Source organism: Pelobates fuscus, chromosome 4, assembly GCF_036172605.1.
Source record: "Pelobates fuscus isolate aPelFus1 chromosome 4, aPelFus1.pri, whole genome shotgun sequence".
In the NCBI taxonomy this organism is placed as follows: Eukaryota; Metazoa; Chordata; class Amphibia; order Anura; family Pelobatidae; genus Pelobates; species Pelobates fuscus.
In genome coordinates this window covers 170,933,682-171,077,860 of record NC_086320.1, presented here as the reverse complement: position 1 = coordinate 171,077,860, position 144,179 = coordinate 170,933,682, and the positions used below count along the sequence as shown (strand labels likewise).

The 144,179-nt window shown below is 44.3% G+C and overlaps 1 protein-coding gene across 2 annotated transcripts; it reads right to left on the bottom strand.

Annotated features, from left to right (window-relative positions):
- Positions 1-25,081: 25,081 nt before the first annotated feature.
- LOC134608714 (enoyl-CoA delta isomerase 2-like) lies at positions 25,082-114,415 on the bottom strand. Of its 2 annotated transcripts, none has more exons than XM_063451771.1 (10): positions 114,256-114,415; positions 65,693-65,858; positions 62,234-62,332; positions 51,744-51,929; positions 45,510-45,579; positions 32,777-32,879; positions 28,147-28,267; positions 27,731-27,820; positions 27,266-27,409; positions 25,082-25,634 (listed from the first exon to the last, which is right to left on the bottom strand). In XM_063451771.1, the coding sequence occupies exons 1-10, from the start codon at positions 114,315-114,317 to the stop codon at positions 25,479-25,481; spliced, it is 1,197 nt and encodes a 398-aa protein (XP_063307841.1). In that variant the 5' UTR covers positions 114,318-114,415; the 3' UTR covers positions 25,082-25,478. The 2 variants fall into 2 exon arrangements, with proteins under 2 accessions (XP_063307841.1, XP_063307842.1); XM_063451772.1 differs by having other exon boundaries at positions 65,693-65,855.
- Between the last annotated feature and the right edge of the window lie 29,764 nt (positions 114,416-144,179).

Genomic DNA, 144,179 nt, shown 5'->3' with positions numbered 1-144,179 from the left:
GACGTTTTTCTGTCCGCCAATCAGTGGAATGTATTGTGTGACGCCAGTAGCTCCGCCCTAACCGTACCGTACCATTTCCTATGGCCCTACATCTGAAGGGGGTCCATGAATGGTGCGGTTTGGTTCGGTTGTATGGGCCACTTTCATAATGGAAACACCCAAAATAGCGAACCGTACCGAACTGAACCGAACCGATCCACTCAGTGGAAACGAGGCATAATATATCACATTTTCTTCCCTAGTGTGTCAATTCATCTCAGCCATATTGTATTCTAGGAGAGTGATGCTACTATTGCTTCGGATAGTGTTTTCCCAGCATTTAAAATTTGAGTGCTGAGATAATTTTGCCCCTTGCACGTTCTTCCTCTAAACCTATCTATCACTAGTTTAATGGGATCTATCCATAGCATAAGGGATAGGTCGGATTCCTCTAGCACATATTTTTGATAGATCTTCATGATTCAGTGGGTCCTGTATTTAGCCATTTAGAGAGATATTTGAGGATAGCAGCATCATGGTATTTTGTTTATATTCAGGACTGATGAGCCTCTTTTATGTATACTTTTCTGTAGTAAATTTTGGTTAATCCTTGGTTTCTTTCTTCTCGATATATATTCCATAAATCTTTTCTGGATTTTTTTTATTGCAATTTTTGAAGGCATACTGGAATGGCCCCCTAAAAGATAATTCCATATTGGTAAAACATAAGATTTTATGACATTTTTTCGTTCCACTCATGAGACTTCTAGAGTCTTCCATTCCTTAAGCATTTTAATTGTCTGGCTCAACAATGCTTCATAATTAGCTCTAATCAGATTATTTAGATCATATGTAATAATTATCCCCAAATATTCAATACTACCTGTAGCCCATTTGAAATTGTAGCTTTCTCGCAATCTGTCATTAGTTTGTTTATCTAGGTTTAAACCCATAATGACAGACTTTGATCTGTTAAGCTTATAGTTTGACATATTGCCATATATTTCTAATTCTTCGAGTAGAAAATGGATTGAGTTCTGAGGGTCTATTAGAGTCAATCTGACATTGTCTGCATACAAACTTATGCTCACGGTGCCTAAAGAGATATCAGCCATGCCTCACTGATGATGCCTAACAAGGTGAAACGATCATCTGGGGTTGCTGTGTCTCTCGTGCAGAGGGAACTTGCTGGCATTTCGGATCTGGACTGCCCGTATGGTTGGGACCAGTCTGATATGTTTCAGAGATGTTCTCTCTGTAATGGCACAAGATGAGCTAAAACCAGCTTGAGATCTGAGCAGGGACAAACCGAAGGGCAGGCTATTTCAGCTGCTGCTCGTTCTCAGTATTCTCTTGTGTGCCCTTTTTTGCTCTGCATACAAACTTAGTTTTGTCTCCATGTTACCAAATTGTATTCTTGAATAATATTGTTATTCTTTAAATATATTGAGATAGAGGCTCCAGGGTGAGAATGTACAAAATAGCAGAAAGGCAGCACCCCTGCCAAGTCTTGTTTTGAACACTTAACCAAGGAGAAGCAATAACAGATCTAATAATCCTCGTAGAAGGGTTAGTATAGATAGATAGTATATCCATCCTTTGAAACCCATTTTTACTTAACGTTTCAAACAAAGTTCCAACTAACTCGACAATCTAGTACTGGTAATATAGTCAGGTCAGTTCTTCTGCTTGTGAGGTCAATCAGATCTACTAGTCTGCGCATATTGTCTGATGGTAGTCTGCTAGTGACAAACCCTACTTGTTCGGTATGAATTTAGAGAGGGGACTATATGTCTCATCTATAATGGCTGAATATATTTTATATCCCCATTAATCAGGGAAATAAGGTGATAGTTTTCAAACTGTGTTGGGTTTGCCTGAAGTAATTCTGAGGTTATTTCCCCTCTCTCTGTAAAACTGTTGAATAGTTGGGCTACGTGTTTCAAGTGCCTGGATCAAACAAAAGATGGAATTTTTAACACGGTTGGTTATCTCCTTTTCAAAATGGTATGCTATAATGGTGAAAAGTTTATTTCCAACAATTATGGTGGAAGGAGCCTGCCATAATATCTCAAAGTTGAAATAGGCCCAGAAAATCTATTTCTCAAATTCCCATGTATGCAGTTTGAAATGGCTGAGCTCCATATTTGTCCTTGTAACTTCCAAAACCCACATAACGCCTGTACATGGGAAGTATTGGTGTACTTGTGGGACATCACTGAACACAAATATTAGTGTTTTATAGCAGTAAATAGTGAAAGTGCTATGTTTGTGTGAAAAACACAAAAAATATGAACACTAAATTTGGCCAGGGTTTATTACGGTCTACTAAAACATACCAGACACAACCCTTTTGGAATACATTGGTTTCTCTACTTTTTAAATGGTATGTTATGATGGGGGTAATTTTCTTTCCTGAACTGCCATACTGCCTGAAAGGTGACATAGGCCAAGAAAATCAATTTGTCAAACTTCTATGTATGAAGATTGGGGCTCATATTTGTCCCTGTAACTGCTAGAGACTCGGAAACCTGTGCTAGAAACTAGGAAGTGACCTCTAGTGGCTGTCTAGTAGACAGCCACTAGAGGTGGAGTTAACCCTGCAATGTAATTATTGCAGTTTATAAAAAACTGCAATAATTACACTTGCAGGGTTAAGGCTAGTGGGAGTTGGCACCCAGACCACTCCAATGAGCAGAAGTGGTCTGGGTGCCTGGAGTGTCCCTTTAAAGTGTTAAAAGTCAATGTAGAGAATGTTTATCCAACAATATCACTCTTGTCAACATGGAGGGATTATTACCTGTGTAGATCCAGCATACTAAGACCATCCCTGTCCTTAGAAGATGTAAGGTTGCATGATTGGAGCATTTAGTGGCCCAGTGGAATGATAGAATGTTTGCATTATATGAGTGGGTGATGATTTAAACAAATCTAGAAATAGTGGCAAAATATTTATTTTCAGTTTGTTAACTCTGCCAAACCAGCTAAAGTAAGCTTGTGGTTAACGCTCCAAGTCTTCAGTCACATACAGAGTTATTCGCGAAGTCCAAATGGCCCTCTACTGAATGGGGCAAAAACATCCAGCTTAATTAAAGGGACACTATAGTCACCAGAACAACTACAGCTTATTGAATTTGTTCTTGTAAGTAGAATCATTACCTTCAGGCTTTTTGCTGTGCCAAGAATCAAATGATATTCGTTGAAATATTCTAGCCTTGTTCTAGCTGATTTTAGCTAATTTTCATTATACACAGTTTCATACATATGATGATTTTTGCTAATACCATCCTTTATGTGGATAATCAGAACCAACTAGGTTAATAAATATTATCGGTAATCTTGCAGATTTAGTCAAAAATATGTTTTTGCACAATGCTCATAATTCACTCTTCCATACGGATTCCGTTTTTTAATTTGGATGAGATCACAAACAAATACATTTTTATCATAGTACCCCATAGTACCATAGTACCCCTTAAGGACTGGACTGTTTTTGCGATGTTGTACATTTGCGACCAGGCCTCTTTTTACACTTTTGTAGTGTTTGTGTTTAGCTGTAATTTTCCACTCTCTCATTTACTGTTCCTATACAAATTATATATTATTCTTTTCAGGACAAAAAAAGGCTTTCTTTACAAACCATTATTTATATAATCTCATGTAATTTAATAAAAAAAAAAAAAAATATGATGAAAATTTGAAAAAAATACATGTTTTTTGACTTAACGTATATACTCGAGTATAAGCCGACCCGAATATAAGCCGAGGCCCCTAATTTTACCCCAAAAAACTGGGAAAACTTATTGACTCGAGTATAAGACTAGGGTGGGAAATGCAGCAGCTACTGGTAAATTTCTAAATAAAATTAGATCCTAAAAAAATTATATTAATTGAATATTTATTTACAGTGTGTGTATATAATGAATGCAGTGTGTGTGTATGAGTGCAGCATGTGTGTATGAGTGCAGCGTGTGTGTATGAGTGCAGTGTGTGTGTGTGCAGTGTGTGTATATGAGTGCAGTGTGTGTATATGAGTGCAGTGTGTGTGTATGAGTGCAGCATGTGTGTATGAGTGCAGTGTGTATGAATGCAGCGTGTGTGTGTGCAGTGTGTGTATGAGTGCAGTGTGTGTATATGAGTGCAGTGTGTGTATATGAGTGCAGTGTGTGTGTATGAGTGCAGTGTGTGTATATGAGTGCAGTGTGTGTGTATGAGTGCAGTGTGTGTGTATGAGTGCAGTGTGTGTGTGTATGAGTGCAGTGTGTGTATGAATTCAGCGTGTGAATGAATGCAGCGTGTGTATGAGTGCAGCGTGTATGTATGAGTGCAGTGTGTGTGTATGAATGCAGTGTGTGTGTATGAATGCAGTGTGTGTGTGTGTGAATGCAGTGTGTGTGTGTATGAATGCAGCGTGTGTATGAGTGCAGCGTGTGTATGAGTGCAGCGTGTGTATGAGTGCAGTGTGTGTATGAGTGCAGTGTGTGTGTGTGCAGTGTGTGTGATCAGTGTGTGTATGTGTATGAGTGCAGTGTGTGTGTATGAGTGCAGCATGTGTGTATGAGTGCAGCGTGTGTGTATGAGTGCAGTGTGTGTGTGTGCAGTGTGTGTATATGAGTGCAGTGTGTGTATATGAGTGCAGTGTGTGTGTATGAGTGCAGCATGTGTGTATGAGTGCAGTGTGTATGAATGCAGCGTGTGTGTGTGTATGAGTGCAGTGTGTGTATATGAGTGCAGTGTGTGTATATGAGTGCAGTGTGTGTGTATGAGTGCAGTGTGTGTGTGTATGAGTGCAGTGTGTGTATGAATGCAGCGTGTGAATGAATGCAGCGTGTGTATGAGTGCAGCGTGTGTGTATGAGTGCAGTGTGTGTGTATGAATGCAGTGTGTGTGTGTATGAATGCAGTGTGTGTGTGTATGAATGCAGTGTGTGTGTATGAGTGCAGCGTGTGTATGAGTGCAGCGTGTGTATGAGTGCAGCGTGTGTATGAGTGCAGTGTGTGTGTGTGCAGTGTGTGTGATCAGTGTGTGTATGTGTATGTGTGCAGTGTGTGTATATGAGTGCAGTGTGTGTATATAAGTGCAGTGTGTGTGTGTGTGTTGCAGAGCCTTGGTGGGGGGTGGGCAATTTTGTTATTATTTTTAATTATTTTAATATTTTATTTTATTATTTTTTATTATTCTATTTTATTTAATTATTATTTTTATTATTTTAATATTTTTTTATTGTTATTTTTTATTATTTTATTTTATTTGTAATATTATTAGTTTTTTTACTTATTAATATTTTATTATTTAGATTTTTTTTCGGCCCCCCTCCCTGCTTGATACATGGCAGGGAGGGGGGCTCTCCTTCCCTGGTGGTCCAGTGGGATTGATAGTTCAGTGGGGGGGCTGTGGGGGCTGGCAGAGCTCTTACTTACCTGTCCTGCAGTCATTTTCACTGACAATATCATGGCTGTGATATGTTTTACTGTTTTGAATCACTAATATTTGTGTTCAGCGAAGTCTCCCGAGTAAAACGGTACCCCCCATGTACAGGTTTTAGGGTGTCATAGAAAGTTACAGGGTAAAATACAGTGCTAGCAAATTAAATTCTCTGGACTTTCGGCCTGGGTTGGCAGGCAGGTGTCAGGATCGGGACAGGGATCCAACACGCAGAGTACTAACAGTAGGAAGGTACGTATACCGGGCCTTAGAATGGCCGGACTAACGTACAGAGAATATTCAGAGACAAGCCGAGGTCGAGGTAAGGAGAAGACAGGTAAGCGAGAGACAAGCCGGGTCAGAGGGATAACAGAGATAAGCAGAATAGTACAACAAGCCGGGTCAGAACCAAAGAGCAAACTAGAATACCAGAGCACTGAGTGACTAGACAAGCTAGAACCACGACAGGGCAATGAGCTGACGAGTGAAGCAAGCTTAAATACCCTGAGTCCGGAGAGTAGACACGCCTCAGCTGAGTGCTGATAGGATAAAGCCAATAGAGTGGCAGGTCGCTCGGGATAGCGTCAAGACGTCACGTATCGAGCGTCATGTTAGAAAAGGAAGCGGATCCCTTGCGGCCAGCGTTAGAAAGACTGGATGAACCGCGAGGAACGGGAGATATGGCGTGTCTAGACGGATAAACAACTAAGTCTCTACCCTTCTCAAAGGTAGAGACCTCAGGTACCCTGACAGTACCCCCCCTCTCAGATACGCCCACCGGGCGGAAGGGACCGGGACGAGATGGGAAGCGGGAGTGAAACGCCCTGCGGAGGCGAGGAGCATGGACGTCCTCCTGAGGTACCCAACTCCTCTCCTCAGGACCATATCCCTTCCAGTTGACCAGATACTGTAATTTTCCCCGGGACAATCGTGAATTGATAATGGAGTTGACCTCGTACTCCTCCTGGCCGTCCACCTGAACAGAGCGAGGTGAGGAAACCGCAGAGGAGAATCTGTTGCAAACCAGTGGTTTCAGCAACGACACATGAAAGGAGTTGGGAATGCGTAAGGCCGACGGCAGAGCTAGGCGATACGCAACCGGGTTGATACGAGACAAAACCCTGTAAGGACCTATGTACCGAGGTGCAAATTTCATAGAGGGAACTTTTAAACGAATGTTCTTAGTACTCAGCCATACTCTATCCCCAGGGACAAAAACTGGAGCCGCCCTTCTGTGTTTATCAGCGTGTTTTTTGAACAACATAGAATTATGCAGGAGAATCTGACGAGTCTGATCCCACAACTTCTTCAGATTGGCGACATGATCATCAACCGACGGTACTCCTTGGGAAGAAGAGACCGAAGGAAAAATGGAGGGATGAAAGCCATAATTCATGAAGAAGGGGCTGGAACGAGTAGAATCACAAACGAGATTATTGTGTGCGAACTCTGCCCAAGGAATCAAACCGACCCAATCATCCTGGTGTTCGGAAACAAAGCAGCGCAGATATTGTTCAATCTTTTGATTAGTACGCTCAGCGGCTCCGTTAGACTGAGGGTGATATGCAGAGGAGAAGTTCAATTTGATGCCTAATTGAGAACAAAAGGATCTCCAGAATCGTGAGACAAATTGAGAGCCTCTATCAGAAACGATTTCAGAAGGTATCCCATGTAAGCGAAAAACTTCTCTCGCAAAAATCTCCGCCAATTCAGGAGATGAGGGGAGTTTAGGCAACGGTACAAAATGAGCCATCTTAGTGAATCTATCCACCACCGTGAGAATAACTGTCTGTCTCTTGGAGGCAGGTAAATCCACAATAAAGTCCATGGCCAAACAGGACCATGGTTTCTCAGGAATGTCCAAGGGAAGCAACAAACTACAGGGAGATGCGTGAGGCTGTTTAGTCCTGGTACAAGTCTCGCAAGCCCCGACGAACTCCTTAATATCCTTTCGTAAGGAAGGCCACCAGAAATCCTTGGAGATCAGGGAATAAGTCTTGCGAATGCCAGGATGGCCAGCCACCTTGCTTTCGTGGAAACACTGTAAGAGCTCCAGTTGGAGTTCAGGAGGAACAAATTTTCTTCCCTCAGGAGTCTGTCCAGGTGCTAGATGCTGTAAGTTCAAGATCTGGGCAAGCAACGGGGAATGGATTTTGAGACTTGTGTTAGCAATAATGTTGCATTGGGGTACAATAGAAGACAGAACCGGTTCAGAAGAAGCCAACGGTTCATATTGGCGAGATAGAGCATCGGCTTTAGAATTCTTTGAACCAGGCCTATAAGTAAGAACGTAGTTGAAATGGGTAAGGAATAACGACCAACGAGCTTGCCTGGAAGACAATCGCTTGGCCTCTCCAATATAGGACAAGTTCTTGTGATCCGTTAAAATAGTAACAGGATGTAATGTCCCTTCCAATAAATGTCTCCATTCCTTTAAAGCTTTGATAACAGCTAGTAGTTCTCTGTCCCCAATGTCATATCTGCTCTCTGCACCAGACAATTTTTTAGAAAAAAATCCACATGGATGTAATGGTTTATCCACACCTAGCCTTTGGGATAGGATAGCACCTACGCCAGTCTCTGAGGCGTCTACCTCAAGTAGGAAAGGTAGAGTGGTATTAGGGTGAACCAAAATTGGGGCGGAAGCAAAACGCTCCTTGAGAGTTTTAAAAGCAAGGAGAGCTTCCGTAGACCAATTCTTAGTATCAACCCCCTGTTTGGTCATATTGGTGATGGGCGCAATAATAGAAGAATAACCCTTAATAAAGCGCCTATAGTAATTGGAGAACCCAATGAATCTCTGAACGGCCTTGAGACCCTTGGGTAGAGGCCAATCCAGAATGGACTGGAGCTTATCCGGGTCCATCTTAAATCCCTCCCCAGAGATCACATAACCGAGGAAATTTACTTGGGATTGATCGAAACTACATTTCTCCAATTTGCAGTACAGCCCATGTTGAAGAAGTTTGTGCAAAACCCTTCTGACCTGATCGTGGTGAGTCTCAATGTCTCTAGAATGTATGAGTATATCGTCCAGGTATACAATAACACACTCCTGCTGAAATTCCCTAAGAACCTCATTTATCAGATCCTGGAATACGGCCGGTGCATTACATAACCCAAAAGGCATTACAGTATATTCATAATGACCGTAACGAGTATTGAACGCCGTCATCCACTCGTGTCCCTGCTGGACTCTCACCAAGTTGTACGCCCCTCTGAGGTCTAACTTAGTGAAAATGTTAGAACCCTTTAAACGATCAAAGAGTTCAGTAATCAAAGGAATGGGATAAGCATTCCTAATGGTTATCTTGTTCAAACCTCGATAATCAATACAAGGCCTAAGAGAACCATCCTTCTTTTTAACAAAAAAAAATCCAGCCCCGGCAGGGGAGGAGGATCTCCTAATGAATCCCTTGTCTAAATTCTCGTGAATATACTCCTCTAGAACTGAATTCTCCTTAGTAGATAACGGGTATACATGACCCCTGGGAGGCATGGTACCAGGGAGTAGGTTAATCTTGCAATCAAAGGATCTGTGTGGAGGTAAGGTATCGGCTCTCTTTTTATCAAATACTGCCTTTAAATCCAGGTACTGAGGCGGTATTTGTATCTCTGTAGGATTAGAGGAGCTAGCCGACGTGTTTGCCAGGCAAAGAGGCGAGACCCTCCGCAAACACTTCTCTTGGCAATTCTGACCCCATGAAACTATTTCCCCTAATTCCCAATTAATGATAGGGTTATGTCTCTTTAACCAGGAGTACCCCAGGACTATGGGAATAGAAGGAGAGGAAATGATCAACAGGGATAGATCTTCCTCATGCAAAATGCCAACAGTTAAATTCACAGGTATGGTCTCACGGAAAATAACAGGCTCAAGTAACGGTCTACCATCTATGGCCTCCACGGCCAGAGGTGTCTCCCTTAACTGGGATGGGATAGTATGCTTGTTAACAAAAACTTGATCGATAAAGCTCTCAGCGGCTCCAGAATCGATCAAAGCCATGGTTTTTACTACTCCCTTCTCCCAAGTCAAAGAAACGGGTAACAGAAGCCTGTGATCTTTATAATTGTGAACAGAGGACAAAATAGATACACCCAAGGCCTGTCCTCTAGAGAAACTTAGGTGCGAGCGTTTCCCGAACGACTGGGACAATTTAGGCGTAAATGACCTCTGACTCCACAGTACATACATAAACCCTCCCTTCTCCTGTACTGTCTCTCCTCCTCTGTGAGGTGAGTATTACCTATCTGCATAGGCTCAGGGAAACGTGAGGTTTCGATCTCAGAATCTCGAAATGCAGGAGCTAGTTTAAAGAAGGGTCTACGAGTCCTATCTCGAGTGTTCTGTCTCTCTCTTAAGCGTTCATCAATGCGAGAGATAAAAGAAATTAAATCCTCCAAACTCTCAGGGAGCTCTCTAGTAGCGACCTCGTCAAGGATTACATCTGATAGCCCATTTAAAAATACATCTATATAAGCCTGTTCGTTCCACTTAACTTCTGCCGCCAAGGATCTGAACTCTAGTGCATAATCCACAAGTGTTCGATTTTCCTGTCTAAGGCGCAACAGTAATCTAGCTGCATTGACCTTCCTACCAGGGGGGTCAAAAGTTCTTTTAAAAGCAGCTACAAAGGCATTATAGTTATAGACTAATGGGTTATCATTCTCCCATAAAGGATTAGCCCATCTCAGAGCCTTCTCAATGAGTAACGTAACAATGAATCCAATCTTCGCTCTATCTGTAGGATAGGAGCGGGGTTGTAATTCGAAATGGATGCTGATCTGGTTCAAAAAAACACGACACTTCTCAGGTGAACCGCCATAACGTACTGGTGGAGTAATACGAGAAGAAGCACCTACAGTAGCCACTTCTAGACCTGAACTTACAGGAGAGATCGAAGGAGTACGTGTCTCCTCTGGTGGGTTACTAGCACGAGACAAAAGCGCCTGTAGTGCTAGGGCCATCTGATCCATCCTGTGTTCCATGGCGTCAAACCTGGGGTCGGAAGAACCAAGCTGACTGTTAGTACCTGCAGGATCCATTGGCCCTGTCGTAATGTCAGGATCGGGACAGGGATCCAACACGCAGAGTACTAACAGTAGGAAGGTACGTATACCGGGCCTTAGAATGGCCGGACTAACGTACAGAGAATATTCAGAGACAAGCCGAGGTCGAGGTAAGGAGAAGACAGGTAAGCGAGAGACAAGCCGGGTCAGAGGGATAACAGAGATAAGCAGAATAGTACAACAAGCCGGGTCAGAACCAAAGAGCAAACTAGAATACCAGAGCACTGAGTGACTAGACAAGCTAGAACCACGACAGGGCAATGAACTGACGAGTGAAGCAAGCTTAAATACCCTGAGTCCGGAGAGTAGACACGCCTCAGCTGAGTGCTGATAGGATAAAGCCAATAGAGTGGCAGGTCGCTCGGGATAGCGTCAAGACGTCACGTATCGAGCGTCATGTTAGAAAAGGAAGCGGATCCCTTGCGGCCAGCGTTAGAAAGACTGGATGAACCGCGAGGAACGGGAGATATGGCGTGTCTAGACGGATAAACAACTAAGTCTCTACCCTTCTCAAAGGTAGAGACCTCAGGTACCCTGACAGCAGGTCCCTCAAATTGCAATTAATAAAATGACTTAATTATGTAAAAATATTACATAAATACGCACGTAGAATTTAAATATATATGCATATTTATATATTTGAAGTCTACGTGTATATTTATATAATTTTGTATATGGACATATGTATATTTCGTATTATTTCTATTTATTTATATATACATAGATATATATAAAATTTCCTTCTAAGTGTATTTTGATATAAATATACATATTTAATATCAAAATACAGTTAGAATAAAATTTCATATAGATAATTTAAAAAAATTATTATTATTTTTTTATTTAATTTAATTTACTTATTATTTGTATTTTATTATATATATATATATATATAGTGTGTGTGTGTATATATATATATACACACACGTGTGTAATTTAATTATAAGTGTATTTTTATATTAATATAAGTACATAATATAAAAATACACTTAGTATGACATTATATATGATATACAGACATATATTATATCATATATATATATATATATATATATATATATATATACACACACACATATACATACACATATATAATTATTTTTTTTATTTATTAACATTAACCTCTATTTTTTTTTACACTAGCAGGGAGACTGCCTGCCAGCACAGACAGTCCCCCTGCAGGCAGACACTAAGACACCTATTGTGACCATGTGATCGCTCAGTTAAGCGATCACACGGCCCCAGAGGTCCTAATCTGTCATGGGGAGACTATCTGGGCTGCAGGCAGTCTCCCCACACCGGAAGCACCGCCGATCGCCGCTGGGGGAACGACAGCGATCGGGTAAGTACATCTGACCGTTCGGCAATGCAAAAATGCCGATGACGGTCCTGAACCGTCCTAGGTCGTTAAGGGGTTAAAATCAAATATCTTAGCAAACAAATATGGGGATTCAATTCCAACGTATGGTCATATTATGTTAACCCCTTAAGGACCGCTGACGGTTCAGGACCGTCAGCGGTAAAATATGCGTTTGGACCGCGTTTGGGGCTACTTACCTGATCGTCGTCGGTCCCACGGCGGCGATCAGCTCTCCTCCCGGTCCAGGGGGACTGCCTGTCTGCCCGGGCAGTCCCCCCTCGGCAGATCAGGACCCCACGGCCATGTGATCACTCGATCACATGACCGCAATAGGGGTCTGTGTATCTGCCTGCAGGGGGACTGTCTGTGCTGACAGGCAGTCTCCCTGCATCTGTTAAATCAAAAATAAAGTGTAAAAAAAAAAACAATCAGTGTAAAAAAAAAAAATATGTGTATATATATATATATATATATGATATATATACATGTATTATATCTATATATACCTATATATAATATATGTATATATATCATATATATAATGTCATACTAAGTGTATTTTTATATTTATATATATGTATATTAATATAAAAATACACTTATATTTAAATTACACACGAATATATACAATATATATAATAACTATATATATGGTATATATATATATATATATATATATGTATGTATATATATATTATAAAATACAAATAATATGTTAATACAAATAAATAACAAAAAATAAAAATAATTTTTAATAATTAAAAAAATTATATATATGCAATTTTATTCTAACAGTATTTTGATATTGATATATATATATATTTATATCAAAATACACTTAGAATGTAATGATATATATATCTATGTATAAATAAATAAAAATAATATGAAATATACATATGTCCACATACATAATTACATAAATAATTTCATAAATATACACGTCGACGTCAAATATATAAATATGTATATATATTAAAATTCTACGTGCATATTTATGTAATATTTTTTTACCTAATTAAGTAATTTTAATGATTGCAATTTGAGGGACCTGCCTGCCAACCCAGGCCAAAAGTCCAGATAATTTAATTTGCTAGCACTGTGTTTAACCCTGTAACTTTCTATGACACCCTAAATCCAGTACATGGGGGTACTGTTTTACTCGGGAGACTACGCTGAACACAAATATTAGTGTTTCAAAACAGTAAAACATATCACAGCGATGATATTGTCAGTGAAAGTGAAGTTTTTTTGCATTTTTCACACACAAACAGCTCTTTCACTGAGGATATTATTGCTGTGATATATTTTACTGTTCTGATACACTAATATTTGTGTTCAGAGAAGTCTCCTGAGTATAACAGTACCTCACATGTAGAGGTTTTATAGTGTTTGTGAAAGTTACAGGGTCAAATATAAGGCTTGATTTTACTTTTTTTTTTTTTTATTGAAATTTGTCAGATTGGTTAGGTTGCCTTTGAGAGCGTATGGTAGCCAAGGAATGAGAATTAGCCCCATGATGGCATACCATTTGCAAAAGAAGACAACCCAAGGTATTGCAAATGGGGTATGTTCAGCCTTTTTTAGTAACCACTTAGTCACAAACACCGGCCAAAGTTAGCGTTTTTTGCATTTTTAACACATAAACAAATATAAATGCTAACTTTGGCCAGTGTTTGTGACTAGGTGGCTACTAAAAAAGACTGGACATACCCCATTTTGAATACCCTGGGTTGTCTACTTTAAAAAATATGTACATGTTAGGTGTGTTTCGGGGATTTATGACAGATAACGGTGTAACAATGTCACTATTGGTACATTTAAAATATATATATATTGAAACAGCAATTTCCTACTTGTATTTATAGGCCTATAACAAAACAAAAGCAATAAAGCATGTAAACACTGGGTGTTTTTAAACTCGGGACAACATTTTGAATCTATTTAGAAGTTTTTTTCATTAGCTTTTGTAGATAAGTAAAAGATTTTTCAAGTAAAAGTCCAAAAACATGTTTTTTTTTTTTTTTTTTCACCATATTTTATTATTTTTTTTTAAATACAATATATGACATAATATAAATACTGGTATGTAAAGAAAGCCCTTCTTGTCGTGAAAAAAACAATATATAACTTGTATGGGAACCGTAAATGAGAGAGCGGAAAATTACAGCTAAACACAAACACCACAAAAGTGTTAAAACTGCTCTGGTCCTTAACGTACAAACATTGCAAAAACAGGCCGGTCCTTAAGGGGTTAAGCCCACCACTATGCCACAGTACACCAATACCATATCATTGGGTCCTACGCTTTTTTTTTAATTTTTTTTACTACATGGGAAAAAATTTAAATAGTGCTCTTGCTCAATGAAATAAAGTGTATTTAATGAATCTGTAGTAGGAGCATTGTAAATATATATATATATATATATATATATATATATAAACAACGAAGAATCCAAGATGCACTCTCAGGACTTGTGAAAAACAGTGTTTGTTTTATTTTAAATCATATACAAACGGATGAACCAACGTTTCGACCTCTGCAGGTCTTTTTCAAGGTTAAGACCTGCAGAGGTCGAAACGTTGGTTCATCCGTTTGTATATGATTTAAAATAAAACGAACACTGTTTTTCACAAGTCCTGAGAGTGCATGTTGGATTCTTCGTTGTTTGTATATATTGAACGCTTTGCCATTTGCACCCAGGCGGATTTACTGGATCACAAGTAAGGAGAGTGCCAAGCCATTTATCTTTTATATATATATATATATATATATATATATATATATATATATATATATATATATATAATGAAAAGTGAAACAATTTAAAAAGGTTAGTGTCAAAAGAAAATAAAGTGATAGTGATTTTATGTATATACTCACTATGCATATCATATATCTGCTCTTTATCAAATGAAAATTATCAAAGTGACATTGCTATAGAAAACCTTTTTTCATATTTTATATTTCCACCTCCAAATGGTGATCTGAAGCAGATGGGCAGGGCGGGGTGCCCAAAAGGAATTTGATCAGGACTCCAAAAACATTTAAAAAAAAAAAAAAAAAAGAGTGGGAGTGAAATTGGGGGCCAGACTCATTTTATTCTCCACCTTGACCGAACCTACTGTGATTGCATTTACACCACACCCCTTTTCTGAGTCAGTACAAGCCACCATGAAGAAAATTGCAGGTGACTCTACACCCCTATAACCTGCTGTTATACTACACAAAAAAATCATAACAAAGCATTTACTCAATGCGGCTTATCCGGGTCTTCTGGAGGCAGAGGGAGGCCCCTACTCTTTATGAATGGATTACAAAAATGGAGGAGATTAGGAAAACCGAAGCCTAAACAGCTTCTCTATATGATAGAATTGATACATTTATTTTGGCTTTGTTTTCCTGGTTGTATTTTGTGTCCAAGATGGAACATCTAGGATGAATTTTATGGCGAGGCCCTGGGTTTTCCCTTCGAGTGGATATCATCTCAAATGTATTTTCTCCTATTTTCCCCACATTCACTCCTCTCCCTCTCCACTTCTATTTTGCATTTCCTGCTTTTATTTTATGGTTATTGCACACTCTGGGTAAAAGAGTTTTTTTTTTTTTATTACTTGACAAATGGATCATGGAAAAAACATTTGCAATGCGGCTTACGCAGAAGCCCATGAATTTACATTACATTCAACTATTGGCTATCTAAGATTTATACAACCTCATTCTAACAAACCGTGAAGCCATAGGCTATCCTCTCCATGTGTCAAGGGTTTTTAATTTTCAAATTTAATATAAACCTTGTATTTTATGGTAACGCAATAATGGTGTCACATTTTTTAACCTCTGATGTGGGCAATATACTGTGTACCGTACCTTAGTAGGTGGTATCCTACTCTTCATAGCCTGTTATAGCTTATGATAGCACTACGAGTATAGAAAGTGAGAAGATAAGATGGTAGAGTATACCAATAGGAGATAGTAGAAAGGATAGGTGGGGGGGGGGTGGGTGGGAGAGGGGGGGGGGGTTGATTCAAGCGACAGGCCAACATGTAAAACAGTTTTCTGTTCATCCAGTTCAATAACGTGCATTTATAATGATGCTTTTGTGACTTCACTTAACCCCTTCCCGACCGCGGACAGAAATTTTCTGTCAACCTTGTCCTTCAGTTAAGGACCGTTGACGGAAAATTTCCGTCATTTACTAAAGTTAACCCCAGATCGCGGCGATCGCGGGGTTAACGGTGCTCCGGCCTGCCTCTGTATTAGAGGCAGACCGGGAGCACCCGATTGGGCTGCCTCAGCACCGGTGCTCAATGTACTTACCTTACACCTCCCTACACTTCCGGGTTCTGTGTGAAGTGGAGGGAGACGGATCAGTGCTGCTGATCTTCTCCCTGTGTATAAAAAAAAAATTAAAGTTAAATCCCACCCCCCCTTTCCCCTGTTTTAATAAAACTGACCCCTTCCCTGCCAATTGATCACTGACTACAGTGATCAATTGGCAGGGTATACATTTTAATGTCATCTGATTTTTTTTTTTTTTTTTTACCCCTGAGGGTTAATTATTATTTTTTTTAACCCTCAGGGGTTACATTTATTTTATTAATCAATTTAAATATTTAAAAATTATATATTTAGCTAGCTGGGATGGGTGGAAGTTAGTGGGGAATTGGGGAATTTGGTGTTAGGCTAACTAGGGGTTAACGTTAAAAAAAGTTTTAAAATAAGCTTTAAAAAGGTACAAAAAAAAATTTTTTTTCAATGTTTTAGTAACGTTTAAGTAAAAAAAAAAATACCACCCCCCTTTACCCAGTCTAAATGAAAATTAACCCCTTCCCTGCCAGTTGATCACTGCCTACAGTGATCAAAATACAGATCACAGTATTAAACTGTGATATAATTTTTTTTTAACCCCTGAGGATTAACTTTTTTTTTTTTTACCCTCAGGGGTTCAATTTATTTAATTAATTAATTTAAATATTTTATAATTATATATTTTTCTAGCTGGGGTGGGTGGGAGTTATAGGAAAATGGGGAATTTACGGTTAGTGCTGCTTACGTCTAGTTAGGGGTTAACGGTAAAAGAAAAGTTTAGAAAAAAATTTAAAAGTGTAAAAAAAGTTAAGATAGTGTAAAACATTTAATAAGTAAAAAAAAAGTTTGAAAACGGGTTTTACAAAGTAAAAAACGTTTTACAAAGTAAAAAAATACATTTAAAAATGCTCATTACCACTACACTTGGTACAAGCTAGCGGAAAAATGATCCCACGCTAAGGTTCAAAATATGCTTTTTGAATTACCCTGGGATGTCGTCTTTAAGAAATGGTATGCCATGGGGGGGCGGAGTCTGACCACTGAGCCGTGCAGACGCATCTGACACGAGCTCCGGCCCGGGGGGCAGAAAACGGCGAAAAAACGGAGGCTATGAAGCTCGAAATTGCTCGAGAGTGCGCCACCCACGTCGGGGACGCCCCGCTGAGCACGATGACACCACTCCGGTGCATGCCGAAGCCGGGAATACGGAGCTCCAACTGGGGCCGAAGCAGGGGGGAAGGGCCGCTCCCTTCGACGCACGAGCCCACAAGCATTCCCAGCACAGCCTACCCTCCCCCCCCCAGGACCGGTGGGGGATATCCCGGTCCCTTCTGGCCACACAGACCAGCAAGGAAAGCGTGCAACATAGCCACAAGACATGGCAGGACAACGGGCCCACAAAGTACAGTCAAAATGGCCCCCTGGCCGAGATCTACTAAACGGAGCAACCGCCCACAAGCACATATATCGTTTTTGGCAGTGTTTGACCAGCTATGCGCAGGCCTCAAGAAAGCCCTGCTAAGCCGAGGGGTAACCCACCGACAAGCTGACCTAACGGTGGCCTCATGGATAAGACCAGCGGCGAGACGCAGATATTACAAGCAGGTACCCCGAGCATCTAAAATGGCCGTCAGGCAATTCAGATACCAGAGAGCCCTGAGAGTCACACGCTTCCACCCGCACATAAGCACTACAGGGACCTTAAAGCACACTAAACAAGCATCTGACCCAGTTTCCGGCTACCAGCGCAACACCAAGCACCTCTCCCTGACCAACACCGCAACACAAGCGTCTCAGAGGCCACACATCATGAAGAGAAGTGCCAGAGATGACCCCTACAACAGAAACACAGAATCCAGCGGCCCTTATGAGCCTGCGACACTCCGCAGCCGCGCTACCGTATCCAGCCCGTGGGGGTACAGCGAGAGGGAGGTCTGGCGGGGAGACATCACGGGAGACCAGCATAACAACCACCATTCCAGTGACACCCTCCACGCTTCGGGCGTCGGTTGAACATCCAGGACTTACCTACAATAATCGTGAGCTCCATGTTGTGCAGTATATGGAACCACGAGATGCAATGCTTTAGCATTGCTTATGTCTATGCACTCACCTTTTACCATAAGAACGGGCCTGTCCCCTGAGTAATTAAGTGACAAAATGCCTTTGAAAGTTATGTTTTTCTCTTACCAGTAGCCTACAATCACTATAAGGCTAAATGTGCTGCAATTTACTATTGTCTATAGTTTTAATCTCCCTAAATCCTGCTGCTGAGACCAGAATAGCGAGGGAATAGAATTGCTAACAGGCCTTTGCATTGCTCTGGCAAATATACCAGCTTATACAGTGCATATGTGTTTAACAGGAGTCTCTCATTCTGATAACTTAAATGTATTTGGGTCCTGGTAGCCCAAATGTTCATCGCATGATTAGCTAGACAGGGCAAATCGCCTCAACACTGTACCAGCGTACGTGAAGTTCAACAATTAAGCCTGACGTAGCGATATATAGTCTAAGCATGTACACTAATACTCATACGCTTATCTCTTGAATCGTTACTCGTTAATCTTTTTAAAAAAAAAAATGTATAAGTCTCTCACGCCACAACACTGTTATGTTAAACTTATGATACTGGAGCCTGCTGAAGCCGTTGTGGCCATACAGGCACTGTTGTACTCACCTGCATATCAAAAATAAATAATAAAAAAAAAAATGGTATGCCATTTGTCATGCATTGGATTATATAGCCTTGTAAAATACTCTAAAATGGGGCATGGACACAGCGTAAAAATTCAAAGTTTGGAAAAAACTGGAATGGCTGTGTCTCAAATGTGGGGTATTGCTGTACTCAGCCGACATAGCTGAGCAACATATGAAGTAGTATACAGTCGTAGTACACATAAGGTTTGCAAAATATACTGTGCAAACTAACTTTGTGTGTCAAAAAGGCAGAAAAAAATGCTTATTACCACTACACTTGGTACAAGCTAGCGGAAAAATGATCCCACGCTAAGGTTCAAAATATGCCTTTTGAAATACCCTGGGATGTCTTCTTTAAGAAATGGTATGGCTTTATGGGGTATTTGGATTATATAGCCTGGTGAAATACTCTAAAATGGGACATGGGCACAGTGTAAAAATGTAAAGTTTGAAAATAACAGGAATGGCTGTGTCCCAAATGTGCCCCTCCGATGTCCACATATACCAGGCAAAGGTACATACGGGGGGTATTTCTGTACTCAGCTGACATAGCTGAGCAACATATAAAGTATTATACAGTCGTAGCACACATACGATTTGCAAAATATACTGTGCAAATTTACTTTGTGTGTCAAAAAGGCAAAAAAACGCTTATTACCATTACACTTGGTACAAGCTAGCGGAAAAATTATCCCACGCTAAGGTTCAAAATATGCCTTTTGAAATACCCTGGGATGTGTTCTTTAAGAAATGGTATGCCTTTATGGTGTAGTTGTAATATGTAGCCTGCTCAAGTGCTCCAAAGTGGGACACGGACTCATCAAAACCCTCCATGAAAATTCACACTTTAAAACCTTAACTTGTTACGTCTCTTTTACAGCAGTGTAACTTCACAAAATAGTGTCTAGGTCATACATTGGGCATATTGTTTCACTCAGAAGACTTAGCTGAGCATAATTTGGGGGGGTTGAATTTAGTGGCTCATATGAAATGTACAAAATGCCCAGCAAAAATGTAATCCGTATGTAAAAAATGCCCAAAATTATTTACCACATACTTTGGCATATATTGGTGAAAAAATGGGGGCATGTTAAGGCACAATATGCACCATATGAGATACCCTGGAGTGTCTACTTTTATAAATGGTAGGCCTTTGTGTTTTTTTTCTGAACAGTCAAACTGCTATTATACCCCAAATTGAAGCATAGGCCCATTAAAACCGCCTCTCAAAATTCTACTGTAAATGTTGAAACGGACAGGTCTCCTATATGGCACTGTAGCTTCACAAAATAGTGCCAAAGACATACAATGGGGGTGTCATTTTACTCAGCAGATGTAACTGAACACAAAATAAAACTTTGTACAGGAATAGCACACACCAACTTTACAAAATACACGAGAAGTTCTTTGTTATAAGTTTGTGTGCGAAAACCCCCAAAAAACGAAATTTTACTCCAATATTTAGCAGAGATTGGCGGTGAAATGGCTACGTAGAAAGTGTCAAAACAACCTTAGGACAATAGCCTGTGATGTCTACTTTATATAAATATATACTTTTGTGTGGCAATTTTGTTTTCTTTTATGGCTATTAAGCTTACAAGACAAACATACCAAATTCTAAAATCTCAACATTAAAAGTTCATTTTACTCCTTGTGCTTTGTGACCTGTAACTACCAAAAAAAATTTAAAATCCCAGACACATTATTTATTCTGTAAATCAGGGCAACTAAATAAATTTATTTTTAATTACTTTCTTTAACCTGCACTAATTAGGCACACATTATTATTGCAAAAACTGTACAAAAAACACATATTTTTTTTTTTTTTGCATTTTTCTGTATTTTTTTTTATAATAAATAAGCATTTATATATATATATATATATATATATATATATATATACATACATACATACAGGGCCGGATTAACATAGGGGCTGATGGAGCTGCAGCTCCAGGCCCAGGCCCATGGAATAGGCCCATTGATTTAAAAAAAAAAAAAAAAAAAAAAAAGTTTAAAATTTTTTTTTCTTTTTTTTACACACTACTCTTAGGGTTGCCAGGTATTTCTCATGTATTTCTTATGGTTGCCAGGTATTTCTCAGAAGTATTTCTCAGGTATTTGAGCCTGTCTAGCCGGTGCCGGAATTGCAGTAATACCGGCAATAGAAATGTCTATCTCAGTATAAACAGAGATTATTCTGCAATACCAGCGCCAGCCAGTAGGTTTTGCTGTTTGTGTGGAGAGAGGCAGGGATAAGAAGTTACAGCATCTCCCTCCCTGCCTCTCTCTACTCACTGATCAGCGGGGGAGCAGCTCTGCACAGAGAGTCCAGACAGCAGCTCCGAGCCTGCGAGACATGGGGATGGTGAGAGACTTGGGAAACTGGGAGACATAGGGACACTGGGGAACATGGGGATCCTAAAACACTAGGTACACAGTGGCCCCATGTCTCCCAGTGGACCCTAGCCTCTCAGTGTCCCCATGTCTCCCAGCCAGTGTCCCTAGTGTCTTAGTGTCCTCATGTCTCCCAGTTCCCCTGATGGCTCTCAGTGTCCCCATGTGTTCCTGGTGTCTCTCAGTGTCCCTTTTGTCTGTGCCCCTAGCAGGGCCGGATTAAGAGCACAGTGGGCCTGGTGCTGACAATTATGATGGGCCTAATTACGGAATCTTATCAACCAAAAACACTAAAACAGTCATACCTCCCAAGCGTCATGTATCTGATGGAGATGGTGCTGGAGGGAAACTCATAGGATGCAGCTATAAGAAAAGACATACTCTCTGCTAATCTCTCTCTAACTTATGCTTTCATCTTTTAAGTAAATCCATAACCCCTAACAGCAGTGTCCAGTGAAGCAGGGAGTCAATGGGTGGGGTAAAAGGGTGTGCCACTGGCGCGAATCACGTTACCAGACCCGCCAAAAGGGGGGTGAACATGCCCAAAAAGGGGGCATGTTTGTCCAAAGAATTGGACAAAAATTGGAATGCATGTCAGGCTGCCTGCCAATCCTGCAGGCTGTCCAACTAAGGGCATACTATGCAGGCAGCACCCTGAGCTTGACATAAATGCATCTAATGATGCACTCACTGCATGCCTTCTAAGGACTGTACCCTAGCACTCGCTGGTCCACTTGTCTCCTTAACTTCTTACTAGCAGGCAGAAGTTCCTGGTATATTGTCTGAGACAGAGAAAAGGTGTATGTAGTGAGTATAGAAGAAAGGGGACATGCCACAGTGTTAGAGAGACCAACGTCTGCATGACCTAAACTAATTTTATTGTCAGCCAGTCCACACACGTTTTGTTCCCATACATCCCTCTTAAGCTTCCAAACTTAAAGGGACACTATAGTCACCAGAACAACTACAGCTTATTGTATTTGTTCTGGTAAGTAGAATCATTCCATTCAGGCTTTTTGCAGTAAACACTGTCTTTTCAGAGAAAATAACTCCACTGGCCGCTCCTTAGATGGCTGCTAGAGGTGCTTCCTGGGGCAGTACTGCCTAGTGTGCAGCACTGCCATTCAGTGTCTCCACCCTCTGCATGCAGACAATGAACTTTCTTCATAGAGATGCATTGATTCAATGTATCTTTATGAGGAGATGCTGATTGGCCAGGGCTATGTTGGACTTGTGCTGGCTCTGCCCCTGATCTGCCTAGTTGACAGTCTCAGCCAATCCTATGAGGAAGTATTGTAATTTGCTCAGACCACCACTTCTGATGATGTCAGCAGACAGTCAGTTCAGAGGCAGAGCCAGCAGCTGCAGACTTGAATACAAGTAATATTTTGCTATATTTAGGGAGGCAGGAAGGGGCCAGGGTGGTGGTTTTAACATAATAGGGTCAGAAATACATGATTGTGTTCCTGACCCTATAGTGCTCCTTTAAGCAAGAGTATGTGAAGAGTAGTTAAGGAGGTTGCCACCTTTCTTGGAAAAAAATACCAGCCTTAATCATTTGTATAATTAATTAGTTATGTGTGACATCACATGATGTAAATCACAAGGAGTGACATCAGAGAAAATTCTGTAAAATCACCGACAAACTACTCACAGTTTGATTCTGATGTATAGATGGATTGCTCCCACTGTCTCCCTGTCTCCCAGTGTCTCAGTCTTGCAAGTCACCCAGTGTCTCAGTGTCCCTATGTATCACAGTGTCAGTGTCCCCATGTCGCCCAGTCCCCTAGTCTCCCAGTGTCTCAGTGTCCCCATTTCTCCCAGTGTCCTAATGTCTCAGTGTGTCCCCATGTCACTAGGATACTGAGAACACAGTGAGGCATGGGGACACTGAGACATTTAGGGAAACTGGGAGAAATGGGGACACTGAGACACTCGGGACACAGACACTGGGAGACATGGGGACACTGAAACATTTTAGGACACTAAGACACTAGGGACACAGACATGGGAACACAGACACTGGGAGACTAGGGGACACTGGGGACACTGGCTTGGAGACATACACTTGGGGACACTGGGAGACATGGGGACAGTTGTGGACATAGACATGGGGGCACTGGGACATATAGGGACACTGGGAGACATGGGGACACTAGGCACACTGAGACACTAGGAACACAGGCACTGGGAGGCATGGGGACACTGAAACATTTGGGGACACTAAGACACTAGGGACACAGAGACATGGGAACACAGACACTGGGAGACTAGGGGACAATGGGAGACATGGGGACACTGGCTGGGAGACCAACACTTGGGGACACTGGGAGACATGGAGACAGTTGTGGACATAGACATGGGGACACTGGGTCATATAGGGACACTGGGACACATGGCACACTGAGAGACATGGGACACAGACACTGGGAGACTTGGGGACACTAGGGACACTGGCTGGGGGACATGGGGACACTGGGAGACATGAGGACATAGTGTCTATGTGTCCCAATGTCTCAGTGTCTCCCAATGTCCCTATGTCTCACAGCATCCCCATGTGTCTCAGCATCCCCATGTGTCCCAGTGTCTCCATGTGTCTCAGTGTCCCCATGTTTTCCAGTGTCCCCATGTTTTCCAGTGTCCCCAAGTGTCTCAGTGTTCCCAGGTCTCCCAGTGTCTGTGTCCCCATGTGTCCTAGTGTCTGTGTCCCCTAGTGTCCCCATATGTCCCCTAGTGTCTCAGTGTCCCCATATGTCCCCTAGTGTCTCAGTGTCCCCATATGTCCCCTAGTGTCTCAGTGTCCCCATATGTGCCCTAGTGTCTCAGTGTCCCCTAGTGTCTCAGTGTCCCCTAGTGTCTCAGTGTCCCCTAGTGTCTCAGTGTCCCCTAGTGTCCCCATGTTTTCCAGTGTCCCCAAGTGTCTCAGTGTTCCCAGGTCTCCCAGTGTCTGTGTCCCCATGTGTCCTAGTGTCTCAGTGTCCCCTAGTGTCTGTGTCCCCCATGTGTCCCGTAGTGTCTGTGTCCCCTAGTGTCCCCATATGCCCCCTAGTGTCTAAATGTCCCCTAGTGTCCCCTAGTGCCTCAGTGTCCCCATGTGTCCCTGCTGCCTTTCCCCCCTCTCTCACTTACCTGAGCTGTAGAGCTGCTGTCTGGACTCTGTGCTGTGTTGCTGCTCCCCCACGGATCAGTGAGTAGTAGAGAAAGGCAGGGATATGCTGTAACTTCCTATCCCTGCCTCTCTCCACACACAGTGACCCCTACTGGCTGGTGCTGGTATTGCAGAGTAATCTCCATTTATTCTGAGAAAAATACCTGCATTTTTCAAGTAGGCTTTGAGCAGTATGCGTAATTTGAACTTTGGTTATAAAAAAATTAAAAACGGTTTCATCTGACCATAAAACCTTTGATAACCAAGTGGACATGAGTGACCTTCCATATTTATGGATAGTACATTCTTTTAACCATTGCATTTGTATTCATTCATCTAATTTTTGATGAATATATTTGGGGATTTATATTGCTTCATTGCAAGTAAACCAGTGATCCCACAAAATTAGGGTTTTTAAAACTATAGAAACATTCTCTGATGGAAAGTAAATTGTTTTCTGAACAGGAGATGGAAAATTACATTGGGACATTATAAATCCTAAACTGGATCTGGTTGCATGGATTTGACTTCTACAAGTACACGGATGACCCAGAGAAATGTATTCCTGAATATAGACCACTTCTGAGAAAGATTATCAGAAATTGCCCCCCTAAAATGCTAGAAATCGCTCAGATTCAGCTAAAGCAAGGTGAAGGCCCCAACTGCATATTAAAATGCAGATCAAATACTCAACTAAAGTTCCTTTTTATTAAACAAATGACGTGGTTTTGGTGTATATAATGGATCTTTAAGTCTGTGATTTCCCACAATTCACATTTTAGCAAATCTTTCTCTAACTTGGATATAGTCACAGCAAGGGTATTTACCCTTTCAGTGTTATTTACTAAAGAGAAAACGGTCAGGAATCCAAAGAGGATTCAAAGTAAACTTCAAATTTAAGGCCAAACGTAGCTGAGCTGGAATCTCCAGTTTGAATTTCTCACTTTAGTAATCCTTTAAACCCAAAAGAATAATTCCCAAAACCAACATCCAATGCAATTTCTGGATATTTTTTTACATTAACTTTATTGTAATTAGTTATATAAGTAGTAGCAGGTAATTATTTAATACAATTTAAAACCAACATGTCACAGCTTTGCTTTACTTTGAAAGAAGCTAATAATTGCATTCATGCATTCTTCTGATAGCCAGCGTTCCTTAAGACGTTCACATTCCTGAATATTCACAGCATGAAGCTTCTCTTTTTCAATCTCACGAATCAGTTGCTTGGAATAAGCTAAAGACTGGAAGTAAAGACAAATTAAAACATATAGAACCCCAAAATCAATTGAGCCAAACATCTGCTATCTTGAACATGAAAAATACAAAGTTCAATCTTCTGCTAAATATGAAAAAAGATTAGTAATGCAATACAAAACTAGAAAGGTCATCCACATGTATTTTTGGATAACCTGTTCACTTTGTATTCATTGCAAATTATTCTCTTAACATTGGAATGTGAATGTTGGGCAAACCCACCCAAGCTTTCGTAGCATACAGATGCTGTCCAAAGTTGGATGGCTGTGAATTAAGGTGCCCAAAGAATCTTTGCATCATAACGACTACAAGGAGCAGTAGTTGTAAATGAGCTTAGAGCACCTCTTTAATATTTATTTGGCTACTTAGGCTTTAAATTCCCAATTGTCATTTTAGTAAATAACTCTGTTAGATTTCCAAGAGTTTTCTACTAGCAACTGACTTTGCGCAAAAACAAGGTAGAAATGGCTATTCTTCACATTAAGAATTATAATCATACTGCCCACTTCTCCAGTGTTAATTTGTAGTTAAAAAAAACAAACAAAAAAAAAACCCTATGCCAAACTATGGGTCACTGTGGAACAAGATTCCTCGGCCTGCTCTTCTCAAAGCCAATACAGAGTCCATTATGGTTATCCCCAGACTACAAAGACCATAACTGGAAACCACCCACTTTTGGATTCAACACTGTACCTTTTGGAATCCCTGCAAGGAGAGTTTTATTACTTTATAACATTTCTCACCTTGGATAGCCCTTCTGCTGAGCTGGTATACATGTAAGAATCTACTGGGTATACAGTTGCCAGGTGAGAAAGGATCAAATGTGTTGAATGCAGGGCAAGTTCTCTTTTTCATCCAGTAGATTACTTTACTCACGTTGTACATTTTTTTTTTTTTTTTAACAGACATTAAAGGGACACTATAGTCACCCAGACCACTTCAGCTCAACGAAGTGGTCTGGGTGACAAGTCCCTCAGGTTTTAACCCTTCAGATGCAAACATAGCAGTTTCAGAAAAACTGCTATGTTTACATTTGGGGTTAATGCAGCCTCTAATGGCTGTCTTCCAGAAAGCCACTAGAGGCGCATCTGCGACGCTGGATGCGAATTTCGCATCCATCGCGCAGAGCATCCATAGGAAAGCATTGGAAAATGCTTTCCTATGGACTCTTTGAATGCACGCGCGGCATTTGCCGTGCATGCGCATTCCGCTCCACTAGGGATCTGACGTCGGACGGGGAGGAGAGGTCACCAGTGCTGAGGGAGCCCGGCGCTGGATTAAGGTAAGCTGCTGAAGGGGTTTTAACCCCTTCAGCGCCACGGAAGGGGGGCCCTGAGGGTGGGGCACCCATTAGGGCAGTATAGTATCAGGAATAACAAACACTTTGTTTTCCTGACACTATAGTGATCCTTTAAATGCCTCATTTGGCACATTCGGGATTAATACAATAATCCAACTAATATTAAGATCTGTTAAATATCCACATATATGAAGCTCAGTGAATGAAGAAATGGAAAAGAAAAAAAGCACAAACAAAATGCTGACAAATGAAAACATTTGGTATATAAAACAGATTGCACATGCAATAAAGATGAAATAAAGAGGCTTCCACACTTACATTTTTCGGGAGCTTAGCATATGCTTGCAGCCTTGTCCAAACTTCACGCTGGAAAGTGCCATCAGGGAAAACCTCAGTAACCAAGCCCACATCGCAAGCGGTTTTTGCAGTTAGAAGTTTGTTGAAAAGCAGCATTTCCGTAGCCTAATCCAAGTCAATGTTCACAGTATTAACAATTTCTTACGTTTAGAATATACATTAATTTCAGACACACATGAGTTTATTAGCTTTATGTAACATTCCAGGTAACCATTAACAAAATTACAATGTTTTGCAAATGAAACAACCAAAACTACTTTTACCAAAATAACATATAGGAAGCAGTTTTGGGCCAGATTTCTACAAGTGAAGGCTTTACAAGTAAACTAATAGTGTTGGGCCAATGTATTTCGCCACTTTTTTAATATACAGATTCCTAGAAAGCCTCAAAATCCACAATAGAGAACAATATAAACCAAGACTTACCTTGGCTAAACCCATTATACGTGGGAATGTGTACGAAGAACAGCCTTCTGGACTTTGTCCTAATTGACTAAAAGGTGTATGAAAAGTAGCCTGCATAGAGAAGAAAATCAAGAAAAAAAACATTATTGCGGACAGATAGAAATAACATTTTAATTAAGCACTGCAGCATTTTTGTTGCATTTAGGACTAAATTAGATGAGATAAAAGTGTCTTGAAACAGCAGAGACATTAATTAAAAATCTTGTAATCAGTTACAAGAGATAAGCCCTTAGTAAACCAAACATAAATAAATTCTAGTTTTGCCTACTTACAGCCATTTTGTATACTAAAAACATGATTTAAATGTGGTTTGTAAGATCAGTGATGAAAAATATGGTAACAGAAATTAGAGATCTGCCATCAAAAATATAACATACCCTGTCTGTGGCATATACAATGTCAAACAAACCCAAGATTGTCACGGAGATCCCAACTGCTGGCCCATTTATTACGCCGATGAGAGGCTTAGGGAAATCAATGATTTTACTGATAAACGCCCTGCAATGTTAAATAAGATACAATATTAGCCAATATGAGATCATGGTACCATAGAACCTTATACTAGGTATGGTCAAAGGAACAGTCTCACCCCCATAAAAATTACAATTCATAAAATTGTTATGGGGGTCAGAATGTCTGGATGCAAACTTATCTTCAAGGGTTAACAGTTTTTAAATGTCTTAACCCAAGGTAGTCCCCATCTTCCTCTGAAAGCTCTGTCTACTCTCTTCCTTCATCCAGCCACCATCTACTCCAGGAAGTGGTGCCTTATAGGTTAAGAGTGTCAGCTGATGCTCCTGGAACAGCCAGTGTGGATGGAGGACTCCTTCATGGATTGGATGGCAGTCAGAGGAAAGAGTGGGGAGGCAGAGCTGGCAGGGGTGAAAATGTTTTATCCCTTGAACGATAGTGCCCACACAATCCAGCTCTCATAACAACTTGGCATAGTCATAGGGGTTGGGAGTGCTCCTTTAGGATCTTGCACTATAGGTTTGAGCAACAAATAAATGTAAAAAAAAAATTATATATATATATATATATATATATATATATATATATATATATATATATATATATATATATATATACACACACATATACACACACACACACACACAAAGTCAGGAGGGCTGCACTCACCTAAACATGCATATATTACAGGGTGCTACTGGGACCAAAATACAAAATATACAAACCAGTGCACTCGCTTATTAACTAAACAGTGATTTCAAATCCTAAATAGTACTATTTAAAAACACCTCACCTAGGTAGAAAATAATGGGGGTTTGGTTACATTATATGATCATACATTGCATAAGCCTGCCAACTGCATCAAAGTACCCCATTCTTGGCAGGTCCTACTCTAGCATAGAGCAAGCATCTCATAAGAGCAAGCATTAGGCTGCTAGAGTAGGACCTGCCAAGAGTGGGGTACTTTGATGCAGTTGGCAGGCTTATGCAATGTATGATCATATAATGTAACCAAACCCCCATTATTTTCTACCTAGGTGAGGTGTTTTTAAATAGTACTATTTAGGATTTTAAATCACTGTTTAGTTAATAAGCGAGTGCACTGGTTTGTATAAAATATATATATACATATATATATATTAATATTATAGACACACACACTTCTTCATAAAGCAGTGGAAAGCAGCCTTTAAGAAAGAACATGTGTAGGAGGTTTTGAACAGATATTCTTGTTTGCCTCTCACTTCCTAGTCCTTTGTATTTGTGCCCTCAGCAACACTTCTTTTCTTTGTAATCACCTACACCAGTCATAGGCAACCTTCGGCATGCTTGATGTTTTGGACTACACCTCCCATGATGCATTGCCAGCATTATGGGTGTAAGAGGGATGCAATCCACAACATCTGGAGTGCCGAAGGTTGCCTATCCCTGACCTACACTATTATAAAATAACCGCAAAAAAATATTTTTATCGTCAATGTACATCTGGATTTAGTTTTCCTTGATATTTGTATGGATCACTGAATACTACACAAACTATCAAAAATACCAATAGTGATGTGAAAACATGATATGCATACATTTTAACTGCAATGCAGCAGGTTTTCAACAAAGAATTTTGTGAATAGATGGTAGTCAGAGTGAGGACTGTAAGTATTCATGTGGAATAAAACTGGTTTGCCACCTGATCTATTGTAAGAAAGGAGAACAAGGGTTTACCTAACAAAACATGAGGCATATCCTTTTTATTTTTTTCAATGTATATTTTAAAGGGAATATCTTGCTCTAGGGTGTCTCTTTGAGAAGTATTTTATTATAAACTTTATAGAAAAAGTTGTGGTTAAAGAAATCAGACTTAAAGGAACACTATAGTCACCTAAATTACTTTAGCTAAATAAAGCAGTTTTAGTGTATAGATCATTCCCCTGCAATTTCACTGCTCAATTCGCTGTCATTTAGGAGTTAAATCACTTTGTTTCTGTTTATGCAGCCCTAGCCACACCTCCGCTGGCTATGATTGACAGAGCCTGCATGAAAAAAAAAAACTGGTTTCACTTTCAAACAGATGTAATTTACCTTAATAAGGTAATAACCTTAATAATTGTATCTCAATCTCTAAATTGAACTTTAATCACATACAGGAGGCTCTTGCATGGTCTAGCAAGCTATTAACATAGCAGGGGATAAAAAAAATCTTAATTAAACAGAACTTGCAATAAAGAAAGCCTAAATAGGGCTCTCTTTACAGGAAGTGTTTATGGAAGGCTGTGCAAGTCACATGCAGGGAGGTGTGACTAGGGTTCATAAACAAAGGGATTTAACTCCTAAATGGCAGAGGATTGAGCAGTGAGGCTGCAGGGGCATGTTCTATACACCAAAACTGCTTCATTAAGCTAAAGTTGGTCAGGTGACTATAGTGTCCCTTTAATAAAGGAACTAGTTGATGATGGAGATATCCAAAGAAGCACAAAGAGACATGTGTAATGGGTGTGGATGTGTAACGGATAAGGTGCTCATTTGAACATATCACACAGTACCGAAAACAATGTATTAGTACTGCCTTTTCATTCAAGAGCATGAAGACTGAATAATAGGCATTTTGCCAGAGCAATTTTGAAATAGAGACTCGACGGTCAGTCGGTAGAATGTTGGAATATTGTCTCAAGTAATTAATACATAAAGGATTTTCAGAGTTGTGCTGATAAATTATGTTTATATACAGAATAGATATTAATAGCTGTGAGATTATAACCTTACTTGTGTGTATAGTTTTAAAGTATGAGGATTTACAGAGCAATGTTGGCTCATGATATACTAAACAGATCATTACCTACAGTTGTAAATACATGTTTCTTTTTAGTTTTGTTTCTCTTTACTTTTACAAGGATTTAGGATTTTTCATTTCTCAATAATTTAAACAGTTTTTGTTTATGAATTGTGTAATAACAGGATATTAATTCTCTATTTGAATACTTTTTTTGGCATGTATCAATCATTTTATTATAATTTTTTTTTCATATTCATGGAGGCATACAAATACAGAAAGTTGTATGCAATGTGAAATACAAACATGCATTTTTACAAACACACACAATTCAACAAGGTCACTCACTACTGTGGACAAATAAGAACATTATTCATGCAATAACCATACTTCATGGGAGAGAGGTTTGGGAGTCCTAGCATTACATTACTAGGTAGTGATTAAGGCATTTAAAGCCCTAAAGGGTGGGAGGGAGTTATAATGGCTCACTTTTGGGAAATCAATGCGCTGTAGGCGGAATACATGCTATGCCAATACTTCCAGGTAAAATGAGAACAGCTATGGCCCTCGGTGTGGAGGCTGACATTTATTAATATTTGTAATTGGTTGATAATGATTTTATGACTATAATTTTAGTAGGGGTTAATTGTTTTTTCCCTGCAATACGGGTTTTGGCAGCAATTAAAATATAAGATCACCCACTTGGAGGCTCCTCTAAGAGACTGGGAACAGATCAGTCATATAGCATTCACAGAGGTGGGGCAAGTAGAATTGGGACAGTTGCTTAAAGGACCACTCTAGGCACCCAGACCACTTCAGCTTAATGAGGTGGTCTGGGTGCCAGGTCCTTCTAGGGTTAACCCATTTTTTCATAAACATAGCAGTTTCAGAGAAACTGCTATGTTTATGAATGGGTTAAGCCTTCCCCCTATGTCCTCTAGTGGCTGTCTCACTGACAGCCGCTAGAGGCGCTTGCGTGATTCTCACTGTGAAAATCACAGTGAGAGCACGCAAGCGTCCATAGGAAAGCATTATGAATGCTTTCCTATGTGACCGGCTGAATGCGCGCGCAGCTCTTGCCGCGCGTGCGCATTCAGCCGACGGGGAGGAGAAGAGGCGGATCGGAGGAGGAGAGCAGGAGGAGAGCTCTCCGCCCAGCGCTAGAAAAAGGTAAGATTTAACCCCTTTCCCCTTTCCAGAGCCGGGCGGGAGGGGGTCCCTGAGGGTGGGGGCACCCTCACTCAGGGCACTCTAGTGCCAGGAAAACGAGTATGCTTTCCTGGCACTAGAGTGGTCCTTTAATGAGATTGAGATTTTTAGAGGTTCATGTGAGACAGACCATTAAGCTAAACACTTGAGAAAATCCTTCTATTGCTGCATAAAAGGAAAATTACTAGAGTACTCCATTTTGTTAACAGAGTAGCAGGAGGAGGAGATGAGTTTGTGGGCCGTTGTACCCTGAAGGAATCGTAGACACAGGGTTTGAAGGTTGAGGTATTGTAAGGCTTTGGTTTTATCATTACCATTTAAAACAAAATAAAACAATTCTGTTGTGTATACCCAATGTTTTTTTACTATGTGATTTTTACCAGAGAATCTTATGACTTTAATTTATGTGCAGATTTGCAGCCCATAAATTCTGATAATGCAGTATATAATTTATTGTGTTTGTCCTTTCTATTGCTAGTTCATCACACCACACACAGTGCCATTACTAGTTCCAATGTTGCTCCTATGTATTAATACTTGCTGCATATGATTAACATACTTACTCAAGAATCACAGCTGCATCGCTAGCCATCTTTTCTTTTCCCTCTGGAGGAATACTAGCAAAGTTGTTTAAATCATTGCCACTGCAGAAATAATCACCACGTCCTTTATAACAGGAAAAAGTAAAACAGTGAAGTTAAGATAAATTAAGAAATATGTCAAGCAGAAAATTCCATCTAAAATAGATGGTAGAAAAGAACTATAGAGCAATCTCCATGGATCTACTTAAAGCGGCACTGTCATGGCCGAATCCAGTTTTTTTTTAACCCCCCTCCCGCCTCCACTACATCCAATTGACCCCCTAGTCACCCCCAAATGCCCCTAAGCCCCCCATATTACCTATTTTTAATCTTTATTTTCTGCTCCGATCTATATTCAGGGCGCCGCCATCTTTGTGTGGGTAGAGGAAGTCCCTGTGGGGCACGTCATCTGCCCACACTAGACAGACTGTGAGATTCCTGCACATGCCCAGTGAAACACCTGGACATGCGAACGGGAATTTCATCTATTCATTCATTCATCAGAAAGCTGAATGAATGAATAGAAAAAAAATCAGATGAACAAACAAATACCGAATATCAGTGTTCGTTTGTTCGTTCAGTTTATTACTGCACGCAGCTCCCTCCTTGTAATATGTACAGATAGAAGCGGCAGGGAGCTGTGCTCCCCACCACTTCCTAAGCCCCCCATGTCCTCCCCCCTCACTCTATGGGGGTCAATATGACCCCCATAATAGCATAAGGGAGATTAAAATCTCCCCAATGCCCCTACTCGCTATACCGCGAGTAGGGGCATGTCCACTAAACAGTGAGCAGCCTGTGGCTGCTCACAAAAAAAAAACTACTATCCGGCCCCCACCCCTGCGCGGTAGGTCGGGGCCATAAAGATAATGAGGGGGGAGGACCTACTTACCCCCTCACCCTTTAAAATAGTGAGGGGGGAATAAAATAAATAACCTGTAAAGAAAAATTCAACTTACCATTTAACGTCTTCTTTTTTCTAAAATCTTCATTTATCAGCCCCAAAAAAGGGCAAATAAAAAATCATCATACCCGTCGAACTTAAAATAAAATAAACCCGAGCGCAAAAAAAAAATCCTGACGAAAAAGAAAAAACCCAACGCTAAAAAAATTAATCCATCTTCACCCATGGAGGGCTCCGCGCAGACTGAGCTCTGCAGGGCGGGGGAAGGCTTATAAAGCCTTGCCCCGCCCTGCAATTAGGCTAGGAACACTCTGATTGGCTGGTTTAAGCCAATCAGAGTGCTCTGTGTCATTTTACACAGCATGGGAAAGTTCTTTGGAATTTTCCCACGCTGTGTAAAATGATAAAGAGCACTCTGATTGGCTTAAACCAGCCAATTAGAGTGTTCCTAGCCTAATTGCAGGGCGGGGCAAGGCTTTATAAGCCTTCCCCCGCCCTGCAGAGCTCAGTCTGCGCGGAGCCCTCCATGAGTGAAGATGGATTCATTTTTTAAGCGTCGTTTTTTTTTTTTTTTTTTATTTAAAATTTGACGGGTATGATGGCTTTTTATTTGCTCTTTTTTGGGTCTGAAAAATTAAGATTTTAGAAAAAAAGAAGACGTCAAATGGTAAGTTGAATTTTTCTTTACAGGTTAGTTATTTTTTCCCCCCTCACAATTTTTAGGGTGAGGGGGGTAGGTAGGGGATAGTTTTATTTGGGTGGAGGGTGGGTGACTATGGGCTTGGGACCCCTAGTCACCTTGATTGGGGGGGGGTGGATATTTATTTAGGGCCCCCACCGCTCAGGGGTGAGGGCCGGGAGGGGGAGCCGGGGGGGTAAGTCCCCCCCCACCATTCTTATATAGGGCCCCCACCCACCGCTCAGGGGTGGGGGCTGGGGGGAGGACAGTAGGTCCCCCCCTATCCTTATTTAGGGCCTCCACCCACCGCGCAGGGGTGGGGGCGGGGGGTGTACAGTAGGTTCCCCCCATTGTAATTTATGGCCCCCACCCATCGCACAGGGGTGGGGCCAATAGGTTGTTTTTTTTGTGTGTGTTTTTTTTAGTGAGCAGCCACAGGCTCAGTATAGCAAGTAGGGGCATATTATTTACTAATACTAAGTAATCTTTACTCAGTATTAGTAAATTTGGCTGAAAGACCAATTGAGGTCTTTCAGCCTTTTAGTAGATAGCTCCCTAATACCGTGGGAATTAGGGAGTTTTCTACTAAGCAGCTGCAGCCACAGCAATGAATAGGATCTGAGTTTTCATTCATTCGAATGAAATTCCGATCCGAACAAAGTCCCGAATTGCATCCTAACACGAATGGAGAAACTGTTAGAACGCAATTCGGCAGTTTTGCCGGCGTTCGGTGTAAGTGACAGGAAGCATCGTGGGAACAGGGAAGAGAGCTAAGGATCATGGGAAAATTGCTGTGACCACCGGAAACGAAGCACACTTTGCTCCTCCGCTAGTCACCGCTGGTCACTGCGTAGGAAACCTCCAGAAAAGAAATAGTCCCTACTTTTTCTTAAGTTTTAAAGAAAACTATAGCAGATAGGAAGAAAAGAAGAACAGATCCTGAGAGAGGGAGAGAAGAGGAATCGATTGGGGAAAGGTAAGTTCGGCATGACAGTGCCGCTTTAATTAACAACGGATTTTAAGCTCAATAGGGATGATAAAAATTGACATTTGAAGAAATCATCACAATGTGCTGTTTGGTATAGAAGGTTGGCAAAACATTTTATTGAACAATGATATATGATGCATTTGTGCAATTGAATATACAACTGAATACATACATAAATAAAATAGAACAGGGGTAGGCAACACTTTGGCACTCCAGATATTTTGGACTACAGCACTCAGAATAGTCTTGCAGCCACAATGCTGGCAAAGCATCAATTAAGATCTAGTCCCTAACCACATCTGGAGTGCCAATAGTTGCCTACCCCTGTTCCAGGACACAGGAAGAGATTACATAAGTCTGGTAAATATGTTCATTTTAACATGTTAAGGAATAAACACAATGGAAACTAAAAACATAGTGGTGTGCATTACTCAAATATCAAACAACAAACATTTTGGAGGTTTAGGCTTTTAAGATATTTATGCTGGTGACGTTTTGGAAGATTTAGATCAGAGCTTTTCCCTTTTCTTTAGAAAAAACAAACAAAAACACGACACACATTGGGAGCAAAGGCTAGCCCGTCTGGTTCATCACACAGAAGAGCTACTGTAGCTGAAAATTGCTAAAATATTTAATGCTGGCCATGATAGAAAGGTGCCAGAGCACATAGTGCATTGCAGTTGGCGGTGTACGGGGCACTGTAGTCGCAGACTGGTCAGAATGCCCATGATGACCCATGTGCACCATCGAAAGTGGCTTCAAGAGGGACGTGAGAGTCAAAACTGAACCAATGCAAGAAGGTTTCCTGGTCTGATGAATCAGGTTTTGTATTAAAGCAGGTGAATGGCCTGGTACTTGTGTGTCATTTACCTGGGTAAAAGGTGGCAACAGGACACACTATGGGAAGAAGGCAGGCTGGTGAAATCAGTGTTTTGATCCGGGGCAATGTTCTGCTGGGAAATCTTGGGTTCTGGCATGTGGGTGTCACTTTGACAAATACCATCTACTTAGAGATTGTTGCAGACCATACATACACCCACTCATGGCAATGGTGATCCCTGATGGTGTTGGCCTCTTTAAGTAGGATAATGCACACTTCCATATTGCAAAAAATAGTTCAGGAGTGGTTTGAGGAACACGACTAAGAGTTCAAAGGGTTGCCTTGGCCTCCAAATTCCCCAGTTCTCAATCCGATTGACTACCTGTGGGATGTGCTGTAACAAAATCAGACCCATAGAGGCTCCACCTTACAACTTGCAGGACTTAAAGGATGTTCGGCTAATGTCTTGTACCAGATACCTCAGGACACGTTAGGAGGTCTTGTGGAGTTATGGTTCAATGCATCAGAGCAGTTTTAGCAGCACAAGGGGGGCCTACTAGGCAAGTGGTTTTAATGTTGTTTCTAGGGCTGCCATCAGGGTGTGACAACTGTGATGTCAGGGGCCCGGAGATTCTGGGGGGCCCAGGTGCCAGGCCCAACAGTGACAGAAATACCCCTGATGCAATTGCACCGGGGCCGGCACGCTGGAGGGCCCCATTGGATGGCCCATCCGACTGGGAGGAAATGGCAGCCAGTCAATTCCTCCCAGCTTCTTACAGAGAGCGCCTTATGGAAGGGAGGAGGCGGCACAGCACAGGCAGCAGAGGGAGAGGAGCAGTGTGAGCTGCTGCAGGGCCCAGACACAATCCTCAGCAAGTAGCACCCCAAGCAAGCAACCCTCCAGCAGACAAATGATATGCCTACAGGAGGGTGGCTACAAATAAAAAAAAAATTATGACATGTATGTGTATATGTGCCAGGGTGTGTGTATCTGTGTGTCTCTGTACTTGCATGTATGCCTGTGTGTGTGTGTGTGTGTGTGTGTAAATGTGTATATATGTGTATCAGTGTGTGGCAATGTATACACTTCACACAAATGCATGCCTGCATTCAAATGCCAACATTCACATACATATTAAATACAAAAACACTGCTAGGTGCTAAATACAGCCCTGCAAAGATAGACAAATTGTATATACCCAGCTGGTAAAGCATTGTGGAACGTAAACAATAGATGGGGATCTACATTTTGGCCACTATTGTGCTTGGGGGGCGTGGCCCAAAAAAATAAAATAAAAAATATATCTTGCACCATGGCCCGTTCTACGTTCGTTATGTTCGTTCCACCCCTGCCAGGGCCGGACTGGGAATTAACAGCAGCCCTGGGAAAAAATTATTTACCAGCCCCATAATGTGTTGCGCCAGCATAGTATGCAGATACAGAGTTAGAAAAGATAACTTAAATTTAAAAATGATTACTCTAACGTGGGAAAAAAGCACATATAAGCTTAAAAAAAAACCAAAAAAACAAACAAACAAAAAAACAGAAACAAGAGTGCAGATTTATTTTAACCCCTTAAGGACCAAACTTCTGGAATAAAAGGGAATCATGACATGTCACACATGTCATGTGTCCTTAAGGGGTTAAGCAGACGTGCCTTTGCATGTAATCAATGTTTCAGTCCAACTACCATGACATATTAAGGAAAGCTTGGTAATGGGACTGAAATGGTGAATGTATGTAGGGCACAACTGTAAAAAATTACGTTATCTTGTTTATTTTGAAGTCCTGTGGGTGCGCTCTTCACTTTAAATATGTTATTGTGCTGGAGTATGCAAGTAGCAACAAGACTGGGCCAATATCTGCTCATTACATATGGTACATATCAATGACATTTCTCTGTGTATTATGCATATATAAATGTACATTAATATATGTGTAAATATTAAAGGCATAAGTATTTATCGCTCTCTCTCTCTCCTGTCTTTCGCTCTCTCTCCTGTCTTTCGCTCTCTCTCTCTCCTGTCTTTCGCTCTCTCTCTCTCCTGTCTTTCGCTCTCTCTCTCTCTCCTGTCTTTCGCTCTCTCTCTCTCTCCTGTCTTTCGCTCTCTCTCTCTCTCTCCTGTCTTTCGCTCTCTCTCTCTCTCTCCTGTCTTTCGCTCTCTCTCTCTCTCTCCTGTCTTTCGCTCTCTCTCTCTCTCCTGTCTTTCGCTCTCTCTCTCTCTCCTGTCTTTCGCTCTCTCTCTCTCCTGTCTTTCGCTCTCTCTCTCTCCTGTCTTTCGCTCTCTCTCTCTCCTGTCTTTCGCTCTCTCTCTCTCCTGTCTTTCGCTCTCTCTCTCTCCTGTCTTTCGCTCTCTCTCTCTCCTGTCTTTCGCTCTCTCTCTCTCCTGTCTTTCGCTCTCTCTCTCTCCTGTCTTTCGCTCTCTCTCTCTCCTGTCTTTCGCTCTCTCTCTCTCCTGTCTTTCGCTCTCTCTCTCTCCTGTCTTTCGCTCTCTCTCTCTCTCCTGTCTTTCGCTCTCTCTCTCTCTCCTGTCTTTCGCTCTCTCTCTCTCTCCTGTCTTTCGCTCTCTCTCTCTCTCCTGTCTTTCGCTCTCTCTCTCTCTCCTGTCTTTCGCTCTCTCTCTCTCTCCTGTCTTTCGCTCTCTCTCTCTCCTGTCTTTCGCTCTCTCTCTCTCCTGTCTTTCGCTCTCTCTCTCTCCTGTCTTTCGCTCTCTCTCTCTCCTGTCTTTCGCTCTCTCTCTCTCCTGTCTTTCGCTCTCTCTCTCTCTCTCTCCTGTCTTTCGCTCTCTCTCTCTCTCTCTCTCTCCTGTCTTTCGCTCTCTCTCTCTCTCTCTCCTGTCTTTCGCTCTCTCTCTCTCTCTCTCCTGTCTTTCGCTCTCTCTCTCTCTCCTGTCTTTCGCTCTCTCTCTCTCTCTCCTGTCTTTCGCTCTCTCTCTCCTGTCTTTCGCTCTCTCTCTCCTGTCTTTCGCTCTCTCTCTCCTGTCTTTCGCTCTCTCTCTCTCTCCTGTCTTTCGCTCTCTCTCTCTCTCCTGTCTTTCGCTCTCTCTCTCTCTCTCCTGTCTTTCGCTCTCTCTCTCCTGTCTTTCGCTCTCTCTCTCTCTCCTGTCTTTCGCTCTCTCTCTCTCTCTCGTCTTTCGCTCTCTCTCTCTCTCTCTCTCCTGTCTTTCGCTCTCTCTCTCTCTCTCCTGTCTTTCGCTCTCTCTCTCTCCTGTCTTTCGCTCTCTCTCTCTCCTGTCTTTCGCTCTCTCTCTCTCCTGTCTTTCGCTCTCTCTCTCTCTCCTGTCTTTCGCTCTCTCTCTCTCTCTCCTGTCTTTCGCTCTCTCTCTCTCTCCTGTCTTTCGCTCTCTCTCTCTCTCCTGTCTTTTGCTCTCTCTCTCTCTCCTGTCTTTCGCTCTCTCTCTCTCTCCTGTCTTTCGCTCTCTCTCTCTCTCCTGTCTTTCGCTCTCTCTCTCTCTCCTGTCTTTCGCTCTCTCTCTCTCTCCTGTCTTTCGCTCTCTCTCTCTCTCCTGTCTTTCGCTCTCTCTCTCTCTCCTGTCTTTCGCTCTCTCTCTCTCTCCTGTCTTTCGCTCTCTCTCTCTCTCCTGTCTTTCGCTCTCTCTCTCTCTCCTGTCTTTCGCTCTCTCTCTCTCTCCTGTCTTTCGCTCTCTCTCTCTCCTGTCTTTCGCTCTCTCTCTCTCCTGTCTTTCGCTCTCTCTCTCTCCTGTCTTTCGCTCTCTCTCTCTCCTGTCTTTCGCTCTCTCGCTTGTGCCACTATATTACCTTTCTCCCATTCCCCCCCTCCCCCCCATGTACCTGAGAGGAGTCAGGGCGACCGGCCGCGTTCCACGCTGGAGCTGCCGGGCCGCAGCCTCGCCGGTCCGGCGGCACTCCTGTGGTGGAATCTCGGTAAAAATAAATTTAGTAGGCCGAGATTACCACGTGGCATGTGTACGTGCATATACTAGTGCAGTGATGGCGAACCTATGGCACGCGTGCCACAGGTGGCACGCCGGGCCCTCTCTGTGGGCACGCGGCCATAGGTTTGCCATCACTGCAGAGTAGGCGCCTGCCTGCCCGAAACGGCAGGCGCCTACTCTGCTTCCGTGTCGGCAGGACCGGAAGCAGGGGGGAGGGATCGAGGAAGCAGCTCTACTGTCCTCCCTCGAGCTGTGTGGAGCGTTGCCGTGCGTTACCATGGCAACGCTCCACACAGCATCGCGCGGGAGGACAGGAGAGCTGCAGGACCTCTCCTGTCCTGCATAACACCACCGGACCACCAGGGATGGCTGTGTTCCCCCCCTCCCCTTCACCAAAGGTAACAAGAAGGGAAGGGGGGATACTGATTTAATTACCTACCCCCCTTACCTACAGCACCCCCTACTCCCCTTACCAACAGACCCCTACCATAGCACCCCTACCCCCAGCACCCCTACTCCCACTACTCCCAGCACCCCTACCCCAAGCACCCCTACTCCCACTACCCACAGCACCCCTACCCCCAGGACCCCTACTCCCACTACCCACAGCACCCATACCCCCCTTACCCACAGCATCCCTACCCCCAGCACCCCTACTCCCACTACCCACAGCACCCTTACCCACAGCATCCCTACCCCCAGCACCCCTACTCCCACTACCCACAGCACCCCTACTCCCAGCACCCCTACTCCCAGCACCCCTACTCCCAGCACCCCTACTCCCAGCACCCCTACTCCCAGCACCCCTACTCCCAGCACCCCTACTCCCACTACCCACAGCACCCCTACCCCAGCACCCCTACTCCCACTACCCACAGCACCCATACCCCCCTTACCCACAGCATCCCTACCCCCAGCACCCCTACTCCCACTACCCACAGCACCCCTACCTCCCTTGCCCCCAGCACCCCTACCCCCTTACCCACAGCACCCCTACCCCCTTACCCCCAGCACCCCTACTTCCACTACCCACAGCACCCATACCCCCCTTACCCACAGCATCCCTACCCCCAGCACCCCTACTCCCACTACCCACAGCACCCCTACCTCCCTTGCCCCCAGCACCCCTACCCCCTTACCCCCAGCACCCCTACCCCCTTACCCCCAGCACCCCTACTTCCACTACCCACAGCACCCATACCCCCCTTACCCACAGCACCCCTACTCTCAGCACCCCTACCCCCAGCACCCCTACCCCCAGCACCCCTACTCCCACTACCCCCAGCACCCCTACCCCCAGCACCCCTACCCCCAGCACCCCTACCCCCAGCACCCCTACTCCCACTACCCCTACCCCCAGCACCCCTACTCCCACTACCCACAGCACCCCTACCTCCCTTACCCCCAGCACCCCTACTCCCCCTACACACAGCACCCCTACCCCCAGCACCCCTACCCCCCTTACCCACAGCACCACTACCCCCAGCACCCCTACTCCCACTACCCACAGCACCCCTACCCCACTTACCCACAGCACCCCTACCCCACTTACCCCCAGCACCCTACCCCAGCACCCCTACCCCCCCTACCCCAGCACCCCTACCCACAGCACCCCTACCCCCGCACCCACAGCACCCCTATCCACAGCACCCCTACACACAGCAGCCCCACACACAGCACCCCTACCGCCCCACAAACACAGCACCCCCCCACACACAGCACCCTTTCCTTCCCCCACACAGCACCATTTCCCCCCCCACACAGCACCATTTCCCCCCCCACACACAGCACCCTTTCCCCCCCCACACACAGCACCCTTTCCCCCCCCACACACAGCACCCTTTCCCCCCCCACACACAGCACCCTTTCCTCCCCCCACACACAGCACCCTTTCCTCCCCCCACACACAGCACCCTTTCCTCCCCCCACACACAGCACCCTTTCCTCCCCCCACACACAGCACCCTTTCCTCCCCCCACACACAGCACCCTTTCCTCCCCCCACACACAGCACCCTTTCCTCCCCCCACACACAGCACCCTTTCCTCCCCCCCACACACAGCACCCTTTCCTCCCCCCCACACACAGCACCCTTTCCTCCCCCCCACACACAGCACCATTTCCCCCCCCCCACACACAGCACCCTTCCCCCCCCCACACAAGCACCCTTTCCCCCCCCCCCACACAGGCACCCTTTCCCCCCCCCACACAGGCACCCTTTCCCCCCCCCACACAGCACCCTTTCCCCCCCCCACACAGCACCCTTTCCCCCAAACACACACAGCACCCCAACCCCCCACACACAGCACCCCACCCCCCCACACACACAACATTACACACAGACACATACACTGCACCCCTCAATGCAGTATATGTGTGTGTTCAGCAGTCTTTATGTATTCAGCAGTGTGTGTGTGTGTGTGTGTGTGTGTGTGTGTGTGTGTGTATTCAGCAGACTGCGTGCGTGTATTCAGCAGACTGCGTACTCAGCAGTGTGCGTGTATTTAGCGGACTGTGTGTGTATTTAGCAGTCTGTCTATGTCTCGGTGTGTGAATGTGTTCAGCAGTCTGTGTGTATGTATTACATTTGTTGGAGATACTAATATAAGCTTAATTTATATCATTATTTAAAATTTGTATAATTTAACTCTATGTTGTGTTCTTCTTTTAAAACAAAAGTTGTTAACTGTACGAGTAGTTTTTTCTAAACGTAAACCTCAGTATTCAGGTTTAATTGTCGTGTTGGCACTTTGAGGGAAAAAAAGTTGGCATGTATTGCAGTTTGGGCACTCGGGCTCAAAAAGGTTCGCCATCACTGTACTAGTGTATCGGTCGGTTGGTTGCACGTGGCAAAGATACAATCAGTAGTGTACGGAGCATGTGCGAGAATACAGGATGTAGTATTCCCCTCCTCCATTGTGCTGGGCAAGCCATGTGGTCAAACAGGAAGTTAGTTCTTGTTCGATTGATTGGGTAAGAGTATGTGTGGGTGGAGCTATATGCCTATATAAGGGACCTACACTGTATGTTCGGGGCTCAGATCTTGTTGTATTTTGGTGACATTAGTCCCTCTGAGTCCCGGTCGGTGAATCGAATAAAGAATCTCTTCCTTCCTGAAGAAACCTGTGTCCATCTCTCTGTGCTCGGCTTCCGTCAGTTTCTCCGGTATCACTCCTAATGCTGAGGACTGAAGGAGGAGGGAGCATGTCTCTCTACCATGCTCCCTCGTGGTTCCCACAATTCACAGCACAGATGCTGCTGTGAATTGTGAGAACCGCGAGGGAGCATGGTAGAGAGAGATGCTCCCTCCTCTTTCAGTCCTGAGCATTAGGAGTGCCGGTGAGGCTGCTCAAGCGTGGAGCGCGGACGGCCCCCTCTAAGTGTGCCACCGGACCGGCCACCCGGTGGCACATAGCTGCGCAGCCCCCAGATGCCACGGCCCACCGGGAAATTTACCGGTATCCCGGTGGGCCAGTCCGGCTGTGACCACTGCCCGTGAGGGCCCTCGGCAGGCATTATAGTTAAGAGGGGGCCGAGCACACACGATAGTCGAAAAGAGGAGCTGTCGGAAGCTGAAAATCATGTTTGCTGGGTCCCCATGTCACTACACAGCACCTGGCATCCTGTATAATGCCACTAGACTACCAGGAGTGTAAGGTCCCCCCTCCCTGGCCACAGATAAGAGGAATGGAGGGGGAAATAAAATTAATAAAGGATAAAAAAAAAAAAAAAAAAACATATACAAAACACGTTTTCCCACAGAATGCAGCCCCTATCCTACCCCACATACTTACGCACTAGGCATCCCCTGCACACACTGCATTTACCACACACACCCACACTTCATCCTCTACACTGCATCCTTTTGGGAGGATTTAGGGGTCCCTTTAAACAGCTCAAGATGGGCGGACCCTGGGGCAGCCCTGGTTGTGGCTGATCAGTGTATACATGTTTTAATGAGAACAAATGTTCCATTACAACACAATTTGACTCCGTAACATAATTGCAATAGTCTCTAATGATATCTATGTTGTTTATCAAGTCTCCAAAAGGTGAGATTCCAGGAACACACATTTCCAGGGTTAAAATAGCCAGATAAACAGGGAGAAAATGCCCAAACTGTGCATAATAAAATGTTAAATATGACCCATTTCTTCATTTAAAATTTACAACTAGGAATGTAGGGAAGATACCACCATGATGATTGCTTACACATTTCATGCCTCACAGGCACTTCCTCAGTCTCCCAAAAAATTAGGCTATGGGAATTCACAGCCCTATTGAATTAATTATTTTGTTTATCTGTTTTAAAATATAGCCGTTGGAGCTTTAGTGACTGGGGTTGGTGATTTGCTTTAACGCAGAGTTGCGGTGGTGGAAAGAACTTTTCAAATTGTAATGGGATTGCTTAAAAGCGAGACTTGGACATAAGAAGTCTTCAATTTCAAAATCGTTTATCATAATTATGCTTAAAGTGACATTGTTCTAAATAAAATGTACAAAAACAAATAACTGCATTACCTGTGATAGATCGTGCACAGCTAACCATTTTGTTTTGTTTATATATTTGGGCTGATAGCCATTACTGCTTAAGAGTAGTGGGAGTTTGAGTGCAGGGCTTACCCTTTTGTGTTTATATTTACTTCTGAGCTACACAGCATGTCACAGTGCTGCTACCTACCTCATGTGTGCCTTAAGGGTAAATTAGTTTGTAGGGGATTATAAAAATACCTCTGTCTCAAAAAGATTCAGCAGAAAGTATCAATTTTAGTGTAGGACTTAAAAGTTTTGACTTGATCCTGGCAGTTGAGTGTATGCTTTCATGGCCATTGCAGGTGGTACTAAAATCTCTTATTTATAGTGCACAGGTAACTTTTTATAGCATATTATATATTATATTTGGGCCTATTAATACTATAATCATTGTCACTGCCCAAGAGTAGTGAGAGTTTGAGTGTTTTTCTTTTCATGTTTTATCCTGCTTCTTCCCAATCTCTGTGTTACTGTATTTTTTCTTCTTCTTACATCTCACGTATTATCCTGGCAGATGATCTTGGGCCAATCTAATGCTTCCCAAAGAGAAGTATTGGGGTCCTATTGGGCATGTGCAGGAATCTTCAGCTAATCATATGCATTCAAAGCATTCAGAGATGCCAAACATGCAGAGTTTCAATTACTGGAAGTCTTCATTAAGGAATCTCACCGCTGTCTGATTGACTGGCAGCCACTACACACATTCTGACTTGCATATGTAAACATTGCACTTAAAAAAAAAAAAAAAAAAAAAAAAAAAATAGTAACGTTTACATTTGTTAATCTGCATGAATAGGTCTATGCACCGAAAACCACTACATCAAGACTTTAGTGGGTTTTTTTTTTTGGAGAATTTCTCATATCAGACACAGAGAGACTTAAACTGATTACATACCCGTTAAGACAGTTATAGTAGATTCATCTTTTCCAGCTTCTTCTAAGGCCTGGCCAATTTCCTTATACATCTGGAATGAAATGTAAAATGTACCCATGGTGAGAATTGAAAATGATTTGCAAATGCAAGTTAAACATAATCCATGCCAGTTTGCTGTTCTGGTTCACCTGCCTTACTCCTCTTGTGAGGGGTAAGAGCTGTTCTGCACATGGGAGTGGTCACGGATTCAGCACAGGGCCTTTATAATGAATAGCCTATGTTTGGTATATTGCCCTGTGGGGTCTGTGCTAGGGAAAGAGATCGTGGCTTTTAAAAGAAAAAAAAACAGGTCTGCAGTTTTTGCAAGCTGTTTTTCAGCCCCCCCCAATGCTCAAGAAAAAAATAATAATACATGCTTGTTTTCTATGGAGGTGTATCTCCTAAAAAACAACAGTGTTCCTTTAAAACAATATAAAGACCTAGCTTACCTGGAGGAAATATACACACACACTCACTCAACATATATTTGCTATGCAATTCAATTATTATCAATGATGTTCCGTAGTTTGCTGCGGTCCCTTGCAGCTCTGTACTAATCCCTAATCTGGGGTGATACTTCCTCCTGGCTCCCAGTATCAGTATAGCGCAGCAAGGGCACTATATAGCCAGACCACAGATTGATCCCAACAGCTCGCTTACTGCCCGCTCCACTGTATACGGTCTACTCAAATTGCCAGGGCAGACACTTGCAGTGTGGCACCGCCGCTGGTAGGAAAGTGCCTACTCTGTGCAACCCCCTCCAGAGTAGGATCACCCACATCACCCTCCCTGTTTGTATGTTACTGTAATAAAATATTCATGATTAACACTTCAAAAGGTTAAACGCATCTGCAGTCTGGCACATGAAGGCATCCCAGGTCCCTAGGATCTTAACAGAGAAACAACCCACTCCTACACAGAGTGCCTGTAGCCAACTACCCACGTCTAAGACTGCTATGGCCATTAAGAGATATAGATATATAGAGTTATTTTCCTATTTAAATCCCCAGTAACCCCAGCTTACCTATCGTCACCGTTTGGAAGTTCCTGTTTCCTCTTCCGGTTTGCGCTGACCTCTGATGTCATTCCGCTCTGACATACTAACACAAACATAGCGTTCCCTCGTAAGTATAATCATACAAACGAAATACCCTTCGGCAAGTCGCAACTTCAAAAGTTATTTTGGCTATACGAACATTTTTCAGTTTCTTATCCCTTTCTTTCGTGAAAATAAAAGTTCAGAATAATGGCACTCAAATGCATAATACCTGTTCGGCTATTTTCCGCATTCGGCTTTTGTACTAACGAACGCCGAGCTATTCCATGCGTTCTCAGTTACAGTACTGACAGGAAGTGAAACCCCTACGGTCTCCACGACATGAAAGAGATACACTAAAGGGACACTATAGTCACCTGAACAACTTCAGCTTCAGCTTAATGAGGCTGTTCAGGTGAGTGCTACAGCTCCCTGCAGCCTTTTTCTTGTAAGCATTGTATTTTCATAGAAAATACAGTGTTTACATTGGAAGCTTGGAACACCTCCAGTTGCAGTCAATCAGACGGCCACCAGAGGGACTTCCGAGTTCAGAAGCCCTAAAAAGGCCTCATTCACGTCTGACGTATTCACGCATGGGTGAATACTTCAGACGTGCTATCAGCACACAAAGCACTGTGAATGCGCATTGTGTGCTGAGGCTGTGGGAGTGGCTTGAGCTGACAGGTCTGAAAAGGCTGAAGACCGAGGAGGGGAGGATTCAAACAGTAAGTACATTTATTTAGTGTGGGTGGGTGACTGGGTGACTGGATGGATTTGGGTATGTATATGGATGATGGGAGTGGATGGATTTGGGTATGTATATGGATGATGGGAGTGGATGGATTTGGGTATGTATATGGATGAAAGGAATAGAAATAGAATTAGATAGATAGATCGAATTAGATAGATAGATAGATCGAATTAGATAGATAGATAGATCGAATTAGATAGATAGATAGATCGAATTAGATAGATAGATAGATCGAATTAGATAGATAGATAGATCGAATTAGATAGATAGATAGATCGAATTAGATAGATAGATAGATCGAATTAGATAGATAGATAGATCGAATTAGATAGATAGATAGATCGAATTAGATAGATAGAGCGATCGAATTAGATAGATAGAGCGATCGAATTAGATAGATAGAGCGATCGAATTAGATAGATAGAGCGATCGAATTAGATAGATAGAGCGATCGAATTAGATAGATAGAGCGATCGAATTAGATAGATAGAGCGATCGAATTAGATAGAAAAAAATAGAGAGATAGATAGCTTAGACACAGAGCAGCTTAGGTGATTACAATAAAGCTTATGAGCTTAAGGTATAAATTTACCACCCGGACAGTTTCTGCTCACTGCTGATACCCCTGAGGACGGCGTGTGGTCACGCCGAAACGTACGTCGGGTTCTTCTGTGTTTTTAATACTCTTTGAGCACTTTGCTCTGAGCACCTTTTTCATTTATGTTTTTCTAGCATGTGTGTGTAACCTGGGGCTTCAGATGTTATGACAGCATTTAGATTAGAACACCCACGAAGGTGTTTTATAGGAGATAGGGTATTAGCATAGCACTACTGTTTGGTTGGGAGTGTGTGTTTCTCCCTTTCCCTGTTCTCTCCTACTGCTTTGTTACCCGAGTTATGTATGGGGGTACATATTGCCTTCTATCCCCTCTCTGTTTTTTTGTGAGGGTTCCTTTTGGCTATTAGGCTCCTGACTAGCCCTGTTCCTACCATACATATTTCTCCCTATATTATTCTGTCCATCACTGCTGTCCATCACTCTGGAGGCTCGGCAGTGGGATACGGGAGTGTCTTTTCCTTCCCCCCACTTTCCAGCCTTTTGAGTTTCCTTTTTCTTAGTATATCAGAACTATCATACAAAGCTAATCCATGCTTTCAATACTTCAATCACTTACGGGCTAAGGGTCTACGAGATAATTAGATATAGCAGTACAATGATGATACCCAAATACATATATTTCTCCAACTTGTCACTCATTTTGTGATTACTATTATACCTCATACACTAGGTGCCCATAGCAATTTAGTAGAAACCAAGATCAGCGGTTTCCTCCAACAATTTGTTTTAGGTGTTTGATTTCTTACATATATTTTCAGTTAAACACGTATATTGGGCCTCACGCTGCCTTTTACGTTTACTCGTTGTACATATTTAGGCCTTGTATCGGACCACCGTCAGATCCTCTATACGATTATGCATATATAGTGACTGCTTCCAGGTTTATTCATTAGAGTATACTATTTATTACTTGGCAACCCATTAGGGGAGTCTTAGGACATTGAGTTCTAGATTACCATACGATGACTCATTCCATTGCTTAATTGTCACGTCTACGTCAATCATACAGTGCAATGCAGGTTAAAACATTAGCAAGTCTAGTAAAGACAGGGTAAACCAGAATTCCCACTTGTTTCATTTCAAACATCACTCGGCCTTCGCAACTAATAAGGACTTGTCTCTACACGCTCGACATTCGAAAGGTTCTCCAAACGCATTCAATCATTTGTTACGCTAATTTAATGTTACATACGTTTCACTATGTTATTTACGTTTCAAGAAGTCCATCAGGATTGACTTTCGGTCATGCTATCTGTTTCTGTCTAAGAAGTTACACCTACAGGCATCTCATAATACATGTAATTACGATCCCAAGCCTATCAAGTAAACAATCATAAGGGTATTTATTATATGACTCATATCATCTTAAGCTTAAACCACAATCAAAATCTTCTTTTCAGATTCCTATATTAAGAGCACACATATTTTCTCTACTGTTAGTCACTGTGTTTTCATTCTAGTTTTGCATCACAACCGGTAGTTTTGTCAGATGCCTTTTCCAGCCCTTTTCTCTCGGCTTCTATCCAATTTGCTCACGCTTGTAAGGTTATGTTCACGCTCATCCACAAAAAACAAGCTGCCAAAGGTGAGAAGAGCTGACCTTAGTCAAATATTGCACACCTCAACACGGAGGTTCCACCCAACGGCCCAACTCAGAGTTAGTGCCTCCCTTACTGTTCTGCAGGGACTTAGGTAGGGCCTCAAATGTCACGGCCACAAGGATTGTCTCTTTTACCGCCTCCAAGAGCTCAACACCCCGCTACAACGCATAATAGCTACAAGTCCACAGAGCCCAAATCAAAGGTAGAGCCACGCACACCTCTCACTGGATAGTCAATATCTTCGCTTATCAATACTCATTAACAAACCAGCTCTACACATGGGATATTTCAATTGTCATCAAAGTTTTGCATGGTTAAAAACATGTATATATTTTTTCCCCCTTCTCTCTCCTTCCTTCCTAACAGGATGCTACAAGTAATAGCTCCAGGCGACGTTCTATCTTTAATAGACACTATCCCCGTCATCCCAGGTCCCCTGCACTATCCCCCGCCCTTACCAATCCTAAACTCCTGAAGTCTGGGCTTGCTTAAAGGTAACGGTTGAGCTTAAAGTACATTCAGCCTAGAGTTCATTTACAGTTCAAAAAAGATCTAATCATGCCTTAAGTTAGTTTGACAATTACGCAGGTAAGTTTGTCTACCAATACTAATGGAACTTACTAAAAACTTACAATATGTATAAGAGTTGTGTATGATTTCAAGATGATAAATGCGTTCCAATTGTAAATGGTTGCTTGCACAATTTTTTGCCACATCTCTTTGAAACTAGCCTACAATACAATTGAAACTATACTTACAGGAATTTAACATTACATGTAGACAATATACCCAACAGCTCCCAATTGGTTTCTTATTCAATAAAGGTGCTGACAGGGGTCAGAATCAAAACTCCACAAAACATCCAATTCACTCCCTATCAACAGTAAATCTTAGGGGAAATCTTCAAATTAACGATTAAACGTCCCTTCAATAACCCTACTAACATAGTAATTAAGTTAGCAACTTACTTGGCTTTCTGCGGTTTCATGAAGCCAAAAAAATTGATTTTACTGTCGGAAGAATTCAACCTTAACTCATGCGTCAAGAATTCAGGAATCAACAACCTTACATTATATCTACTCCTCATACCAAACATATCAATCGGGTATTTTAAAGTATGCCCGGTTCAAACAATACTCATAGTCAAAGACCAGATTAGCCAGGTCCCTAACTACCCATTACTTTCTCTAATAACTATATTTGTTACTTTAATACTCCACCCAGTCCTTAATCCTTCCCTCTACTCGGGCCACTCATTCCATACAACATCAGCAACTCTAGTGGGCAGGTCACGTCAAACATAATTAGAATTATGGGTCGTTGGATTACAATAGGAACATTCCTAACCCAGGATGGAAATAAGACTTCTTTTCGATAATGTAACTAAACGATTGCCAATTGTGGGAATATTATTAATCTTGTTTACAATTTTGCCCTCTTTTTACAGGCCTAACCTCTCGTCGATTTCGGCACACCTCAACCGACTTTGGCCTTATCGAAGTACATACTTTCAATTGTACGTCCTCAAATTACCCCGTACACAAATGGAAGGCAGATGCCTGAAGTTGTGGGAGGGGTTATTTTCCTATTTAAATCCCCAGTAACCCCAGCTTACCTATCGTCGCCGTTTGGAAGTTCCCCTCCCACCTCACCCTTTTTATGTACACATCAATATACCAGGTGGGCCCTCTTTTTTTACAGACCTAACCTCTCGTCGGTTTCGGCACACCTCAACCGACTTTGGCCTTATCGAAGTACATACTTCAATTGTACGTCCTCGAATTACCCCGTACACAAAATATTTATATTTATATATTATATACATACACACACACACACACACACACACACACACACAAACCCTTGCCCCAACCTTGTATCTCTGACATTGTACTGTGTTATATGATACCTCCGTTATTAATCTTGTCTTTATTTTATGGTGTACTTTTTGGCTCCTTGCATTTGGGTGCAAGATATAAATAAAGAAAAATTAAAACTTTTTTTGGTTTGTTTTTCTTCCTTTTCATTAATGGCCCACTTTTCCAACAGGCAGATTATGTTTTAAAATCCTATACTGCATGGTGAATGTGTTCTGAATTATTAAAACAATCAACCTTCGAGTGAGACTTGTAAAAGTCTAAGTTTATATAATTTAAAATAAAAAAATAAATATTAAAAACAAAAAAATATTTAAACAAGGGCTCTTTACCAGTAGAGTAATGGCATTTTTCTTTTCAGGCCGGTTTAAAATTATTTTAGTCATATTGTCTTCATGTAAAACCTGGAGTGTTTCAAATTTCTGACGACCAGTGCCGGGCAATGTTTTATCATTTGTAGAGGATTCAGAAGATACCAGACTGGAAACAACATCAATATAGGATTGCCTGGCATTTTCCTGCAAAGGGAAAAGTAGTAAAATAAGTTTAATGTTTTCTTTTGTCTTTTTCTTTAATTGCACACATGCATCCTAACTGTCCCTCTTTAGGAGGCAAAATCTTTTGTTGAGATCCATTCCTCTATTTTTCATTTTTATTCTGGTCCTCTGGTTTTTTTTTGTTTTGTTTTTCTAAAGAGTTTAGAACACAGATGCATTTGTTTTTCCCAGAACTAAACAGCATATTAATTTGCAATATTTAGGTTTTATAAAAGTGTGTCAAATATAAACTAGGCTGTGGTTATGCTGCTTAAACTGTCCCAACAAGAGCAACTATTCTAATTGACTTTGTTAATTCAGTAATTATTTAACTGTAGGCAGTGAAGAAAAAGGAAAAACAAAAACATTCTCAACACGGTCCTAGTAGCGTTCGGTCAACCCCAGGAGGGTCGGGAAGCTGTTCCCCTCTCCTCTGATATTAAGGACATGGATGAATGGATGTGTATGTTTACTACATAGAGTGTGACAGCATGAGCAGTGGAATTATTGGTCAAACACGGATGACATGCTTATGGATATCAGTGGCCTCAAGAGTATTGACCAAGAAAGATTTTCAGATTGTTGTTAGTTTCCAAATATGCTCCCTGCCACTCAAACCACTGCATTAGATCCTGCGTGAGACGAGACTGACTGAGAGATTCAGGAGGAACCACCATTTTAAATAGATATAAAACAAAATCAATACATTTGCTATCATTTAACCCCTTAAGGACGGAGCCAAATGTACACGTTGTGAACGAAACAAAATGTAAACAAAACCTGGCATTTGCGCTATATGTCTGTCCAACCGTAATTCACCTCTTTCATATTAAATGCACCCCCGCTTGTTATATATCATTTTATTCAGGGGAAACAGGGCTTTCATTTAATATCAAATATTTAGCTATGAAACATTATTTAATATGAAAAAATTGGGAGAAAATAAGATTTTTTTATTTTTTTAGTTCAACATGACATTTTAACTGTCAACGTCATAATACTGTTTGCTTTTACTGTAATTAAATACACATTTGTATTCAGCAAAGTCTCACGTGTAAAACAGTACCCCCTATGTACAGGTTTTATGGAGTTTTGGGAAGTTACGGGGTCAAATATAGCACGTTACATTTGAAATAGAAATTCGCCAGACTAGTTACGTTGCCTTTGGGACTTTATAGTAGCCCAGGAATTAAATTTACACCCATAATGGCATACCATTTGCAATAGTAGACAACCCAAGGTATTGCAAATGGGGTATGTCCAGTCTTTTTTAGTAGCCATTTGGTCACAAACACTGGCCAAAGTTAGCGTATTTGTTTGTGTGTGAAAAATGCAAAAAACGCCCATTTTGGCTAGTGTTTGTGACTAAGTGGCTACTATAAAGACTGGACATACCCCGTTTGCAATACCTTGGGTGGTCTACTATTGCAAATGGTATGCCATCATAGGGGTAATTTTCATTCTTGGGCTACCATAGGGTCTCAAAGGCAACGTACCCAATCTGGCAAATTTGAATGTGAAAAAAATGAAACACAAGCCTTATATTTGACGCTGTAACTTTTGAAAACACCATAAAACCTGTACATGAGGGGTACTGAACACAAATATTTGTGTTTCAAAACAGTAAAAAGTATCGCAGCAATAATATCGTCCGTGTAAGTGCTGTTTGTGCGTGAAAAATGCAAAACAACATCACTTTTACTGGCGATATCATCGTTGTAATACATTTTACTGTTTTGAAACACTAATATTTGTGTTCAGCGAAGTCCCCCGAGTAGAACAGTACCCCCCATGTACAGTTTTTATGGTGTCTTGGAAAGTTATAGGGTTAAATATTGTGCTAGCAAATTAAATTCCCTTTACTTTGGCATGGGTTGTCAGGCAGGTCCCGCTAATTGTAATTAATTAAGATACCCAATTATGTAAAAATATTACATAAATATATATATATATATATATATATATATATATATATATATATATATATATATATATATATATATATATATATATATATATATATATATATATATATATATATATATATATATATAATTTTTTTTAAATATTTTTATTTATATATAGGTAAATAGTGATATATACGTATATATTTATGTATATAGATATATTCTTTCGTTCTACGTGTTTTTTGATATAAATATATATATTAATATCACAATACAGTTAGAACGAAATAACACATCTATATATTTTTTTAAATTATTTTGTTCAACGTATTTACATGTTTTTTTATATTATATATAAATATATATATATAACAATAATTCTATATATATTTAATCAGTATACATGTAATTTGATAATATATATATATATATATATATATATATATATATATATAGTATATATTATTATATTTTTACACTTTTAACATTTACTTTATTTTATTTTCAGCCAGCAAGGGGACCACCTGTCATTACAGGCAGTAATTACTGGCAATACAGAAGCCAGCTAACCCGGCCATGTGATTGCGAGGTCCTCGCAAGGACCTCACTCTCACATGGCCGGGGGGGGACCGGAGGAGGAAGATCTGCCACGGGGGGGGGCTCCCTGGGAGTCCCCCCAACCGCGATCGCCGGCGTGGGTTCCCAAGCAGCCCATACCGTCTGTGTTGCTTGGGCTAATGAGGAAGCCTATCATAGCTCCCATTGCTATTATGAATTTTCATTGCTAGAAGGAAGTGTTTTTATATCTGTCTTAGCCATACCTCCAGTAGGAGCTGGGGCTGTGGCTGGCTAGGGATCCTTATTTAGTGCTAAACTGCTTGAAAAATGGTTTAACACCAAATAAAGGGACAGCGCCAGCGGAACCCAAGCACTAAAACCAATTCAATAAGATTAAATGGTTATGGTGCCTTTCAGTGCAATTTAAGCTAAAGTTATTTGAATGCTTAGAGAATCTCTTTAAAAGTGGGGCTGGTATGAACTACACAATAAGATATTAACATAACGCTTGGAAAACAGAAACTTTCCTTTATTCTTTTTTTTTTTAATTCTTTATTTTTGTAGTGCGTAAGTTTATAACAGTTGCTTAAGAGGTACCCGAAAGGCAAGCCTCTAGCACATTTCAAAACATTATAACATAAAGGTACAAGCAAATTCTAGCACGTATTTTTATATCTATATACGGTTAAGTCGAGTAGTAAACAACATGTAGTGTAGTAGCTTAGCCTCTTCTATGACATAGTGGCAACAGTGCATAATATTATGATTAAGTTAAGAATTAACATAAGCCTACATACTTTTATACAGACTAATAGGTGTACGTGCAGGTAAGCCCTCAGTTTCTCTAAAGATTTTAAACAGGCTGGGGTTGCCATAGTATTCCCCACCAACTAGTAAAATAGTGCCTATTAATTGAGCAGTTACGTGGTAATAGGTAACGGTCTAACACATGCTTAGCTTGGGTCTGGATCTAGGTTCCGAGTGGAGTCAAATGTTTGTACACATACAATTCGCTTGGAGCATTAAATGGGTGTCAAGTTGAAGCACCATCTGAGGCTACAAAGTCATGTGGCATAGGCTAGGCATCTTATGTTATTCAGGTTAGACTCAATAGTTAAACAGGCATTTCTAGCTAGATATAAAATTAAGTAAAATAATAGAATGACTATGTGATACCTCAAAGGGAAACATGCTGTTGAGAACCCCGTTATAGTAATGGGCTTGCGTTAAATGCATATGAACAAATCACTAGGCATAACATTGCTAACAAATATCAGGAAGATGCTAGGTCGTCTATGCTTAATAGCAAAAAAAAAAAGAAACCATCGTGCTAGCAAGATATTACTGCATAATGTTAAATTAATGGATCATGCTTATGCAGGGTATGTCAGTGGATGGGTAAGTATTCTTAGCTTTAAAACTAGGTACATATCCTGACAATTTAAGTATGAGAGACATATGCACTTGCTAGGTAGATACAGTGAAGATTGGCAGCAAATGGATTCAAAGCAACACACAATAAAAACATTTAAAAAAACAAAAATGAGGGGGCGGGGCCTGGCCGCAGAACGGAGCAGTCGCATGTCGCTGCTGCTCCTGCTTACCACCGTGCACACCGTCGACTACCGACGAACAGAGGCTGTGAACCGCAACATAACGACTCCCAAACGACTGGGGCTACCGAGACCTACGTGTAGACACCAAGCAAGGTGATCTTTGCACCGGTCCCGACCCGCACGGGGTTGCGGCCTACGAGCATGGCGGCGGTGAGGGAGACGGCCGCTCTCTCACTGCTGAAGCAAGATACGAGACAAGGTTGGTGCCCTCGTTCCCCCCCCTATGGACCGGCGGGGGTTATCCCGGTCCCCACTAATGGGACATACGTTGATCTAACAACTGCACCTACCCACTCAAGGCTGGACTTCGGATGTTCCGGGTCCAGCCACATGGCGGGAACCTCGCAAAGCACACTCCTTAAACCACCCAGGGACGCCTTGGAGTTCCTACACCAGCTATGCACACGCCTGTGGAGGGGGCACAATACCAAGGGCCTGCCTTACAAACGAGGAATAAGAGAATTGGCGGCCTGGATCCGCCCGGCTACCCGGCGCCACCTGTGGGTGATCCCTCCACGGAAGGCAAAGGCGGCCTCTCGACGGAAACGCAGCCTAGGCGAGGCCTTCCCGAACCATGTCGGCAAACACGAGGGGGAGATAGTACCCAACCCAAGCAAGCTCCTAAATACACCCCGGACTCACCGCCAAACACACCCAGCCATTAAAGGGGCCACACGATCTTCTTCCGAGCTGGGGGTTCGTCTAGAGGTAAACCTCCCACGCCACCCATACACCCGAGGGGACAGCCGTGCACCGGCAAACCCTCAGGCCCACGACCCTGTTGATGGGGCCAATGGACTTGTGGCAAGAACCCCTACCAAGGCCTCGGGCCGAAGACACAAGGTCCCCAGACACCAAGCACCCGGTCGGAGCGGGCGGAGAGCAGGGAATCGGGAAAACCCGGGCAGAAACGATGCTGAGCACACCGCGCCGGACCACGAGGCGGTCAGCCTCCAGACCGGCAACTATCCCTGGCCCACCGGTCAAGCTGCCAAAGCCGGTATTGGCTGAGCAAAGTGGACTGAAACAGTAATACTTGCAACAGGTACACAAACTGCCACCAAGAGGAATAGGCTGAGAGGGACTATCATGACCTGGCGACACAGCATATTTCGGACAGCTGACCTTTTGCAATGGACTATATTGTTTAATATCTCATTCTACATATGTTTATACTTTTGTTTTGCCTCTTATATGTTCAGTAATTAATTTGTCTCTCCATGATAACCTAGTATGCCTCAACCTGACATCACTACTCAGCTATGTAAGATACAGCTAACCCCGTGTGAAGGTTTAAATATAGGCTAGCCATATACATTTCATTTCTTGTTATAATCTTGAGACACACAGCTTACTGCATGTACCTGCAAACGTAGTAAGCTCGACCATACATTAAGTTGTCATACATAACTGAATAACAGCGTAACCGAATGAATATAATTTAGTCCCTCAATTGATCTATGTGTAGCCTCGCTAGGTACTTCAACTGTGAATATACCTATGACCATGACAATTTGCAAACATGCAAGCCTGGTAGCACACTGAGCGAATAGCTAATATATGGAATGTTGTTTTATTTCAAATCTTGTTTTATATTATAACCTTATATACTCGAAGTTCGCATGGCACCCACAAACATGCACTCACACATGCGTCAGACGTATTTCCTGGCCTGAATACATAGATTAACTATGATCTAGCATATGCCACTAGACAGATCTTATCTTAGATTGATAGGCCAGTCACCATGCCCTAACTGATATACGACTGCTGCCTGCCAGATAGCTGTATACTACATGACAAGCTTGCCTTAGCAATTTCACTGTACTTTTTTATGTTTTAGTATCAATACTATGCGCCTCTCGGTGACCAAGAGGCAATGGTTCAGCCTGCCTAACATTTAAACTCTACTTGGCCAATAGCCTAATGTCGCATATTCCCTAAGTTTGATTCATGACTTGTACTTTAAACCTATAGATTAGCGACAAATAGTAATATATGTGTTATTAATTCTCTGGAAAGCATGTTTAATATACTCGTTTAGTTCAAACTACCTTCATAACTGCTAATTTACACGTGTTATTAACTTTTTGAACGTTTGCTTAATATAAAATATAAAATGAGGCTGCCATTTGAAGGAGATGTACTACTGTGTCAAAGTGATCCCACTCTGTATAAAAACTGTGCATCCCCTCTTCTCGATTCTGTACCCCATTCAACTCCTGCCTCAATAAAAGAAAGATTGACAAAAAAAAAAAAAAAAAAAATGAAAAAAAAAAAAAAGTACAGGACTCCACCAGATGAATAGTGAGCCAGGAGGAACAGATGTCTTTGGGGCAGTCACTGTAAGCCCTCTGCCTTCTCACCCGATCCCCAGTTTGATTAGAGACTACTGAGATCTCAGACACCTGGAGGGAAGGCTTATGTTGCTTGGAAGCACGTACGGTGAGCCTTCTGCTGATGTCCCCAGATCTGTGCTAGTACTGGAGCCGCCATTTTGAGAAGTTAGGAGACTGAGTGTCCCTGATCGGCGCCCCCGATCTCTGCGTGCTTTAAGATTGTCCATATGTGGGGTTGTTCCTTGCCCATCGCGGGTTGCTGGGGTCGTTTAACGGCAGGCAATACGGGTGTGTTGGTTGACCCACCTCTGAGGCTTGAGGTCCTGAGCCTTGGCGTCCGAGGTACCCGGCACTGTTTCCCGCCCTGTGAAGCTTTGGCCTTGTTTCCGTGTGGAGGCCGTTCTTCTTTTGCGAGGGGGATTTCCCTGTAAGTGGCGCCGGGTAGCCGGGCGGATCCACGCTGCTGCCGCTCTTCTCTCCAGTTTATAAAGCCGTCTCCGGTCGGTGTGTTTCAACCAGAGGTGGGTGCACAACCGGTCAAAGAAATCCAGGGTATGCCTGGGAGGCTTAGCTAGTGTATGCTGAGTCACAGGCTGCGCCTGTACCGCCATCTTGGTTAGGCCCCGCTTGGCCGTCGCCGTTTGTTCATGTAGTGATGTGGGGGTAATCGTCCTCTGGGGGGGCAGCAGGGCTGCAGTGGTTTCGCGCTTGTGGGTGCTTCCCGTGCCGGGGAATCGGCCGCCTCCCCCGGGCACCAGGTCCCGCTCCGGTGTAGGCCGCATGGCCATGGTGGGTCTTGCCGTGGAGCTCCGTTGCCGGACAGGCATCATTTCGTGCGTCCGGGTATAATGCGTCTTGTCCCGGTCACCGTGTGCCACTATCACCGTTAGGTTGGTCGATATCAATGCAATTACGCTCTGAGTAGCAGGAGCTCTGAGAATGTGCTGCTGGCCATCTTGGCTGTCAGGCCACGCCCCCCTCCTTTATTCTTAAAAGGCTTATGTCACAGTTGAGACTTGCATACTTTAGGGACATCTATTGAAAGGGTTAAAGGGTGAGAGCCATTGCAAGGAAGGCTGCCTGTCACTTAGATATTTCAGTGCTCTCTGCAGGATCCTAGTGCTCTGACCCCAACATGTCTATTGATGCTTTGACACTTTTTAGGGAATGTTTCCTGGAGTCCACAAAAACAGAATACCAACGAACAAAATTGGGACAGGATCCTGAAATCTAGATTATTTAAGGGAAACTAGATGGTGTGGGCTAGATGGCGTTTTCAACACTGTAGGATGAGGAATATATGTTTGTGTCCCTGACCCTATAGTGTTTATTTAACATTTGGGGGAAATTCCATATAATTATGGCAGTATTCCTCATGCTACATGTTAAATACCTGCACCATATTGGCTTGTAACTGCAGTGATTTTTAAAGTCCTCCTTTTATTTATTTTTTGTGAAGGATTAAGAATGTGCCTTAGCCACACTATGGAAGAAATAGATTTGCAACCTTGCTTTTTAATGTAAAACCCTGCATTTTGTAACCAGGGGATGTCTTTGCAGGAAATAAACTGAAACCTTTAGAAGTTAAATTATTTTCCACTACATTGGACTTTCAAAATTAGCAAACTGGTATCTGAATAATTGTTGCTTTTTTGAATATAGTATACAATTAATTCATTGGTTAGCCGATGGGTCACACTGCCTTAATGTGGAACATGGACTTTGACACCATAAAAGTGCAGACACCCTAAAATCAGATAGTGTTTATATAACACTGTTTCAGAGTATTACGTGTGTTTATTTACAAGTGACAACATACATCATACACCAGACAGACGACCTTTGAATAAAAACATGCATAACTGTAGCTGTACTCTTGTTTTCACATACAGAACGATAAGCAGCATTTTTATTAGAACCAAATTTGCTGCTTGTATATGCAAAAACAGTTACTATTAAGCCTGGAAATGAAGGCACAATTCTATTTTCAGTTGCTATAAGCCTGCTGCAAAAGAGGTTGTGCTTAATGCATTGAAATTCAGAACAAGCAAATTAAAGTTATTAAAAAAATAAAATAACAGCAGAAAAAAAACAAAACAAAACAGAAATTCAAACATTACTAGAGTATATCATGCAAGTAAGGTAATCCAATTTTACCCCTTAATGTTAAACTTTAATTATTACCTATGCTTTGTAAGTAAGACCTAAAGTAAGAAACCCAATGATTTCCGAGTGGTATGAAAACATTGCAGGTACTCAGTCCGACATATGATTGGGCTTTTAGCCAGTGGCAAGGTTGCAAATCTATTTCTTCCATAGTGTGGCTAAGGCACAGAATGTGGGGCGGAGAGATCCCCAGCGCCAAGGGAGTCCGGCGCTGGAGAAAGGTAAGTGCTGGGGTCGCGGCTGCGACCGGGCACGGCCCACCAGGGGGCCGGGTCGCGGCTGCGACTCGGCCCGACCCACCAAGGGACCCGGCCGCCCTGCGACCCGGTATGTATGCCAGTGTGGCCAGCACCCTCGCGCGCCCGCCAGCCAGCCAGCCAGCCTGCCTGCTCGCCCGGTGACACCACTGGAACCCAGGGAATCCCCTCAGCTCTCCTAAAGGTAGGGAGGCTGGGGGATTACATTTTTTTTTAAATCGTGTGTTAGAGTGTGTGTTGTAGTGTGAGTGTGTTACGGCGTGTGTATGTTACAGTGTGTCTGTTAGTTTTAGAGTGTTACTGTGTGTCTGTTACAGTGTTTGTGTGTGTTAGTGTTAAAGTGTGTCAGTGAGTGTGTTACTGAGTGTGTTAGTTTGTGTGCGTCTGTTAGTGTGTGTCTTAAGCACTTACCTTTCTCCAGCGCCGGACTCCCCTGGCGCTGGGGATCTCTCCGCCCCGATCCGCCTCTCAGCTCCGAATGCGCATGCGTGGCAAGAGCCGCGCGCGCGCATTCAAACAGAGCATAGGAAAGCATTACTCAATGCTTTCCTATGGATGTTCGGCGTCTTCTCACTGTGATTTTTACAGTGAAAATCGCGGAAGCTGGATTAACCCTGCAGTGTAAACATAGCAGTTTCTCTGAAACTGCTATGTTTTCAGCTGCATGGTTAAAACTAGAGGGACCTGGCACCCAGACCACTCCATTGAGCTGATGTGATCTGGGTGTCTGTAGTGGTCCTTTAAGTGTATCTGCATGCACTGGCGTATATACCGCGGTCGCAGCCCTGCGACCTTGTGCCCGACGCCATGTGTTGTGGCCCCAGCCCGCGCAGAGTAAGCGCGCAGGGGGCAGTGAGGGGGGGAAAATCACACGGATCACTTTTCGCACCGGGGCCTCATGGGTTGTGTGTACGCCACTGCTTATAGCCTACATTATCAGCAGCAGCATGCACCTAGTACAACACAGTCCTCAATGGCTGTCAATGAAACTCTGGTTCAGCTAGAGTGATAACTTTATTTTGCTATGACATTGATACAGAATACCTAGTCAGAATCCTGTCTATCAAGTGTATGTAGAAACAATTTTATTGCTGTAAGTGATGGAATTCGAGGTAGCTCACATGCTTTAAACATTTACATTGAAGGTTCAAGCAACCCCTCATGAGATTAAAGACAAACGCTGAGCTTTTTTGGTAGCTTTTGCTTCTAAGGTTAAAAAGTTAATTCCCTTTTAGACAGGTACGTGAATCATGCATGCTACAACGTATTTAAGTGCAACACAGAAGTGTGCATTTTACATAAATGTTCCCAGACAAAGGCAACATCTGTTCACCATACATTACAATGATAGTTCCACTGTCAGTACAGAGACAAATCACATCTCTCTAACCTAGGCATGCAGGCATACATTACAGTAACTACATGAATTATAAAAAAAATCACCTTGCTTACGGTTCCTAAAGACTTCCATGCATCCCATTTGGCTTTGTTCACGAAGTCCAACATACCTGGTTTAGGAGTATTACAAGGACCGTGTGTCGCCTGTACAAAAGAAAAATGTTTTGACAATTTTATCAACAGTGAAAGTTAAAGTCTAAAAGGTCAATGGCTTGTAACAGCTATTTATTGCTCTATTCAAGGATTGTGGAGTTAATTCAAACTATTTGTAATACAGAGTATACTTAACGAAAAATATTCACCATTATAAAAAAGGAACACACCAATAATATATTTTATAATTTTACATTCACAGTAAACATTCATATGCTTTATTTAGCAGAGAACAGTGAAGAAAGACAGCATTTGGATCTACCTTACAGAAGCCTTGATATGCCTACCAACTAGTATAGATTGATGTTATAGTAAAATAAAGTTTAAATTTTTTATTTTATTGTGCATAGTTAAGACAAGGTACATGTATACCGGCAAGTGCCACAACAGCATTCTGTCAGAGTTTACGCGGTCATACATAGGTTGTAATGTGGCTTGCATAGACAGTGCACTTTTATGTATATTTAAGACGAGATATGCATGTAAAACAGGTTTTTAAATCGGGCTGTTAGATAGGTCGGGCTGTTAGATAGGTCGGGCTGTTAGATAGGTCGGGCTGTTAGATAGGTCGGGCTGTTAGATAGGTCGGGCTGTTAGATAGGTCGGGCTGTTAGATAGGTCGGGCTGTTAGATAGGTCGGGCTGTTAGATAGGTCGGGCTGTTAGATAGGTCGGGCTGTTAGATAGGTCGGGCTGTTAGATAGGTCGGGCTGTTAGATAGGTCGGGCTGTTAGATAGGTCGGGCTGTTAGATAGGTCGGGCTGTTAGATAGGTCGGGCTGTTAGATAGGTCGGGCTGTTAGATAGGTCGGGCTGTTAGATAGGTCGGGCTGTTAGATAGGTCGGGCTGTTAGATAGGTCGGGCTGTTAGATAGGTCGGGCTGTTAGATAGGTCGGGCTGTTAGATAGGTCGGGCTGTTAGATAGGTCGGGCTGTTAGATAGGTCGGGCTGGTAAATCGGGCTGGTAAATCGGGCTGGTAAATCGGGCTGGTAAATCGGGCTGGTAAATCGGGCTGGTAAATCGGGCTGTTAAATCGGGCTGTTAAATCGGGCTTTGAAATCGGGCTTATAGAACAGGCGTAGAGAATGTGTCTAGGGCCGTGGAAGGATGCAAGGTTATGCATGTCATGCATCAATAAGTGACTGGTCCTAGAGGGGCAGCAGGAATATTCAGGTAGTTGATAGGACAACGCATGCTAAGGGACTACAGGTGCTGGTCATTATTTGAGAGAGGAGACCACCAGGTCTATTAATGACTTGGTACCACATAGTAGTGGGATCCGGTGGATTAGTGGGCATAGGAATATAGACATGAAACAAAATACTAAAACATTAAAACACATGCTACCATTGTATATCAGTGCCGTGTGTAGGAGAGGGGACAGCAGATTATAGCTTTAACTTAGCTAGTGTCCCCTGGTTAAAATAAAGTTTAAAATCTAATCGTTTTAGAGATTGCCTGTACATCCAGCATGCGATAAAACTGCTGAAGGAGAATGTTTCCAGTTACATAATAGTTCTTACATAATGCCTCCTCCCCCAAAAAAAGAGTTTGTTAAAAAGAACATCTGTGTACATTCTTTTCAAATTCGAATAACAAAAATGTAACCACAATTTTTTATTTTTTTGTCATTCGTGTTCACCCACCCCCAAATATAAGACGTAAACTTGAAAGGTCTGCAGTGTCAATAGTTGTCATTATTGTATTAATACAAAAAGAGAAGTCCTGCGCTCACTCCCATTACTACTGGGCCGGCAGCAAGGACCACAGTATACATCAGCCCCAATATATAGTAAAAACCAAAGAAAAGAAAAAGTTACCTGCGCTCTCTCCTTAATCCCTATGTATATTTAGACAAATGGAGGTCATTCAGTTGCTCCAATGGCCATTGGAGGGAATGCCCGCCTGCCAACGTCAAGGCAGACCCCCCTAAGCGGGTCCTAACACTGACCCTTCAGCCTGCTTCCTTGAGCTTCTGGCAAAGATATCTCTAATGAGACAGAGAGGGGTATTTTATATACACCCCCATATACTTATTAACCCTTAATAGGGAACACATGGGATGGGCGGCAGCATTGTAACCAGGCTGTGTGGCATTCCCTCCAATGGCCATTGGAGCAAATAACCTCCATTTGTCATTATTGTATTGTCTTGTAGCTTTCAATCCAACATTGCAGGACATATATAGTCCATCAAAAGTTAAAGGATCACTATAGTGTCAGGAAAACAAACTAATTTTCCTGACACTATATAACCCTTAGGTCCATGCTACCCTCAGGGTCCCCCCTCCATTGGTGCTGAAGGGGTTAAAATCCCTTCAGTTAGTTACTTACTTTAATCCAGCGCCGGGCTCCCTCAGCGCTGGTGACCTCTCCTCCCCCGCCAATGTCAGCTCCCGAGTGGAGCGGAATGTGCATGCGTGGTAGGAGCCGCGAGCACATTCAAACAGTCCATAGGAAAGCATTTCTGAACGCTTTCCTATGGATGTTCTGCACGCTGGATGCGATTTTCGCATCCAGCGTTGCAGAAGCGCCTCTAGCGGCTGTCAGGAAGACAGCCACTAGAGGATGGATTAACCCTGCAATGTAAACATAGCATTTTCTCTGAAACTGCTATGTTTACATCTGAAGGGTTAAAACCTGGGGGACCTGGCACCCAGACCACTTCATTGAGCTGAAGTGGTCTGGGTGTCTATAGTGTAACTTTAAATTAATTGTGAGACAAATATCAAGTAACATACAGCATGTGGAAAAGCTTGGACTGGACAAAAACAGGAACTTGAAGGAAAGGGTAAGGGAATATCTCAATACTGATAAAAAAAAAACAAAAAAACATTAAAACTACAAGTATACAATTTGAAGTAAATAATGATAGTGTGTATTAGATGTCAGGGCCTAGAGAAGGTGATGTTACCAGTCAGCGAGAGATGTATCTCTTCAACACTCTTTTCAGGAGTTATGTTTTTAGAAGTGTTAACTTGCTTCATTTGTTACTTATTTAATACTTTTGCAGTAATACATTATTTGGACTGTGGGGTAAAATTGCTACATTTTTATACAATGTATCCTGTAAATTAACACTTCTATTATTTAAATCAGGGCTATCCAACCTGCGGCCCCCCAGATGTTGCTGAACTACAACTCCCATGATCCCCTGGCTATCTGTTTCATTTAAAGAATCATGGGAGTTGTAGTTCAGCAACATCTAGGGGGCTGCAGGTTGGACAGGCCTGATTTAAATCAATAAAGATTTTTCAGATTTCTGAAAATCTTATCATAAATGCTTTCACAGAGGAGGAGGGGGGTGGGGGGAAGGGACTTAATAGTCAATACTGCAAGGAAATAGCCATACCTGTTTGAACAATGCATACAGCTTCAGCTTGACATCGTTGCCAGGATCATTTTTTAACAATTTCAGACTGCTTTGCGCTTTTTCAAAGTTTTCCTGACTTGACTGCATTTTTCCAGAAGTGGTGTGCAAATGAAAAGCTGTTAGAGTCCTCCAGTTTCTTGTTCTACTGTTGACGAAAGAACGCCATTTTAAGTCAATATTTACATTGATTACAATGAGAATGTAAACTACAGTTGAATGCCATTATGGATATTACACAGTCTCCTAAAAGGAACAGAAATTTTGTCATTGTAAACAAAGAATGCCACACTTTTGCTCCCCTCTACAACCTTAAAGGGAAACTTAAAGAAACACTATAGTGTCAGGAATACAAACAAGAATCCCTGACACTATAGTGCTGTAATAGATGTTTAAGGTAACCGGACCCTTTCTGTGGAGTTAAAAGGGGAGTTTACTTACCTTTTCTCCATCGCCGTGCAGGTGTCACCACAGCTGGCCCGCCTCCATCTTGATGATCATCGTCGATCCAATGCATGCATTGACAGCCAAGTCTAGAGAGAAGCGAGACTTGGCTGTCAGAGCACTCTAACCTGTTCATTTACTAGCCAACCAATCAGAGTGCAGTTGGTCATATGGCAAAGCATGGGAAATTATTCCACTTTTTGCAATACCAGTCATAGAATTGGAAGCCTATAAAAGTGCTTTCCTCGCTAGGAGTTCGCATTCTGTAGCGAGTCCTCCATGTGTGATGATGGATTATTTTTTGTTGGGGCTCAGGTTTTAGGTTTGTGGCAGGGTTTTTTTTTTTGTTTTTTGTTTTTTAAATAGGTTCTAGATTTTTTTTTGGCCTCTTCCTCACTATTAAACTGGTAGGTAATTTATATTAAGTGGTTACTAGGGGATTGAGTACACAACCACTGAGAGGAAAGGGGGTAGACAATGGCATGCCCATGCCCCACTTTATAGTTCATTACGGACCCCAAAAGCAGGTATGGGTAAAGACCAGGGGAGGGGTATTTATAGTATCCCACACCCGACACCCAAGAGTAGAGGCACACTATGTACAGACAATGTAGAAGTGATGCTCTACTTAGAAGAACATACAGGGTGATGTCTGATGAGGGCAAGACATTATTACATATATTTAATTTAATTAATAAATAAAATTGCAATATCTTTCCATTATTTGCTGCAATGATTCTTATAATAGTGATAATATTTTCTGGTGATAGCTGTCCTTTGAGCAACCACTGCTTATACAGTGTGGGCCAAAATTCAGAGTAGGATTTTACAGGTAAATCATTTGTTAGTAGTTCATTTTTTTTGTTTCAGGTAGATATTATAATGTAGCCTTCATCAGATTCATCATGGGTAATTTTACAAAGGAGTAACAGGTAAAAATAGTGGAATTTTATTTTCAAAATGGCGATTCCATTATTTAGCTACAAAGATAAAATCGTCCTGAAATGTGGTTTCAACAAGATTGGGCTACTGCCAATAAAGGCAGGTCCACAGTGGACCTTGCGGAGAAAACTGTTCAGCAATAGGATAATTTTATGAAATTCACAAATTAATTGGCCATGTTTGTCCGACTTTTTAGCTCCGGATTACTTCCTGTGGGAAGAAGTAGGTGTACGTGAACAAACCACATACACATGAGCAGCTGCAGAAGAATATCTGTGGATAAATTCTACTGCTAGATCCTCAAAAACATTAACAAGCCAAAACAAGCCTGACTTTGCGAGGCGGCAAATATAGCCAATTTAACCCCTTAAGGACACATGACATGTGTGACATGTCATGATTCCCTTTTATTCCAGAAGTTTGGTCCTTAACGGGTTAAAAGGTGTCTGTGGCGGCAGCAGCCTTATTTAACCTGTATTTTTATTAAAACCTGTACGTATCCCTTTAAGAACCAAGGGTACGCCATAGTATTGTACTGTATGTTTAACGTGTTCGCATGGTGGCGGTGTAAAACCCGTCGACCTGCAGGTAATCGTTCCACGAACAGGGATTTCCATCCCTGTTCGTGAAACAAACAAACTGCTGAATGGAGACCACCCTCAGAGGATCGTGTGGCTCTCATTAAAGGTTGCAACACTGTTGCAAACGGTAAATTAAGAGGATTCCGGGTGGCCGTCGTTCGGCTACCGACCACGCGGCGGTCGGCCATCTTGGATCCTTTGTTAGCCCAGCGGTGTTCGGTCGTCGAGTGTCTGGAACTAAAATCGGACACTCGACGGTACGAATATCGCTGGACTTCCAAGCCGTTCGGGAGCCCCGGTCTTTCGGTATTGGGGCTAGGGGCCCATTCGGTAGTTTAGGGAGAACTTTGAAAATAACTGTAATATGTGCGGCGTTCGGTTATTTAAGCGGGGATCGGAGCGGCACTTTCAGGGAATGTGCGCCCCGACCCCAGCTATCTGCCGAACGCCTGGTCACCCAAATCTGCCGAATAATATTCTAAATATGTATTTTAGTGTAAAAGTATGTTTCTGCTGCACGAGGGGATAAGGCACTTATCGGTATATCCTGGTGGGAGGGTCCCTCTCGTGCAGCAGTGTATTATGGGGGAAATGTCTCTCTGTTCCAGTTCCCCACGTAGTCCCCTGTATTGTCTGTAGGGAAACCCCTTGCATGGGAATTCTCATAAATACTGCAAGTGTGCGAATAAAACGTCAGTTGACCTCCAAGCTATGTGTCGTCTAGTTCTTGGAGGGAAGGGATTGTAACTACGCTACCTGTCTTGGTTTACTGTTCCTGTCTACAAGCGGAGATACCGTGGATCGTACCTCTACTCCGCTACAATTGGTGGCAAGCGACGGGATCTTAACTACACAGCAAGAAGCGTTCGGCAGGAATTGAAACGAACTGAATGAAGAGAAAATACGAATCCGTGAGCTAGACCATTCGGATGAGACCGGAGTTCGGGATTACACAGAAACATACGAACAGCCGGTGAATGGAAACGGATTATACCCTTTTGAAACAGGACACGCTAAAAGAGTTACTACAAGCGAGAGGGAGGATAGCAAGCAACAAAACAAAGGCTGTCCTGATCGCAGAGCTCATGGAAGGAGACAGAGTCGCAGCTGCTGCAGCACCTCCGAGGGAGGAGGAGGAATCCGAGTTTGTCAAGGAATATAGGAGCAGGATGGCTCTATTTCCACCAGCCCTAGCGGAGCAGATGGCAGACCGGGTTTACAACGATGTACAGACGTACATAATGCTGCGAACGACGAATGTTCATCCCCCGCCAGCAAAAGCAAAAATACCGTACCAGGCATTTAAAGCATGTATTGATAGATACAGAGGGGGACATTGATGGCTATTTACAGGACTTTGAACGGTTGTGCCAGCTGCATGCCCTCAGCACCGAAGACCAAGTGCCCTTGCTAGCTGGTAACCTATCAGGCCGCGCAGCGGATGCCTACCGAGCCATGCCGCCAGAGGATATCCGGGACTATCAGAAGGTAAAACTAGTCCTTCTCGCACGGTATGCCATTACACCTGAGGCATACCGAATGCAGTTCCGGGCCCTGCTCAAACCCGACAAAGACTCGCATGCAGAATTCGCACACCGGCTACAGCGTGCAGCTACCGGGTGGATTGAGGCAGCGAAAGCCGTCACGTCCCAAGAGATCATGCAGTTGTTGGTGCTGGAACAATTTTACAAAAGCTTGTCCCACAAACTACAGAACTGGGTAAGGGATCATAAACCCTGCACCCTGCAAGAGGCCGCTAAGCTAGCGGATGAGCATCAGGACACCCGGCGGGAACAGCGCTCATCCACTAAAGTGCACTCCCCGCCAACCTTTACCTGACCGACCCCAGTGGAGCTTCCCCGACCCGGAGGGACCTACCATTCACAACCCCCCCGGTACAACAACAGGGCACATATCCGGTGCCATACCTGTAACCAGCTTGGGCACGTGCAACGAGATTGTCCCCGAAACCGGGCCAGACCATCCTGGACCCCTCAACGACCACCTCCTACCCCTCGAGCCGCAGTTCATTGCTACCAGACCGGAGCATTGGCTCAACCTCAAATGGAGGAACATTTGGGCACCCTCCATGAAGTAAACCCGGTGCAGGCGGCATCTGACAACCGCCAAGGCCACCGGCAAGTGGTCCATGTACAGGGAAAGCGGATGGAGGGATTAAGAGATTCCGGGGCCACCATCACTCTGGTACGGAACCATCTAGTGGCCACAGAACATCTCACAGGGGACTGTATTGCAGTACGAGTTGCAGGGGGAGCTATTTACAAAGTGCCCACTGCTAAACTACATTTGGACTGGGGAGCGGGGGCAGGACAAATCGAAGTGGGGATGATGCAGGACCTGCCTGCGGATGTTATTTTGGGGAATGATTTGGGGGAGCTAACCTCCGCTTTTGTTACACAACCCCCTCCACAGGAGGCTTACCCGGTCGTCACCCGTCAACAGGCTCGCACCACGGCACCACACACCGACTGAGGCTCAGGTAAGCCCGGCCCTTCCTAATCACAATGTGTTCCCCTGGGATGCCCCATTAGCCTTTGGTAGCGAGGTCGCCCTAGACCCGTCCTTAAAGGTTTACAAAGACCGGATAGATAAAAACCAGAATGGCATAGAGGGGGAGAGATATGCTTGGGCTAAGGGGTTAATATACCGGTATGCCGAAAAAGTAGTAGCCGGATCGATTCCCGTCCCCATCAAACAGTTAATTGTGCCTCGAAAGTATAGGCAAGAATTAATGCGAATTGCCCACGACATTCCCCTGTCCGGCCACCTAGGGATCAGCCGAACTAAACATCGGCTGCTGCAGAATTTCTTCTGGCCAGGGATATCCCAGGATATTAAGCATTACTGTAATACCTGTGATACCTGTCAGAGAGTGGGAAAAAGGGGGGACCGATACAAGGCCAAACTCCACACCCTACCCATAATCGAAGAGCCCTTTAGCAGGATAGCGGTAGACATAATCGGACCGCTAAAAAGACCGAGCCCCTCTGGTAAGAGATACATATTGACCGTAGTGGACTACGCCACCAGGTACCCCGAAGCAGTAGCCCTGACGAATGTGCACGCCGAGACCATAGTAGACGCCCTTATGCGCATATTTACCCGTATGGGGTTACCCCGGGAGATTATTTCGGATAGGGGTACCCAATTCATGGCCGAGGTCACTCACCAGCTTTGGAAAGTATGCGGGGTCCAAGCTATCCTTAACTCCCCGTACCACCCCCAATCCAATGGCCTCTGCGAACGTTTCAATGGAACGCTAAAACAAATGATCCGCACGTTCGTAGACACCCAGAAGGACTGGGAGCGGTTTTTACCCCACCTACTGTTCGCCTACAGAGAAGTTCCACAAGAGTCCACCGGGTTCTCCCCTTTCGAATTGTTGTTCGGAAGGAGAGTAAGGGGTCCCCTAGACCTAATCAGAGAACACTGGGAGGGGGGAACGACCACTAACGGCACTCCTATCGTACCCTATGTGTTGGAGTTCCGGAACCGCTTGGAGGAATTGACCCAGGCTGTGCGTAACAACCTCCAGGTGGCTCAGCAACGCCAGCGCCGATGGTATGATAGGGGAGCCAGGGACCGCAGCTTTCAGGTCGGCCAGAAGGTGTTAATCCCGTCCCTACTGATAAGCTGCAGGCTTCCTGGCAGGGCCCATTCAAGGTAGTAGAGCAAGTCTGCGATACCACCTATATAATTGGCCCCTGCGCCAGGACCGGAGGCAGACGCATGTTCCATGTGAACATGCTGAAACCCTACCGCAAGCGCACGGAGGAAGTATCCGCCATCTGCGCCTCGGCCGCTGAGGACGCAGATAACCTACCCCTCCCTGACATGCTAGCCCGAGAGACCCTACAAGAGGATCTAGCAGCCGTACAGTTAGGGGAACGCTTAAACCCCCAGGAGAAAGCCCAGGCCCAAAGTTTAATTAGGGAAAAAGGAACAACTTTTTCCAACCTCCCTGGATATACCCAGTTAGCTACCCATCGAGTGGAAACCCTAGATCCGACCCCGCTCCGTCAACCGCCCTACCGCATTCCCGAAGCAGTGAGGGGGAACATGTACAAGGAGCTGAAGGAAATGTTGCAGTTAGGGGTAATTGAGCCTTCGGATAGCCCCTGGGCATCCCCAGTGGTACTCGTGCCGAAGCGGGATGGAACTACCCGCTTCTGCGTAGATTACCGGAGGCTCAATGATAAAACCGTGTCCGACGCCTATCCCATGCCCCGGATAGACGAGCTATTAGACAAAATGGCCAGGGGTAAATACTTAACCACCATCGATCTTTGCAAGAGATATTGGCAAATCCCGCTGGCCGAGGACGCTATTCCCAAATCGGCCTTCGTCACCCCATTTGGCCTGTACCAATTCAAGGTCATGCCATTTGGGATGAAGAATGCCCCGGCCACCTTCCAGAGAATGGTGGACCGACTATTAGATGGATTTCAGGAATACGCTTGCGCCTATTTAGATGACATAGCCATCTTTAGTTATTCCTGGGCCGATCACCTGAACCATATAGGGGCCGTACTAGACCGCATCAGGGAAGCCGGACTAACCCTCAAACCCAGTAAATGTCATATAGGGATGGCAGAGGTCCAATACCTAGGACACCGAGTGGGCAGTGGCCAACAAAAACCCGAACCAGCCAGAATAGAGGCCGTAGCTAAATGGCCAACCCCCCGCACTAAAACCCAGGTACTAGCCTTTTTGGGGACCGCAGGGTATTACCGAAAGTTCATACCTAATTACAGCGCCCTGGCCAAGCCCCTTACCGATTTAACCCGCAAGAACCTACCTAAGCTAATCGTATGGGCCCCAGAGTGTGAACAGGCATTCCAACTCCTAAAAAATGCTCTTGTTAATGCTCCGGTGTTAGCTGCTCCTGATCCAACTAAACGCGTTCTCGTTCATACAGATGCTTCAATGTTTGGATTGGGAGCAGTACTGAGCCAGGTCGGAGCAGATGGCGGCGACCATCCGGTAGCTTACTTAAGCAGAAAACTTTTACCCAGGGAAGTAAGCTACGCCGCCATCGAAAAGGAATGCCTTGCCGTGGTGTGGGCCCTCAAGAAGCTGTAGCCCTATTTGTATGGGCAAACTTTCTCGCTGCTCACAGATCATAACCCGTTGGTCTGGCTGAACCGGGTGTCAGGGGACAATGCCAGGCTGCTGCGCTGGAGCTTAGCACTGCAGCCATTTGATTTCACCATCCAATATCGCCCGGGGAAGCTAAATGGAAATGCCGACGGGTTATCTCGACAAACTGAACTGGACAAGTGATCTGTGGGTACTCATCCAGACATCCCCAAGCCGATCTGTTGGGATCAGACTGTGTATGCTGGCTTGGTTCTGGGGGAGCATTGTGGCGGCAGCAGCTTTATTTAACCTGTATTTTTATTAAAACCTGTACGTATCCCTTTAAGAACCAAGTGTACGCCGTAGTATTGTACTGTATGTTTAACGTGTTCGCATGGTGGCGGTGTAACACCCGTCGACATGCAGGTAATCGTTCCACGAACAGGGATTTCCATCTCTGTTCGTGAAACAAACAAACTGCCGAATGGAGACCACCCTCAGAGGATCGTGTGGCTCTCATTAAAGGTTGCAACATTGTTGCAAACGGTAAATTAAGAGGATTCCGGGTGGCCGTCGTTTGGCTACCGACCACGCGGCGGTCGGCCATCTTGGATCCTTTGTTAGCCCAGCGGTGTTCGGTCGTCGAGTGTCTGGAACTAAAATCGGACACTCGACGGTACGAATATCGCTGGACTTCCAAGCCGTTCGGGAGCCCCGGTCTTTCGGTATTGGGGCTAGGGGCCCATTCGGTAGTTTAGGGAGAACTTTGAAAATAACTGTAATATGTGCGGCGTTCGGTTATTTAAGCGGGGATCGGAGCGGCACTTTCAGGGAATGTGCGCCCCGACCCCAGCTATCTGCCGAACGCCTGGTAGCCCAAATCTGCAGAATAATATTCTAAATATGTATTTTAGTGTAAAAGTATGTTTCTGAGGAACGAGGGGATAAGGCACTTATCGGTATATCCTGGTGGGAGGGTCCCTCTCGTGCAGCAGTGTATTATGGGGGAAATGTCTCTCTGTTCCAGTTCCCCACGTAGTCCCCTGTCCCTTAACCCCTGTATTGTTTGTAGGGAAACCCCTTGCATGGCAATTCTCATAAATACTGCAAGTGTGCGAATAAAACGTCAGTTGACCTCCAAGCTGTGTGTCGTCTAGTTCTTGGAGGGAAGGGATTGTAACTACGCTACCTGTCTTGTACCTGTCTTGGTTTACTGTTCCTGTCTACAAGCGGAGATACCGTGGATCGTACCTCTACTCCGCTACAGTGTCATCTTCCATACCTAGTCAAACTAATTTTCCATATGTTTAACATTCATTGTATGGAATATCATTGCAATTGGTCAATTAATAAAACTGCTAATTGACTCCTCAAACCCTACTGTGAATTTTGGCCCATTCTATAGTATCCCTTTAAGTGCAGCTTGGCATACTGGTTAGGCATCCATAGTGACTGCCATATTTATGTAGGAGCTAACAAGTATCTAGTTTAAATATATTCATTTGGTAGCAGCTCCTCTAGAACACTGCATAGCTTACAATTACATAGATAAAAGAGGCATTGTAGGGGGGGGCGGAGCTAGCTGGAGACCAGCAAAGACGCATGGAGAAAAGCTCCGTACTGAAAAACGAGAAAAACACATGAAATTGGCGGAATTTGGGCACCCACCTTACTCAAACCTCACCCACCGATTGAGGTGGGGACAATGGGCAAGAAAAATAAAAAAAATTGAAGCTGGACAAACCTCCTTCCAGCCGCGACATCGGCGATCTACTGCGGAACTCGCAGAAAGCCGCATGGGAGAAAATAGCGCTGGGGGAAGACGCGTACTCCGACTCTTCGGGTGACTTCTACCCAGACTTGGGTGAGGGCGCATCGATGAACCATCCCCTCAGAGCCCAAGCTCCAAGCATCCCCTGCGGAAGAACCAGCCACAGCGGCCCTGCTAACTAAAATGTTTACCGAACTCAGGCAGGACTTGGCAGCAGACCGGGCAAGCTTTAAAGAGGCCATAGAGGGGGCCACCACATGGCTCACCCATCTGGAGGCAAAGACAAGCACCCAGGATAAGCGCCTACACAACCTGGAACGGTAAATAGAAGACCTCCACAGACAACAGCTGAGCACAATAGAGAAAGTGGAGGCCTTAGAAGATCATAGGAGAAGAAATAACGTGAAGGTTAGGGGGATACCTGATGATATAGGACTAACTGACCTCCCACACTATCTGAGACGCCTAATTGCCACACTTCTGCAACCCAAACTCGTAAAGATTGACGGAGTGTTCAGACTGCCCAAGCCGAAAAATTTAACCACAAACGCCACGGCTGATGTTATCATAAAATTTCAGACCCACCAGGACAAGACAGCTCTCCTGGCAGCGACTCGGGAAAAAAAAACCCTGTCCCTTGAGGACTCACAAATACTGCTATTCCCTGACCTCACAAGAACCACACTAAGCTGGCGAAAAACGCTCTAACCTAGCTTACAACTACTGAGAACAAATAACATCCTGTAGCGCTGGGGCACACCACGGATGCTAACGTTCAGCACCATTGGAACTGTCTACAGAGTAAAAAGCCTGCAGGAGCTGGACACTTACCTGGGCCTAAAGGCCCCGCAAGCGGAATCCACGACCACCTCCACCAGACTAAATCCTACCACCGACAAGGAATTCGTACCCAGGTCAGCCAGACACACCACATCGGCAGACGATGCTACCTGAGACCACCACACTAACCGAAGGACTCTCCACCCCATTGGAGGCCATAGAACCCACCACTGGAATACGTGACTATAACCATTATAAGTTTTCTGTTTTTGTTTTTTTCTAATGTTTTCCTGTTTACTGGCTGCCACCATAAAGCATCGCCTTGGAGAACGTAACTCCGAACATTATACCCGTACGCACTGAAGGGGACTGCTATCTCACCTTCATTTGAGTACTCTGCTTATGTTTTTGTTTCACATACCATTTTTTCTTTCCCCTTCTCTATTTTTCTAATGCCAAATTTTTAGACAACTCGAAGGGAGAATATAGATGAGAGACGCACCCTTAGAACCGAGCAGCCCACCCAGGCACCAACCGCATCTCTCCCACATGGACCGCCAGGCACCAACCCCCCCCCCCCCATATTGATGTATCTAACAGATAAAAGTGTTAGTTACTGTAGAAACAGGGGGGGGGGGGGGCTTTTCTCCTCCCCCTGGAGCACTAATGCCTAAGTAAGGAACCCTGATACATCCCTGACCTACAAATACCTGTGTGCTCAGGGGACCACCTTAATATTATTGTAGCGTTATACCGTTGTTAGACATGTCGCTAACATATATAATCCACTCAGCACAAGACCGCACACTAGACAGCTAAGATGCCTCTATTATATGCAGAACATAACGGCTATGGCCTATCCGGTTGTCTCTTTTCCGTTGGCATTTCTATACTAATATGATGAGTGAGCAAAAGTAAGGAATTTGGAAAATATCCTCACCGTTAGAGACCACCAAGAGTAAAGATAGATATTTTAGTTACAGTTTTCACTTTACTTTAAAAGTTTATGTTGCATCAAACTGAGTCAACCTGGTGTCTCTTATTTTGCTAAAACAGAATTACCACAATCTGGTGATCTGTTGATTACCACTCACCGATCTAACCTAATGCTCACACTTTATTGCTAAGCCTTCTTCAATACGCAGTATGCCTGTCTCAAAAAAAAAAAAAAAAAAAAAGTGCTGAATTCCATGTACAACTGTGTGAACCTGACAAACTTTTTCTCTGTTATATTTGTATATTGTGCAATCTTTGAATTTACACGTGCACAACAAAAATAAAGAATAAAAAAAAATAAAGGGGGCATTGTAAAAGGTATAAATTATACTTAGCTGAAGATCGATTCCTCTTCTTGGACCCCAAATTTAAAGTATAATATGCCAATGCAATAGCAGTAAGATTCGAAAAGGTCAAATGTATAGTGAAATCTAATTTAATTTTTGTAGCCATTTTGATAATACATGACAAAAGATCACGGCTTAAAGGGAAACTCCAGTGCCAGGAAAACAATCCGTTTTCCTGGCACTGTAGGTCCCCTCTCCCTCCCACCCCCCAATCCCCAGTTGCTGAAGGGGTGAAAACCCTTTCAGTAACTTACCTGAGGCAGCGACGATGCCCCTCGTTGCTGCTTCTTCCTCTGCGCTGCTCCTCCCTCTGATTGCGTCGGCCGGTGGGCGAGACTGATCCCGCCCACCGGCGAGACCTAATGCCGCGCATGCGCATTAGCGCTCTCCATAAGAAAGCATTGAAAATGCATTTCAATGCTTTCTTATGGGGAAATGAGCGACGCTGGAGGTCCTCACGCAGCGTGAGGGCGTCCAGCGATGCTCTAGCACAGGTTTCCTGTGCTAGAAACCAGGAAGTGCCCTCTAGTGGCTGTCTAGTAGAAAGCCACTAAAGGTGGAGTTAACCCTGCAAGGTAATTATTGCAGTTTATAAAAAACTGCAATAATTACACTTGCAGTGTTAAGAGTAGTGGGAGTTGGCACCCAGACCACTCTAATGGGCAGAAGTGGTCTGGGTGCCCGGAGTGTCCCTTCAAATAATCCATAACAAAACAAAAATAGGATCAGGCAAGTTGGTTGTTTAGTGCTTCTCACCAGGGCCAGATTAAGAGCCCAGTGGGCTTGGTGCTGACAATTATGATGGGCCTAATTATAGAATCGTATCGACCAAAAACACTATAGCACTCCAAAGCATCATGTATCTAAAGGAGATGGTGCTGGAGGGAAAGAAAACTGCAGCTATAAGAAAACACATACCCAATGCTAATCTCTCTTTAATTTAAGTTTTCATCTTTCAAGTAAATCCATAACCCCTAACAGCAGTGTCCAGTGAAGCAGGAAGTCAATGGGCGCAGTAAAAGGGTGTGCCACTGACGCAAATCACGTAACCTGCCAAAAGGGGCGAACATGCCCAAAAAGAGGGTATATGTCAGCCCAAAGAATCTGGTAGATAGCCACTAGCCACCTAAATGGTGGGTTTTCACTATAGGATGAGGAATATATGTTTGTGTTCCTGACCCTATAGTCTTCCTTTAATATATTCTGATTCAGTGCTGCTGTTGTATGCAGGTAGGTTTAGCACAGAATGGTTGATGTGTGACCATTCCATATGGGCATCTTCTGTTCAAAATACCTAAATGGAAGGTCATCAATGGAATCCTAAACAAAGGATAAGTCAGTATCACAAAGCAATTTAGAAACATATTTAACATATCTAAAAGGTGATCTTTATTCCACCAATTTTTCTGAAAATGCTAAAATATATGTAAGGATTATGTATGTCTTGGTTTTTTGTCCTATTATGCCATTATGTATACTGATGCACCAGATGAAACCTTCAAATATAACAGAATATTGATACGTTATGAAAATTTTTAGAACAGATCAATACAAAATATAGCACATAATACAAAATATTAACTTCTTTTGTGTGTTCTTTAAATATTAAAGAAAAAGAAAGATCAACAAAACAAAAAGAAGCTAGAAACCACAAATTGCAATCCACATTGAAACAGCTACTCGGTATTCACTTTATTTTCAAAAGATGAGAAAATAAACACATAACACTGAACATTAGACAGTGATTAAAGATCAAGCTTTAAGCAGACACACCTTAATATAAATTAAATAATACCTTATTTAATTTGATGGAAAGGATGTCAGCAATCAGTTACTAAATGAGAATTTTAAGTACATTATTTTGACATTTAATAAACTTTTTAATAAAAAAGGATTAGTGAATAATTGTTTCCATTCTTCATACAGAATGAATGTTTGTTAAATTTTGTTTTAATTAAAAAAATACATCAAGCCTTTGGAGATAAATAAATAAAATAATTCTTGTAGATGCATTCTTTGGTGCTATGAAACACTTTCAGTACTGGAACAAAAGATAGAAAGAGAGGGAATCTTATGCGCATGCACCGCAAGTGTGAAGACATATAGCGTCATTTAGGGGACCCAGTGTCTGGTAGACAGCCACTAGAAAAGTTTTAGTCTTGCAATGTAATTATTACAGTTCCTCAAAAACTGCAATTATTTACCAGGTCATTGTCCCCAGACCACTTTAATAAGCTAATGTGGTCGGGGTGACCATGGTGTCCCTTTAATTACTAAATATTGCACAATACATTTTAGAAAAAGAGCCATGTATCATATTAATAAAAAGAAGCCAAACACATTTTCATTAACAGGTTTGCTGAAATATATTTTTTTCTGTCAATCTTTTTATTGAAGCAATATAAGTGCAATACAGAAACAAGAAACAGATATATCTGCAATAACATTTATCAAATATACAAGTCATAGTAGCAGTGACATCATCTCCCAATGATAATTGCCCCATTTTTAGAACATGTAAAAATAAATAAAAGTACTCACCCAGTCTACACTCCTTCAAAAAAATCGTTAAAAACCCACTTCTTCATAAAAGCGTATAAATTAAACTGTTAATAGCTTCCAACGGATTCCTCTCTTGCAACGGTCAGTCTAATACTATCCTTACCTTTTGTGTCATTTTACCCCACTCCCTCTAGCATGTAAGCTCATTGAGCAGGGCCCTCAACCCCTATGTTCATGTGTGTCCAACTTGTCTGGTTACAACTACATGTCCGTTCGTCCACCCATTGTAAAGCGCTGCAGAATTTGATGGCGCTATATGAATAATAACATAACAAAACCAGAATAAGCATCCATATCTAGTCTGCAGATAGACAGTAAGCTTGTGGACTGAGGAAATGTCCTAGGCATGGAAGATATAGATTTTATAGAATGTGGTAAAAACAAATTGAAGTAGATCATGACTAGGAAATCACTAGAATAGATATAACCTCAAAGGACAGAGGCTGCTATACTGCACCATACACATGAAGATAAACAAATATTAAGTGCATGGTCAAAACAAATATAGGACATTGTAGCTGCATATGATCTGGTGCAAGTGGCAGTCTCAGGTGGCATCAGGTAGATTGCCAGGGGCGTCCATGTCACTGCATTACAGAGGAAGACTGTACACCAGTGCGGGGAGACTCTCTGGCCCATGCCTATATGAGAGCCAGCAGCAAGGTACCATGGACTCAGATACTGCTTAGGCCCATGCATATCTCCTTCGGGAGGATAATGGAAGGTTGGGATGGCAAATGCCACTTAGCGCGGTAATCTTCTGCCTGCATGGACGCTACAAGGCATGCCAGCCTTGGTGCGATATTGGCCTGGGTAAGCGAGTCAGAAGTTGCTGCAGCTTCATATCGTTTATTGCGCTCAGAGGGTGCCTCACCACCTGCTGCTGCCCGTTGAAAATGTTATTAAAGATCAAGCTCTAAGCAGACACACCTTAATATAAATTAAATAATACCTTATTTAATTTGATGGAAAGGATGTCAGCAATCAGTTACTAAATGAGAATTTGAAGTGCATTATTTTGACATTTAATAAACTTTTTAATAAAAAAAGGATTTAATCTTGTGCCAGAAGTGCTGTAAGATTTCATCAAGCCGTTTCAGGGAGCATGCTGCGTAGTCGCTTTAAGCTTGCTGGGGTTGACTCGTGCCATTTGCGGCTGTGAAAAAGGCCTCTGCCATTTTGTATGTTAGGTAGCGGTGTGTGTCGCTGCTGGTAAGGGGTATAGAGAACTCTTATTTGTTGTCGCCTCAAGAGGACCAGGATATCCCCCACCGGTCCAGGTGGAGAGGGGGGGGGGGAGGGGGGGATGGGTTTGAATGCAGTAGGTTCAAACCGCAGACAGAAATACAGGAAGATCGGACACTTCTCCCAAGATGCATCCGTAGTAGGCCTAAGCAGACAGTAAGGTAGGCTCTCAGGAAAGGTAGCGATCAGCATACAGTAAGGTAGGTTCTCAGGAAAGAAATCAGCTTGCCCCAGAACCCCTGACCCTGAAAGTGAAAAATTTACAGGAGATCCGCCCCAATGAAATAGGTTTTGTTCATCAAATCTAACAATAATGTATTGCTGTACATCACCACTTTTCACTTTATGGGCCAGCAGGTTTGAGACACAGAAGGGGGTACCATTACTGCCCGTTTTATTTGAACTATAAAAGCTTTAACACAAAAATAGATAATACCATTGGTTCAGAAATGTGACATTGTGCAGTTCATAAACATCCATCTTGCAGTACAACACACAAGACTATATATATATATCTACCTTTGTACTCTATTGGAAACAAGCACATTAGTGTCTACATAACGACTAAAATCATAATACAATAATGCACAGTGACGAACTGGGAAAGAAGTTAGGCTCAGGCATTTTTTTAATCACAGTGAGGGAGATGTTTTATCATCACCAATGACAAACATGTCCCCTCTCAAAGAGAGTATATGTTGGTGCAATGCTCTTCCAGAGCAGACCATGCACAGAACCCTGCAGAAGAGCTCTTGCATGAGGAAAAGGTGTTTGTTCTTGTCGTTTAATGACACGCTTGCGCTGTGCTTGGTTGTGATTTGTCTCTAGAGTCTTCATAAATTGGAATCCAGAGGACAAAAGGACCTCGAAAGCATATTGTGCATGTGTTTGGAGGCTGCTTGTGGGATTGTGTGCGACAATTGTGGTGTAGTTTTTTTGTTTAAATAGGTCAGTTTTAGTTCTGTTTTGGTTGTGGTGTAAATCATGTGGATAAGGGCTGTAGAGAGTGAGAGTGTGTCTGTATTGGGGGCATAGTGTGTAATGGAGATGTAGCGAGTGTGTAGGGGCTGTAGAGAGTGTGTGTTTAGGAAATGTAGTGTGTGTGCATGCATTTGCGTACAGTGTATCTAGTGTGTGCATCTATCAGGATTACAAGTTGATCCAGCACGCAGTACTGTGTCACAGCTAGGCAGGGGCGGGCTGGGCCGGGAGGCACGGTTTCCTGTAACCGGCCGGACTGACAGGAAGTGCACACTGAGTGTGCACCTTCCCATCACTCTGGATGGGCACTGCGGACCGCAGAGGAGCTCGGCCACGCTACAGGGAAGGGGGGGGGGGGGGAGAGAAAGAGAGTAACAGAAGGCGGGGAGAGAGTAACAGGAGGGGGGGAGAGAGAGAGTAACAGGAGGGGGGGAGAGTGTCACGTTCACAGTAAATGATGTGGAACACAACTGCAGATTTCTTAGGACTTTGATCTTTTATTAAGACACTTAGATGGAACTGAGACTTCAGTTCCAGAATTACAGTTACTGTTGCTTTAAATAATAAACGGTTAGTTTCATTTAGCATTGACAAGGTTCAGAATTCATTAGAGTCCGTTATTCTTGTTAACAGTTCAAATTATAAGAGATTATATACATTGGAATTATCAGTAGCAAGACTGGTGCAGCAAAACTTAAATAGTACTTGTTTTGAGGGATGCTGTAGCAGGATTGCTGGACAACTTGATAGCAGACTTTAGTATGAAGAAATAAGATTATCTGTAGCAAGACAGGTACAGCTGAACTTGAATAATACTTGATTTGAGGAAAGCTGTAGCAGGCTTGCTGGACAACTTGATAGCAGACTTTAGTATGACGAGAATAAGATTATCTGTAGCAAGACAGGTACAGCTGAACTTGAATAATACTTGATTTGAGGAAAGCTGTAACAGGCTTGCTGGAGAACTTGATAGCAGACTTTAGTAAGTTGAAATAAAGCTTTAGCATTGTTGGCTCTTAACTCAGAGACTGTAAGTTACTTAACTTCTAGAAGTAGAGGGATTGTGTCCCCAGCTCTCCTCCGAGGCGGTTGCTTCAGTGAATGGTTGCCGAGAGTGCTGGTACCTGTCTGTGATGAGGAGAGATGTTGGGGACTTGAATATTCCTCCAGTCCGGTCCAGTAGCGAGTGGTCATCTCAGTGAGGTATGTGAGCCGGTGAGTTTGGCGCGGTACGCGTTTCAATAATCCAGCGTCTATCAGCTGGTGAGAGAGAGAGAGTAACAGGAGGGGGAGGGAGAGAGAGAGTAACAGGAGGGGGAGGGAGAGAGAGAGTAACAGGAGGGGGAGGGAGAGAGAGTAACAGGAGGGGGAGGGAGAGAGAGAGTAACAGGAGGGGGAGGGAGAGAGAGAGTAACAGGAGGGGGAGGGAGAGAGAGAGTAACAGGAGGGGGAGGGAGAGAGAGAGTAACAGGAGGGGGAGGGAGAGAGAGAGTAACAGGAGGGGGAGGGAGAGAGAGAGTAACAGGAGGGGGAGGGAGAGAGAGAGTAACAGGAGGGGGAGGGAGAGAGAGAGTAACAGGAGGGGGAGGGAGAGAGAGAGTAACAGGAGGGGGAGGGAGAGAGAGTAACAGGAGGGGGAGGGAGAGAGAGAGTAACAGGAGGGGGAGGGAGAGAGAGAGTAACAGGAGGGGGAGGGAGAGAGAGAGAGTAACAGGAGGGAGAGAGAGAGTAACAGGAGGGGCGAGGAGAACCCAGGGAGGGGGGGAGGTGAGGAGAACCCAGGGAGGGGGGGGAGGTGAGGAGAACCCAGGGAGGGGGGGGAGGTGAGGAGAACCCAGGGAGGGGGGGGAGGTGAGGAGAACCCAGGGAGGGGGGGGAGGTGAGGAGAACCCAGGGAGGGGGGGGAGGTGAGGAGAACCCAGGGAGGGGGGGGAGGTGAGGAGAACCCAGGGAGGGGGGGAGGTGAGGAGAACCCAGGGAGGGGGGGAGGTGAGGAGAACCCAGGGAGGGGGGGAGGTGAGGAGAACCCAGGGAGGGGGGGAGGTGAGGAGAACCCAGGGAGGGGGGGAGGTGAGGAGAACCCAGGGAGGGGGGGCGGTGAGGAGAACCCAGGGAGGGGGGGAGGTGAGGAGAACCCAGGGAGGGGGGGAGGTGAGGAGAACCCAGGGAGGGGGGGAGGTGAGGAGAACCCAGGGAGGGGGGGAGGTGAGGAGAACCCAGGGAGGGGGGGAGGTGAGGAGAACCCAGGGAGGGGGGGGAGGTGAGGAGAACCCAGGGAGGGGGGGAGGTGAGGAGAACCCAGGGAGGGGGGGAGGTGAGGAGAACCCAGGGAGACCCAGGGAGGGGGGGAGGTGAGGAGAACCCAGGGAGGCGGGGAGGTGAGGAGAATCCAGGGAGGGGGGGGGAGGTGAGGAGAACCCAGGGGGGGGGAGGTGAGGAGAACCCAGGGAGGGGGGGGAGGTGAGGAGAACCCAGGGAGGGGGGGGAGGTGAGGAGAACCCAGGGAGGGGGGGGGAGGTGAGGAGAACCCAGGGAGGGGGGGGGAGGTGAGGAGAACCCAGGGAGGGGGGGGGAGGTGAGGAGAACCCAGGGAGGGGGGGAGGTGAGGAGAACCCAGGGAGGGGGGAGGTGAGGAGAACCCAGGGAGGGGGGGAGGTGAGGAGAACCCAGGGAGGAGGGGAGGTGAGGAGAACCCAGGGAGGGGGGGAGGTGAGGAGAACCCAGGGAGGGGGGGAGGTGAGGAGAACCCAGGGAGGGGGGGAGGTGAGGAGAACCCAGGGGAGGGGGGAGGTGAGGAGAACCCAGGGGAGGGGGGAGGTGAGGAGAACCCAGGGGAGGGGGGAGGTGAGGAGAACCCAGGGAGGGGGGGAGGTGAGGAGAACCCAGGGAGGGGGGGAGGTGAGGAGAACCCAGGGAGGGGGGGAGGTGAGAAGAACACAGGGAGGGGGGAGGTGAGAACACAGGGAGGGGGGAGGTGAGAAGAACTGATTTGGTGGTGCAATGGGCCACTTGACTGGTTTTGCCCCCCCAGGCCTAAGGCTGCCAGCCCTCCCCTGCACCTAGGACTAAGGATAATGTATAACCGGACCTTACAATGGCCGGACTTAAAGCGGCACTGTCATGCCGAATTCCGTTTTTTTTTAACCCCCCTCCCGCCTCCACTACATCCAATCGACCCCCTAGTCACCCCCAAATGCCCCTAAGCCCCCCACATTACCTATTTTTTATTCTTTATCTTCTGCCCCGATCTATATTCAGGGCGCCGCCATCTTTGTGTGGGTAGGTAAGGTCCCTGTGGGACACGTCATCTACCCACACTACACAGACTGTGAGATTCCCGCACATGCCCAGTGAAACACCTAGACATGCGAACGGGAATTTCACCTATTCATTCATTCATTCATTCATCAGACAGACGAATGAATGAATAGAAAAAAATCAAACGAACAAACTAACACCGAATATCAGTGTTCGTTTGTTTGGTTTATTACAAGGAGGGAGCTACCAGCGTGCAGCACCCTCCTTGCAATATGTAAAGACAGAAGCGGCAGGGAGCTGTGCTCCCCACCACTTCATAAGCCCCCCAGGTCATCCCCTCACTCTATGGGGGTCAATATGACCCCCATAATAGCATAAGGGAGATTCAAATCTCCCCAATGCCCCTACTCGCTATACCGCGAGTAGGGGCATGTCTACTAAACAGTGAGCAGCCTGTGGCTGCTCACTGTAAAAAAAAAAAAAAAAAAAAAAAAAAAAAAAGGTAATAAGGGGGGGGGGGGGACCTACTGTCCTCCCCCGCCAGCCCCCACCCCTGGACGGCGGGTGGGGGCCATAATGGGAATGAGGGGGGGGGGACCTACTGTCCTCCCCCCAGGCCCCCACCCCTGGGCGGCGGGTGGGGGCCATAATAGTAATAAGGGGGGGACCTACTGTCCTCCACACCCCGGCCCCCACCCCTGGGCGGCGGGTGGGGGCCATAATAGTAGTAGGGGGGGGACCTACTGTCCTCCCCCCGGCCCCAACCCATGGGTGGCGGGTGGGGGCCATAATAGTAATAAGGGGGGGACCTACTGTCCTCCACCCCCCGGCCCCCACCCCTGGGCGGCGGGTGGGGGGCCATAATAGTAATAAGGGGGGGGGACCTACTGTCCTCCACCCCCCGGCCCCCACCCCTGGGCGGCGGGTGGGGGCCATAATAGTAATAAGGGGGGGGGGGACCTACTGTCCTCCACCCCCCAGCCCCCACCCCTGGGCGGCGGGTGGGGGCCATAATAGTAATAAGGGGGGGACCTACTGTCCTCCACCCCCTGGCCCCCACCCCTGGGCGGCGGGTGGGGGCCATAATAGTAATAAGGGGGGGGGGACCTACTGTCCTCCCCTACCCCGGCCCCCACCCCTGGGCGGCGGGTGGGGGCCATAACGATAATGGGGGGGGACCTACTGTCCTCCCACCGCCCCCACCCCTGGGCGGCGGGTGGGGGCACTAAGTAAATTCCCCCTCCCCCCCATCAAGGTGACTAGGGGTGCCCAAGCCCCTAGTCACCCACCCCCCACCCAAATAAAAATGCCCCTACCTACCCGCCTCACCCTAAAAAATAGTGAGGGGGGAATAAAATTGCTAACCTGTAAAGTAAAATTAAATTACCATTCGACGTCATTTTTCTAAAATCTTCATTTTTCAGCCCCAAAAAAGGCCAAATAAAAAAAACCATCATAGCCGTCGAACTAAAAATAAAATAAAAAACCCGAGCGCAAAAAAAATAATCCATCTTCACCCATGGAGGGCTCCGCGCAGACTGAGCTCCGCAGGGCGGGGCAAGGCTTATAAAGCCTTGCCCCGCCCTGCAATTAGGCTAAGAACACTCTGATTGGTGGGTTTAAGCCAATCAGAGTGCTCTTTGTAATTTTACAAGCGTGGGAAAGTTCTTTGGAATTTTCCCACGCTTGTAAAATGACACAGAGCACTGTGATTGGATGGATTTCAAGCCATCCAATCACAGTGCTCTGTGTCATTTTACAAGCGTGGGAAAATTCTAAATAACTTTCCCACGCTTGTAAAATTACAAAGAGCACTCTGATTGGCTTAAACCCACCAATCAGAGTGTTCTTAGCCTAATTGCAGGGCGGGGCAATTAGGCTAATGCGGAGCTCAGTCTGCGCGGAGCCCTCCATGGGTGAAGATGGATTATTTTTTTGTGCGCTCGGGTTTTCTTTTTCGCCAGGTTTTTTTTTTTGCGCTCGGGTTTTTTTATTTTATTTTTAGTTCGACGGCTATGATGGTTTTTTATTTGGCCTTTTTTGTGGCTGATAAATGAAGATTTTAGAAAAAAGAAGACGTCGAATGGTAAGTTTAATTTTACTTTACAGGTTAGCTTTTTATTCCCCCCTCACTATTTTTTAGGGTGAGGGGGGTAGGTAGGGGCATTTTTTATTTGGGTGGGGGTGGGTGACTAGGGGCTTGGGGACCCCTAGTCACCTTGATGGGGGGGAATTTACTTAGTGCCCCCACCCGCCGCCCAGGGGTGGGGGCGACAGTAGGTCCCCCCCCCCCTTATTACCATGATGGCCCCCACCCGCTGCCCTGGGGTGGGGGCCGGGGGGGGGGCAGTAGGTCGTCCCCCCCTTATTACTATGATGGCCCCCACCCGCCGCCCAGGGGTGGGGGCCGGGGGTAGGACAGTAGGTGTCCCCCCCCTACTACCATTATGGCCCCCACCCGTCGCCTAGGGGTGGGGGCCGGGGGGGGGGGGAGGACAGTAGGTCTCCCCCCCCCCCATTATCTTTATGGCCCCCACCCACCGCTCAGGGGTGGGGGCCAGGGGGGGGGGACACAATAGGTCTCCCTCCCTTATTTTACTTTACGGCCCCCACCCATCGTTTAGGGGTGGGGGGCAATATTTTTTTTTACAGTGAGCAGCCACAGGCTGCTCACTGCTTACTAGACATGCCCCTACTTCGTGTTAGTAAATGTGGCTGAAAGACCAGTTTAGGTCTTTCAGCCTTTTAGTAGATAGCTCCCTAATACCGTGGGAATTAGGGAGTTATCTACTAAGCGGCTGCAAGATGCAGCCACAGCAATGAATAGGATCGGAGTTTCATTCATTAGAATGAAATTCCGATACGATCAAAGTACCGAATTGCATCCTAACACCAATGGAGAAACAGTGCTCATTCTGTTAGGATGCAATTCGGCAGTTTTGCCGGCGTTCTGTCTAAGTGACAGGACGTTCGGCAATACTGACAGGAAGCATTGTGGGAACAGGGAGGAAAGCTAGGGATCATGGGAAAATTGCTCTGACCAGCGGAAATGAAGCACACTTTGCTCCTCCGCTGGACTGAGCTGGTCAAGCGGAGGAATCCTCCATAAGACAAAGAGTCCCTACTTTGTCTTATGATTTTAAAGAAAACTAAAGAAGACAGGAAGAAATGAATAACAGATCCCGAGAGAGGAGGAGAAGAGGAAGAGATTGAGGAAAGGTAAGTTCGGCATGACAGTGCCGCTTTAACGTCTCCAAGAATAGTCAAAATACTAGCCGAGGTCAGAGACACAGAATCAAAGGCATGAGGGATAGCCAAAAGTCAAGGATACCAGCTATCAGGGAAGTCAAAACAAAGCCAAAGTCAAATACCAGAAAATCAAGATCAGGAACGCACTCTCTGATAACCATATACATGAAACCACAACAGGGCAATGAGCAAGAGGAGAATTCTGTTTAACCCCTTAAGGACCGGCCTGTTTTTGCGATGTTGTACTTTAAGGACCAGGCCTCTTTTTACACTTTTGCGGAGTTTGTGTTTAGGTGTAATTTTCCGCTCTCTCATTTACTGTTCCCATACAAATTATATATTGTTTTTTTCCCAGGACAAAAAGGGCTTTCTTTATATACCATTTATTTACCGGTATATAATCTCATGTAATTTAATTTAAAATAAATTTTAAAAAATGATGAAAAATTGGAAAAAAAAAAAAAATACGTTTTTTTTTTTTTACTTTTACTTGAAAAATCTTTTACTTACCTACAAAAGCTAATGAAAAAAACTGTTAAATAGATAGAAAATGTTGTCCTGAGTTTAAAAATACCCAGTGTTTACATGCTTTTTTGTAAGTTATAGGCAGGGCCGGTGCCAGGATTTTTGGGTACATAGGCGAAGATGCATTTTTCCGCCCCCCCTCTAAAATTAACATCTTCACCTATGTGCCTCCTAACCAGCCCCTCCCTCTTCCCCGTCCCTTAGTGTTCCTCTCCCCTCCTTTCCCTGTCCCTTGGTTTTTCTCTCCCCTCCCCTCTCTGTCCCTTGGTGCACCCCCCACCCTCTTAGCGGTCACACTCCCCTTCCTGGTATGCCTCCTACCTGTCTTGTAGCGTTGCGGAGCAGACCCTCTACAGGAGCTTCAGTTTTCTGTAGCTGGCTGGACTGACAGGAAGTGCTCTCTCAGTGACCAGGTACAGGAAACAGAAGCTCCTGTACTGCACTCCGCTCCGCCACGCTACACTCACTAACAGCCACACACACTCAATGACAAACACACAGACGTCACTGACAGACACAGACTCACTGATCTGACACACACTCATTCATTGACAGGCACACACTCAATCACAAACATAATCTCACTGATTTGACAGACACTCACAAACACACACTCATACACTGACAGACACACACATTCATACAATCATTCACAGACACACAGACACACATACACAGACACACACACAGAAACACTCACAGACAAACACATACACAGACACACACTCACAGACAAACACATACACACACTCACACAGACACACACACTCACACACTCACAGACAAACACATACACACACAGACACATACACACACTCACACATACACAGACACACACTCACAGACAAACACATACAGACACACATATACAGACACACACATACAGACACACATATACAGACACACATATACAGACACACATATACAGACACACATATACAGACACACATATACAGACACACACTCACAGACAAACACATACATACACTCACACATACACAGACACACACACACTCACAGACACACATATACAGACACACACTCACAGACAAACACATACACACACTCACAGACAAACACATACACACACACACACACTGACAAACACATACACACACACTCACAGACACATACACACACACACTCACAGACAAACACACACTCACACATACACTTTCAGACACACACACTCAGACACATACACACACACTCACAGACAAACACATACTCACACATACACTTTCAGACACACACACTCAGACACATACACACACACACACACACACACACACACTCAGACAAACACACACTCACACATACACTTTCAGACACACACACACTCAAACATACACTTTCAGACACACACAAATTAATAATAAATATCCACCCAGCCTCCCTACCTGGAGAGAGCTGGTGTGGATGTGTCCCTGGGGTCCAGTGGGGCTTCAGTGCAGCGAGCGGCAGCAGTTCTAATGAGAGGCGGCGAGGGAGCTCTAACCTGTCTGCTCTGCTCCCTCGCGGGCTGTCTGCTGATGCCGGGAGCCGGAATATGACGTCATATTCCGGCTCCCACAGAATCAGCACACAGCGCGCGAGGGAGCAGAGCAGACAGGTTAGAGCTCCCTCGCGCCTCTCATTAGAACTGCTGCCGCCCGCCGGGGGTCCAGAAGGTGACCTGGCAGGAGGGAGCGCTTCCCTCCTGCCGGTCACCGAAATCTTGCGCCCCCAGAGCCGGTGCGCCCTAAGGCGGCCGCCTGTGCCGCCTTATGGACGCGCCGGCCCTGGTTATAGGGCTATAAGTAGGATATTGCGGTTTCAAAATATACATTTTTAAAATGTATCAATAGTGACATTATAACACTATTATCGGTCATAAATCTCTGGAAAACACCCATGTATATATATATATTTTTTAAAGTAGACAACCCAGGGTATTCATCTAAGGATATTTTGACACTTTGCAGCCATTTTACCACCAGTCTTTGCCAAACTTCGCATAGGTAGTTTTTTTTTTCCCCTCTCTTTTTTCACATACATTGCAATTCAGGTATATATTCACAGACCCTGTTATATGTTGCTGCCAAAAAACACACATATGTGTTTAGCAACATCTCCCGAGTATAGTGATAACACCCATGCATAGGCTTGTCGGGTTGTTAGGGGGCTAAAAGGCCACATTTGGCAAGTGCACATATCCATTTTCCAACTTGGAATTTTGGCATGTAGTCAACCTGCGCACATGTCCTATTTGGGCCAATGTATTTTACCCCCATCAAACTATATATTTTTGAAAAGTAGACAACACAGGGTATTTTTATTGGTGGTATTTTAACACTTTTCATGCACTGAATTTTACCACCAGCCTTTGTCAAACTTTTGGGTAGTATTTTTTTTTCTCCTGAGTACAGTGATACCACCCATGCATAGGTTTGCTGGGTTGTTTGGGGGCTAAAAGGCCACGACAGAGACCTATGCATGTCAGTTTTTCAACTTGATATATAGGTATGCTTGGCCTATCTTCAGTTTGGTGTATTTTTGCATCCCCCAGTTAGTGTTACCATCATGAAAGTATATAAATTTTTTATCAAGTAGACATTCCAGGGTATTTTATATTGGTGTTTTAACATCCTTTCCCCAACCATTGTGCTAAAATTATTTCAGAGGACCTGCACGGTGATAATTTGTGAATTCTGCTTTTTTGTCAATCTTTCTTTTATTAAGTCATACTTGAGGGGTACAGAATAAAGAATGGGAAATGCATAAGTGATTTACAAAATAGGGTCAAAACAGTGCAAACAGTGTTCACATACATATTCAAAAGTGAATCGCCTCATTTTATTTTGTATGTGTTGATTAACGATAGCGTATTGTCAACAGGCTAAAATGAAAGTCAGTGTGTCAAGCGTGGTTCATCTAATGTGGCTAGAGCCTCCCTGTCTGTCCATGTCCCGTTTTTTACCCATTACTTCCCATTCTGCTCATCCTAGCACCTGCGCGGTCTTTGTCATGGAGGCATGGTTGATATTCATGGTCAGTCTACGGCCCTATCCCTTCCCCTCATGTAAAGCTACCAAGCTGTGTTAAGGTTGGGCGGTTTATGTACTTGCTAGGAAGATTCAACGTTAACCCTATAAAGACGAGCAGGTGCAGCTGACATTGGCTAGAGTCTGAGGCAAGCAAGGTAAATTAATAACGTCAGTTCGTGGCATGCGATTAGTTGAACATAAAGGTGTGAAGGTACATTACAGATGCATCAAACCAGTCTTATTGTACGGTGCATGTTAGCAAATAAGCCTATCAGGGGTTACAGGGTAAGTATATCCAGTAGGTAACATGCTAGAGACATTTTAGATATATATATATATATATATATATATATATATATATATGTACTGCTGAACAATGCAAAACGAAACACAACATAATAAACATATACTACAGCCAGACTCTGTAGTTCAGGGAGCTGATGAAGGACGACTTCTACAGCTGGTAGTGTTGTCTGTATCGAGTCAGGTCGTGCGACTTTGTCTACCTTCTCCATTCTCTACCCATTAGTTGGTAGCTAAGCTCCCATGTGGGTGGGGTGCTAGGTCGTAGAATCTCTCGGTACTGAAGTCGTCAGGTATTGGTTTCCCGGGCGTCGGTCACTCGTCTGGGGGGTTCTGTCATGTCCAGGTTCGTGCAAAGTCCTTGTGAGGTAGTCGTGTGTGTTGGTGGATAGAGTGTCTGCAGTTCCCGGGGTCTAAGACCTCGGCATGCCTCTCCGTTTCAGCCAGTGCGCCCTCGTCCCACTGTGGATGCCCGCCGTGTGGCCGCGCTAGCGGCTCAGTCGTAATCGTGTGTCGTGTTGGACTGTGAGGTTTGAGGTGCACATCATCGTGTGTGGGTGTGGCCTACTGCGGGTCTATCTTCCTGTAGCGGGGAAAAGCGTGTAAGGGCGAGAGGTGGGGGAGGGAAGGGAAAGGTAGGGCGGGAGGGGAGGGTAGGCTCATTTCAGGTCTATGGTGATAGAGGGCGAGAATCCACCCCCACACCCCCCCCCCCCCCCAAAGTGTCCAGCCGAGCACACCGATGGTTCCCAAACCCATCGTGAGGGTCTTTATATATCTCTTATTACCGCTCGTCCCGTGTTCGTGGCAGACCGTAGATTCTCATGTTTCCTGTTTATCTTTCAGATATGAACATTAGCCAGGGCGTCCAGGTTTGTAGGTAGCGTTCTGTGGTTCCGCGTAGGGAGGCCATTAGCTGTTCCCGCAGATCTCCTCCACTTTGCCCATCCATTCCTGTTGGGTGGGTACCAGTGCAGTCCGCCAATTTATGGGGATAAGTAGTTTGGCCGCGTTCAGCAGATGTTTAGTTGGTGAATTTTTGTATTTCGGGAGGGGTATCGGTGTGTGGTGGAGAAGCATATGGAGCGGTTTAAGCGGAAGATCCGAGTCGGTGATATGTTTAATCTGCAAGTGTATTTGTTGCCAGTATGGGACTATGTGTCTACAGGACCACCAGATATGTAGGTCCGTGCCGTCTTCTTCTCCGCAGCAGCAGCAAGTCGTGGGGACCGTTGGTATCATCCTGTGAATTCTTGCGGGGGTCCTGTACCAGTTGGTCAGCAATTTGAAATTGAGTTCCTGTTGTTTGGAGCACAGTGAGCTTTGGTGCGTTAAGATGTGGATTTTCGTCCATTGGGGGTCCGTCAGCGTTACTCCTGTGGCCTCCTCCCAGCGTGTCGTATGGTTGAGGTGTATAGGCTGTTGCGACGACAGAAGCATTGCGTAGAGATTCAAGATTCCTCTGCACAGGTGTGTACGTTTCGTGCAGAGCTGTTCGAATTCTGTCAGGGGCCTATGGAACAGACGCCTCCCTTGTTGAGCTAGGTAGTAGGTTTTAGTTTGTAAGTACCTAAACCTATCAAGACCCGAGGGAGTACGTTCTGGCATCAAATCCGGTAGTTGTTTCAGCTCTTCCCCCGAGCACCACTGGCGCATGTACGTCCAGTCTGAGAGTCCGAAGGACGCGACATCCTGCGGTGAGAGTCCTCCCGCCAGGTCTGGGTTATGCGTGATCGGCGTCAGTGGGCCTGGGGTGGTGGTCAGCGTGAGGGTGGTTCTGATGGAATACCAGGCTCGTAGTGTCGCTCCAATGAGCGGGTGGCCGCGTAGATGCATTTTCGCCATGGGGTCCCCGAGCCACACCGTGGCCGGGAGCGATCCAGCCATCTGGGACTTTTCCATTTGTATCCATTGTTTATTGGATTTGGGCACATGCCAGTCTACAATTCTTTGGAGGTGGGTTGCCCTGTAGTAGTGTTATAGTGATGGAAGCCCCACGCCCCCTTGTGCCTTGGGTAGGCGGAGGTGTAGCTTTTTCAGCCTGGGGGTCTTTGATTGCCACACAAACTTGGTAATGGCTGTGTCCATTGTTCGGAAAAAGGTCTTTGGTATGCCTATAGGGATGGTCTGGAACAGGTACAGCAGTCGGGGCAGTAGGTTCATTTTCACTGCGTTCATCCTGCCGAACCATGAGATGCACAGTCCCGCCCAGTGTACCAAGTCCGACCGTAGTTTGTGTATCATGGGTTCGAAGTTGTGTGTGTACATCCGGGACAGGTCGGCCGTCAGCTAGATCCCCAGGTATTTGAGTTTGGCGGGGCACCACTTGAATGCATATTGGGTCTTTAGGTGGATAGTCAATCTCTCACCAGTCGAGACGGGGAGTACTTCCGATTTATCGGTGTTCAGCTTCATGTTAGAAACCTGCCCATATTCAGCGAAGGCCTTCAGGAGGTTCGGGAGGGAGGCCAGTGGTTCGCTGACGAAGAACAACATATCGTCCGCATACGCGGCCACTTTGTGTTCCTGTCCACTCAGGGTGAATCCCCTTATGCCCCCATCCCGTCTGACCGCCCCCAGGAACGGTTCCAGGGAGAGGGCAAACAGGAGGGGGGACAGCGGGCATCCTTGTCTCGTCCCATTGCGTATTTGTACTGGTTCAGAGAGAGCTCCATTAATCCGTATCCTAGCAGAGGGTATCGTGTACAGTGAAGAAATCCATGTTATGAGGTGGGGGCCGAAGCCCATCACTCGGAGAGTCGCCAGCATGAAACGCCAGTCCACTCGGTCAAAGGCCTTCTCCGCGTCGGTGGAAAGGAGGAGGACCTTCAGTGGGGAACGTCTTGCCGCGTGGATGACGTTTAGGGCCTGTGTGGTATTGTCTCTCCCCTTTGTCCAGGGATGAACCCTACCTGATCCGAGTGAACTAGATCTGGCACCACTCCGCTCATTCGAGTCGCTAGGACTTTCGTGAAGAGTTTCAGATCCGCGTTCAGGAGCGAGATTGGCCGGTAGCTCGCGCAGTTAGTTGGGTCCTTGCCCTCCTTAGGGATAACTGCTATCGTTGCCGTAAGGGCATCTCTGGGGAGAGTGCCGCCGTCCAGTATGGAGTTTAGGCCGATGAGTAGTTTGGGAAGGAGCACCTCTCCGAATTTTTGGATGTAGCGTATCGGTAGTCCGTCCGGGCCTGGTGCCTTATTTAGTTTAGAGCCCTTCAATGCAGCCTGGAGTTCTACTAGGGTAATCGGAGCTTCTAGGCTGTCCGTAACTTCCTTGCTTAGGGTTTCCGTGACGTGGTGTTGCAGATAGGTTCCTATTCGTATGTCCTGTCGGTGGTGGTCACCCGCTCCGTCTCTAGGGGGTAGGTTATACAGGTCGCTGTAGAAACTATGAAATGCCTCCGTGATCTTATCGGGAAGCTGAGTTAATCCTTGGGTCCTGTGGTTAATTTTCGTGATTTGGCTCTTACAACGTTTTTGTAGCATCCGTGCTAGGAGTCGGTCGCATTTGCCCGAATATTCATAGAAAAAGCGCTGTGATTTACGAATCGTGAATTGTAGTTTACTGTGCAGGATGTCTTTCAGCGCACATCTGGCTTCCAACAGAGCCTTATAGTCCCCGTCTGACTGGGTGGTCTTATGGGCGTTCTCCAGGGCCGCGATCCGCGTAGTCAGTTCTGCGACCTGTTGTCGCTGTAACTTCTGCCTGTGTGTACAGATTTTGATCATCTCCCCTCGGACAACGCATTTATGGGTTTCCCATATCGACAGTACAGGTATTTCTGGGGTCTCATTCTCCTCAAAGAACCTTGTCAGCGTCGAACGAAGCTCGGTCTTAACCAGCTCATCATTGAGTATGGACTCGTTCATCCGCCACTGGCGCTCCTTCGGTCAGAAAAGGGGGGGGATCTGAGTGTCGCAGACATTGGGGAGTGGTCCGACCAGCCCATAGGTCTTATCTCCGCCGATAGCAGCAGAGGCAGAAATTCTCGGGCCACATAGATGTAGTCTAGTCTGCTATATGACTTGTGAACGGTTGAGTAGTAGGTGAAGTTCTTCTCGTCCGGATGAAGGACCCTCCAACTATCCATAAGTCCAGAGTCCAGTAGCGACCTTCGAATTGCGTGTAGGTCACAAGACGAGAGGGAACTCGTTCCCTTAGAGGTGTCAAGTCTCGGTTCAAGGGCAACATTTAGGTCGCCTGCAACGATAAGGAAGCCCTCTCTGAACAACTCAAGTTTGCAAAGCGTTTTTTGAAGGAAACTAGATTGCCGGGTGTTTGGTGCATAGACGTTAGCGAAGGTGTAGGGGCTACCTGCTATTGTACCTGTTACAAATAGATATCGCCCCATAGAGTCAGCTTTGGTAGCCGAGCATTCAAATGGTATCGTGTTAGCGAACAGGATCGCCACCCCAGCCTTTTTGGCCGTTTGGTGGTTCGCGAAAAACCCCAACGGGTACCTCGCGTCTCTCAAGCGTGGGCTGTCTTCGCCTCGGAAGTGGGTCTCTTGAAGGAATGCCACTGACACCCGTTCAGCCATAGGGAGCGTAGGAGATGGGACCTCCTTTCTGGTACGTTCAGGCCCCGGGTGTTACTCGACCAGACATGGAGGGGGGCGAGAGCGTACCCCGTCCCCATGGGCCGTGGGATGAGAGGAGGGTTGGGAGGGATAAGGGGGGAGCGAGGAGAAGGGTGTGGTAAGCCCGGCGCGGGCTCGCAGTGACTCGGCAACTGTGGTGGTGGTGGTGTGTGGGCTCACAAAAGAAAAAGCGCCCCTCACCAACCCACCAGTTTTGGGGGGTGCCCGTCTATGGGGAACTCGGCCCTTAAAGCCCTAGTGCAGGGTTCAGGTATCGCTTACGGTATGTGTCGGGAGATCGTCCCTAGGTGCTGGCACTACAGCTAAAGAGGGGTTAGGTAACCGTTCCAGGTAGATCTAAGCCCTACCTATTGGGGTGTAAGTGTCACCAGATCCGTATATTATTATTATTATTGCCATTTATATAGCGCCAACAGATTCCATAGCGCTTTACAATATTTTGAGAGGGGGGATGTAACAATAAATAAGACAATTACAAGAAAACTTACAGGAATAATAGGTTGAAGAGGACCCTGCTCAAATGAGCTTACAGTCTATAGGAGGTGGGGTATTAGAAACATTAGGATAGGAAATATCAAGTAGGAGTGAAGCAGAGCTGGAGGAGAGAGCAAAGCACTATCCCATAGGAGAGCAAGAGACAGGTATGTAAGGGAGAGATTACTCTGGGAGGCCATACGCTTTCCTGAAGAGATGGGTTTTAAGGCCCTTATTAAATGATTGAAGACTAGGGGAGAGTCTGATGGCAGTAGGCAAGTTATTCCATAGGAGAGGAGCCGCCCGTGAGAGGTCCTGCAAGCGTGAGTTGGCCGTACGGGTGCGAGCAGCAGTCAGGAGGTGGTCGCGGGCAGAGCGGAGGGTACGAGGAGGGGCATACCTCTGGATCAGTGAAGAGATATAAGAGGGGCTGGAATTGTTCAGTGCTTTAAATGTATGGGTTAGCACTTTGAATTGACTCCTATAGGATACAGGGAGCCAATGTAAGGACTGGCAGAGGGGCGAGGTGTGAGAGGACCGACTGGATAGGAAAATCAGTCTAGCTGCAGCATTCATTACAGACTGTAGCGGGGCAGTACGGCTTTTGGGGAGACCAATCAGGAGAGGGTTACAGTAATCCATGCGGGAAATTACTAGAGCATGGACAAGCTCCTTGGTAGCATCTTGCGTAAGAAAGGGGCGGATGCGGGCTATGTTTTTGAGTTGGAACCTACAGGACTTGGCAACAAACTGGATGTGAGACTCAAAGGTGAGACCAGAGTCAAGTATGATGCCAAGACAGCGCGCTTGTAGGGATGGACTTATGTGGATATCACTGACTTGAAGGGAGAGTGAGAGAGGAGGATCAGTATTAGGAGGAGGAAAGACAAGGAGTTCAGTTTTAGAGAGGTTAAGTTTGAGAAAGCGTGACGACATCCAGTCAGAGATGGAAGAGAGGCAAGCAGTGACACGTTGCAGGACAGCCGGGGAGAGGTCCGGTGAGGAGATGTATATCTGAGTGTCATCAGCGTACAGGTGGTAGTTGAATCCAAAAGAGGCAATAAGTTTTCCAAGAGAGGCAGTATAAAGAGAAAATAGAAGGAGACCAAGGACAGAGCCTTGGGGAACTCCAACCGAGACAGGGCGAGGGGAGGAGGTATCCTTGGAAAAGGAGACACTAAATGAGCGTTGGGAGAGATAGGAGGAAAACCAAGAGAGGACAGAGTCACAGAGACCGAGTGATTGAAGAGTTTGAAGGAGGAGAGCATGATCAACTGTGTCAAAGGCAGCAGAGAGGTCAAGGAGAATTAATATGGAGTAGTGACCTTTGGATTATATCAAGTATATCAAGTGTAACTATGACGTGTCCAGCCCGCCTGGCCGAGGGTACTCAGGTGTCACGGGAGGCATGTGGTCATTATGGAGCGCTATATGTTTAGTCCCGTTGGCGGTGGCTGAGCGACTAGCAGCGCTCGGGGGGACCGGTTCATCCTGTCAAGTCTCAGAGCAACGGGGGGGGGGGGGGGGGGGGGGTTACCCTCTGTCTAGGTGCGGATAGTTCAGTGTGTCCAATGCACGTCTCGGTTAACCCTGCTCGTCTGTCCATACGGCAGTCCCGGTCTCCCGCCCCGATGTTCCCAATGTCAGGGGTGGAGCATGCTTGCTATATTGCCGGTCAGGGGTATGTCTAGGTCGGCCACTGTCCAGGGCCCTCACGGGATCGTTGCTTGGGGCCACCTATCGTCGGTTCCCTCCGAATGACCGGGGGCCAATTTGGCTCTATGGTCCCAGGCCATGTCTTTCCGCCTCGACTAGCCTGCCTATTCAGGGCAGGGGTCCCTATTGTACACTCGAAATCCTCGTGAGAGGGCTATTAGTTATCTCGTCACACATAAACAGTAATTACAACAAGCTTAGCGAGCCCCGTCCAGCCCACCCCTCAAGCCTCGTGTTCCTTTCATGTCATCACAGGGGGCCCGGTCACGCTGTTAAAGCGCCCAGCGCTGACCGGGCCCCCTTACAATCCGCATCCATCGGGTGGCCCTGACAGCATGGGCCACCCGATGGACACTTTGGAAGGCGGCCCCCGGCGGTTAGTGCTCCAGTAAGAGCGGATCGAGGGCTTCTTTATTATCCCCATGAGCATTGTTAGAGCAGATAATAGTTTTTTAGAGGTCAGGGACATCTGTGGGATGCCAAGCATGCTCCCTGACTACATAGCTACCTGGATTTGCATTAAAAAAAAAAATTGGGTAGCAATCTCCTCACAGAAGGTATCCCCCAAAAATAGCTCCATATACTGCATAGCGGAGAAGTCCTGCACATTGACATTAATGCCTGCGTTGGCACTAAAAGGGAGGATGTTGGGCTCAACTAACTGTGAAGGTACCCAGTCCTCCTCCACATTCGGCGTAGCAGGTGAAGCACAGCTTCTTTTTGCAGCAGGCTCACAGAAAGATGACGTGTCACTAAACTGACCTGGGTCAAAATCGGACGCAGTGTCAGTGGCGTCAGAGTATGACGCCAATAAGGCATATGCCTCCTCCAAGCTATACATGCGCTGCATGTTTCACCAACACACTACCTGACACAAAACTAACAAATTGCTAACAAAGTTTTTTTTTTACATTTTTGAAAAAAAAAAAAAAAAATGTAAAAGATTTTTAACAGACTAAAACAGAATTTAGCAGCAATCCCTAAACTAACTCCTGCAAAGAGAATCTAATGGAGATTTGGGGGGGAAGGAAACTGACTAAAGTTTGACGCTTATTAAAAAAAAAAAAAAAAGTCTAAAAAACAAACACACAAAGCAGCTTTTTGAAAACAAAAAAACAAAAAAAAACAAAAAACTTAACCCCTTAAGGACAGAGCTTCAGAAGCTTGACTTACGCTTAATGACACAAGCAATTTTTGCATTTTCTTGCTGTTTGCATTCAACTGCAATTTGCATCTCTCTCATTTATTGCACCGACACATATTATATACTATTTTTTAAAGGACAGAAAGGGCTTTAATTTGATATAACATATATATGTATAAATGCTTACTTATTATAAAAAAAATACAGAAAAATGCAAAAAAAAAGAAAAATATTGGTTTTTTTTTTACAGTTTTTGCAATCATAATGTGTGCATAATTAGTGCAGGTTAAGGAAAGTAATTAAAAATAAATTCATTTATTTGTTCTGATTTACAGAATATATAATGTGTCTGGGATTTTAAGTTTTTTTTGGTAGTTACAGGTCACAAAGCACAAGGAGTAAAATAAAATTTTAATGTGGAGCGATTTTAGAATTTGGTATGTTTGTCTTGTAAGCCTAATAGCCATAAAATAAAACAAAATTGCCACACAAAAGTATATATTTATATAAAGTAGACATCACAGGCTATTTACCTAAGGTTGTTTTGACACTTTCTACGTAGCCATTTTACCGCCAACCTCTGCTAAATATTGGAGTAAAATTGTGTTTTTTGGGGGTTTTCGCACACAAACGTATAACAAAGAACTTCTCATGTGTATTTTGTAAAGTTGGTGTGTGCTATTCCTGTACAAAGTTTTATTATGTGTTCAGTTACTTCTGCTGAGTACAACGGTACCCCCATTGTATGTCTTTGGCACTATTTCGTGAAGCTACAGTGCCATACAGGAGACCTGTCCTTTTCAGTATTCACAGTAGAATTTTGAGAGACGGATTTAATGAGTCTATGCTTCCATTTGGGGTATTATAACAGTTTGAATGTTCAAAAAAAAAACCACAAAGGCCTACCATTTGTAAAAGTAGACACTCCAGGGTATATCATAAGGTGCATATTGTGCCTTAGCATGCCCCCATTTTTTCACCAATATATGCCAAAGTATGTGGTAAAAAATAATTTTGTGCATTTTTTGACATACGGATTGCATTTTTTCTGGGCATTTTGTATATTTCATATGTGCCACTAAGTTCAAAACCTCCAAATTATGCTCAGCTAAGTCTTCTGAGTAAAAAGACATCCCCAATGAATGTCTTTGGCACTATTTTGTGAAGCTACAGTGGCATATTGGAGACCAAGCCATATCAGTTTTTACAGAACTTTGAATTTTGACGCTGGGCCTATGTGCAATTTCCAAGCATCTTCGTAAGTTTTGAATTCAAACTACCCCACAAAGGCCTACCATTTCTTAAAGTAGACACCCCAGGGTATTTCAAAAGGCATATTTTGAACCTTAGCGTGGGATAATTTTTCCGCTAGCTTGTACCAGGTGTAGTGGTAATGAGCGTTTTTTCTGCCTTTTTGACACACAAAGTGAGTTTGCACAGTATATTTTGCAAACCTTATGTGTACCACCACTCTATAATACTTTATATGTTGCTCAGCTATGTCAGCTGAGTATAAAAATACCCCCGTATGTACCTTTGCCAGGTATATGTGGACATCGGAGGGGCACATTTGGGACACAGCCATTCCATTATTTTTCAAACTTTAAATTTTTACGCTGTGCCCATGTCCCATTTTAGAGTATTTTACCAGGCTATATAATCCAAATACCCCATAAAGCCATACCATTTCTTAAAGAAGACATCCCAGGGTATTTCAAAAGGCATATTTTGAACCTTAGCGTGGGATCATTTTTCCGCTAGCTTGTACCAGGTGTAGTGGTAATGAGCGTTATTAAATTAATTTTTTAACTTTTTCAAACTTTTTTACTTTTTAAAACTATTTTTTCAACTTTTGTTTTGCTTATTCATTTTTTTAAAGTTTCCTAAACTTTCGTAAAACTTTTTTTTACAGATTTAACATTTTTCTAAGCTTTTTCTTTTACCGTTAACCCCTAACTAGCAGTAAGCAGCACTAACAGTAAATTCCCCATTTTCCCATAACTCCCACCCACCCCAGCTAGCAAAATATTTAATTATACAATATTTAAATTAGTTAATTAAATTAATTTAACCCCTGAGGGTTAAAAAATAAATAAACGTTAATCGTCAGGGGTTAAAAAAAAATTAGATCACAGTATAATACTGTGATCTGTATTTTGATCACTGTAGGTAGTGATAGACTGGCAGGGAATGGGTTAATTTTTATTTGGACTGGGTAAAGGGTTTTTTTTAAAAAAATTTTTACTTAAACGTTATTAAAACTTTTTTTTAACTTAATTTTTTAACTTTTTAAAGCTTATTTTAAAACTTTTTTTAACGTTAACCCCTAGTTAGCCTAACACTAAATCCCCCAATTCCCCACTAACTTCCACCCTCCCCAGCTAGCTAAATTTATAATTTTAAAATATTTAAATTAATTAATAAAATAAATTTAACCCCTGAGGGTTAAAAAAAAAAAAAGAATTAACCCTCAGGGGTTAAAAAAAAAAATCAGATCATATTAAAATGTAATCCCTGCCAATTGATCACTGTAGTCAGTGATCAATTGGCAGGGAAGGGGTTAATTTTTTATTAAAATGGTAAAGGGGGGGTAAAGGGGGGTGGGATTTTAAATAAACTTTATTTTTTGAACACCAGGGGGCAGGATCAGCACTGATCCGTCTCCCTGCAATTCACACTGAACCCGGAAGTGCAGGGAGGCGGAGGTGAGTATGCAGAGCACATGTGCCCGCTCAGACATGCTGTCAGAGCGGGCACATGTACTGGGACAGCCCGATCCGGTGCTCCCGGGCTGCCTCTAATGCAGAGGCAGACCGGAGCACCATTAACCCCACGATCGCCGCGATCTGGGGTTAATTTTACCACGTGACGGACAAGGTCCGTCACCCGTCGTTAAGGGTATCCCCTGGATGACGGACCTCGTCCGTCACCCGTCGTGAAGGGGTTAAGGACACATGACATGTCATGAATCCCTTTAATTCCAGAAGTTTGGTCCTTAAGGACACATGACGGAAATATTCCATCATGATTCCCTTTTATTCCAGAAGTTGTGTCATTAAGGGGTTAAGGGCAAAAAAAATAGAAATTACAGACAGTACTAATGCACTGCTGTAACAGGACTTGGGAGGGAAGGGATTAACATTTTTTTTATTTTATTTATTTATTTTTTTACAGGTTTTGACACTTCTAGCAACACTTTTAACACTGCAATTGGCGGTTACTATTTGCCTGGGATTCCGGGCAGATAGTAACAACGGGATTTCCGCCCGTTTTCCTTTATGACGGTTCAGGTCCGTCACCGGTCCTCAACGGTATGTTACCGATGACGGTCCTGAACCGTCATTGGTCAGCAAGGGGATAAGTACCCCTCCTCGGGATCTGATTGGCAATAACCGACCTTTGACCCCAAAGGCAATTACCAGGTGTGCATGATTGCTGTTCAGCACAAACCCACCTGTGGACCTGATTGGCCTTGCACATTACCTTTGACCCTAAAAGTAATTAACAGGTTTGCATGATTGCTGCTTGGCACAGATTTTCATGTGCTGATGAATATGTGACAGTATCTCAGGAATGTGTTGCCTGGCACAACTTTTCCTGTCAGGACAGTAAAGTGAGCTTCAGGAAATCTTCAGGAAAAAGAAATTTATGGCAAGTAAACATTTTTGCTTTTCCCTTCAGATTAGAGGCAGTGCTTTACAACAGGGATAAATCAAAGCAATCCCCTAAGGGCGGGACTCATTTCACAACAGCTTGTCACACCTTGCGCCCAAAAGTTGCGTCTTCCGAGGCCAGTATGTCTAGCAAACGTATAAAGAGATGAGCAAGTGGCTGCAGAACAAATTAGAAAAGGCGTAGCTGAAGCCCACAGGGCCCAAGATGTGGATATAGCTCTGATAGAATGAGCTTTAATGGAGAAAGGCACAGCAACGTTGCAAACGAATGCATTCTTTTAACCATCTGGCCAGAGATCCTTTTGAAGCCATCAAACCTTTTTTAGGACCATGACACATGACAAAAAGTCTGTTAGATTTCCTAAAGGCCTTTGTACTTTCCAGGTACTGTAGCAGAGATCTCTTAACGTCCAGACAGTGGAATTTAACTTATAACGCATTAGAAGGCTGTTGGCAAAAAGTAGGTAAAATTAATTCTTGATTGATGGTAGAGGAAGAATATACCTTGGGAATAAAAGAAGGATCCAGCTTTAACACTGCTTTGTCTTGATGGAAAACTAAAAAAGGAAAATTCGCATTGGCCACCAAAACCAAAAGTCTTGAATGATAAAACGTTTCTAGAGGTTCAAACGGAGGTTCGCAGAGCTGATAAAACCAAACTAAGACCCCTTGGAGGACAAGTTTCTCTGATGGTAGGAACCAAATGAGACAGCGCCTTGGAAAATATGGACATTAGAATATTTGAAGCCAAACATTTGAACCAAAAGAAACGGATAGCTGAAACTTGGACCTTGTGTGTGGCTGGTTTCAAACCTTTCGCAAAGCCCATCTGAAGGAAACCAAGGATGTTTGGAATGGAAGCGGATACTGGATTTTCCTTGACCTTAAAACACCAAGAACAAAACTTCTTCCATATTCTGGAATACATTTTGGAAGTAGATTATTTTTTTTATCAGCCATCAAAATCTTAACCTCAGGCGACAAACCCTTTCTCTTTAATATCTGGTATTCAGACACCATGTTGTGAATTTGAATTGCATCAGAGTCGGAAGTGGTACCATGGAGTGTTCCAGTATGTCTACTGACAGGGGAAGTTTCCAAAAGGTTTAGGAGAATTGAGAACCAACTTCTTCTCGGCCACCAAGGGAAAATTAGGATTATTCTTACCCTTTCTATCCTGATCTTCTGTAGAACCCTGGGAATAAGAGAAACAGGAGGAAACACATAAGCTAGGCCGAACTTCCAGGGAATTGAAAGAGAGTCTATGACCTCTGGTCTGTCTGCCTGATTCACAGATGCAAATCTTCTTGTTTGATTTGAAGCCATAAAGTCTATTTCTGGATAACCAAATGTCTTTGTTATTTGACTGAAGATCTGGGAAGAAAGGGACCAATCTGCTTGCTTTAAATGTTGACAACTTAAAGCATCTGCCAGTACGTTGAATTCTCCTTTTATGTGAACCGCTGAAATTGACAGAAGGTGGAACTCTGACCACAGCATAATTCTGGAACACAGATCTTCCAAACCCGTTGACCTTGTTCCTCCTTGTTTGTTCATATAAGCTACTGTTGTAGAATTGTCTGACCTGATCTGGACATGTTGATTCTGGATCTGATTCTGAAAAGCAATGAGAGCCAGCCAGACAGCCTTCAGTTTTTTGTAGTTCGATGAACTTCTTAAATCTTTTACTTGCCAAACTCCTTGTCTCTTCTTTTCTCCCAAATGAGCACCCCAGCCAAGACCTGAGGAGTCTGTTAAAACTTTGAACGACTTCATTTGGAAAGAGGCCTGATTGCAGGAAGCGGGACGAGGTCCACCAGAGAAAACTCTTCAGCGCCTGACTGTGGAGTTTCATAGGCATGTCCAAGCTGTACGTTTGCTTGTTCCAGAAGCTTAAAAATTTTTTTGAAGGGGTCTCATTCTGGCCTTTGCTCAATTGACTGCTGGGATAGAGGCTGTGAAAAGACACAGCAAACTCATTGCTTCTCTGATGGAGCACAAACTTCTTTCTCTGAGATTCTGAATAGCCAGAGCAATATTCGTTCTTTTTTCTTCTGGAAGGAAGATCTTCATAGAGAGTATGTCTATAATCAGACCCAGGAACGGAATTTTTTGGACTGGGACCAATTGCGACTTTTAATTTATCAACTTTTAATTTATCCGAAATTTATCAACCAACCATGATTTTTTAGAGAGTCTAAAGCCGTACTAAGGTCTAGATAAAGTTGTTCTTTGGCGTCTGCACTCAAAAGCCAGTCATCTAAATAAGGGATGACATTGACTCCTTTTCCCCTTAAATCTGCTGAAACTACTACCAGAATCTTTGTGAACACTCTTGGGGCTGAAGACAGACCAAAGGGAAGAGCTCTGAACTGGTAATGTAAAGTCTGACTCTGGAAGTTGATAGCGAACCTTAGGAATCTTTTGCTGGGTTCTGCGATGGGAACGTGTAAATAGCAGTCTTTTAGATCCAGAGAAATCAGCCAATTTCCTGGTTGAATAATGAGAGTTGTGGACTTTATGGTTTCCATATGAAACATATTTTTTGGCCTTCAGCAATCTCACTGCCTACCTGCATCCTAGGAAATGTTGGTAAGTACAGTATAGTGATATTATAACATTATGGGCAGTGTGTATAGGTATATAATATCATTATATGGGCAGTGTGTGTAGAGTGATATTATATGGGCAGTGTGGGTATAGTGACAAATTATTTCCATTAATGTGGTGTATATAAATTTATAACTGGCAACCTCAACAGTATAATATGTAATATGAAAAGATCCCTTATTTTATTGGCTTGTAGTTTTCCATATTAGATTCATTAAAAACTCATTAAAAAGTCTAATATTAATACATTTATAGAAAAAAAAATGTTTTAAAGTAATTTGCAGAAAAAAATAAAATAATTTTCATTTCAGTGCATCCCTAGGATTTGTAATTTTTTTCTCTTACACAATATATCACATAATCTGATATTATACTGGGTACATTATTTTCTTGCCCTCTGATTATAACATTTTGCTAAGCATAAGATATCTTGTTTAAAATGTTGTTCCCACATACCAGTGCATTTCTGAATTATAGAGTTATCTGTGTGATCATATGTTTGCTTATTAGGAAACCATACCTTTAATCTGTTTCGCACAGCGGTGCATCAAATTCCTACATCTACTCATTATACAAACGTATTATATAAGTTAGTCTTCAACTGCCACCTACTGGAACATGCAATCCCAATGACTAAACTGTCCAAATAACTGGAATTATAGCAGCATTACTTTTTATTTTTTTTAAAGGGACACTATAGTCACCAGAACTTCAGCTTGTTGCATTTGTTCTGGTGAGTATAATCATTCCCTTCAGGCTTTTTGCTGTAAACACGATTTTTGGAGAAAATGCAGTGTTTACATTACTGCCTAGGGGCTACCTCCACTGGCCACTCCTCAGATGGCTGCTAGAGGTGCTTCCTGGGGCAGTGCTGCACAGTGAGCAGCACTGCCATTCAGTGTCTCCAACCTCTGCATGCAGACACTGAACTTTCATAATAGAGATGCACTGATAATTCATCTCTATGAAGAGATGCTGATTTGCCAGGGCTGTGTTTGACTTGTGCTGGCTCTGCCCCTGATCTGCCTCCTTGACAGTCTCAGCCAATCCTATGGGGAAGCATTGTGATTGGCTCAGACCACCACTTCTGATGTCAGTAGACAGCAGCTGCAGACTTCAACACAAGTAGGATTGTAACATATTTAGAGAGGCAAGGGGGGCTAGATGGTGGTTTTAACACTACAGGGTCAGGAACACTTTAAGGAACACTATAAAGGTTAGGAATACATATATTCCTAACACTATAGTGCTGACATAGTAGTTTATGTTACTGAACCACTCAGAATAGAGTAAAAAGATGTTCTTTTCTCTCTTGCCTCGCTGGTCTCCATGGCTGAGATCAATCTTTATGATCTCAGCCAAGCCAGTGCTTTCCCATAGAAAAACGTTGGGAGGCTATTGCATACGCACAGCAAAACACTGTGCCGCGCCAAATCAGCATCTCCTCATAGAGATGCATTTAAATCAATGCATCTCTATGGGGAGCGTTCAGAGTCTCCAGATGCTGAACGTAGGTGCCACTGGCATAGGAAGTACAAATACAGAAAAATAAGTCCTGCGCTCACTCCCATCACTCCTGGGCGGCAGCAACGACTACAGTACACATCAGCCCCAAGATATAGTAAAAACAAGTTACCTGCGCGCTCTCCTTAATCCCTATGTATATTTACAGAAATGGAGGTCATTTAGTTACTCCAATGGCCATTGGAGGGAATGCCTGCCTGCCAATGTCTAGGCAGACCCCCCTAAACGGGTCCTACATCAATTATGGAACAAAACTAAAATTCTAGATTTTCTTTTAGTACAGAACAATTGCGTCCTTAAGAGATTAAACTTGAGGACTCAGGAAAGAATAAAATAAAAATAAATTCAGACACAGGAAGACAAACCTAACCGGTTTACTTGAAAATGTTTGGCTTGAAAATGAGAACACATTTCAATCAGACATTTTATCTCCATTAGGATTACAGTGGGAACATTCTGACAAATTCATCTCAGCAACCAATGCAGCCAGCAAGAAAACCTATTTTGATTTTCAACTTTGCCCTACTTTTTCTTCCATGAACAAGACATGTGACAATGATCGGTTTCAAACTCTGGACATGAGGGAGGACCTTTTAAAAGGAATCTGCTTTTGATACATTTAGTTTGCACATTGAAACCACTTTATTTTCATTAATACAATAAACATTAACTTGATATGTACTGGTATATACTATAGACAGAGTTGTCATAATTCTGTGACAAACAACTGCCTTTATCAGTGCAACCCAATTACCGATTGTAACATACAAAATTAAGGCATAACTTAAAGAAGAACTGTCACATCAAAAAAAAATTATAATTTAAATATAACATTTTCATCAGGTATTAAAAAGTAATAAATCGATAAAAAAAAAATTCTGAAAAAAAATAAACTTTAACAAAACTATAGTATATGATAGGATTTATTTATAGTCTTGGAATTTGACAGTTTGATGATGTCACTGCACTGTACAGGGAGTGAAGCAGTGAATACCATAAGACTAATTGTTGGTTTTTAAACATTAACACAAGGTGCATGTACAGGGAGGGAAAAAAAAAAAAAGTATTTGATCCCCTGCTGATTTTGAACGTTTGCCCACTGAAAAAAAATGATCAGTCTATAATTTTAATGGTAGGTGTATTTTAAAAAATCCCCAAAAACATGTAAAAAAAAAAAAAGTTATAAATTGATTTGCATGTCAATGAGTGAAATAAATATTTCCCCCCTTCAACTTAGTACTTGTTGGCAATTACAGAGGTCAGATGTTTCTTGTAGTTGGCCACCAGGTTTGCACACATCTCAGGAGGGATTTTGTCCCACTCCTCTTTGCAGATCCAAGTCACTAAGGTTTCGAGGCTGACATTTGGCAACTCGAACCTTCAGCTCCCTCCACAGATTTCCTATAGGATTAAGGTCTGGAGACTTGCTAGGGCACTCCAGGAACTTAATGTGCCTCTTCTTGAGCCACTCCTTTGTTGCCTTGGCTGTGTGTTTTGAGTCATTGTCATGCTGGAATACCCATCCACGACCCATTTTCAATGCCCTAAATGAGGGAAGGAGGTTCTCACCCAAGATTTGATGGTACATTGCCCCATCCATCGTTCCTTTAATGCAGTTGTCCTGTCTCCTTAGCAGAAAAACACCGCCAAAGCATAATGTTTTCATCTCCATGTTTGACAGTGTGGATGGTGTTCTTGGGGTCATGGGCAGTATTCCTCCTCCAAGCAGGGCAAGTTGAGTTGATGCCAAAGAGCTCGATTTTGGTCTCATCTGACCACAACACTTTTACCCAGTTCTCCTCTGAATCAGTCAGATGTTCATTGGTAAACTTCAGACAGGCCTGTACATGTCCTTTCTTGAGCAGGGGGACCTTATGGGCACTGCAGGATTTCAGTCCTTCACGGCATAGTGTGTTCCCAATAGTCCCCAAGAAAACAATTGGTATCATTAACAAGATCCTCCCGTGTAGTTCTGAGCTGATTCCTCAACGTTCTCATGATTATTGAAACTCAACGAGGTGAGATCTTGCATGGAGCACCAGACCGAGGGAGACAGAGTTATTTTGTATTTCAATTACCATCTGCAAAGTTTTACCATTGTGTGCGCTATCACCTTGTTCCCTGTTTGATCTACGTATGTATTAAGTGTGAAAGAGACATTGCACTTGGGTGATTTTTTGACTGCACTGGGTTTTAATTACTGCGCCATTGATACTTCAAGGATCACTATAGGGTCAGGAACACAAACATGTATTCCTGACCATATAGTGCTAAATTCACCATCTAGCCCCCTTGGGCCCCTCATGCCTCCATAAATATAACAACATCTTACTGTATTCAAGCCCGAAGCTGTAACTCTGCATGCTGTTTGCCTACAAAAAAACCAAGCAGTCTGCTGACATCATCAGAAGTGGTGGCCTGATCCAATCACAATGCTTCCCCATAGGATTGGCTGAGACTGACAAAGAGGCAGTTCAGGGGCAGAGCAATCATGATTCAAACACAGCCCTAGCCAATCAGCATCTCCTCATAGAGATTAATTGAATCAATTAATCTCTATGAGGAAAGTTCAGTGTCTGTATGCAGAAGGAGGAGACACAATGTTTGGATGCATTTTAGGATCTCTAACAGCTATCTGAGGAGTGGCCAGTGAAGTTATCACTAGGCTGCAATGTAAACACTGCATTTTCTCTGAAAAGACGGTGTTTACATCAAAAAGCCTGAAGGTAACGATTCTACACACCAGAACAAAGTCAATAAGCTGTAGTTGTTCTGATGACTATAGTGTCCCTTTAAACGTTTTTAATTATTAGGTCTACAATCTTGTCCCTGACATCCTTGAACAGGTCTTGGCCATGATGGAGAGTTTGGAATCTGATTGATTTATTGCTTCTGTGGACAGGTGGCTATTATACAGGTAACAAGCTGAGATTAGGAGCACTCCCTCTAAGAAATCTTTTTGATTCATAGGGGATCAAATACTTATTTCACCCATTGACATGCAAATCAACGTACAACTTTTTTGACATGCGTTTTTCCTTTTTTTTGTTATTCTGTCTCTCACTGTTAAAATACACTTACCATTAAAATTATAGACTGATCATTTCTTTGTCAATGGACAAAGGTTCAAAATCAGCAGGGGATCAAATACTTTTTCCCCCCTCACTGTATATGGCTGAAGAATCAAGGCATATACTAATGGTAGGGATGCACTTCTATTTCCTTACAAAAACTTGATAAAAGGATCATTACATAAAATAGAAAATAGTTTACCATAGCTTTATTTTTTTGCAATCGATGGGGGATATGTTCTGCCTCAAGGATGATTAGTACCAGGCAAGAGATCAATAGGGCAGCCAGATATGGTGAGGTGGTAGATTTTGTCTACTTCTCATATAAAATACCATCACCAAATCAGTATATGGGGAAGGTAACTGGGTGGCAAGAACAGATTTCCACGGAGGTGAAACAGAAAAGATGTGAAACAGGACCCAAATTAGTTATATTGCCCTCCTTTCAACTGATATTGGGAATGTGTTTTGTAAACCAGGGAGACACCAGAACTATTGTGCAGCAGGTAGAAGAATTCACTTGAAAGAAAAAGGTCTTCCAGATGCAATACATGCACATAAATACATATAGGAATTGGCTCTTCAGATATTGGTTATATGATATTAAAGGCAGAAATGTCTCCCATCTATGGCCTTAATAACGAAAGGGGTTTGTTTTGGACAAGGTGATGCCCTTGTGATGGGCAAATTTAGAATCTATAAAGTTTTCAGCAGCCCCAGAGTCCAAAAGAGTTTGGGTGGCTACAGAGAATCCATTGCTATCTAGCAGGATGGAAAGGTGCCTAGTTTGCTAAAGGGAATAGTATTTAGACCTAAGGCTTGTCCCCAATATGGCCTTAGGGTGCTGGCATTTCCCAGAATGATTGGGCAAATAGTCCTAAGGTACCCCTTCTTCCCACACTACAGGCAGAGACCAACCCATTGCCTATAATATTTCTCTGCCTCAGACAGACCAAGTCAGACCTAACTGCAAAGGTTTTTCCTCCGAGGCACTTAGACCAGTGTCAGTGGAGATCAAACGTTTAAAACAAACAGTCATACCAAAACCCAGGAGCAAGCCATAGAAAAAGGTTCTCCTAGCCTTCTCCTTCTCTTTGATGACCCGATGGGTGAAGATACATGTATCAATCTAAGTAAGACACACACAGTCAGGTATTCACTGTATGAGGGAAGGTCTCTGGCAGCAACCTTGGCCCAGTCAATAGGGAAAGAGTGAGGGGAAAAACTCAAAATGAATTGCTACTTGAACCCCTAAAACCTTGTGGTTTTCCCCCACAGGGCAGATAATTGTAAACATGCAGAGTGGGACCCTTTTTGCCACTTTCATGACAAGTTGAAGTAGAGGATACTACGGTTTGTGGGACAACAGGAGAAGAGGGTTCACTAGTGTTTGGACAGACTATGCTATCTGATCCATCCTGTGGTTCTGCTTCTCCAACCTTTTTATAATGTCAGGATACGAGAGGTTCCACAGCATGAGAGATATAGATATATAGAGATTATATATATATATATATATATATATATATATCAGAAACCCACCAAGGGCAGAGTGGGAATGATAGAAATGAGTATTACCAACTTTAGGGTGGCTGGGCATAATGCTTGGGATAGAAATCAGAAGTATCAAAACTATATTTAACACAATTCAGGGCAGGAGAAAAAAAAACAACAAAACACACTAGAATATCAGAGGATAACCCAATTAAGGACACAACAAAATTCTAAGTCAGAAATGTGGCCAGTGCACTGGAATCAGGACTAAGACAACTCATGGTCAGGTACGTAGTCAAGCACAGGGTCAAAGAGGCAGTCGGAACATTAGCATGAGAATAATTCAATTCAACACTATAACTAGATTGGTAACAAAGCATAACAAAAAAGTAATGAGGCCACATAACGCTTCCTTCACAATGTCTCACTACTTCATTTTGGAAATGAAGAGCCAAGGGAGGTGCATGTTATGCATCTGTCATCTAACAAAATCGACTGAATTAATAACTAATGGATTATAAATATAATTCACTCTTGCATTCTGTGAGAAGAGTGTCCCATCACAGCAAAAACTACTAACTTAAAGGATTAGTCAAAACATCATAACACTGTAAGCAAAGCTTGTTGTGAAAACTACCCAACACCGATGCTCTGTGAGTGACCTATAACAGCAGCAATTTAAAAAAAAAAGCACTGCAGCTCTAAGATATTGCCATGTTAACCAGACAGCTAAAATGCTCAGGTCCCAGGGTGACTATATTAAAGGAACACTAGTTGCTAAAATCTAATTGGAGATTAGATTTCTGTGGGAATAAGGCATTGTGTCACTTATAGCAGTGTTGGAGTATATGCCATAGACATCAGTGTTGTACTCTCTCCTCAAGCAGCAATGTCACCATTGGGATTCTTTTCAAAATATTCAAAGATTCCAGAAGGTAACAGAGCTGTTATAAAATGATTTTTGTTTTTAAGTTCCTAGTGATGCTATGGTTCCAGTGGTATCTATACATGGATTAGTGAGCTGAATGAACAAAGTTGTTCAGTATAGTGATACATAACCTCATACAGTATAGCAAAGTTATCAACCATAAATGTTCAGTATGATATATGGCTGTACTTACTATGCTTACATATACAGTAATGTATAATATTCAGCTTTATATACCATAAAACAGTTATACTAAAAATTTGGAATCTCTGCAGCTGATCGTTCTGCTTCCTGCTACGTCACTTCTAAAGTCCAATCCAATGCTCTCACAGAAGAGCACTGCAGACAAAATGCCCATGCATGGTTAGTGCAATATTTGGCTGTGGCTGGGCATGCCCACTTGGTTGAGATCACACTTGAGGATGTCAGCCAATCCAATGCTTTCTCACAGAAAAGCATTGGGAGGCTATCGTGCATGCACTGCAAAATGCCACACTGTACCAATCAGCATCTCCTCATAGAGATGCATTAAATCAGTGCAACTCTATTGGAAATGTTTAGCACCCTGGAAGCACCTCTAGTGGCTTTGAGTGACTGCTACTGGAAGTGTTCCTAAGCTGTAATGTAAACACTGCCTTTTCTCAGTATAAATGCAGTGTTTACATTAAAAAGCTTGCAGGGACTCATTATACACACCAGAACAACTACATTAAGATATAGTTGTTTTTGAGAATATAGTGCCCCTTTAAAGATAAAGGACCACTGCATCCAGACCACTTAATTCAGATTAAGTTCTTAGAACTTCTTAAATCAACAAGTGTAGGAAATCCCACCTGGAACATCAATTCAAATAATAGAAGCTTATAACATGCTAAGAGCTAGTTCTTATCAAGTATAAACAGGTTACTAAACAGAAATAACTTACAAAATCATCAAACACCTGTGAAATTGTGTATCATATTCACATTATACTAACCTCAATTCCATGATTTTAGCCACATTTCAATAAATGTCTGCAAGAGAACTGAGCAATATTCACACTCAGGGTTACAATGTGTACAGGTGCAACATGGAACCCCGGTGATACATTCATACTAAAACAGTTCCTATAAGGGCAAAGTGAAGTAGTTATGGAACTAGGCATCAAACTTGCCCTGTCTCCTACTCCATGCATTAAAGGGCTAATGATCTGGAACGCACCTGATCGCCCTGGGCAATGAGATCCACCCGCACCTCTGTACACAGAACAAGGAAGCAGCCATGGGTTACAAAAGGCGTCCTCTGAGACAGGCTGCTCTTAGAGGACTAACCAGCGAATCTCTCACACTCATGGCCACTGACAAAGGCTCTTCAAATGGATAACATACAGCTTGCCAGCAGATGTAACGCGTCCACTGATTGGTTTACAGAAGGTACTCATGCTCCTTGGACGTTTCGAGAACGTCACATATTTACAAGGACAACTATCTGGCAGCTTTCTATGTTTCTTAGTGCCGTGCGCCCCCGCTGGGTGAAACACGTACTGCAGCATACCTTTGTATTTGCTAATGGACTTTGAACGCGTAATTTTTTCAAGGAATCGTCCTGCCTGTTACGGGCTATCAGTGATTAAATGAGTTGTAGCGCTGCTTCTCCCACATTATCTGATAAACCAGTCTAATAACGGGAAAACTACAATAATTACATATTTGTTAAACTCTCTTGGTGTATGCGAATGACTCTTAAAGGGGTACTGTCATTTAAAATAGGGGTTATTAATGCCCTCTAGTCCCCCATCAATTCTATAGTGAAACTTGAAGTTCTATTCTTTAGGTTTAAAAGACAAAGACAACTACATAAACCTGATGTGAATTTTTTTTATTTTTTTTAAAGGTACTTTTTTTTTTTTTTCTTTACTGGCACTGGCATTCCTAAATATTCCCCAGCACAAATTTTGAATGTTTCTTTAAATATTGAATATTACTTTCCCATGTGTATTACCTACAGAGGTGTTTCCCAAACCAGTCCTCAAGACCCAACAATAGTCTAGGTTTTGTCAGTATCCCATTAGCATAAAAAGGTAAATACATAATTCGTGTATTGTTGTGTGATCATAGTATTTAAGTTTTATTAACTCCCACACTGCCACAAATATGTGACAGTACAGTGGGTATGATGTCAAGAGTCTCTGGGTGTTCCAATTTTGTTCAGATATCAACTTCCTCGTCTCTGCAAGTGGGATGCCACGTGGGCAGGTGTAGAAGGGGACTGCCAGTCATGTGAAATTCCAACACTGAGTCTGCCCAAAGGGGACAGACAAGCTTGGAAAGAGGGTGGGTCCCTCCAAAGAATCTACAGGTCAGTCTGGCGTGAATGCACACTTTGCTGTCTATCAATCCACAGGCCAGCCCATTGATGGCAGAATATAAAGGGAGCACTGTTTCAGTGATCTCTGCAGGGTTCTAATACCCTTAGCATAGAACAAGAGCATCTAATAATGCATGCTTGCTAGTAACAATTATTCTCTATTATGATAGTTCTACGAAAAGAAGGAAGAAGGAAAGTCGCCTAGAAGGACCCTATGCGAAGCATGCGACAAAAGAGCCTTTGAAGGGAAATGCCTCTGCACAGACTGTTTATCAGCAGCAGGACCCTCTAATCCTGGACCAAATAGTATGAAAAATATCAAGCAGGCAGTCTCTCAAGGCATCAAAGAAGCTGGTAAAGCTTGCAAATGGTCAAGGTATCTGGATCCTTTTGACTATTTTTAGGATGAGTCTTCAGAGGAATCTATGTAATTTGATTCATATCAAAAGAAGATATCCAGCCCATCCTTGAACCTTAGGGAAATTTCAAAGGAGTAGCCCTCTACTACTAACTGCTACCTTTCGTATCTCAGGAGAAACAAAAGTGATATTTTTTTTTTTCAGGTTCATGGCTTCCTCAAAAATCTCATTATGTATATGACCCAAAGATAGACTCTACATATATCTCACACGCCCCATGCTACAACAAACTAAAAACTCAATGTAAAGCCACCACTAAACTGATCGTATCTCACCAGCTACATGACGTTTGGCACACCAAGAACCTCATGGAGAGTTCAAAATTCCTGTAGTCCTGTAGTCTGTAGTTCAAAATTCCTATTCAAGGATTGATGGGTACTTGGTTCACTCTTCTCATACCAATCATGTTCAGAAATACGAAATTCTAACCACGGAGTGGTCTGACCATAACCCTGTTATGATGACCCTATTTGACCAACAAAAGCCCATGGCAATTAAATGAAAGCTTCCTTACAGACATGTCTTTTCTGGACACTCTTTAAGAGGAATTGACCCAATTGTTTCACATAAATTACAAACCTGACATTCAAGTGGACACACTCTGGCAAGCACATGAGTCAGTCAACAGAGACACCCTCATAAAGCAAGCATCTTTTTTAAGGAAAAAGAATAACACTATCTATTAGGGACCAGGAACCAGACAGAGACAGAACGTAGATGCAAAACACCTTTATTAATAAATAGCAAAATGAAATAAACCAAAAGCAAAGTCCAGGAGGCAAGCAGGGGTCAGGCACTTAAAGGGAAACTCCAGTGCCAGGAAAACAATCCATTTTCCTGGCACTGCAGGTTCCCTCTCTCTCCCCCCAATCCCCAGTTGCTGAAGGGGTGAAAACCCCTTCAGTCACTTACCTGAGGCAGCGACGATGTCCCTCGTCGCTGCTTCCTCCTCCGCGCCGCTCCTCCTTCTGACTCCGTCGGCCGGTGGGCGAGACTGATCCCGCCCACCGGCCGAGGAGACCTAATGCTCATGCGCGGCAATGGCGCGCATGCGCATTAGTGCTCCCCATAGGAAAGCATTGAAAATGCATTGAAAATGCTTTCCTATGGGGAAATGAGTGACGCTGGAGGTCCTCAAACAGCGTGAGGACGTCCAGCGACGCCCTCTAGTAGACAGACACTAGAGGTGGAGTTAACCCTGCAAGGTAATTATTGCAGTTTATAAAAAACTAGTAGTTGGAGTTGGCACCCAGACCACTCCAATGGGCAGAAGTGGTCTGGGTGCCTGGAGTGTCCCTTTAAGTGGGTAGTCAGACGAGTTGGAATCAGGAGAACAGAGAGCAGCAGAGACAGGAACAAGTCCAGAAGTCAGGAACCAAGAATTCAACAGGAAACAGGGAGTCTTCTGGGAAACCGGAAACCAACCAAGGGCAAGGAGGTACTGGGACTTGCTGCTTAAATAGGCTACACTAATTAGCATAGGCGTGCGCAGCCTATTGCATTAGGGTGTGCACCCTAAAGCACAAGCACATGCCGCGTATATATATGTATGTATATATATATACATATACACATATATACACACACACACATACACTGCTGTGTGTGTGTGCTGTTAGTGTGATGTGTGTGTGTGAGGCTGCTGGTAGTGTACTATGTGGGTGAGGGTGTTTGTGTGTGTGTGTGTGTGTGCGCACTTGTGAGGGTGCTGTTAATGTACTGTGTGTGATGGTACTGGTAGTGTGCTGTGTGTGTTTGTTAGGGTCCTGTTTGTGTTTGTGAGGGTACTGTTTGTGTGCTGTGTGTTTGGGTGCTGTTTGTGTAATGTGTGTAAGGGTGCTGTGTGTTTTTGTGAGGGTGCTGTATGTGTGGGTGCTGTATGTGTGTAGGTGCTGTGAATGTCTGTGGATGCTGTATGTCTGTAGGTGCTGTATGTCTGTGGGTGCTGTGTATGTCTGTAGGTGCTGTATGTGTGTATGTGCTGTGTATGTCTGTGGGTGCTTTATGTGTGTAAGTGCTGTATGTGTGTGGGTGCTGTGTAGGTGCTGTGTATGTCTGTGGGTGCTGTATGTGTGTTGGTGCTTTGTATGTGTGTGGGTGCTGTATGTGTGTAGGTGCTGTGTATGTCTGTGGGTGCTGTGTATGTCTGTGGGTGCTGTATGTGTGTAGATGCTGTGTATGTCTGTGGGTGCTGTATGTGTGTGGGTGCTGTATGTGTGTAGGTGCTGTGTATGTGTGTGGGTGCTGTGTATGTGTGTGGGTGCTGTATGTCTGTGGGTGATGTATGTGTGTGGGTGCTGTCTAGGTCTGTGGGTGCTGTATGTCTGTGGGTGCTGTATGTCTGTGGGTGCTGTATGTCTGTGGGTGCTGTATGTGTGTGGGTTTTGTGTATGTCTGTGGGTGCTGCATGTGTGTAGGTGCTGTGTATGTCTGTGGGTGCTGTATGTGTGTGGGTGCTGTGTATGTGTGTGGGCTGTGTATGTGTGTGGGTGCTGTGTATGTGTGTGGATGCTGTGTATGTCTGCGGGTGCTGTATGTCTGTAGGTGCTGTATGTGTGTAGGTGCTTTATGTGTGTGGGTGATTGTGGGGGGTGGAGGTGGGGGTACATTACTCAATATCCCCCCTCCCTTCTTACTTTATGTGGGGAGGGGGGATTCTTGTTCCTTGCTACATTCCCTGGTGGTCCAGTGGAGGTGGGGGCAGATCAGTTAATATCCCCCCTCCCTTGTTACCTTATGCCTGGAAGAGGGATCCTTGTTCTGCCATCCATCCTTGGTGGTCCAGTGGTGAGTGAACTCTAGCCGCGGCAACGCTCAGATCTCGCGAGAGGAACCTGGCGGAGCTGCTGGCAAGAGCTCCACCGGTCCTGTCCTGCCTCCCTCACTGCCTGTGGGTCTGTGGGGAGGGAGGCTGAGAGCAGAGCCGGCATTTGGATAGCGCCGGCTCTGCATGAGCCGACAGGGGGGATCCTGAGATCTCCCCTGCCGGTCTCAATACATAGGCGTGCCGCGGGGATTAGGGTGTGCCCAGGCACACCCAGCACACCCCGTGCGCACGCCTATGCTAATTAGAAACAGGGCTGGCTACTAACAACCAGGTGAGTAACCGTGAAAACGATAATGAAGTAGCTGATCGTTAAAAGCAATTGAATAGTTCAGAAACAGAAGGGTTGCTGTTTAAAACAGCAGAGAAAACCCTGAAACCCTGACACTATCACAATTACAGTAGTGGGATACTAAACTACAAGATCTCCATAGACAAAACCAACTACAAACTTCCCTAGAATTGGCAACTCAGATGCAGAGCCTCCAGTCGCAGATGAATTACATTAATATACAAAGGGTGAGCTACACTGTTAAAAGGCTGAAGGCAACAACATATAATTTGGGCAACAAAGGAAGAAAATTATTAGTCCAGCAATTAAGAGAAAGACAGGTACAGAGCAAAATTTCACACATCATTGATAAAACAGGACGTAAGGTTACAATTCCCACTGATATGTGCAATGTATTAGCTGACTACTACTGCTCATCTTATAACCTTAAAGACCAAACAGGGACCTCCCCCCGAATAAGGAAGCCATACAGTGATACCTAGAGAACCTCCCCATACCCCCATACCTGACAACTGATCAAATTGCTTCCCTATCCACACCTATCATTGAAGAGGAAGTTAGTGATTGCACCAAGGGACTATCAAAAGTGAAAGCACTAGGACCAGATGGATTTGCAAGTGTGTATTTAAGAGATTTAAAATATGTGGGCAAAACATTCTGCACCTTTAAAGGACGTGAGGTCCCCAAAGAATTGCTAAGAAACTCCCAATTCAAGACACCTCAAAGAATGCCACAGGGGTCTATCTAAGGATATAAGATTATATGGCCTAGAGCTGGTCAAATGAGACCAAAGGCTGGGGGATTTTGATTAGATTCTACTACAACCGGACTTGGACCCCCTGGCTCTTGTACATCTCGGTGGACAGACCAGTCCCCTAAACCCATACACCAACCTAGACCCCTTCCCCCCTCTCCCCCTCCCCAACTCCTTCAGCTCCACTCCACCTCCTCCCCCCTTCTCATCCTCCCATGCTCCCCCCTCCTCCCCGGCCCCCTGGGACAAGACAGCCTAAGACTGGAACTCACCACGAATGGGTAACATTAAGCAGGTGCAGTACCCTTGACCGACCCGACTACAGCCGCAGGGAATAATCACTACCTCTTGTAAGAGCTGTTCCTGCTTCGTTCTCTCGAGGAAGAGAGGTTCACCCACTGGAACCTGGAGCCTTGTCGTAGGTCCAGGGTGGGTAGGAGACGGCAAGACCCCAACTAAGCTGTGGCAGTGCATAAGGGTCTGCAGTAAGTATGGTGTCTGGTGAAGTGCTTGGAGCCCTCGGTAAGCAGTAAGAGCATCGATTGATGGAGGGTCCATTACAGACAGTTAAGTTGGCTTTGTTAAGGGCAGCCAACGGGTCGACAACACTAGGAAAGTGTTAGACTCTGTAAATATTAGGCAGGGTCTGGAAGACGGGGGACTCATACTTTCCCTTGATGCCGAAAAGGCGTTCCGTAATCTAAACTGGCAGTTCCTGGAAGTAACTCTGGGCAGATTCTGCTTCCCTGATAGATTTTTAGTGGAGGTACAAGTCCTATATAGCTCCCCAGTGGGCTGCCCACTTTACCCGCTTCTATATGTGTTTGCCATGGAAACATTAGATATAGCAGTCTGTCAATACTTGGCTCCGTACCATCGCTGCTCCAGGGGTAACTCCGAGCCGCGGCTGCCCAAACGCGTGCATGCACAAATGCTAGGGGCAGGCCAGATATCCCGAACTATGATCGCATCACATGTCCCAGGCAACGATAGACACTTTAGAGATGTGCACAATCATTCCATTCCATACATTATTACTTCCCACCGCAACTGTGATGACTGACAGCCCTATGCACCATTAGGGTATTATGGAGGCATGTCAGGCTAGGTGTGTCTATAGTTTGGCTCCCTATTTAAACTGTGAACAACTGAGCTGTCATTGCTACTTCCCTGCAAAACTACCTGTATGGTTTCTGCTCTCCTGGATTACCTGACCTTTGGCCTTCCCCTTTACTTCTGAACATTTGCTGCCTGGATATTTGACCTTTGGACTGCCTGACTTTGCCTTTGCCATTCCCCTGCTGGATTTGTTTGTCTTGGATTGTATTTCTTTATTATTTTTTGTCTACCGCTGCAAGTACTGCATTTTGGGTTTCATACTGCTAAACCTGACACGGTCAGACAAAATGTTAATATACATGGGGTTCTCATCGGCGACAGAGAATATAAATTAAATTTGTTTGCGGATGACATACTACTGACCCTGACGCAGCCGCTAATCTCTTTACCTAACTTACAAACAGAGCTTCAGACATACGGTACATTGCCATATTACAAACTGAACATCTCCAAAACCCAAGCCTTGAGAGCAAAAACTCCTAAGCATTTAATTGATCAACTAAAATTGTCCTTCAGGAGGTCGGACTTCCTGGCATTTCTGGGCATCAAAATCCCCAACAATCCTAAGCACTTTTTAAACTGAACTTCCAAAAGCTACATGCCTTAAGGGGCTAGGAGGGGAAGTACCTTTCGTGGGTGGGCAGGTGTGCGGCCATTAAAATGTCAGTCCTACCCCAAATACTATACCTGTTCCGGTCACTACACATACAAGTACCGATACATTATCTTAACCAACTACAGTCTTTATTACTCCAATTCTACTTGTGTAAGAAATAACCTAGGGTACTGAAATCATTATTCACACAACCTATTGATAAAGAAGGACTGGGCTTTCCAAATTTTAGGGCATACTACTATACAGCTTACACTGCCGACATAGTCTCAGCACACTCACCAGGATCTGCACCACAATAGTGTATGATAGAATCCAAAGAAATGGACACCACAAATGGACACCACTTAACAACATATGGCTACCAAAAATTTGCAGAACCTTACCAATACCGCTGATCACTTTAACAAACACTAAATTACTGCTATCGATCTGGAAAAAAAACGTAAAATAAGATGTGCAGCACTTAACCATGGTCACTCGCCACACCTCTCACTTCCATACACAAACACAACACCACTTTTAATTATAAACTATGGGCAAAGCATGGAATATACCACCTATACCAAATATACTCAGGCTCAATCATGATGTTTCCCTCTACACTACAGAAGAAATATAACACTGCGCTCCCTCTTGTCACTCCCTCACTGTAGCGTGGCCGAGCCCTGTATGGTCCGCGGGTACAGGCAGCATCTGTCTCCTGTGCCCGGCCGGACTAACAGGAAGTGCACTCTGAGTGTGCACTTCCTTTTAGTCCGGCCGGGTACAGGAAACAAAATCTCCCTGTACCCGTGGATCATACAGAGTTCGGCCACGCTACTATAGAGGTAGGGGTGGGGGGAGGAAGAGAATGGCAAGGGAGGGAAGGGGAGAAAAAAAGAGAGAGTGACAAGGGAGGGAGGGGGAGAAAAAAAACGAGTGACAAGGGAGGGAGGGGGAGAAAAAAGAGAGTGACAAGGGAGGGGGAGAAAAAAAGAGAGTGACAGGGAGGGAGGGAGGGAGGGGGAGAAAAAAGCGAGTGACAAGGGAGGGAGGGGGAGAAAAAAGCGAGTGACAAGGGAGGGAGGGAGGGGGAGAAAAAAGAGAGTGACAGGGAGGGAGGGGGAGAAAAAAGAGAGTGACAAGGGAGGGAGGGGGAGAAAAAAGAGAGTGACAAGGGAGGGAGGGGGAGAAAAAAGAGTGACAAGGAAGGGAGGGAGGGGGAGAAAAAAGAGAGTGACAAGGGAGGGAGGGGGAGAAAAAAGAGAGTGACAAGGGAGGGAGGGAGGGGGAGAAAAAAGAGAGTGACAGGGAGGGAGGGGGAGAAAAAAGAGAGTGACAAGGGAGGGAGGGGGAGAAAAAAGAGAGTGACAAGGGAGGGAGGGGGAGAAAAAAGAGTGACAAGGAAGGGAGGGAGGGGGAGAAAAAAGAGAGTGACAAGGGAGGGAGGGGAAGAAAAAAGAAAGTGACAAAGGAGGGAGGGAGGGGGAGAAAAAAGAGTGTGACAAGGAAGGGAGGGAGGGGGAGAAAAAAGAGAGTGACAAGGGAGGGAGGGAGGGGGAGAAAAAAGAGTGACAAGGGAGGGAGGGAGGGGGAGAAAAAGGGAGGGAGGGGGAGAAAAAAGAGTGAGGGAGGGAGGGAGGAGAGGGGGAGAAAAAAGAGTGACAAGGGAGGGAGGGGGAGAGGGGGAGAAAAAGGGAGGGAGGGGGAGAAAAAAGAGTGAGGGAGGGAGGGAAGGAGGGGGAGAAAAAAGAGTGACAAGGGAGGGAGGGGGAGAAAAAAGAGTGACAAGGAAGGGAGGGCGGGGGAGAAAAAAGAAAGTGACAAAGGAGGGAGGGAGGGGGAGAAAAAAGAGAGTGACAAGGAAGGGAGGGCGGGGGAGAAAAATTAGAGTGACAAGGGAGGGAGGGAGGGGGAGAAAAAAGAGTGACAAGGGAGGGAGGGAGGGGGAGAAAAAAGAGTGACAAGGGAGGGAGGGGGAGAAAAAAGAGTGACAAGGGAGGGAGTGTAAAAACTGGTTTGTAATAGTCACTGTTAAATCTTCTTAATTTCTTCTTGTCTTCAGTTGATTGATATATATATACGTCTTTTGTGTATATAGTCTTGGGCCAAATGCTCGCCATATTAATATATGTCTATATTAATAAAAGTACTATTACGCAATCTGACTTATGGTTTCTTCAGGTTTATTCTTAGTTACGGATGCATAATAAAACAATAAATGATGTTACAGGATAATGGACATTCAACAGCAGATGGTAATTGCTGGACTTCTTTACATCCTTACATCTTTACATCGAGAGAGAGCCAGAGAGTCAAGAACCAAGAGAGAGAGACAAGAGCCAAGAGCCAAGAGAGAGAGACCTCGTGTCCCTTTGTTACTATATAGAAGTGCCCATACTGACGTCAGAGCATAACTCTGCCATATAAGGACAAGACCCCCAAATCCACATTCCAGAGCTCTCAGACAAAGAAACCCTTGTGACTTATAACATCTGTTACTTTTGTCAATCCACACATCAATATATAATCAATAGAAACATAGAATATGCAATATTCTACAGGGAGGGAGGGGGAGAAAAAAGAGTGACAAGGGAGGGAGGGAGGGGGAGAAAAAAGAGTGACAAGGGAGGGAGGGGAAGAAAGAGAGTGACAAGGGAGGGAGGGAGGGAGGGGGAGAAAGAGAGTGACAAGGGAGTTGAGGGAGGGGGAGAAAGAGAGTGACAAGGGAGTTGAGGGAGGGGGAGAAAGAGTGATGAGGGAGGGAGGGGGAGAAAGAGTGATGAGGGAGGGAGGGGGAGAAAGAGTGATGAGGGAGGGAGGGGGAGAAAGAGAGTGACAAGGGAGGGAGGGGGAGGAAGAGAGTGACAAGGGAGGGAGGGAGGGAGGGGGAGAAAGAGAGAGTGACAATGGAGGGATGGGGAGAAAGAGAGAGTGACAATGGAGGGAGTGGGGGAAAGAGAGAGTGACAAGGGAGGGAGGGTGAGAAAGAGAGAGTGACAAGGGAGGGAGGGGGAGAAAGAGAGAGTGACAAGGGAGGGAGGGAGGGAGGGAGGGAGGGGGAGAAAGAGAGAGTGACAAGGGAGGGAGGGAGGGAGGGGGAGAAAGAGAGAGTGACAAGGGAGGGAGGGGGAGAAAGAGAGAGTGACAAGGGAGGGAGGGAGGGGGAGAAAGAGAGAGTGACAAGGGAGGGAGGGAGGGAGGGGGAGAAAGAGAGAGTGACAAGGGAGGGAGGGGGAGAAAGAGAGAGTGACAAGGGTGGGAGGGGGAGAAAGAGAGAGTGACAAGGGTGGGAGGGAGGGGGAGAAAAAGAGTGACAAGGGAGGGAGGGAGGGGGAGAGAGAAAGAGAGTGACAAGGGAGGGGGGAGGGAGAGAGAGAAAGAGAGTGACAAGGGAGGGATGGAGATTGACATCCATCACACATACACACACACACACACACACACACACACACACAATCACACAATCATGCAACCCTTACACACACAGAGGCACACAATGCATTCCTTACACACACTCAATGCACCCCGTACACACACTCAATGCACCCCTTACAGATGCACACACTGCATCCCGTACATACACAGAAACACACCTTGCAGCCCTTACACATACAAACACAGATTCACACAATGCATTCCTTACACACATATCAGGACATCCCCTACACACTCCACACCCTGTGAGCAAACTCATTGGTGGAACATGAAGGTGGACCTTGAGCTGTGTAAAGGGCCCCCAAAAAATTGAGCTGCTTCCCGTTCTCCCAGAACATTGATTTTTGTGACCACAGTTACAAACAGCCTCCAGAGAGCCTGTTCTACACCATCATCATCCTCATCTGGTTGTAAGTAGGCAATCTAGTATATTATTCGTGGCACTAATCTCTAATTTACCCAGGGCCGGCGCCACCTGTAAGGCGACCTAGGCAGCCGCCTAGGGCGCAACTTACCAGGGGGCGCCGGATCCCTGTGCCCGGTGTCGCTCCTCATGCTGCGCCGCCTGAGCGCTCTTGCAAGCCTCAGGCGGCGCAGCACTGCAGCATGGAGGGCGGCCGGGTTTGAGTGACCGGCAGGAGGGAAGCGCAGAGCGCTCCCTCCTGCCGGTCTCTCCATGTAGCGTGGCCGGGCGGCACGGAACGCGGGACAGGAACCTTTGTTTCCTGTACCCGGCCGCCGGCGGAATGACAGGAAGTGCTCACTCAGTGAGCGCTTCCCTTCAGTCCGCTGGCGTCCGGGTACAGGAAACAAAGGTTCCTGTCCCGTGTTCCGCGCCGCCCGGCCACGCTACAAAGGCAGGAGGGGAGGGTAAGGACCACTAGGGGTGGGAGGGAGGAAAGGAGGGGGTGGGATAAGGACCACTAGGGGTGGGAGGGGGGGGGAAAGGACCACTAGGGGTGGGAGGGAGGTGGGAGGGGGGAAAAGGACCACTAGGGGTGGGAGGGAGGGGGGAAAAGGACCACTAGGGGTGGGAGGGAGGGGGGGGAAAGGACCACTAGGGGTGGGAGGGAGGGGGGGGAAAGGACCACTAGGGGTGGGAGGGAGGGGGGGAGGACCACTAGGGGTGGGAGGGGGGTATAAGGACCACTAGGGGAGGAGGGGAGATAAGGACCACTAGGGGAGGAGGGGAGATAAGGACCACTAGGGGTGGGAGGGAGGGGGGGGAAAGGACCACTAGGGGTGGGAGGGAGGGGGAGGGGAAGGACCACTAGGGGTGGGAGGGGGGTATAAGGACCACTAGGGGAGGAGGGGAGATAAGGACCACTAGGGGAGGAGGGGAGATAAGGACCACTAGGGGAGGAGGGGAGATAAGGACCACTAGGGGGAGAGAGGGGGTATAAGACCACTAGGGGAGGAGAGGGGATAAGGACCACTAAGGGGGGGGGTATGGACCACGAGGGGGGGTAAGGACCACTAGGGGAGGGGGGAGGAAGGTAAGGACCACTAGGGGAGGGGGGAGGAAGGTAAGGACCACTAGGGGAGGGGGGAGGAAGGACCACTAGGGGAGGGGAGGGGAGAGTAAGGACCACTAGGGGAGGTGAGGGGGGAGTAAGGACCACTAGGGGAGGTGAGGGGGGAGTAAGGACCACTAGGGGAGGGAGGGGGGAGTAAGGACCACTAGGGGGGAGAGAGGGGAGTAAGGACCACTAGGGGGAAGAGAGGGGGTATAAGGACCACTAGGGGAGGAGGGGAGATAAGGACCACTAAGGGGGGTTAAGGACCACAAGGGGGGGTAAGGTCCACTAGGGGAGGGGGGAGGAAGGTAAGGACCACTAGGGGAGGGGGGAGGAAGGACCACTAGGGGAGGGGGGAGGAAGGACCACTAGGGGAGGGGAAGGTAAGGACCACTAGGGGAGGGGAGGGGGGAGTAAGGACCACTAGGGGAGGGAGGGGGGAGTAAGGACCACAAGGGGCGCGGAGGGGGGAGTAAGGACCACTAGTGGAGGGGGGTGAAGGAACACAGGGGGAACGGGGGTGGGGAGGTAAGGACCACTGAGGGAGGAGGAGGGGAGGTCCACTAGGGGTTTGGGAGAGGGAGGACCACTAAGGGGGGGAAAGACCACCAAAGGAGGGTAAGGAGGGAGGACCACTAAGGAGAGGGGAGGAGGGTAAGGACCACTAAGGGGGGGAGGGAGATTACCACTAAGGGGGTGGGGGGAGTAGGGGAAGGTCTACTAAGGGGTTTGGGAGAGGGAGGACCACTAAGGGGTGGGAGGTGGGAGTGAGAAGACCACCAAGGGGGGACTGCAGAGGGACAGGGGACCAAGGGAGAGCACTAAGGGACAGAAGGGGAGAACATGGAGGGACAGAAGGGAAGGGGAAATCAATAATTGACCGGAGGGGAGAGCACTATGAATTTTAAAAATAAATAAAGAGCTGCTCCCCTCTCAGTCCCTATCCTACCCCACAAACCCTCTCTTTTACACTACACACATACACAATGCATCCCCCCCACATACACACACACACACACAGAAACATACAATGCATTCCTACTCACACACAGACACACCCGAAACATACAATGCATCCCTTACGTTCACACAAACACTCATTCTCTTAGACACAGAAACTACATTACATACACAGAAACAAACTTTGCACCCCTTACACACACACACACACACACACACACACACAGAGAAACATACAATGCATTCCTTATACGCAAACACACACTGCATCCCCTATAAACACACTACATCCCTTACACAAATTGCACACATAAAACATCCCCAACTCATGGATGGGCCATGTAGGTGGATTTATGGGTGGGCATTGTAGGCATACTCACGGTCAAGCTCTGGGGGCCCAGACCTTGAGCTGTGTAAGGGGCCCTAAAAAATGGAGCTGCTTCCTGTTCATTAATTGTTGTGAGCACTGTTAAAAACAGTCTCCGGAGAGCCTCTTCTACACTAGACCTGTGGAGCCAGACTGAGCCCATCATCAGCCTCTTGTCCTCATCTGGTGGTAAGTAGGCAATACAATATATTATTAGAGGCACTAATTTCTAATTTACCTCACATTAAATGGATACTATAGTCACCAGAAGCACTACAGCATAATGTAGTGGTTCTGCTGTCTATAGCCTGTGCCTGTAGGCTTTTTAATGTAAACACACTGTCTTTTCAGATAAAAGACCCTTTGTGAAGACTGGCGTTGGCCCATATGGCAGAGCATATAGGCGGGGCATTGTGATGTCACATGGTGGGCAGGACATATGGGGGTGGGGGCGGCAAAATTTTTTTTTGCCTAGGGCGGCAAAAATCCTTGCACCGGCCCTGAATTTACCTCTTATTAAAGAAACACTATAGTCCCCAGAACCACTGCAGCTTAATGTAGTGGTTCTGGTGTCTATAGCCTGTCCCTGCAGGCCTTTTAATGTAAACACGGCGGCACTCCAGCACTGGCGTTAGTTAACATGGCAGAAAAATTTACGGAATTTACGGAATAAGAATACACCCGGCGAGTAAAAATGCTATCCCCCCAAGATTTTTTGGGGTTCCTACGCCCATGCTTGCAACTCGAGCAAAGATGGAACTGCAGTGGTGTACTGAGGGTCTCTAGACTGCTAAGCTGCTGATGCGGAGAGCTCAATGCGTTTCGTCCCGCGTTATTCGGGACTTCCTCAGGAGCTGTGGACATTCTGTTTCTAGATCCAGTGACTCTACTTAACTCTTCGCGCTCAATCCAGCCTCTGCGCATGCGCACATGGATACCCTCTTCCGTCAAGTCGGCTACGGGAACACCCTTAGACCAAATTTTATCAGGAAGTATTCAGAAGCACTTTGACACCCGAGCACAGATACATCGTAACACTAAACAGTTACATGTATCAAATTGCTCATAACAATCAGTGTTTTGCCTTTGGAAACCTCCTTGGAATTTGCCACAAACATGAGTTATATAAAGAAGTATTTATAAAAAATACCTAAAAAGATACATACCAAAAAAAAAAAATATATATATATATATATATATATTTTATTTTTTAAATATTTTATCTTGAAAAAGACCCTAAGGGGTCGAAACGTCGATTTGAAGATTTGATGTAATCGTTTGCCACATTAAAACACAGAAAACGAAGTCCTTTTTGAGTGCTCCAATTATTCTTTGATTATATATTTTGGACGCAGGTAGCACCAAAGGCAAGAACCAGCTACAGCCATTTAAGGGTGAGTACCCAATCTATACCTTTTCTATATATATATATATATATATATAAATACACACACATATATATATATATATATATATATTTAAAAATGTAAAAATATAAAAAAATATATATAAAGGAATATGTATATAAAGCAATCTTTTAATATTTAAAACAAAGTGGCTAGTATTGCATGTAAGGTAGTTTGTGTCAATCCTCACAATCTAAAATCCACGCATAAATAAGATATCCTGATGCCTTTTTCCTTTCCAAAAGGACCATATCAGAAGCACAGTTAACAGTATCCTAAATAAACATATGCATACAAAGAATACAATTTTTTAACTAGACAGTTACTAATATGCCATTATCATACAAAATCCAGAGAAAAACAATACCAACATATTTTTTATCCATCTATATCAGTTCCAGTATAATAATTCATATTTAAAAACACAAACAAATTCATCAAGATACATATTCAGGCAACCTATCAATCAAAGAGAGAACTAAAAACAAAGATCATATTAAACCTCTCTAGCATTCAGCCGAAAATCTTTTTACAAAAAGTTTTTACAGGAGGGCCAGAATGTCCAGATCAGTATTCAAACCCAGCGGAGTGGACAACTTCATTTTGTATATCCATTCAGTTTCTTTTTTAGCTAGAGCCTTCGTCGTATCACCACCTCGCCAATGTGGAACCACCAGATCGATGCCTATACAGACAAAGCTGTTAAGAGTAAACATAGAACAACCATTACAATGTCGGGGAACACTGTGTTTTTCACTTTTTTTCTTTATACCATAAAAATGTTCTAATAATCTTTCATGTAGTTTGCGAATGGTCCGGCCTATATACTGCATTCCACATACACATTCTAATAGATATACTACATTTTTACTACTACAAGTTATAAAGTGTTTTATTGTAAAATGTTCCCCTGTGACAAAGCTTTTAAAAGTTGAGGTAGTTCTTTTTTGATACTTACAAGAGCTACAGTTTCCGCACTTGAAAAAAACATTAGGTCTCTTTCCCAGGAAATCTGTATGTCTGCTTTCTGGAACCACTTTCGGGAGAATACTGGGTGCCAAGATAGTTTTCAAATTTTCTGTTTTTCTATATATAACTTTTGGTCTCTCAGGTAGTATTTTCTGCAAATGTGTATCTTGTAGCAAGATTGGCCAGTGTTTTCTAAGGACCTTATCTATCTCCATTGAAACTGTTGTCCCCAAACCATCTTTTTTTGGTCTCCCTTGTAAAATCTCTTCCCTTTTTTATTTTCAACCTCCTTTTGACTCTTTACAAGTAACTCCCTAGGATAATTCCTATCCATACATTTTTTTGTTTAGGATCTGGACCTGATTGTCAAAATCGACCTGATTTGTACAATTCTTAAATAGCCTTGTTTGCTGGCTTTTAGGAATATTCCGTAATCATACAGGATTGTGACAGCTTGAAAATTATATAAGGCTATTGCAGTCTGTAGATTTAAAGAAAGTTCTGCTACAGATTAGATTTTTCTCAACAAAAAAAGTTCAGTCCAGAAAATTGATTTGTTATCCCCCATTTTCTGTGTAAAATTTAGACCATAACTATTTGAATTCACATAAATCATATAATTATTAAACATAGATCTCTCACCCTTCCAAATATCCTTCCTCACGCTTCCAAATAATTAAAACATCGTCTATGAGCAATTTGATACATGTAACTGTTTAGTGTTACGATGTATCTGTGCTCGGGTGTCAATAAAGTTTTTCTGCGCAACAGTCCAGCCGTGCATGCGCACGGAATACTTCCCGATAGCATTTGGTCTAAGGTTGTTCCCGTAGCCGACTTGACGGAAGAGGGTATCCATGTGCGCATGCGCAGAGGCTGGATTGAGCGCGAAGATTTGAAGATTTAAGAAGAGTCGCTGGAGGAAGAAACAGAACGTCCCCAGCTCCTGAGGAAGTCCCGAATAACGCAGGATGAAACGCGTTGAGCTCTCCGCATCAGCAGCTTAGCAGTCCACAGACCCTCAGTACACCACTGCAGTTCCATCTTTGCTCGAGTTGCAAGTATATCCTAGCCCTGGGGGTCGCGACCAAGGGCTGTGTTTTTTCATCTGTTTACTTGTCAGCTTAGTGGTTGTTGCCGGGCTCTTGTTCCCTGGTCTCAAAATAGGACTGGCTTATACTGTTGTTTGCTATTAATTTATGCTTTTTTTTTTTTATTATTCTTTCTTTTTTGTTGTGCATGCAGTAACAGTAAGCTTACTCAGCCACAATAGCCGTCGCAAGCAGAATGATAACAGGTATAATAAGCTTGATATGTCATATGGATAGACAGTACAATATTTTTGGTTATAATTGTATGAGGATTAGACAATGGAAAAAACATAACATATTATGAGAAACAAGCGTTGTTTTCAGCGTTTATAGTACGATTATAGTACAGTCAAGTGTCGGCTGGCCCTTCCTTTAAGATGAAACTGCACTATTATGACAAAAGGGTTCATGAGATTGGCGTGGTGGCGAACCTATTTATTAGAGACATATTGATGGGCCAGTTCCTATGTACATGTCTAGTGGTCTGTAGAAGAGAGAGGCACAGTCGGGGTTTATACTCTTGTAAGCCTGACGGACTGATATGTCAAAAGCATCCGGTGAAGCTAACTGAGGGAGCATATTGAGCAAGTTGGTCTCGTGGGCATGTAACAGAGTGTGAAACCTTATGTGTGGGTCTCAGGTGAGATCTTAGTGACTGCTTAGATGATTGTGTGGTAACTTGTTGGTGACATACAGGCGTACATGCCAGGGGGATCACTATGGCCACAGGAAGGCAACAGCCTACGGATGTTCGTGCAGGTGAGTGAGTGATTGGCGGCATGGGGTTTGGAAATGGGGTCGCTTAGTGCTGGTGTTGCAGTATCATGGCTAACAGATCGCTGGGCCTTGGAATCAATGTATTATTTACAGATTGGCAATATACGTAGTGCTAAGTTGCATAGCTGAGGCAGTGATAGGACAAATAAATCAATAAGTGAGAAATGAAAAAGGGAGGGACTAAATGAAAACTGCGCAGCTGCAGTAAAGAGTCCCCGGCAAACAGAGATTATACGTGACATCTGTGCTGATAATCGAAAACAGGTATCCCAGTAAAACTCTGAGTAGTCATCCAATACAGGTTGCCAGGTTATACGGGTACTCAGCCCATGCCAGCTCTCAAGGCCTGTAACCTGGTGGTAGGGACCCGGTGAGAAGAAAAAAAAAAAAGGAAAAGGAAAAAAAACAAAACACCTTATAAGCAAAGACAAGCGATCAGTCCTTGGGGCTTACGTTAGGGTATCAGATTATTATTAAGTCCTGGCACTGTAGGCTATGATGTGGTCTTGGGTATCGTCTCTAATATCAGAGGCTTTAGGTTTATACCTCTGTGTTCTCTTGTTTGTGGGTTCTCTATCAGTCCGTGCCCAACATAAGGGATGGAGTCAAGGGGTGCTTGGGGGCCTGGTGTTGTCAGGGGTCATCCCGGTTTCTCCGGGTTGGTCCTCTGTGTAGTCCGGTTGTGGCCTCAGCTCGAGAGGTTTGGGCCTTGACCCTGGGTACAAAGTCCCGTGTGGCCTCGGGATCCCAGCCGTGAGGGTTTGTTGGGCATAGCGAGTCCAGTGGCAATCCCAGTGCCTGTAGGTGATTTGTTGCGTCTTGTTGCGATGGTCCAGTGGCAATCCCAGTGCCTGTAGGTGATTTGTTGCGTCTTGTTGCGATGGTTTCTCCGTGTGGTATTTGTAGTGACCGGGCTTGGCTCCAGCGGTAGCTGATTTTCTTCATGCGTAGTTGAGAGGTGAGGGGTTGGAGTGACGGCCTCCAAGCGAGGGTTCCCCCAGATAAATCAGCGAAGAAGGTCAGGGCCATCCCCTCGAAGTTGTATGGTGTTTGTCCCCTGATGGCCACCAGCATGGCTGCCTTGTCTTTAAGGCTTTGGAACTGCAGCACTAGGTCTCCTGGGGCTGCGGGTGGTGCCCTGGCAGGTTTTGGGAGTCGGAATATGCCCTCCAGTGGCATTGCTTTGGCTTGCTTTGGCGTAAGTATGGCCGTCAGGAGGCGCCTAGCAAAATGCGGGAGTTCCTCCGGTGGTATCGTCGTCCCTACTCCCCTGAGTTTTAGGTTCTTCTGTTGTCTCATGTCTTCTAGCGTGTCAAATTTGCTTTCATACTTGTTGCTCTGTTTTGTGAGCTCTTCTACTTTTTGCTGTAGTTCGGTAATTTGTTTTGTGTTCTATCTCACCGAGGCGGCCCGTTAGTCCCCGCAGGTCTTTTCGGAGCAAGGCCACATCCACCGAGATTTTCCTTTGGAAGTCCGCCATGATCTCCCTAATTGCTGCCAGTGTCACTGGGACAGCATCGGGTACCTTGTGTGGGGGCGCCGCTCTTGCTGCTGGCTGCCGCACCGTTGCCAGTGTGTGGTCTCCATCCTCCTCTTCCGACGCTCCGTCGGAGAAGTCGGAGCAGCCTCCGTGGAGGGACGCCATTGTGGCCTCCTTGGCGCCGCGTGCCTGCTGCCAGAGGTCACCGATGCTTCGCCCTTGCTGGGGCTGGTCGGGCTTTAGCCTTTTCGTTTTCTTGCCCATTAAGTGAGTATTAGGGGCTTTTTAGGTGCCCTTTGCCTCGATTTTTAGGGGTTTTGTCTATTGTTTAGCCGGAGCTCTGAGGCCATGCGACTGTCCGCTTCTGTGGTTAGGCCACGCCCCTATTAATTTATGTTTTTAACATTTATAATTGCAAGTTCTGCACAATAAAATGTATACGTTTTTACTACACTGTTTTTCTAGTGTCTAGCGCCCTCATCAGATGAGTTTATACCCATATTTTTGTATATTTGGATTTGTGGGCTATTGGAGTGTGCCTAAAGAGTGGCAGCTTTTCCACATATAGAACCCTGAATCTGGATCTAATCTTGTTCTGTATTTTAACCCTATGATGAACTAAACAAAAAGAGAACATTGTACAGAGATTCTCATCAAAAAAACAGGGTGAGAATCACTGTATCACCTGGATATAACTGTAGTCAGGGGCGTATTAGCCAGGAGGCAAACAAGGCATTTGCCTTGGGCGGCATTTTCCAGGGGGCGGCAAAAAACGCCGCCCCCAAATGCCCAAGGCAAATGTCTTGTTAGCCTTGCGGCTAACAGACATGCTGGGCTGCTGCTGGGCTGCTACTGGGCGGTCGGGCGGCGCTGGCGGGCGGCTGGCGAGGATGCACTTCCTCTGAGCTGTCTGCTCAGCTCCCTCGCGCGCCGCAGAGTGAGGCTGGGAGACGGAATATGACGTCATATTCCGGCTCCGCCTCCCAGCATCACTCTGCGGCGCGCGAGAGAGCTGAGCAGACAGCTCAGAGGAAGTGCTTCCTCGCCAATGCCGCCCGCCCAGCAGCCACTGGACCACCAGGGAGGAAGAGACACCCCCCCAGCATTCCCAAAGGTAAGGAGGCTGGGGGGGGTGTTTAAATAAATGTAAAAAAAGTACTATAGTGCCAGGAAAACAAACTAATTTTTCTGGCACTATAGGGTCATTATGTGCCCCCCCACCCTCAGGGCCCCCCTGCCGCTGGGCTGAAGGGGTTAAAACCCCTTCAGCCACTTACCTTTTTCCTGCGCCGGGCTCCCTCGGCTCCTGGGAATTCTCCTTCCTCTGCCGACGTCAGATTCGAATGCGCATTCGCGGCAAGAGCCGCGCACGCATTCAAACCGCCCATAGGAAAGCATTACTAAATGCTTTCCTATGGACGTCCAGCTTGTCTTCTCGCTGTGAGAATCGCGGAAGCGCCTCTAGCGGCTGTCAGTGAGACTGCCACTAGAAGCTGGATTAACCCATAGTGAAACATAGCAGTTTCTCTGAAACGGATCACCTGGCACCCCGACTGAGTACCTCCGTTAATAGATGCTCCTAGTGCTTCCTGAGGACTCCAAGCACTCTGGCAGACACCACAATCACCGAATCCGAGAAACCTTTAAATTCTCCCAAGCATATGAATGCTGTAGACCATTGAATAGGAACCATACGAATAGGCTTGTACTCCTAGCAGTCAACTGAAACAGCATGCAATAAATCCTTCCCCCAATAATGAGACGACACATCACTTTGAGGGTAAAACAGGAACTCTCGACTGTCTCATCCAGCCTGGCTTTTATTACAATAATACACATACAGGCCACACCCAGGGGGAGGCATAAAATAACCAATCACATACATGGTTCAGCCCACACATCCCCTCCCCTCAGATAACATTAAACCCAATTATCCGGTACACTTTTCCAGCCAAGTTCTGGATGTACCCCAAAACCAGGGGGTACACCTTTAAATCCAGCATCGCTGGATAGCCCTTATTCAGGGGGACAACATATTCAAAATTCAAGTCATTCGGATAAACGGTTCGTGAGATATGGGGTTCCAAAGATTTGACCGACCGCATGGGTAAAGTATCCGAAAACAGTTCCATGCATTTTGGCCCTGCGGTCGGTCACAGAAAAGGGAATGAAACAGACGAATTGCCTGGGTTATAGAGACTAAGGGGAATTCGCATGAATCCCCTAGTTCGTGAGTTTCTTTCTACCGAACGGCGGGTCATTCGGTAGTTTCTATACGAATTTCTGGAAGTATGGAGGTCTCAGCAGTGTTTGCCTAGTCAAGTGTCCGATTTTAGTTCCAGACACTCGACGGCAAAACACCGCTGTTCGGTAGTTTAAGATGGCCGCCGCCACGTGTTCGGCTCCCGAATGGCGGCCACCCAGAGGACAAAGACCACACTGCACGGATTGCCAATTACCCGTTTGCAACATTGTTGCAAACGGTAATTGGATGCACACTTAGTCCTGGGTGGTCTGGTTGCTCGGTAGTTTCCCTCAATATAATGAATGGAGGGATTCTACCGAACAATCAGCTGAATGCTGCATACATATCCCAGGTAAAACTGAACACAGTATAACATATATAATATGAAAGGCAATATACTGAAATATGCTCCACAGTCTTAAAGGGACAGTAGTCCCAAAAGTCCCAATCTGTCCATAGATGATTTTAAAGGGCCAGTAGCCGCCATATAAAGTACAATATGCCCCAAATAACCCAGGGGCCATAGTCAGTAGGTCAGTAGCTAGCAAACAGGCTTCTCCAGGGCCCAGTGGCGAGGTTGGTTTCGCCACAGCTATGTTTTCAGATGCAGGGTTAAAACATAGCAGTTTCTCTGAAACTGCTATGTTTTCAGATGCAGGGTTAAAACTAGAGGGACCTGGCACCCAGACCACTTCATTGAGCTGAAGTGGTCTGGGTGCCTATAGTGGTCCTTTAAGGACTAAGTAAATGTTAAAAAGAATTTTAAAGTACGTAGTCAAACCGTTTGAGAACAGTTTGACAACTTACCTGGGGTCTGCTGGGACATGAGGCTGTAGTAGGGCATAGGAGCAGTGGTGTGTGTGAGTGGTGCCGTGTGTGTGAAAGGTTCAGTGTGTGTGTGTGTGTGGGGGGGGGGGGGGGGGAGGGTGTAGGGTGTAAAAGGCCAATGTATGTGTGTGTGTGTGTGTGTGTTGGCAGTGTATGTGTGTGTGGGGCAATGTGTGTATGGGGGGCAGTGTGAATGTGTATGGTGTGGGGGCAGTGTATGTGTGTGTGGGGCAATGTTTTTTATATATATATATATATATGGGTGGGCAGTGTGTGTGTGTGTAAATATATATGGTTGGGCAGTGTATGCAGTGTGTGTATATATGGTTGGGCAGTGTATGCAGTGTGTGTATATATGGGTGGGCAGTGTGTGTATATATAGGTGGGCAGTGTATGCAGTGTGTGTGCATCAATGGGTGGGTAGTGTATGCAGTGTGTGTATATGTGTGGGCAGTGTATGCATCTATGGGTGGGCAGTGTATGCAGTCTGTGTGTATCTAAGGGTGGGCAGTGTATGCAGTCTGTGTGTATCTATCAGTGGGCAGTGTATGTAGTGTGTGTGTATATATTGGTGGGCAGTGTATGTACTGTGTGTATATATTGGTGGGCAGTGTATGTACTGTGTGTGTATATCTATGGGTGGGCAGTGTCTGCAGTGTGTGTGTGTGTGTGTGTGTATTTATGGGTTGAGCAGTGTATGTGTATATATATATATATATATATATATATATATATATATGTGGGCAGTGTGTGCAGTGTGTGTGTGTATATATATATGGGTGGGCAGTGTATGCGTATATATGGGTGGGGGCAGTGTGTGCAGTGTGTGTGTGTGTGTATATATAGGTGGGCAGTGTATATATATATATATATATATATATATATATATATAAACAAAGTCAGGAGGGCTGCACTCACCTAAACATGCATACATTACAGGGTGCTACTGGGACCAAAATACACAAACCAGTGCACTCGCTTATTAACTAAACAGTGATTTCAAATCCTAAATAGTACTATTTAAAAACACCTCACCAGAGTAGGACCTGCCAAGAATGGGGTACTTTGATGCGGTTGGCAGGCTTATGCAATGTATGATCATATAATGTAACCAAACCCCCATTATTATTTACCTAGGTGAGGTGTTTTTAAATAGTACTATTTAGGATTTGAAATCACTGTTTAGTTAATAAGCGAGTGCACTGGTTTGTGTATTTTGCATTTTGGTCCCAGTAGCACCCTGTAATGTATGTATGTTTAGGTGAGTGCAGCCCTCCTGACTTTGTTTATAATTGTGGGGTTCTAGGCCAACCCCTGGGTTTTGCACCCCTCCCTGTCACAGATGTCTCATTCCAGGATCCTATTTAGCCTTGACTTGCAGATAGTCCCAGTAAGGAAGCATTTCCCAAGTAAGTGGATTAATCTCGTAAGAGCAAGCATTAGGCTGCCAGAGTAGGACCTGCCAAGAATGAGGTACTTTGATGCAGTTGGCAGGCTTATGCAATGTATGATCATATAATGTAACCAAACCCCCATTAGTTTTTACCTAGGTGAGGTGTTTTTAAATAGTACTATTTAGGATTTGAAATCACTGTTTAGTTAACTAGAAAAGCTGCAATTTCTGAGGAAATTGTGTGAAGTGTTCTTGCCTCCACCAGTAGTCTACAACTGGAGTGGGCGGAGCAACTGTTATTATGTATTTATATAGCACATTTAATTGCAACGTTGTTGCCCAAAGTGCTTCACAGTTACATTAAAACATACATTTATAAAAACATTAGCAGGTGTACAAAAGGCCCTGTCTATGACATCACGTGCTGCTGCAGCCTGGCACAGGTCAGAGTATTTTTGCGGTTGCCATCTTCAAACGGTCGTATTTTAAAAACTATAAATCCTACAGCGAAGAGCTTTATATTGTGAGAATCACGAGACCCAAACCTACATTTTGTATAGTATGTCTCTGAGATACTAACAATGAAGGCACAGTCGCAGTTTGGAAATTGCCCTTCAAATGTGAGCTTTGCAGAGTGGAGTTTCAATGAATGTCAATGGACGGCGTGAGTTGCAAACAAATGGTCATATTGTGAAAACTATCAGGATTATGGCTTAGCTGTGGACATTTCTAGTGGCAGCAGGGATAGCTGAACGTTTTGATATAAGATTTGTGCAGGTGGGCCTGAAAATGAGGGAGTGGTGGCAGTTTAGAAATCATGTCCTGATTTTTCAGCTTTTGCCAGCTCCCACTCTAGCTTTGCCATTCATTCCTATTGGACAAATTTCGCCACAAGAACGACGATATTCCGAGAACCATTCGGCGAAACGTTCCACAAAGTAATAGCAATCCGATCGGGAACAATCTGCACGTTTTGGTATATTTTTGTCTATGTAGTGTAAAAACTGTGGGAGGAGTTAGGGTGGCAAATTTGGCTATAATAATAATAATATATATGTGAGATAACATTAAGTGGTCTTGCTATGCAAGAACACTTAATAAGCGAGTGCACTGGTTTGTGTAATATATATATATATATATATATATATATATATATATATATATATATATATATATATGTGTGTGGGCATTGTATGTATATGGGTGGACAGTGTATATATATATGGGTGGGCAGTGTGTGTGTGTATATATATATATATATATATATTTGTGTTAGGTGCTTATGATGGTACAGTGTGAAATACCATAAATAAATGTAGGATAATAAAAAGAGCAAGTCGGTTGTGGTGTGCCGGAACCGACGATGAGGTAGGCCTGAGAAAGAAGAGGGCCTACACAGGGAAAGAAAGATAGAAAGAAAGAAAGAAAGAAAGAAAGAAAGAAATGTTAAAATGTGGTGTGGTGGGAGGGTCATTCAACGCTAACCTCGAACGGTAAGGAGCAAGGTAAGGGGAGTGCCTTAAGTAGGCTAGGGGTAGCAAACCAGCACCTCCCACAAATCCAGGCAAAATTGCCTTAATACTTGTGTTAGGTGCTTATGATAGTACAGTGTGAAATACCATAAATAAATAAATGTAGGATAATAAAAAGAGCAAGTCGGTTGTGGTGTGCCGGAACCGACGATGAGGTAGGCCTGAGAAAGAAGAGGGCAAAAATTAAGTAATCAAATTTATTACAGACAACCACTACATTTAAATTTTATCAACCAGACATGTTTTTGAAAGCATCCCTTAATTCTTGTACTGGGTTCGGTATGTACCGTGAGTAAGCAGATGACTTCCAGCGCCCCAGTGTTTTGATAACATGAGTTGGGATGTTGACACTGGAGGCTGTGGACGCGGCTCCTATATGAAAAGAGTGCCCTGAGTAGTTGGCTGCGTTGAGGCCCAGTTGTGTGAGCAAGGACCTGACGTAGGTCATGAAGGTTGTAGTGGTGAGTACTGAACCTTGTAGCTGTAGTAATGGTTGTGAGAGCAGTAAGTTATGATGCTGTATGTAGGCATCAAGAACCCTGACGGGACACCATCTGTTGTGCGTGGGATAGTACGAAATGTTTACGGGTATGTGCTGACTGGTTTTGGAGTGAGGTAAAGTCAGGATGTAATGATCCATATGTTTTGTCAAGTGGGAATAGAGGAGGAAAGGAGTAGTTTGGGTCGTGGAGGTTGTAGTGAATTCTCTCGGTCTTAGAAATCCATAGAAAGCTATGTATATTGCTGTTTTGATGATAGAATTTGTATTGGTGTCAAACGGTTTTAAGTCAAGCAGGTTAGACAATTTAAAGATATGGTTATCTATGGGTAGCCTCTGGGCTGTATGTGTCGGTTCTGATTTCTGAATACCTCTGAGTATGGTCTTAATTTGGTGAGAGGCCATGAAACTGTTATTTGGGTGTAAGATTAGCATGTGGTGTTGAATGCCAGTGAGATAGAGTTTGATGGTGTTATATGACATTTTAAGTTTAAGGTGGCAAAAAGAAGCAAACCCCCAAAAAGATGTCATAACAAATGGTTGCATTAATTTATGTTCCAGAAGGAATCTTTTGAATAGTGTGAAAGCTCAGTTGTATGTTTTGTGTGTATTGTTTGAAAGTGCCAATTGGGACAATGTCCTGCTATGCTGCATGATGGTTTCTAGTCCAGTATGAGTTGTTGAAATTTTGGAGTGATGGTGGCTGTGGGCGCCACTGACAGGAGTGCTTGATGAAACGCCTGAAATTTAAAGCGAGACAAATTGTCAGCAGCTGTGTTACATACACCTGGAATATGGAAACAACATAGGATAAAATTATGACAAGCTGCCAACCAAGTGAGTTTCCTCAGAAATCTCATGATCGTAAGGGATTTGGAACGACCTTTGTTGATGATGTGACAGGTTGCCTGGTTGTCTGAGTAACAACGCACTGGCATATTAGCCCATAAATGACCCTATGCTACGGCAGCCGCCACGATGGGATAGATCTCAAAAAGAGCTGAGGTAGTGGAAAAACCTTCCAAATCTTGAACTGCTGAAGGCCAGCTGCCCCAAAGCCATTCGTTCCCGAAAATTGCTGCAAAACCAGTGGTAGATGCCGCATCTAACCAAATGGTAGGAGATGAGTCAGTCAATTGAGAGAGGAACATACTTTTAGCATTCCAAGTGGATAAAAATCTCTTCCACATGTTTAGATCTGCCGTAGCTTGGGTATCTAAGGACAACCTGTGCGTGTCATGTAGGAAAAGTGGGAAAAGATGCAATAGTCGTGATATAAAGGAGCGGCCTTGAGGTATGATGCGCATAGCAACATTTAGTGATCCCAGCAGGGACTGTAGCTCTTTGCGGTTGCAAGTACCGAGCTGAAGGTAGCTGTTTATGTAAGTGAGAATATTCTCTATCTTATCGTGTGGTAGGCTCGCTTGCATTGTGGCGGAGTCTAATTGGATACCCAGAAAAGTGATAACCGTGTCTGGCCCCTCTGTTTTCTTAGGGTAGATAGATACACTTAGTTGCTCAAATAGCTTAGTGGTAGCTTTGAGTCTAGTAGGAGGGGAAGTATTCTCCTCGACCAGTAGGAAATCGTCCAGGTAATGTATTACCGTAGAGCATCTGGCTATGTACAATAGTAACCAGCATAATGCTTCGGCAAATGTGTCAAAAATAGCTGGGCTACTTTTCGATCCAAAAGTTAACCGGGAGATAAAATAGTAGTTCCCGGACCACTTGATGCCATGCAGGTGCCACAGTGTGGGGTGGATTGGTAGTAATTTAAAGGCTTAAGTAATGTCGGTCTTACTGAGCCAGGGTCCAATCCCTGCTTGTATGATAGCGGTAATGGTGTGATCTATGGTGGTGTATTGCAGGGAGAATTCCTCAGAGGGTATGAGGGAATTAAGACTGGGGTTGGCCGATGAGTGGGGTGCCGATAAGTCAATGATGAGTCTCTGTTTTTGGGAAGATTTCCCTGTGACAATACCAATGGGGTTAGTGCTCCATTCTATGAATGGAGGAGTTTTGAAAGACCCCAATACGAAGCCTTCAGCTACTTCTTGGGCTATGAGGGTGTCAACCGCTGTGGGGTTGTGTTGGGCGGATTGTAGATTTTAGGGCATTCCAGAGTTCCGGCCTGGTATTTGTAGGATACCTGTATGGAAGCCTTCTGTTAAACCAGAGATAAGAAAGTCTACTAGGTGTCTAGATGGGTGCTGAGACATAAATGCAGTGAATACTGGCATATTAATGGACGTTAGGTAAGGCTTAGAATACATTTTATTTGGACACATGGTCTTTGCATGTGCCCTAAATCATTTTTAACAGACATGCAATAGTCTACATCCACTGTAATTACAAGACCCAACATTGAAATTATTACATATCTGGGACTTGCCCAGAAACTTGATTGGGCGTCCCAGTTTGTCTCTTGACAACTTCTCTGTAACCCCAGAGGAACTAGCTCCTTGCGTGGAGGCATGTTCGTCCGTCGTGTTGGGACAAAAATTTGTAGTATGGGCTGTGGAGGAGCAGTATGCACAAGCCGGTGTTCTTAGACCTGCAAAGTGTCTGCAAAAAATGACTGTATCAATCCTTCCCAGTTGGATCGTGTTGCGTACTGGGAGAAGGCTCCAGACACTTTTGCAGAAAAAGACCTATGGTAGTCATAGAAGGCTGAACCACCATATTTGTTGCCCAGGTCTACCAGCCTGTGCATATAGAGATCAAACTCCTCTCTTCTGTTTGGATAGACCGCACAGATGACGTCCCTGTAAATACCAAAGGCTAGTACAAATTCAGGGATAGTCAGTTTCCTGTTTGGGCGGGCATCACTAGATCTGACAACAACAGATACATCATCATAAGCATACGTCTTATTCTCAACAATATCCTGGGAGGCAATCAACAGGGAAGCCAGGTTGACGAATTTACCTTCCAGGATATCCCTTTTTATGTGCTCAGGTATCATATGAGCCGGGCTAACTTCCTGGTCATCCAGGGTGATGGCTGGAGCAACTAATGGCAAGTTGGCTGGTGCTTGTGAAGCAGCAGTGGGTGGCCCTGCTAGAGTTGACCTTGCTCATAGACGCCATGAGTGAGGATAACATGGCATGTATGTCTCCTGGGTTGGACTGGCTAGGTCCTTCCCCGGCATCCATGTTATTTGTAGATGTACGTAGCAGTTTGAAAAATTCTGCTTTCCTTGCTGTAGCGGGGTAGGGGATTTATCGTCTCCTCAATTCCGTGGTTATACGCGGGATCATCCAGGATCTGATCGATGCTGGACTAGCTAGCTCTCCTCCTTGTGTGGGAGTGACAGCTCTAGCCGGGGTGCTAGGCAGGGAGAAATCCTCTACCCCTTCCTGAGACATACTATAAACAAAACAATTAATTAGCATATGAAACCACCAAATTGTACTGGCAGGCTAGCTAGGCCGGATTATACTTGTTTGGTGACAGATGAGGCCCTGCTAATTGCCAAGCGGCTTGAGAGGCTCTATCTATGCGTTGGCGCGAGGGGTTATTGAGGCCACTCGTCGTAGTGGCAGGAGTTTTAGTCCTCTCGGTGACTGTAAGACAGAAAACAGGGGAAGGGAGTGACAGGTGAGGCTCTCTCTATGCAACATGCGAGGCGGCTAGCTAACGTGTGGCCCGATGGGTGTTTGCCTCTGAAATGTTTGAGGCGGGGTGTTGGCCTTGCGGGACCACTAACTGATAATACCTATTGGGAAGCCTGTGACCCTATTGCCAGCACTCTAACCTAGGGGGACGAAATGAAATGTATGGTAGAATACCATATGAGCAGGTGTACGTACCTGGTAGTATGACAAATTCACAGGAAAAAAACGTGTGGAGCAAATTTATATAAGCTTGACAGCCTGAAATGGGTAAAAGAGAGTAGTATGATGAGTGTGGATTGTTGGAAAGAAAACAGACTTATAGCCTGTAGCAGCAATGTTTTTATGGTTTGCTGGCGTATGATTGAAAATAAATATGTTGATACCATGGGAATAGATATGTGTTACTCAGAAATGTTGCTTTAATAAGACATCTGAGGGAGGTCGTGGCCTATGTACCAACAACATATGTGTTATATAATAATGGTGTGTAAGGGAAACATAAAATGTAAGTTATATATATATGTATATTACTGTGCAGGAAACGTATGATTGGTTGGATCAGTACGTGTGATTCAACCCGAGTATGCATGAAAAGGAATTAAAGCCTTGTTATGTGTCATGGTTAACAACAAAGAAATGAGGCCTGTAACGTAGGC

Excerpts from the sequence above, each read along its gene's own strand:
- LOC134608714 (XM_063451771.1), bottom strand. The coding sequence starts at position 114,317 with ATGGCTGCTTCCTTGTTCTGTGTACAGAGGTGCGGGTGGATCTCATTG. Across the intron at positions 65,859-114,255 it reads TCATTGCCCAGGGCGATCAG|TAGAACAAGAAACTGGAGGA; the intron begins GTGCGTTCCAGA and ends TTTCGTCAACAG. Across the intron at positions 25,635-27,265 it reads ATGCTAAGCTCCCGAAAAAT|TCTTTAGCTTATTCCAAGCA; the intron begins GTAAGTGTGGAA and ends CTTTACTTCCAG.